The sequence below is a fragment of the Strix aluco genome, chromosome 21 (genome assembly GCF_031877795.1).
Source record: "Strix aluco isolate bStrAlu1 chromosome 21, bStrAlu1.hap1, whole genome shotgun sequence".
In the NCBI taxonomy this organism is placed as follows: domain Eukaryota; kingdom Metazoa; phylum Chordata; class Aves; order Strigiformes; family Strigidae; genus Strix; species Strix aluco.
This window is the reverse complement of record NC_133951.1, coordinates 2,440,425-2,565,485: the sequence shown is the minus strand read 5'-3', so window position 1 is coordinate 2,565,485 and position 125,061 is coordinate 2,440,425. Positions and strand designations below refer to the sequence as shown.

The window sequence follows — 125,061 nt, the reverse complement described above, 5'->3', positions numbered from 1 at the left end:
GAGTCAAACAGCGAACGACCCCCAAGCACTTCTCTGCTGTGAGATGAAATAGATGGCACTGCTGGGCTCTCTGTGGTATGAAGGGTGATACGAGCTGAGCAGAAACACAGTTGCAGGAGGAATCACATTCTAGCTTCCCTCTATGTGCCGGTGAAGCTCTGCCAGCTGGCCCAGACTGGTCATTGTGAAGAGAATTGCAGAGCACACTTCTAGGCAATGCATGAATCACACTTGCGGGCAGCAATTGTTCCACAGGTGACACAGGCTGGCTTTCCTGGACCCAGATTTACTCACCTCTTCACTCGGTGTTTTGTACAGTTCAGAACAAAACCTGCTGCTTATGCGCAGAGGTGGCTCCATTGCACGTTCCTACGCCCATGAGGTAACAGGAAAACCCTTCAGATGGAATAATTCTCCTTGTTCCTTACATCCACCAGCACCAGCCAGGATAACATCAACAAAATGTCACAGAAAGTTTGGTTTAAGCCCTTAATATATGTCAGCTGTAGCTTGTAAAAGTTGGATTGGCTTTTTAAGAAAAATAGCCCCAAGATAGGTTTTAGTGTAATTGTATCTTCAACAGTTGGACGTCAGGAGTTTTCTCCCTAGGAATGGCAAATGGATAAGTGATCAGAAACAGCATCCGAGCAAAGGTAGGCTGAGCCCGCTTAGTCTGAGCTCTCCCTGGAGCAGGGGGTGCCAGGGGGACAGGTTTTGACAAGTGGGTTGGGAACCAGTTGTGGCTCCATCCTCCAGACTAACCCACGTGCCTCCAGCTGGAGGCTGCTTGGTAGGGCACGAGTCTCCTCCATACCTGCTGCCACCTCGAGAGCAGAGCTCCAGCACGGCTCGCACGCTTCCTCTTGGCTCTTGCAATTTGTTTAAGATCCCACATGCAGCAGTTGGGGCAGGAGCACGTGTGTTGTGCCCACTGATGAGGGCAACAGAGCGATGGGGGCTACATCGTGAAGAAACTGGGGTTGGAAAGAAATGGGCACAAACAGAAATGCAAGACTGGGTTTGCTCTGTGCTGTTGCTGCAGAGCCCTTGAATTATAATAGTAGCTGTCTTGCTAGATGGTTAATCAATAAACTAATTGAGCTGCATCAGTATGGTCTCTGGATCCCATTTTTTGATGATTGATTCATTACAAAGACGGCACTGGGAAGGTGCAGCTCCTGACAAGGGGTCGCTTGGCGCTTAGTGGAGCACTGCTGAGATGAGCCTGGAGGGTGCTCAGCTCTGCAAAACATACTTGTGAAAACAGGGCAGAAAGCAGAGAACCCAGCACAACTTCAAGCCCAGATGATCACAGTCCCGAGCGAGGACAGTGGAAAGGTCCGGTCTGCGGGCTCACCTCGCCGGCATTCACCCTGGATGACTCTTCCCAGGCCGTGTGCCCTGCAGCTGCAGTCACGTGCTTTCCAGCATCTCAGAGTCTGACACAAGGCAGCATCGCCCAGTCCCAATCCTATCCTGTTGGCCTGATGCTGAGTTTTACCTTGTTGCTTATCTCTTCCCAACTAGAAAATCCGTACATCCTTTTAGCAAACATTATTTTCCTGCCACTGAACAGGCCAGTTCAGAGATGCTCAGCATCTTCTTTCTTTCCTCTGGAGTAGTAAGACTTGTATGTCAGTGACAGGGCACACACAGTCTAAAGATCTGCAGGACCCACTCCTGCTGGGGCGATATATAGAGGCAGGTAGCCAAAAGCAAGCCAGGATGCTCTTGGTCCCAAGCCAGACAGGATGCCGTTTTCCTGACACGGTCACAGTTCTGTTTGGAGAAAAGTAATTCACCATTTCATGATGTTAATCAAATGCATGTTCATGGGAAAATAAGGCATTCTAGAGCGTTGAACCCTGGAGCGCTGTGACATACAGTGACCTGGCCAGAGAGGAGGTGACCAGCCACCACCACCTCCTCTTTGGGAACATACAGCACCTAGCACACAGAGATGCAGGGCTTTGGTGTGGGGCTTCCGCATGCTCTCGTGTGTCCTCTTCCATACAGAGGTATCTATAATGGGGTTTTTTGTCCTCGCTGGTCTTTTGCTTTGTAGTCTCAGATGCTCCTCAGTCATGGGTCCGTGTCCCCAGCTCTTGTCCCCTTGCAGGGTCCCAGGAAGAGAGAACTCGCATATCGTTATTCCACTTCTTCCACCCTAAAAAGTCCTCTGTGCTGTCCCCCTCTCTTCCTCTCTGCCATGCGGGTACTTTGCAGGGGACCCTGTGGGCTGCAGCTATTTCAGGACAGAGGGAAGCTGATGTATAAATCTAGTGGGTCTGCCAGCAGCCTCCTCTCCTTTTGTACCGCAGCAGCTCCATCACTGCACACATCTGCTGGACTCATATGAATGTCACGATAGTGAGGTAAGAGCTGGGGGAAAGGGCCCAGGGCATTTGGGATTTTGTCCTGAAAAATGCATGTGTTAGTATTAACCCACGGAGACACAGCTTGAGGTGAGTGTTTTGTGGGTCGGGATTGCTGGACCAGCAGCCAGTGACCATCCCAGCTGCAAACAGCCAAATGGTGGGGCTGGGCCACCCCGGGGGTGAGAGGCAGTGGGGTGGCTGTGGGTAGCATCACTGGGACTCAAAACAGGACAGCCACTGGCAGGGAAAGTTCCCAGGGCTTTATGCAATCCCTCTGCACATAAGCCCAAGTGCCACCTACTGCTCTTGAGCCTCAGAAGTGGCTCCGTAACCACACCGGTGTGCAGGGACATCCCAGGGACATCGCTGCCTCTTGCAACACTTTGCTGCCGAGTCCCGGGCGTGCTCCCACCGGGGCAGCGGGCAGCACCGCTGTACAGATGTAAGAGGAGATCTTGTTTCTCTCAACCTGAAACCATTTCCTTTCCCTCACTGCCCTCCCTCCCCTCACCCCCTAATTTGTCCCTGGGGTTTTAATATCTATTTCTCCAAGTGCCACGGGCCAAATTTACTGCCCGCATAACTCCAGCGACTTCAATGGAGAAGAGCGTTTAGGGTGCTCCAAGGAGGCATAAGTGGGAGTGATGTGATGGAATTGAGTAAAGGAAAATATAGTCTGACTGTCAAGAAGAGTTTCCTACCAGTGAAATCTATAGACTGTGGAAGTTTCCCATGGGAACAAGCAGAAACCAAGTTGCTGAAGTCATTTTATAACAGCACAAGAGAATAGGAAATCAGCCCAGTGACTGGCCAAAAGGAAAGGCGAGATGACATAATGCTACTTCTCCTTCTCTAATTTCTGTGGCTGCATTGCTTTGTCCATGGAATGATTTTCACACAACTGGATTTCTCCTTGTTTTCTGAGCGATGCGACGGCCCTTGCTGCTTCTGGAGAGGTTTCAATTCCTCCGCTAAATTCTGTCCTGGATTAAAGCGATACGCACTCCAGCCCCCGTTAGTCCTCCTGTTATTGCTGCTGCTTGCAAACCTCTTCTGGGGTCTTTTCAAGCTTCTTCCCTGACTTACCTGAGTCTCTGGCTCCAGTTCTGTTCTTATGTAGCTGTACAAAATGCGTCAGCCTAATTTGGGGATAGTGGCAGGGCTCATCCAGGCCAACACAGAGGCTCGCCGGGCTGCGGAAGCTATCAGACATGGATCTGTAACTTACTGGCAGTCAGGACAGAGACCAGGGGTGGAAATCTTCCTGTCTTCAGGGATCTTTCTGGTAGATTCCTGGTGATCATCTGCTGGAAAATCACAAAAGCGATTAGCACATGGTGAAACACTGCTTTCCCTGGTGACTTTTGGTTCTGATAACTACTGCCTGCCTATTTTGGGCTTTGTGTGTAAAACCAGGTCTGCACATGCAGCGGGCATGGCCAGCTACCACCCAGCGGCTTTTGCAATCTCTTGCCCACGGAACTTCCGAATGTATTTATGAATGACTTAACATTCGCTCACCGTCTCGACATTAGCAACTTAAAGCGCTACTGCTAGCAACCTCCTACCTCGCACATTTCCCAGATAATTACAGATTAGAACCGGCTAATTTTTATTTTTGTAAAGCTGTCAGAGATCTATGTTTGTTATTATTGTCTCCTAGGTTGCCAGTTGCATAAATACATATGTAAAAACCCCTTTGATCTCTAAGTATAATGACACAGATTTATCAAATGTTTGCCTTTTTCTGTCTCTTTGAAAAGGCTGATTTATGGAGTGCAGTCCCTACCTCCCTTCCTCTCTTGAAATATGAAGTGTTTGTGAGCAGCCAAGGTAATATTTAATATCCTGCCAAGAATCCTTTGCACTTCCTAACAAATGAACTACAACCTAACCAAATGGTTCACATCTGTTTAGCCTCTTCTCCTTTTTAACTAAACAAATTAGCATTAGAATACCTGGGAGGCACACAAAGTCCCTTTCTAGATGACAGAACACAGACAATTATTAGCAAGGGGAGTAACTGTACTGAAAGGAGCAGGCAAGGACCTAGCAGATGTTTTCACATCTCCTGTAGTGTCCATGAATGACCTGCATCACAGCGGACATGCTGCCACGGCCTTTTGAAGTGGGCGAGGAGTCCATTCACAGTCCCCCCTTCTGAATGAAATTAAAGGCAGTGGCCTCAGCTAGTTAAATGTTTCATTTAAACCGCTTCCAACAAAGATAAGTTTTGCTGGGTGTTTTCTTCCCCCCGTAAATGGCTAAAATAAAGAGCATTGCCCCACTCCTCCCCACCCACATGCCAAGTGATGTGTCCTGCTCAGGAGGCAACGGGCAGCTCTGGTTTTATTTCTGTTTTGAGCAGTGGGTTCTCATCCCAAGAGCATCAAACCACCCAGCCTCACTGCCCTTTCTCTCTCTGAAATAAGGTATAATGGGTTATTGGGGTTTTAGGAGACTCGCAAGGTGCAAATGAACATCTGCAAAGTATATTTTGGATTATTACAGGCTTCTACAGTCTACACATAGGCAATTACAAACTCACACCCCTCCAACTACGCGGGGCCTTTCAAGCACTCCTCTTCCCTCTGGAGTCTCAAACACCTTTTAATCAGAGGTTTAGGAGCAGGTTTTGGGGCTGAGGCAGGGTGGGATGGGGTGAGATGGGCTCTCTGCTGAATGCTCATTTAATTGGATTCATCGCTGGAGGAGGGAGCCAAACGAAACACACGTTTTATTAGGGCTAACACTTAGCTTTTGTTGTAAATGTTTTGAAAAAGAAAACACTCTAAAGCCTTACAGAGATACTGCTGTTAATATATCATCCGAATAACAAGTGATTAAAACCAACAACAGCTACTATGAAAATGTGGCTTTGTAGCACTGGACCGCATGGGACGCAGCAGGGAAAATCATTATGAACACACCAGCGGGGTGCAATTATAAATAAAAACAGCTCTGTAAAGGCTACAAAAGCAGCAATAATCAGTCCGGTCTGTGGTTTAGTAAGGGCTAAAGACACTTACGGAAGGTGCTATTTATTACCAGAGACAGGGACACCGCTGCATTAAGGGGTGCAACTTCAGGATAAGTCAACAGAGGGAGTTCACCGCCATCGCGGCCAAGCGACTCGCAGCCTGCACCTCCCTGCCAGCGGCCCGGGTGGCTGCATGTCCGTCTGTCCGTCCATCCAGCATGGCCTCCATGCAGCCCCCACTAGAAGCAAAGCATTCGAAGGGCCGGCGGTGCTGGAGCAGGCTCGTTGGCTCCGAGCTGGGCAGTGAGACGGTGTCTCCGGCACAGGGCACAGGTCCGAGGCCAGAGCCCAGCAAGGCTGAGCCCTGCAGGTAGTTCATACCACTGTGATCCTTCCCGCGCGCTGGCTCCTCATCTCACCCACGGGCAGCGTGGGAACATCCCCACGGAGCAGCCCTTGCAGGAAGCCCAGCGAGGCTGCTCCCGAGTGGGAGCCTGGGGTGTATCGCCTCTCCTGCCAGCCCTTGCTCCCGCTGAAAGCCAAGTGCACCTAACAAGCAGACAGGGGCCCTAAGCAGCAGGCCAGGGGCATCAGACGGGGGAGAAGAAATCTAAACAGTATTTCTCTCTGCTGCTGGGTGACTATGTGGCCCCAGGCATCCCGCTTCCCCTCGGCATGCCTCCGTTCCCCTTCTGCGCTGGCTGGGAGCGGTTCGGTGCAGGGATGGCCAAGGGGCAGCGTGTTGGTCACCCAGCCCCTCGGCTGCTCTGCGGTGTGACTACCGGTACGAACCTCCAAGTTCAGCTGATAAACTCAGGCTGTTCCCTTCCCCGGTTTGGATGCCATCCAGCAGCTCCCCTGGAAGCACAGCGGAAATGCCTTAATCACCTCGTTTGCGTCTCTGTTTCAAGTTTAATTTGATACAGTGCCTCCTCTCCCTAGCCAAAAAAAAATCCCAAACATCTCCCAGCCTTCCTCGGCAGCACAAGTCTTGATCTTTCTCGTTGCTCAGAAAACGAAAGGCAAGGCCCTGTGCCAGCTGCCTCTTTATAAATGAGCTTCAACTTCTGTGTGCCCGTCTGCATCTGGGCAGCCAGTCCCCGCGCCTCGGGATGAGAGGGTCCGTGGCAGAGCCCATCCTGCCTGGCTGGAAGCTCTGTCCTCCCCTGGCACCACGGTCTGGGCTCTACCCCACCCCACCCACAGGGGTGCATCTTTCCTTCTTCCCCCTTCTTGCTTTTCAGAGGAGGAAGATGGGCAAGATGTCCCTACTGGTCCCAGTCAGGGCCAGTTCAGTCAGTCTGGGAGATTGGAGCCCTTCTGTTTCAAATCACTGAGGGCAATTCCTCAAAGTCTGTGTTTAAGCAAAGACAGTCCGGCCACAGAGGCAGTTTAGACAGGTACAAGCAATGCATTTTATAGCACGTATTTCATGAAAAATATGTATCAAAGGAAAGCTGTAGTTACAATAGAAAGTGTTAAAAAGGGGCACAAGGGACAGAAAGGACCTTGCCATGTGTCCAAGGGGATAAAAACCTCAACCACCAAACTGCCCTGGGCTCTGGGGCCACACACACTTCAGAGACACATGAAAACCTCCCTTTGGGTGTTGCACTCTGCCTCGCTCGATAGGCAGGACTGAACCAGGGCTCCTAGAAAAATGGTAATAGAGGTACGAATTTAGGGCAGCTTTGCCAGCTCTAGCAGGGACAGCCAGGCATCCTCCTTTCTAGGCACCTCTTTTAGTCCTTGTGCTCCCCTAAAGCACAAGGCCTGTGGCAGCATCTCCCCGCCAGCTCCCCAGTACGGTCTGTACCTGTCATGCTCAGAGCATCTTCAGAGGTATCAGAAGCAACGCTCAAACAAGCATTTGGAAGCAGTAACCTTTCAGGGACTCAGGGAAACACACGGTTACCTTCCCAGAAAGGATAAATGCACCAACCTGAACCCGCATGAGCCTGCTGCCAAATCGTCAGTTCTCGCTCCAAGGCCTGGAGGTGCCAGAACTGGTTAGGAGAGGTAGGAAAAACGTCTCCACATTGTGGGAAAACAGCTCCTTCTGCCAACCTTGTTCTGTGAAACAGTTGAACTGTGCCTTTTTGAAACACTGGAAACTAAACCCCAGCCTGAGGCACTGACCCAGGCTGGAAAATCTTCAGTGCAAACAGTTAAAGTCTGGAAGCAGAAAAGCAGAGGTGATGGAAAGTGTACAAGGCAGAGCTGATGAGAGATACTCCTGCCAGCTCTTTTACACACATGTACTTCTAATGGCTTGGGACACTGTACACATGCTGTGCTCGAAAGACCTCCTTTTCTTTGGGTCAGGGGGAATTTGAGTGCTCTGGGCCTGACAACAGCCTTTCGGAGGTGAAGGCATCCTTGCGACACGGCAACCCAGACCAACGCAAGCTCTAACAGAGCACAGTAACTGTCTCGCGTTCAAAATACTGCAAGCTCTGTCGACAGAAGGGTTTGGAAGGCACCTCCAAAGCTTGCTAAACTTTGTGTCAAAGCCCTAAAAGTCTGTAGTACATTTATTTCAGAAGGGACCAAAAAACATCAATGGAACCACCCAGTAAGTCACAGTCTGAGGGACTCTCACAAAGGAGGGTCCTCACCAATGACGCTTCTGACCTCACAACTCAGTTGTCATCTCTGACTCCAAATTAACAACGCGCTGTTTGGGAGGTGATGAATGTTAGAACCAGACTCTGACGTGTCTTTGGCAGGGCCGAGTGCTGGACACACACCTATGGGGCACAAGCCCTGTCCTGCAGGACTTGCCTTCTCCATGACTGGAAAAAGAGGCAAACAACCACCCCAAGGCCACCCCACCAGCGCAGGTGGCATCCTGCATCCCACGAGCGCTTGCCGGGGCCAGCTCTTCGCCTGGTTAAGAAATACCATGACTAGAAATGCCATCAGGGACAGCCTGCAATGGAGCTTCTAGTATTACCACCTCCAGCAGAGCTGCTTGGTAGGAAAACAGTGCTGATATTTCTGTTTTAAAAGCAAAGTGTTCTGTAGACAGCTTGCATTTCCAAGGAAAGGGGAATATCTAATCACCTCTGGAGAGCAACAAGGACAACACGCTTTCTATCTGTAATGATAATGATTTCTAATAGTATCACTCTGTTTCCATTCCTACTCTCCTGGGATCGTCAGAACTGAAAAGGATGTGTGTGTTTTGTGTAAGCCTTGAAATGCCATGGTCTGGCTGAGTGGGAAACGCTGCTGGAGCCAGGAGAGTGTGAATGTGTTACTCTGCTGGGGCAGATTATATCGGAGATTGATACAGGAAGCGAGAAAAAAAAACCCAGTGGGGGAAACGAGAAGGGAAAGAGCTGTGTGCGCAGGGATTGGGTTTCCTCATTCATGCTGGAACACAGTGCAGAGCCCCACAACTGCCTGGCCTGCTGGGACGCCTGCCATGCCGGGGTACCGCAGGCGGGTTCACCGGGACCTGGGGGCTCCTTGCAAACGCAGGGGCTCGGGGCAATGCACAGGGCGTAGCTCAGCTCCCCGTGCTGTCCTGCCAGGCAAGCGCTGTGCTGAGATCAAGTGATTCGCTGAAGGTCAGAGCAAAGGAGAGATGCGGGGGGGAATCCAGCACCAGCTCTCTGCAACGCTCCGCAAACCATCAGCCAGTGCTCTCTGCGCAGGGCCGTACAGAATAAAGGGTATGGGACTGACAAAAACATGAGCTGTTTACTCATCCAACAAAGCGAAATATCTTCGTCCCTGTTTTACAGATGGAGTGCATTTCTTCAGCAGAGATCTGGAAAGAATGAAGATCCCCTGAGCCTTAGGGCTACTGTTTTATCCACAAAACCACACAAAAGGTTTGAAGTCCAAATAGAGTAAAACCAGCTTCATCCTCTTGAGTCACTGGCTCAGATTCCTCTGTGAGCCTCAGTACAGGCTTCTGGTGGTGCAAAGCTGCCCGCTGTAACAGCAACACCTGGATGGGACCATCTCGGCTACCAGCAGGCCTGGGGGTAGGAGGGACATGGCACATTGCTGATATTTTTTTCACTCCCACATAAAGAGCAGGTATTCTCCAGGAGGGCCATTTCATGGGGAGATCCCAAGTAATCAGGATAACGGGATGACAAACGACCTATATTCAAGTTCTCCAAATGGGACAAGGAAAAAAGCCATTGCAATTCTACGCAGGAACCTCTGTTTCAGATTCAAGGAGCTGTGCAAAGCCTGATGCTTGCACAGCCCAGGCCTGAGGTGTAGGAAGCCCAGGTTTAACTCCCGGCACTGCCCTGGCCCCCCAGCGAGACATCGCACGCACCTCACCTGCCTCCTTCCCTGCAGAATTTAGGCAGCAGTATCAGCAGGGCTGGAGTGGGGATGGCTGACATTAATCCTCCATGTAGGGCCACAAACACCCTGGGATGAGGGCAGACAGTCAGTATTTTTTTCATTTCCATAGTGGCACCAGCAGTATGGAAAAGGACACCTGAGAGCTCCTACAGTACTATCCATCTGCAACCAAGATTTCAGTTTGGCAATGTTTTTCTTTTCAAAGCACATGCAACAGCAAAAATTCCTAAAGGCAGTAAAATGACAGTAGATGGCTTCATCCATACCTGACACATGGCCATTTTGTAGCAAAGCAGAGAACACCTTCTGGGTGAAAAAAGTTGGGTTTTTTTTAATTAAAAAAATAAGGTATTTCTTACCTTTAGATCCCAGATCCAGTCATTCTAAAACCATGCTTTCTCTCCAGGCCAGACCAACTGGGCGTGGAGATGCTGGTGCAACTTAGTGACCTGCAGTTTGCAGGCACTCAGTGATGGTTATAAAGCTCCTGCCTAGCCCTAAAACCCGTGAATATTACACATTTTGGCCCAAGAAATGAAGATGACTGCGCTTCAAAATGGAACCACAGGCATGTCCTTGGGACCTTTAATCAAAACAGAGTTTGTCAGGACAGCACCCAGTACTTGCAGGCCATCCTGAAGCCTGGCTCTATAATGACTGAGGAGAAAACCACAACCCTCCTACTTCAGCACCACTTTCTGCCTCTGGGAGCAAAATCTATGGTTTTTGTGAGCCATCTGCTCTTTTCAGGTTCCTCTCCCGGCTAAAGGTTGACCAAATTCTTTGGTTTTGCACAAACCCTTTCCACTCACATGCAACTTAATTTCAGTGTGCTTTTGCACAATAAGCCAGTATTTCACAAGCTGTCCTTGCCCTTGCAGTGATCAAGAAGAATACTGTTGCTGTGAGAAATGCCACAAAACTATTAAATGTCTTTGCAACTAACTGAACTGTACCAGACTTTCAATCATAAGTGAATTGCTTAAAACAGATTTTGAGCATTCATCTCTTTTTTTTTTTTTTTTTTTTTTTGTACAGTACGCACTTTATTGCAGAGAAGACTGGATGCATTTTTAAAACAAATTCAGGAGTTGCACAGTTTCCAGACATTTCTACGAAGTGTTGCCCACAGTAACTTGAGTACAATAGAGTCCGTCAGACAAACAGTAAGAGGGAACTCAATCCTGTCATCTGCAATCACTTGAGAGTCAGAAAATCTTGCAACCGATTACTTAAGAGCCATGTAAAACAGGTGGCTCTGCTCCTGTGAGCACCTCCGCCAGCAGAACAGAGGTTAACCGTGTCACTCCTGATTTACACCAGTGTAACTGAGACCAGAAGTTGGGCCTGAATCATGAAAGCAGCCAGTGAAGATTTTATGTCAGCGTGATATGCACGTGGTGGCAGATTTGTGATGTTTCCTGAAGGGCTTTATTCGGGATCAGACTGAGACAGTGTCTCCCATTTCAGGTATTACTGTATCTTTGGATCGATGCACAACCGTGCTGCCCAGTCCCTTTCCACGTGGGAAAGAAATCTTGGCATGAAAATGCATCAAGTCATAACAGGCACTAACTACCACAATAAACTATAACACTGTCTGTCTGTGCTGGATGCTGCTGTGTTTGGAAGCATCCCAGTGCGTCACAGCCAGCCCCAGGTAGGCTGAGGGTTAGCCACAGCCCCGCAGTGGGATCGCAAGCACATTAGGCTGTGGCTAGAAATGTTCTTCAGCATATCAGTTAACGAAGATAATGCATTTTCCTGGTGAGGCCATCCACAGTAATTGCTTTTGAGAGACACTGGCTGCCTCAACAATTTCAACATTATAATATTAGATAAAAATCCCAAACTTTTTTCCTGTAAAATATGTTTCCTGACTGATTACATACTCCAAAAGTGAGGCCTTCTCTCTCAGCCACCACAGTGTGATATTAAATACAGTTCAAATTCTTGATGCAAGTCCAGAGCTCGTCCGAGGACACTGAGACTGAATGGGCTGGCACAAGACAGATTAGCATAGAAAAGCCTTGAAACTACCAGACTCTGAGATCTGCTTCTCACCTCCCACACCTTTTCAAAGCTTCACTGACATAAACAGTAACGGCAGTTTTTACCAGCTGAAGATCTGACACACAGGGCTCAAACTCTAATGACGTAAAACCACATGGGAGTCAGAAATTCCCCGTGATGGATGTACAGCAGAATGGCTCAGTGTGTGCTCAAGGTATATGCTGCAGAAGAGCTATTCATCGGGAGGTTGTTTAAATGCTGATGTCTAGTGTGCTGAAAGACAGCTTTCTTACTCCTTTAGCATTGTGCCAGCTGTACGAAAATTAAAAATCTACTGGGGTGAATGGGAATCTTGGGAAAATTAGCTGATTGAAAAAAGCCTCAGAAACTGAAGGCTTCTGTGTAATACCAGAGCAGGGACAGCACGGATTGAGACAAGAAGAGTTCACCCAACCCACCATGTGCTTCAAAGCTTAATTTGGAAAGGATGCTTGGGGAGAAGGGGTGCTAAATCATTCATCTGTCGCTTCCTGACGGCTTCGCCAAGGCTGCCAGTGCTGGCGGTTAGTAAGTGTGCGCATGTGACTTGCTAAGTGGAAACCTATCCACGAGATGAGAGACCACGACTCACGGAGACTTTGGAAGGCCATCCCAAAGTGAGGTGCTTCTGACATAGGCTAAATTGTAATCCGTGACGAGTGAATGGGCCTGAGGCCCATGAATACTTTAAGCTCTCATGTCTATTCCCTTTCAGAAGAAAATAAAAAATTATCGCATGAAGTAGTCGCTAGGCACAAATGACTCTTCTTCAAACCGTTCCCCACAGGTTTCCCCCTTGTAATTACTAAAATATACTACCTGATGTGTCACAAGGATGACAAGTAATTGACATTTAAGGCAATCTAATTTCCATAGCCCTCCCATGACTTTCACCGAGCAGATCGCCTTTGTCTTCCTTCTCTAGGAACGATTTCTTGCACGTGAACATGACCAGCAGCAGCAGCGGCAAATGCCACAGACTGCAGAAGAAGAGCTTCCTGGAGCTGCTGCGGTCTGCATCCCTGTAGAACCGAAAGCCGAGGTAGGAGATGTAGAGGTTGATAGGGAGCGAAATGATGGGGAAAGTCCACGTGGTGATGTCGAGAAGGGGAGCCACCGTTGAGAGTCCAATTAAGGCCAAGCAGTGCCGCAGAGCCACCCGCCTGCACAGCCCCGGGTGGGTGACGGACATCATGCAGTATCCTCCTCGGGAGTAATCTTCCCGCAGAGCCCAGCTCAGGGCGTTGAAGTGAGGGAACTGCCAGGAGTAGAGGATTCCTCCTAACAGTAACGCACCTGCAGCAGCAGAGAGAGAGGGAAACATGCATTAGCGGGCCAGTGCGAGAAGTGCTCTGTAAAGACTCTGCGGATCTGGGCTGTATTCGGCTGGTTACCTGCACTGTGAACCTGTCAGACCGCTCCGCGCAGGAGGCAAGGCACGCTCGGTGAGATAAGCCACCCTCTGTGTTTAACAGGATTTACACAGGGTTGTGCACCGTGGTTCTTCTGTTTTTGGAGCACTTAATTTGAAAAGCATTTCAACAAGTCACTTCCTCCTAATGAACCACTGCTAATTGGTTTCTGTGCCAATTCAGTCTCTACCTGAGGGAAGATTGATGGAAATGAAGCAAAGTTGGGCAAGTTTTCCTGAGAGCCTCTAGCTTCCGCTCCCAGGTTCCCGAGTTGGTGTGTCCAAAGAAGAAAAAAGCTGGTGGGCAGTGTCACACTGACTAGAAACAGCAAATCCTGCTCAATGACAGCAGAAAAAGAGGATAAAACAGGAAAATACCAGCACCTGGGTAGCCTGGAGCATGGCTGAGCTTTCTGTTTGCCCACTGCGTGAAGGGAGGGAGCTGCTCATGGCACAGGACCACCTCGATCACGGACCGTGGACGGGCGGCAGAACCAGCAGAAGCTGCTAACAAGGTGACAGAAGACTAAGAACTTTTTACTCCTTCAAACCAACTGTAGAAACTTCCAAGCAGTTTGATCAAATAACTCTATTCACACCAGTTAGCTACTTTTACATTTAACAAGGAGCTATGGAAGCACTGCATTTTTCACAGCTATCCTCAGGACATGGTACAGGACTTATCGAGGCAGACGCAGTTTATATGCTGATTTCAGAGAGCTTCAAGGAGGCCCTCAGACTAAACTCCTTTCACTAATTTTGTCTGAAGACACAAAAAATCCCCCAAGGCTGTTGCACATTATGAGCATTCCTGGATTTTTCTTTTGTTTCCCCAGCTCCCAAACACTCTGCTCCAGCATTAACACTTTCTTTGCATGTCCCTGCCTCCATGAGCTCATTCTGTCTGGAAACTACTTCTCAGCTGAAGCCATGAGTCTACCATCTTCTTAATGACTTGATAGAAATGGAAACAGCAACACTTCCCTGCACACAGGTTAATGTATTTAAATTCTTTCCCAAACTCTCACTTCTTCCCTAGCAACTGCTCGGGCTCTGACAAAGACCAAGTCACTGTCTCCTCTGAACTGCTTGGTGGTTCACGTCCTCTCTGCACCTGCTCTGGCTCTACGTTCCTTGGGGCTGTGCAGGTCTAATTCCTGTTTTAAACAGCACACCATACGCTGCTGTTGTCATGCAAATAATAATAATCTTAAGTTTGCAAAAGTGCCTTTTTTTTCCCTCTACCTTATCAACCAGTGAAGAAATGGTCCGTTAGACTTGATGTGGGTTTCCAGTTGCTTCTAAGATCCTGTGTGTGGTATAAAAGAGCTGTCTCATCGCTCTTTAAAATGAGGAACAAATACTCCATTAGGTGAGGGCATGCCTCAAAGCTGACTGCATGGAGCTAGACGCTCATATATTGGGCATGCAACTTTCACAACAACATTGCGTACTACGAATTGCAGGTGATTTCCTGGATTATGGCCCCAAACTTTTGCAAATCCTGCCATTCGACCCTACCAAAGTCAACTTTCAGGGTGTGGATGCTTAGCACTTTCTCTAAATTGGAACGTTTTAAGATAGTTGAAAATGGTGCACCCCAAAATTACCATTAATTTTGGAAAATCATGGCAACAAAAGTAATTTTGGCCCTAAAAAGATAGGATTTGATTCAGTTCCGTTGAGACCTAAGGGAGTAGCTGTAGTGAAATAAACTGGAATAAAACTTAAACAAGGAGCAGTACTCCCTACAGCAAGGAATGGAAGGGGGAAACATTCTTGTAATATGTCATTCTTTAGCTTTTTCCTATTCTTGTAAAACATATTACTGGAGGCAAGATCCTGAATCCTGATAAAGCTCAGATAGGAAAATTTTTCAAGTTTCACATCTGAAGTGCTTTAGAGACATTAGCTTGTCATTTTTCAGAACTTAGGGAAAGGTAAGCTACAATTATCCATCAGCTGAGGAAACTTAAGTAGATGGAGCCGGGGCCAGAATTCCGAGGCAGAGGCTGTCCCTGCTTCCCACGGCTACGGACCAGCCGGCTTTTCATCTGGCCTGTGCTGCGCCCCTGTGTTTCGGCTGTAATGCAGGCTTTGCTTATTCAATTGTTCAAACGTTGTGTGCAGCCAAGCTCAAAACACACCCTAAACCTCAAACACACAAAAACCTTTAACAGTTCTCTAACTATAACACCATTAAAAAGAAAAAATAGTCATCTGAAGAAACTTTTAAACACAAACAGACCAACTAAACGACTTGAGGCTGGATTCCCATTTACAAAGGTCTGTTTTTTACATGCAAGCCTTTGGAATTTAATTACTTTGATTACATTACAACCATTGAGATAATTGATATTTTACAGAGAAGCTGAACAGTAAAACAATTTAATAGCCCATTATGAGGATTTTAACTGACCCGATCTTTTTGTTAGTTTCCCATGTGCCTTGGACATCCTGTAATTTCCTCTGCCCGGGCTCAGATTGTCAGGTTGTCAGAGATTTTTAAGTGTCACGTAAGACTGATGACTCGCAAAGCACCACACACGGTACAGTACAATTCAGCATCAAATGAGCCCACAGTAGGAATCCTGTCAAGCTCAGAGCAGACACTGTAATACTCATTAATTACTAGATGAATGTTAACTATGTCATAATTAGGTCAGCAGTGTTTTTAAGCAATATTACAGCAAGACTAACCTGGTTCAAAATAGTGCAGAGTCTACTCTGCTGCTTCTGTGCAGTTCCCAACAGTTTGGGAACTCAGTTTAATCAATGCAAATCTCTTTTTTCTCTACGGAGTTTATAATTAAGTGAAGACCAGACGAGGTCGTTCACAACCGTAACACGCAGAGCTGGCACGGAGTTTGCAGAAGCAAAGGCGGCCGTCGGAGCAGAGCCATCGCGCTTGCTTTGGCAGTGGGGGACAGCCAGCAGCCAGGGCCACCGCAGCCCCCGGCCCCGCCGCGGCACACGGAAAACCCGAGCACAGGCAGACAGATAGACATTCATACTAGATCTCAGCTTTTTCACAAGTGTTTATGAGACTACAAGTACCTGGCTCGTGGATATCCCAAACTCTTTGGCCTTTTTAGCCAAATTTTTAATAGCTGCAAGTTTAGCCCATTTATGATCACTTCCAAACTCTCCACTTCTCCAAGACTGAGAACATGGGACAGCTGTGAGCAGACACTTATAAATCCTGATAACTTGGCAGATGAGTCCTGTTTGATTTTGGAAAAAAAGTGAAGTCTATTTAGGCAAACTGGACCCAGGTCTCAAGTACTCTTTCAATCTTGTGTGCAAAATAGGTAAAAAACGTTTTCTTGTTGAGTTCTTATTGTTTAAACACTTGTACTAGCTTAAATCATCTCAAAAGTTACAGGACTGCAGAGAACCAGGTAGGTCCTATAGCAACCACAGAGTTAAAGACAAATAACAGGTTTTACTGTTCATCATGTATTTTAAGGTTAAGCTATTATTTCTTTTCCAAAATTCTTTTAGAAGTATTTAAATAGTAATATATCTTCTTTTTAATAAACAAGAACAAGCTGAGATTTTTATTTTATTTTAATATCTAAGATATAGCCAAAATGTCAAGTGGCAGTGAAGAATGTAGAAAATGGTTTTCTTTCTGTAAATATATTTTTATCTAGTGAAATACTGAAGCTTTACAAATTGTACTTTTTCTAAAACAAACAAGACACTAAATTCCACAGTCATTCGGAAACTGCTTGGCAAGATGTTTTAAGGTTCAATAAATTTGGGTAAGACTTGGAAATAATGGTGAGATGAGACTTCCAAAAGCAACTACTGATTCCGGGCTTGCAAACTGCAGTAGCTGACAGTCTAATTTTCAGAATTACAAGAGCAAGAAGCATTCCCCTCTGAAGTTATGCTCTTCACAGTGTCAAAAATGCCTTGTGGTACCTCTCAGCTTTGATTAAAATTTCATGGTTTATTCCTTTCAAAGCAATTTATGATGACCTCATTTGCTGGATGGTCCAAATCTCAGGTGAGGGAGCAATGTCAGCCCCTGAGCCTGCTGAGTCCTTGGCCTCTCTGCTAAGAGCACCTAGGAGCAGAAAACTGGAAGATGGTTTTTCGGGTGTAAACCCTTGCAGGGTGTGAACTCTCACCACTGGTTAACACATGGAGAGAGAGCAAAGCAATCAGGTTGCAACAGCTTCCTCTCCTGTCCTCCATCCTGGGCTTGCGCCGGGATCAGTGACCCAGGGATGAAAAACTCCAGACCCTAGTGCGAGTCCCCCAAACTTCTCATGTCCTGTAAAGGGTACAGAGTCTGTTCAAGTCTATACTTCAACTACTCAAGAAAGTGTGGGCACATTCAGCTGCCAAGCTCTCTGTGCCAACAATGTCAGTAGCATTGTTCCGAGCAAACCGTTTCGTCCATGTAAAGCAACCTGAGGACTGCAAACCTATTTTCTCATCCACTAATGGGCAGGAGTAATGTTTGGATCCTGCCTGACTGTCTCGTGCTGAGGATGCCACTCTCTTAAGCAGCGATTTGAAATACGCCTCTTTCATGCTGGCAATACCTTTCATCATCAAAGAGCTTTATACATTGTACGGTTGGCACATGGAGCAGTAGCGATGATTTCACCTGTCTGCCTTAAATGAGGCACAACAGTTTGGGATGATCCAATTGAAACTCTCCAAAAAATTCCTGAAGGCAAGTTCTTCCAGGGCAGAAAAGGACTTGAACTACAAGAGGGCACAGGCTGGAGCACAGGGTGTGTTGGTGGAGCACCAGACTCTGGAGCAGGGCCAGCTGGAGTCCAACCAGCCCGGGCACACAGATGAACATGGGCCTGTCTGCACAAGTCGAGGCAAACATGTCCAAGGTTATCTACAGAGACTGCTGTATCAACATCGTGTTCCTGAAAACACACTGGAGATGAACAACTTGTTCTTTCTTCTTATCCTTCTCATTGTTCTGTAGACAACACACAGTGCCTTCCCTCTACATAATGGTCTGCAAACCTCTCCTATCACTTTCAAGCTCTAGACAGGACAAACATCTATTTACTTCATCAATAAAACAAAAAAAAAAAAAAGGAAGGGGAAGCTGATCTGTAGCATCAATTCAAGAACGGAATTGCTCCTTCTGTCTTTGCTTTGGTGCTGCATATGTATGACTGGGAAGTGGCCAACCAGGCATTAGAATAAACATGGAATGGTTAAAATATCAGCTCCAAAACAGATGTTGAAATCTTACTGCATTTCCCAAAGCTGGTGTTTACTGCCTTGGCAACCTAAGAATGATGTTTTGCTTAAAGCACAATTTTAGTAATTCTTCTGCCTTGAATAATGTGAAGGAATTTTAAAATTATTTCCAGACCTTGGTAGCTCCCTAACTTATTAGAGGAAAGCACCGGCCTTTTGTTTCTAGGAAACTGGTATGAGTTTGGCTCTGTCAGGAGGGGAAGGCTTTGGTAGTCTAAGCTCAGCCTTTTAATGGATCGTAGTCAGGAAACAACCACACACCGTTTTACTTGATAGCACACAACTGGCTCTCTTCCCTTAAAAGATGTTGAACAAATTACTCCTCTTTAATCCAGACAAGGTAGATTAGAGTGCAGAGACTTGACTTGGTCCAGCTGTATCCACCTGCTTGCGAGCAACCACGCCGTCTCAGACAGCATTTTTCACCTTTTCCACAGGAAATTTAACATAACTAGTCCAAAACTACTCACTGTAGTCCTGCATGATTTTTACAGGATGTTAAGCTCACAGGAAATAGGCTGGATCCATCCCCAAAGCTTTTATTTTCTATCTTTTCTTTTGTGCTTGTTCACAGCAAGTTTAACATGGTAGTCTTCCCCAGAGATTTCTAACTATGCAGAAATTATGGGGGTAAAGAAAGATTTTGAAGTCTTGTCAAAGTCTTGTTCCCCATTGCAGATTCAATGCAATATTAAACACCCAAAGGATTATGTGGGGGTATTGGTACAAATATTCAGAGGAGTTTGGAGAGTCACGTCCATAGCAGAGCTGGGGTGTCCTGATACGTAAGGACTGCTTTATTAAGCTGGTGGTGGCATTTTCTGTTTGTGAAGGAGAGTTGGAAGGTGCAATAATTACTGCCTTTCCTTCAGCTTGTTTCAGTGATGGAAAATGACTATTAGGGTGAATCAATTGGCCTCTGATTACAAGTGTTCAAGATACTGCCCTGGTACAATCACTCCTGAGGAAGAATGTTCCCTACTATTTAATTTTTCCTATTGTCTTTCAAAGTAAAAAAGGGACTAGCTCTACAAAATTTACATCTTAATTTGTGATTACGAAGCCTTCTCAAACGCAAAGACATTTGGGAATTATCTAGTCACAAACTTTAACCAAACTGATGCAATTCCCCTTATTTTACCACTGTGGCATTTCCTATATTAGCACCACAGCAAGACAACAACCGGCACTTCTGCTGGAAAACAAAAGCAGATGCTACTGCCTGTGTCGGCTGCCGCGTGCGATGCTAAGCAGCCTTGAGAAGGAAAAAAGGAAAAGTATCGCTTCTAAAGCTTTGCACAAGGTCTCTGGGCTGCAAACAATGGTCCCGGCTGTCAGTGCGGGCACGCACAGCCCCGTGCACAGCCCTAATTGTGAGCCTTCAAGGTTACACGGTCATGTAAACGAAGGGCAAGGAGGAAAACACTGGAAAACTCAAAAGCTTCATGGTCATGGGTTTCAATAGCTGTTTCTTTTGAAGGATGGCACAAAAGGCTTGTGGAACAGGAACGTCTCAGGGCTGCGATAGACTTCTCTGCCGCAGCATATAAAGGGAAGGGGATGTTGGCTGTGTGTATGGTTTGTCTGCAAAACAAAAGGACGATCCTCGTGTCCACCACGAATGGGAAATGAAGTTGGCAGTGGGGTTTTTCACCTCGAGGGAGTGTTCCTGGCCACTGCCTTTAACAGGAGGAAACCAGATGTCCTCAGGTACACTCGCCATGCGGAAAAAAGCTGTGTGCATATGGATACACACAGGCATGCACACTTTTTGTATGACACACAGCAGGTTATTACAGCCAAAAGCCTCACAGGGAAACACCTTTCATTATACAGGCAAGGTTGAAAAAAACAACGCTGTACATAATTCGTCTTAGCTAACCTCAGCAACAGATGCCATAAAAAAAGCGAGCCTGTTGGGTAAGATGAAAATATAGTCTTTGCATGGACCATTCGTTATGTGCAAATATGTTTAGGAAGTTATTCACCAAAGGACCAGACTCAGCAGAGGACTGCAAACCTGCAGAGCCACACAGGGGCTCCTCATCAACCACCTCTTCCAGGCTCCCTCCGGGGGTTCCATGTAGGGTGGGGGTCCCTCCTGCAGACTCCCCCGTTGTGCTTGCAGAAGGAGTGTTGTGTCACACCCAGGACATTGGTGCTTCTCCTGCGGGTGTTGTGTCTCACACACGGGGGTGTGGGGGCTGCTGCACTGCCCCATCTCCTCCCCGTGCCCCAACAGCCGTGCGCGGGGCAGAGAACTAGGTAAGGGCATGATGCCTGTGAATTCGTGGGGTCAGTCCCCCAGGTGTCCCAGCAGTGAAACTGTCATTTCTTTTGTCTCTTGTGAAGATGGAAAGGGGGAAAAAAAATAACTCACTGGCTTTTGTCCTAAATTCAGACCAGCTGCTTACTAGTATTGTCCTCCTGCCTTGGTTTTTACAGTTTTTGCCCCCACAGAGCACACTCCTGGGCCCCCAGTTTCCAATTCTCGTACGTCAGTGACATGAATATCTCTGCTTCCTCTGGAACAGACCACAAATTCTGCTGTCTTTCACCTGCGAAGTGAAACCCCAAAAAGCTGAGTTTACTAGAGGGAGTTTAGAGCCGGAGCCTCCTCTGCTCCTGCGGCAGGACGGCCGGCTGGCTCCCCGACCTGCTCGTGCATCAAGGGGCTCTGAAAGCTCAAAGTGCTTAACTGGAAGGGGCACAAAGATCTCCAAGCTTATTTTGCATGCAATTAAGCTGTTGCTTTGCTCTCCCTCCTCCTGGCAGACAACTGCTACACCAGGCAAGGTATGAGAGACTCCAGCCATTGACAGGTTGGGCACAGTCCCCCCCCTCCCCTATTCTCTTTTTTTTTTTGTTACTGAAACCATCCATCTGCCAAATGTCACTAGCTGATAAGAACTGCCCGTTTTTAAATCCCCATTTGTAAATAGATGTTGGCTGACATAATTAATGTCTACCATACAACACAATTTGAATTACAAAGTAAAGGCAATTTAAAAATCAGCCTCCACATGATTACAATTGATACTCAGTCTATAAATTCCACAGCCCCAGGAATTATTTAAATTTCTGAAAATGAATGAAAATCAGTACAAGATGTTGTTCAGGAAAGCGAGACCAGAAGTGGAGCATCTGAGATAAACTAAATAGTCTCTTGAGATAAACATTCTTTGGTGCAGTAATACCTATGGCTCCAGGCCACCATGGGTCTGTAATGTCTGCTATACTGTCAGGGCTGTTATCTGCTATGCCACTGCCACCTACTCAGAATAAATCCCCTTAACTGATAAGCACATTATGTTGAGGACCCCTGCTTGTCACTTCCATCTAACTGGGTGGTTTGTATCAACACCGTGGCACTGAATCGCTCCGCTCTAAGACACCGATACCGCTCGCCGGCTGGGATGGAGCCTTCAGTGCATAAGCACAGGAAGGTCGGCAGAAGAAGTGCAAAATGTATAAGGCAAAATACAGGCTATGGCAGTCGGAAATGTTTACCCCAGATTCAGTTTTTCTGCTAACTAGAAACAACAAGTTTAAACGGACAGCAAACATTTCTAACAAGCAAGCTGCACAGTCAGTCTGGGGAGAAAGACCAGCAACGCAAGAGTAATTTAAAGCATGTACCCGTTTTGCCTCTCGCACGCCAAAATAAACAGCTCTCTTACTTCCTAAAGATGTCTGTACACAGGCTCAACAGCAGCATGGCACAGCCAGGAGCGCTCCTGCATGGGGATCCCGTGCAGGAGGAGGATCCAGCACAGAACAGGACACGCTGCCAAGCCTTGCCTCTTTTTCCTGCCTTTGTGCTATCACTTAAGGCTTTAAGGAATTTCAATTCCTTCCTGCTAGTCCTTCCTTCGTAAAATCAGGAGAAATAATTTGAGGGTGTCCAGCTTTACTAGAAATAAAAAAATCTCTTTAGAAATAAATAGTACCACCAAGAAGCAATGAAAACTGCTTTCAAGGAAGCAAACGTGTTACTGCAAATCACAGGCTGGCAGTTAAGTTCTGCATAAATACACCAGATATGTGGTAGCGATATCCACGTGATAAATTACATTTATCATGCACCTTTGACCATCTCACCTGCACTCAGCTCCCCCAGTGAGGAAATGTTAACATTCCCGATCTTTCATCAGTTTCAAACAGCTGCCATTAAAAAAACACCAAAAACCCCAAACCCACAACAAAGAATTCCACATCTTCCCAGAGATAACCTTATCTTTCACTTTTGAAATGTGAGGTATTCCCTCACAAAATCCAGGGTTGGGGGCAGGATGTTCAATCAGGCTTGAGAACATATAATTAAAGGTATCTATCAGGGGCAGAAATGGAAGCAAGCATCACTGGGAATCACTGTATGACCTGCAAAAGATGAGTAGAGTAAGAAATACCAGCGTTTGTATCACTGGAAATATAAGGGTCCCAGATTTTTATCTGCAAATAGGCGATATTTGTTTCTTGTTTCTTGTGCAAGGAACTGTCAAGGTATTAATCTTTGAAAGAAGAAAGTTATAAACAAAACGAGGACAAATTAAACCAAGGCTGCTCCAATCTGAGATACTTTATTATTACCTCTGGAATCTGAAACTAGGAATCATCTCCAACTCTCTCAACCAACCCAGAGCACCTCGCAGCAGTAGCTATGAGCCAGGCCAGGGATGTTATTGAACTGCTGACATTACAGCAGAGTGCAGACAGGGCTGTCCTAGGGCACCACACAGTACTGTGTAACACTTGGTTACCCCCCTCAAATGGTAATGAAAGGTCTACACTTAAAGATTGTTTTCCCTACAGCCAGCAGCATGTACAACAATGTGGCTGCTGTGAGAAGATTACAAGGAGAGAAAATCCACAGGAAAATGTAAACTCAAAAAAACACCAGTTAAGCAGCGAGAACCTTCCTTCTCATTAGTTTTCTAACTCCTTTCCTTCACATTCCTCTTTGTTACTGAGTGGAATGATTTTTTTTTTGTTTTTAAACGAGGTGCAAATGCATTTTCACACCTCTACCTAAAACTAGGTTAAGTCTCCAAGCTAATTACACATTATTAATGAGTTCAACAACTGTGGGTAGGCTGGTTAGAGAAGGGACTCAGGGCTGCACCTCATGTGGATGTATGCACATGGACACACGCTTCTACCCTGCGCGGGTCTGATGCTGCCAGGTGCTGAACTCTCTTCTTGTCTGCAGTAGTAGAATGTTTAACACCGAAAATCATAGTCTACAATGCAATCCTTTTCTTCTACTTCTCTCTTTTCTTTTTAAAGGTGTTTGTGGGGTGTGGTTTTTTTGCTTTTTTGGGTTTTTTTAAATACTGAAATGTACTAAAATATTACATTCAGGTCACCATTGTCAGGACTGTCCCCAAGTGCACTTCATTACAAAGACCAGTATCAACTCAATAACATCTCTTTCTCTATTAAACAAGCTGCCTGGCCTCACTGATGCAGACTGGGAGGTGACTGTAGAAAGTTTTAGCTACCCAGAACAAACAATACAACATCGGGTTTATGCATCAGCGCAGATGATCATGTTCTGGCAAAGTCTGCTTGGGTGGTTTGAAGTTACCATCTTCCACTGATGGCATTGTTGCCAGACATCATCGCTGCCACAGCAGAGCTGGCAGTGGGACATGGAACCACATCTCAGTTGCAAATTAGAGAGGAAGAGCTTAGTTGGGACACCAGTGATGCTCTCTGCTGCCTTCCCTGCCTGCCGTACAGGGACAGCTTAGCTCTTTGCCAAACAGGTCTCAAAGAGCAAGTTGTAACTTGAGAAATTAAAGATAATGAAAATCAGTGTCAGATTACTTTAATGCGCTGGGATTCAGCTGCAGCACTTTAGCTGTCATTTTAAAACCAGGGGTGAAAATTTGAACTGTGACAGCCTCTCCAGCAAGGGCTTTAGGTGAGATGGAGCTCTTCACAACAGCTCCTCCAGGCTGGACTTTGCAGGTGAAGCACGGGCACACAAGAATCATCTTTTAGCATCCACTCTGGAAAGAGATGCCAAAACCAGCGGAGAAATCCCTAAATAACGTAACATCCAAGATCTAGGCAACTGCAGCCAGAACAATACAGTCCTTAAAATTATATATTTTGTGTTTTTAATTCATTCTCTTCTCTTTACAAATACAGAGCTTCTAATGATGGCGCTCCTTAACATAAGACATTATACATACACATACATATCATTTATAGGTCTAAATATAAACAAAAACTTTCAGAGAAGTAAATGTTTGTATAGAAGCAATACACACATTAAAAAAAAAATCCTACAAAACCTTTCATCCTAGCTCTGGATTAGATCTGTATCAGAACATGCGTACACAAGGCCAATTCAGACTGACTTTTATAGGAAGTGCGTAGCATAAATGAAGAATGGCATGCACACAGAACTGAAGAAGTGCATAGCATAAATGAAGAACAGATTTTGCACAGATTCTGATAATTTCTGGTTAAAAGCCTTGTTGTTGAAAGTATTATTCAAGCCTTAAATACGCCACATTGTGGGATGAGTGTGCGCTGAAACAATTCTTAACAGACCTGTTAATTGAACTTCATTAGTTTCTTCAGAATATAACTATGTGGAGCCACTTTGATACTTAAGTTTCTAGCTGGCAGGAAAAACAAGCCCTAATTGTGTCATAGTTTAGTTGCTGAAGAGATCAGTGTTTTATGAGGGATGTAAAAACGGTTCACAGTTGCTAAAATAGAAATACTCGCTTGCTTTTCAAGGAGGAGGGGGAAGGAACATTTATAACTTAAGAGTTTAGAAATGGGCAATTAAGAAATACACCAATAAATTAATCTTCCTAGGATATTTTCTGGCTTGTGGAAAGACACTAATAAACACATCTGGGAATTTTCCAGTTGAAGCTCCTGACTTGTAAGTTGGATCTTACAGGGTATGGTTTTAATCCTGAAATTACGTAATATTTTCTTCCATGTGAACCCCAAAGACACTATTTTCTTCTAGATTTTTTTTTAAGGTGGCCTAAACACGTATTTAATAGGACATGGTCTTTCATCAGCTGATGTTTGCCCCTGAAATGCCCCCATAAGGAGAATGATACCACCATGTCTACTCATTCAGTCCTCACGGTACGGTGCTGTAATGGACTTTGGCACTGCAAACAGCAGAATGTATCTGCTTTCGAAGCGGTATCAGGTCAACAAGCATAAAGAATGAGGTTTACTGGCTTTTGGGTTGGTGTTTTTAGTTATCCCGTAGGCAATGCTGACAACCCCTCACCCAGATGCAAGGGTTTTATACTCACCAGCATCGAGACTACCCGTAGCCGCAGTCCAGCCCATGACGGGGGGAATGGCACCGACAACAGCTCCCACCCATGTGTTGGCAATGCTCATTCTCTTCATGGGTGTGTAACAACACGTGTACAAGAAAATGTTGAAGGCTCCCAGGGCCCCGGTGAGGGGGTTTACTCCCAGAGTCAGCAGGGCGATTCCCGGGACTCCGCAGGAGGCAGCAAAACAGACGGCGAGCAGGGGGCTGCGGGGAGAGGAGACACGCTGAGCAAGAGTCTGTCTTAAACAATGACTACTGTCCCGCTCCTTTTGCCTCCTCCCAAAAATTAAGATTGGATTTTTGTTATTTTTTTCCCCTCACCCAGTCCCAATTTTCCCATTTGAACCCCGATCCTAAGAAAAGCCCTTCTAAAAGGTTAAGACAATCCTGCTAGAGATTTGCAATGATCGGTGATTATTCTTCTTGTGATCACTGTGCTCACCAAACAAATTCAACCTCTGCAGGTAAACAGCCCTTACGGAGAACCGGTGCTTCCAGCAGATCTTTCTCTTTTATTATAATCTTAGTAAATTTTAACCTTGGGAAAAAGCACTCAGGGTTTAGAGTAAATGAGAATGGTTGTAACTTGTCAGATTTTTAACTGATTGCAATTATCCAAGGGGTCCTTTGACTGAAATGCAACATGGTTCGACACAAAGTTGGGAAGGATTTACAAGAAAAAGAGTACATTCAATCATTTTGAAATTATGTCGACAGGAATAAAGTATTTTTTTGCTTTACTGAAAAAAAAGGCTGAATTTTCTACATTCCCATTTAGCTTATGTCCTGTGCTAAGTAGCACACCAAAGCAATTCTAGCAAGAGAATCAAAATTAGAATTTATTATCGTTTGACTGGAATTAACAGAAGATACTTTAGGCTTGGCCGAAAGCAGCAAACAACAAAGATGCAAATTGTTTCTGTTGATTTCTACTGCACATCAGCTAAGAGCTCAGAGAAGGCTGGAAATTCCTTTTAAAATCTGTACAAAAGTGGCTGAAGCTATGTAAACCTCTACCAGTAAGTTCCACAATAAACATCCAAATACAATGAACAAGGATTTTTTGTTTGGCTCCCAAAACCACACTTCACAGGCAGCACCGTGATGCAACCCTAAGGAAGCTTTCTTTGTGATCCCTTGCACCAGATCAACATGTTTGCTGCTGGTGGACACCTCTTCACACGTGCTTGTTTGAGGGTGTTTGGTATAATGGGAAGAGAGAACTAAATGCCACTAAGAAATAACGTGGTGTGGGAGACCTCTGGAAGGAAGGAAAATGCCATTAACTAAGTTGTATTTAATAACCCATGTGGCTAAATACACACTTCTAGTCATCCATATAAGAGCAGAAAATGTATGTGCTTGTAACAAATGTCTCTGCATGAAGTTTAGCTTTACACGTTTTGTCTAATTGAAAACTATGCAGCCTTTGTATTCTATGATCACTCTGCCCTCTGGCCAAATCCTTAACCCTAAAATATGTGTTGCAAGCACTGCTCCAACCCTCGTAAGAAAAATTTGCTGGTGGGGATGAATTTTATGAGAGTTTTATCAGTAAAAAGTCCTACCATTCAAATTTTGATTTTTAAGACCTTTGTTGGACCAATATGGTGTGGAGATCCTAAATAACTGGAAGAACTAAAATGAGCAAAACTCACACTAAAGATCTGCCTTCAATTTCAGTTAAATTGACTAAGTCATTTTATCCAGCTTTCCAAGACCATCAACAAATTTTAGGTTACAGAGCGTGCACAGAGCACATTTACGCTCCGGCATTACCAGTCTTGGTGTTACTAATGTATCGGGAATAGGGGCAGGGTACTTCATTGCCATCCACTGACAATGAGATGTATAAAATTTGAGACTGTTTCAGGAGCCGTACTGTGAAAGGAGCCATACGGTGCTGTGCCCTCTGGTTTTGCAGCTAGCTGTGCTCTTTTGCAGAAAGGCAGCAAAACACAATCTGTACCGTAAACTGTCTCAACGCCGACTACAAATGCCGTACTCTGTAGATGTTGCCCCGCTATAGTGAAAGCCTGACTGGGTTTGGTTAAACAAATCTATCTTGACTGATTCCTGAATAAAACACAGTCAGACAGTAAACACCAGATTTACACAATACACACTCTCCAGGCGACACAAGAACCTACAAGGCTGGGCTACCCACGTTCGCTCCTGCGGGGCTCACAGACATAAATGAGGACACAGTTTGACCTAATGCAAAGAGTGCTTTTCTGACTAATCAAGAGCAAAGACTCATCTACACATCTCCAATTCAAATGAACACTACACACCATGAGCTGGTCACGCAGCAGCAGACACCAGCCCTTCGTGCCTCTCACGGGAAGGGAAGGCGGAGGCTGGGAGTGCAGAGCCCTCCTCCGTGGCTGACACCCAGCATCGTGTCTCTCCCACATCACTTCCCTGCAGCACCAACAGCCCTGCAGTGCCAGCCCTGATACCAGCTGTGTGCTGCCTTCACATCCAACTGATGGGTTGCAAAAGTACCTTTAAAAAATGAGGCTTTATCAAAAGGGAAGGGTGAAGTTATGTGGCTGAGTCCTTCAGAAAAGTTGTTCTGTTCCTGGTGGATGAAAACACATTTTTGTTTTTCAGTTTCATCCTTTTTGCCTCTTTAAAACAAAGTTCCTGGAGGCAGTTTGATTAGTGTCTGTAAGAGTCCTAATGATCTCAGGGGAGGGCATCAAGTCAATGTGGGTTGTTCTTCATAAGCAGTTGAACCATATTACTTTTAGACATCCTGAAAGTATCGTATTTTCTACGTTTCTCCAGTGTTTCCTTAACAATCAAGGAACTGTAAAATTCTTCTAGAAGAGCAATTGTCTGACTTACAAGTGCCTGCCCCTAAAACTCCCAACTGAGATCAGAAACTCAAACTGTGATCTGATGATTCAGCTTTGTTATTTCTGCCCCTTAAAATACTGTCTGGCATTACAAAGACGCTGCAATCAGAAATTGGGACCTTGTTTTCTTGGTGAGACATGAGGTAGAGGAGAATTCAACTCACTCTCACATAAATATGTCATGTTTCTAAGGTCTAGGAGAAGTATAAGCAACTCCTCATTGGGAAAGAGAGAATATTTGAGGAAAATGTAGAGACATTTAAGTCACTGGTGCAGTTCTTTCTGCTTCAATGACTCCCAGGATTTTAAGAAGAAAAGACTGACCCTAGGTTTAAATCACAGCAGTTTAAGGGGTATTCTGATATGGTCTGTGGTCTTCTAGGGACCATTATGCATCTCCATGATCACACTAGGTCTGTCAGAACTCAGGCATGTGGTGTGAGGCTCACTGATTTGATCCACGCTCCTTTGCTGGGCTGCCTGTATCTCGCCGAGGGAGCACAGGAGATCAGGATCTCATTCTGGGCTGTGATGCTAAGTTGTCACTGGATTTGCCCCATCACTTAATGTCCACGCTTGCAGTTCCTCCCACTACAGCCTCGTGCCATCATACAGTAGAGTGTGCATCACAGGAGCATCAGTCTAGGGTAACCCAACGCCGGGGAATTCTCACGTGGTGGTCAAAAGTGGCTGTGGGGTCTCTGTTGGTTTCCTTTCTCCTTAAACCATCCCATGCAGTAAGTGCAGGCTGATGACAGATGCTGGTACATGAGTCTCATTTCACTTGGGCGTTCACTTATGCTAAGGGAATCGCTCCCATGGGAAAAAAAGGCAATCTTGCATTGGAAAATTGGCCAAGAAGCCAGCTCAGAAAGCAAACATATTGAGTAAGAAACTAGGTTTTATGATGGATTCTTGGGAGGAGTTGGTTTCAGTTATTTGGCTGATTAAAATCAGACTTTAGAAAAATAATACAAGTGCCAAATGAGTTCTCTTCAAATTTCAACTCTAAAATACCCAGTATGTCACCACATAGGACACCTCCTAAAGGAAAACCAAAAACTGGTAGTTCTGCTTCGTTCCTCTTCTCTCCTGTATTGAGAATACATATGTCAAAGTCTGCCCAATAGTACTGCTAAAAGACATCCACATTCAACTAAAAGCTTTTGAGAGAACTTGAGCCTGAAGAGTGAATAATCAAAACTTTCCTGATCCAAAGAAAATGTGATGACATTTCTCTCCCATAGAGTTCACCCAAGATGGACCCTCCCCAGTCACACTCCACTGGGAGCATCCGAGAGCAGGAGGAGGAAAAGAGACCCAGGTTTCTCCTCATTCAACTCAAAGCTTTTGCTGAGACAGAGGTGTCTGGAGAGACGCTGTCGGTCAGGCTGAGGAGGATTGCTCAAGGACAGCCCAGAGCTTCCGGGGGGAACGGGAAGCAGGCAGGAGGAATCCCATGGGGGTGATATTGGGGTATGCCCCGCACACACAACCGCGAGGTGTCCATGTGGACCCTCACTCATTGTATTGTTGACGGAGACTTTGGACAACGCAGCAGCCTATTTTAATTAATGTGCAGCAGTAAGTTGCCACTTACAGATGATCTGGTTATACGTATATAATGATCTGACACACATGTGCATGAAATATATTTATTTAATAGGCTCCAGAGTCACGGATAATAGTACTTATTGACTCACAGCGTTACTTGGAAAAATTGAAAGGGGAAAACAAATTAAAGCATTTGCCCATCTATAAAATTAATGTACTATTTTACCTATTTCACAGCAGCATTAGCAAGCTTAATGTCTATAAAGATCAATAGCATCAGTACTACACATGCTTTTCTATGCTGTCTTTGGCTCTTTGGCAAAACATTTTGCGTAGATGACTGTCAAAGTACAGTTCAAACTATAATTTAAAAAACAGTATTAACAAGGGGGAAAAAGTTTAAAGAAAACTTTGGAAAAAACAATCAAGAAGCCAGACAAAATTCCCTCTTAAAACCTATCAATATTTAGAAATACGGAAAATTCCTGTATCAGCATCTAATGCTTCGACCCACCTCTGTGAACACATTGACGTTCATATACCAACACAGGCACAAAGCCCATATGAATCCTGAATAGGCGCATTCATGCAATCAGCACTCGTATGCAATTCATGTTCAGATGTTATGTAAATACATAAGAAACTTCATTTGTGACCTTGTGTTAATGGGAAATTGGGCACGCAAAATATATTTACATAGAAGTGTAAACCTGAATGTAAGTGTCCATTTAAGACTGCCTGCATATTTTTCAGGTAAGCATAAGTGCTTATATTTGAAAATTAGATTCAAAGCCTAATACAAAAGGTAATAAACCAAATTCTGTCTTCTCCCTGTCTGTCGAAAACCTTTTATAGAAACATCACCCACTTCTAAAAGGGCAAAGTAAAAAAAAAAAACCAACCGAAAACAACAATGCCCTTTTGTTTTGCTGCAGCATGCACAGAGTACCTTAATGGATTGAAACATTTAAATTCCCAGTTGATTATTTTGCATTAGATCTTATTATTGACAACTGTCCCTCGAGCCGCAAGGCCAGGGATCCATTCTGCCAAATGCAAGGTGATGATATAAAATTAGCAGGACAGGGATGATGAAGAATAACGCGCAGAGGGCAATGACTGTGCCGAAGGGCAGGCAGCCGTGTGGAGGCCGGGACAGCCCCGCTGCTCTGCTCCCGAGCACCTCCAGCCAGGCTGCACCTCCCGAAAACATGTCCTCTACATCCAGGCATGGGCTGGGGCAGAGAGGGATGGTGGGAAGAGAAGGAACTTTATTTAGAGTCATTTTGACATGCAAATGAAGCCAAGATATGAATCCTTGCTTTCCTCTGCATGGGATTTTAGTAATGGCAAATATTCTGCACACACTACACCCTTTAATCAAACTGCAATTTTACTTATTTGTTGATGAGACAAAAAACTGGTTTTGGTTTTTGGTGAGTCTTCTGTTTCACTGAAGACACAGATTCAGCAAGACCACCACGCTTCCTCCCCTCGCTCGTTTGCTGCTGCTGCCCACAGAAACGGTCCTTAGTTATCCTTGACTTCAGCATCCTCCACAGTGGCAGGTAAACAGTGCCAACACAACAAAGGTGAGATTGATGGCTCAGATTAATCTCAATATTGTTACTCTGGGTGCAAATTCCATCTGAATATAGGGTGAAAACTATTTGTCTTAATAAGAAGAGAAACAGCCTGAACCAGCCTCAAGCACAGACAGGCTGAAAATAGCGGGAGCTCAGAAGAAGGTATTTGGCAGACAAAGAGCACAAGTGTGATTCTCATCTCTGTAATTTCATTTCGCCATCATGGGCTGAGATACAAGTCCAGTGCATGAACACTGTTCCAAAGCCATAACTAAAATCAGATTTTGGGAGTAAGCATCATAAGTTGCTTATTATTTCTGGAATCTGTAGGTACTAAAAATGTCCCCAGACTACTCACCATTACAAGGCTGCTGGAGGAAGCCCCTTCCTCTTCCTAATTTTTTCCAGGTCAGCAGTAAGTTATTAAGGCTTCTGAAGCCACTCAGACAAAAGCATCAGCCTGAAGTTTTTACATTTTTCCGACAGCAATGTGAGGTTACACAAACTGAAGTGCAAGTCACATCCCTCTGAAGGTTTCTATGGCCTGAAAAGCCCATGGTCATTTCAAGAGGAGAGGATGTCCTCGGAGATCCCCAGCACAAATGCACCTAACCCTGTGCAGAAAACCGTCATTCTCCCCAGCTGCTGATTTACAGTTTTGCTCATCTCCTGGCATCTTCTCAATTCCTGTGGCCAGGCAACACTAAGAGTTGCTGAAAACCAGTCACAAGGTAGGAGCTGAGCCTGTGATCACCATGACTGTCATTTGGTACTGAGCTATGACTTGGTCACCTCTCACAGCCAGAGAAGTATCAGCCAAGTGATTTTTTTAACTTCTGTTTATTTTTTTTTAAAATCAGCACTGAAGAACTGCTGAACCCTCCAGAGCAGCTTTTAGAGATCCACCAAGAAAATTAGGGAAGGCCATCAACCCCAGGAGTTACACCAGGCAATCCCACCCCACTTGGAAGAGACACGAGGAGCTGAGGACATTACGCACTGCAGCTACACGTGACTACAGAGAAGCCTTCCTGCTCCTATGCCTTAGGTAACGGGGAAGAAGGCCCATCTCCCTCGAGCACACATCTGGATTGCATTTGTGTAATTTCCAGCTCTGCCTCCCCAGATGGACAGATGCCTGAAACCGGCAGTGGGGTCGTCTGCTGGCGCAAGTGCTGTAGAAGCAGCTGACTGCGAAAAATGAGCCAGAAGGCTGTAAAAGGCACATTTTGCCCTGAATAGCAACGGTAGCTTCCCTGAAATTATTTCTGATGGGAGGTTAAAAAAAAACCTCACAGAGCTTCTAAGCTCAAAGCAAGGCACAGAACATTCAAAACCAATCAGTAATCATGGCAGACAATTGAACGATGGCAATCTACCAACAGTGAAATTAAATTTTAACTTTCCACACAAATCTTTTCAGGCTGCATATTTATATATTTAGTAATAAAAACCATATTCATGACCATTGTCAGCTGTAAAAGTTCTACAGAAATAACAACACCACTAATGGAAACTGAAACTGGAACAACACTGCCTGGATCAGGAGCTTCACCACTGATGACTTTTCTAAAATGATTCTAATTTTTTTGCAAAAGACATTAGATTAAACTCCAGAATAGTCCTACAGACACACTGGGGATGTACCTGATAGAAAAAACATCCACATTCAGATTTGAGATTTCAAATCAAAGTTGCTACGTGATGATACATTATGACCTCTAATTAACATAGTTTTGAGGCAGCATATCTTTTTTTAAGGACTCAAAGCATGACTGACAAAATATTTTTATATTCAAGTATAACTTTCAATTACACGTTGGATTAGTCTCAAGGAGAGATATTTCTTTCAAGTTAAAAGGAAAAAGTAGTTTTAACATTGGCAGAATGGACATATTGCTAAAGCCCTTTATGTCTTTCATGTAGATCTGATTCAGCATCAGCCAGAAGCTTTAGTAAACACAAGAAATAAGTGCTCTTGCTTTTGGTATCTTCCACAGGTACATTGTGACTGAACATTATTAATAGCCCAAACACTTGCTGATTGAGGCTTAATCTTTCAAAGTACCAGAATTATACTAAACTGAACAATATCTATCAATGAGCTAAAATGGTACTATTTTAAGGGAAAAAAATGTAGAGAAAGATCTTAATAGATATTCATTTATTCTCTCTCAGTCATGCAAGAAAGTTCATGACTCATGACAAGGGATGAAGGATGATGTATTTTAAAACTACAATGTGAAACTAAATTACACTTTTAATTGGGAATTCAATTTTTCCCCATCAGGTCCAAATATCAGAATACACACTTGTCTATCATTTACCATGGAAGACTGACAAGACGTCTTTTAGGAGGTGCAAACAAATGGGGAGCTTTGTCAAGTCTTTTTTTTTTTCTTAATGAATTATTTAACTTTCTCTTAACAGGTTAAAAATTAGTATCTACATTCTGTCAGTGTCTGGTATCTCATCCCCAAAAATGTGTTGTTGTGGCAGATCAGGTTCTACATGCACTACAAGTATTGAATTTTATATCAAATCCCCTTTAACTGGGTATAACGCTACCACAGTTTTTAAGACTGCCAGAACACACTTGTTGCAATCCTGCCTGCTTATGTTTTCATAACTGTCTTTTTGTGATTTGGTTTCTGGTAATAACTACGACAAAGATGTTGATAATCTCAGATTGGATGCTACTTTTCCCCAAATGTAAAAAAACATAGTGTGGAAAAAATAGTGGAAAAGTTCTAAAACCAACTTGCAACACAAAATCCGAGCTGAGGAGGAACTCTGTGTTAAGAGGAGGTATGAAACGTGTAGGTGCTCCCAAAAAAGTCTAATGAGCTGGGTTAATGGGTAGCATTTAAACACACTTAAATCAGCTCAACAGCAAAGCATTGCATCTCCAGATGAAGAGTCTACAGACCTGAACCTCAAATAAACATTTTTAAAATGCAAATCTCTGTGAAAGGAATCGCCCCTAACACCTTTCTTTTGTCCACAGGCCTCTGTCAGGCCCCTCAGCACCAACCTGGATGGGGTTTTGAATGGCATCTGGACCATCAGCAAGGAAATGGGGCAGGGTTACATGAGTGATGTCTAAATCTCCCAAGGAATGTCACACAGTGAGAATCAGGCATATATGGAGCTCAGTGATGAATAAACATGTATAGCTGTCTGGGTCTTATCATGAAGTTGCCTTCTTGAGTTTTGGCGCTAAACTGCCAACCCAGCACTTGCTTTGCTATCTAATATACTTGTTCAGAAGTCTACTTAGTGTAAGTAAATACAGACTAGGATAAAATATCCCGTGTCTGTGTCAATTCATTTCTCTCCCAATGAAGAAACAACTCACGCATGGAGTCCAAGCCGCCCTGTCATGGCTGTGTATTGCTATTGTATAAAAGCATAATCAACACTGTATTTTAACCAAATTGGGAGGCAATTAGTTCCCCTCGCTCCTCAAGAATCCAAGCTACAGATGTTTCATGTCCCCTGCCAGAACGAGGGACTTTAAAACTATCATAAACAAACACGGCTAATTTAAAAGAATCATTTCATCTTGAAAGGGACACATCTCTCTTTTTTATACTTGTGTAAATCAAAATCGGCTCAATCGATTTTGCTGAAAGTTTCCACAAAGACGCGATGTGTATGCTAAGAGGAGGCAAGAGGAATTCCAACTCAATCGAAGAAAGAGAAATCAGGAGTCCCACCCTCAGCATGGAGCTCTCTCCTAAACACATCCTGCTCTCATTTCTACCAGTTTAACTCCAGGCAAAGGATGCTAGGATCTGGTCTCATTGTTCACAGGTTCACGAGTCTGTCCGGAGCACTGAGACCAAAGCAACCACTGGTTCGGGATGAGATAGCTCAGCAAACCCTGGGGAGACTTGCAGTTCATGAATACCACTTTCATAAGACATAAATACGACTTTTAATGTTGCCCTTTGTTATTAAACAGAAGCTCCAATTGGGCCTCGTCACATCAGGCGAAGTAAAAAATTAAAAATGAAAAGGACCCATACTTATAAAATGTTTATGCTCTTATTACGCTTGCTATACACACCGGAATGCTAATCATAACAACTCTAAGCAACCCTGCAGAGCGTTAGCACGCTCCTTGTTATATGGCTTTGTTAGGTAGGAGTGAAAGGGTGAATAATAATATTCACAGCTTCCCTGCAGTCATGAAAATGTAAATATTTTTTTAAAGTGCTTACAAGAAAAACCTACAGTAAATTTGAAAAATGTCCCCCATAATATTTAAACTAAATCCACCTCTTTAACCTAACAAACCTAACCTTACAAAGCGGCAGTTAAGTAATCCATTCATTTTATCTCAAAATCTCAGTTCTCTTTTTTTTAAGAACCAGAGACCAGCTGACAAACAGGACGGATAATATGGTCTCTCCAGAAACATTTTGCTGTGATTTAGAGTGATTAAATCTAACATGTTCTTTCGCTGAGCCCTCTGCCAACGTTTTGAGAGCAGTGGGTAAGGAAGTCTCAGGCCAGTTCTCAATCTCATTAAGACGGAGAAAACTGAAGTTCTAGAGTATTTATCAACCTGTTCTTCAAAAGAAAGAGAAAAAATTGTCCAGTCACTCTCAGTACAGGATCACTGACTCGAAATATATTCCCAGGAGCAACGAAAATGAAGGAAATAAGTTATTTGCTACAGCCACAGACAGCAGGACAAGAAACAATGGTCTGCAGCAGAAGGAGGATCAGGCTCCAGACACCATTAAGTGGAAGAGCAGTTGAGCAGATGAGCCTGTCAAATTGCAATTTAAGACAGATCCTTCCTGTCTATCTGCAGATTCCTCTGCAACACTGCAAGCATGCCTCTGATATTCACATCATTTTAACATTCTACAGCATGCTCTTAAGTAGTTGCTATGTTTCACCTGAGAGGTGAAAAGGATGAGGATGGCTGTATATTGAGATTTCTGTGCTATTATTTCGGTAGTTTATCTACAGTTTGCATCTGGAGTTGTATTTTACAAATGTTTGGTGGAAAAAAACCAAAAAAACCCCTTCATATACCACCAAAGTACATGAATACAACATAATTATTGTCACACATGGGCAGCAATATGAGTCACTGTGGCTCATGTTCCTTTACAGCATGATTTATAATATAATATTCCTTGTGATTCTATGTGTCTAGCAAAAAAATTTAAACATATTGAAGAGGTTTTCCACATATCTCAACCTCAGGAATGCAGCTTTTCTAGTCGTTAAGTCTGGAGAGCAAGCGTCTGTGTTGGCACAGCTAATTAAAGCGTAAGAAAAACCTCTTTTATATCTGACTTGAGAAGTTGATAACATGTTAAGTTATAACTTGTTATAACATGCAAGTTATAACATATAAGTTGATAACATGTAAGTTACAAACTCTGTCCTTCACAGAAAGAAATGCACTTCTAACATGACTTACTGTAAACAGATCTCAGGGTATAGCAACTCCTAATCAGAGGCAGCTCCGTAATGGACTTGTTGAGTGGTGACACTTCCCTACAACACTTGGCACACGTTGAATAATGATGCTGTTGTGGTTAAACCAGATAAGGTTCAATACTAATACAGGGAACAAAGAGTGGGGATTTTGACTGCATTAAGCCAAAATTTACAAACATGAACCTGAAATGTTTGACAGACGTGGGAAGAAGAGCCACCAGGAGAACACTGCACTAAGTTGGGGAAAGGACTTCGGGCTTCGAGCTTTAATTTTCCTTGTTTGTGCAGTGTAAGGGGGAAAATTCACTTGAACACCACCTTTGAAGAAAATGACCCATCACTAGTCAGTTAAAAAAGAAAAGAGTCAATGGTTACAACTGATGTCCAAGAGGCCTGTTCATATTGGACACAAAGATGGAAGGATTAGTGTACAATAGCCTGGTTCCCTCCAGCTCACGGGGCTCTACCCCCTGGCGAGGAGCTGACATGAGAGGATAAGACAACTCCATTAGGAGCCCGTATCACTTCCCCGCAGCGCTCCCCACGAGCAGATGGAGCAGCTATTTAGCCAAATGCACCGTGACTCCTGGTTTATACATGAGCATCTGGGATGTTTCCTAACGTGGGGCGACGTACAATGTACTCCGATTTATCAACTGCTCCACATGCAATTAACAATTCATATAAATAATTTGGCGGTAAAGGCCCCTCGGCTGAACTGAAAAGCAGCAAGGCGTGAGGGGTCAAGTGTTTCCACAGGATTTATATTTACCAAACAGAGCTGCCTGCAAAGGAATGTCTCCGTTGAGCTGTGGCAGAATTAGGTCCAGGCAGGAGGAGCTGAAGGCTCTGGCTGGAGAGCTAGCAATTTCTTCGTTTCAACTGAAACGAATTTGAATGTAACATTAGAGTTATTAAAACAACCCCCTTTATTGCCCTAAGAAACAAAATATATATGTAGTTAGAGCTATATAATTTCCTGCTAATACACATTTTGATCTGAGGATAATGTGCAGTATCACCATTTTTCTGTGCATTCTACAAAAGGACTCTAATACCTTAGAACCATTTAATCAACATCCTATGCAGGCAGTGAATAGATAATTGAAATATAAGTACTGTCATCCATATCCCCTCTGGGAAAGTGACACAGTAAGCATTATATCATTCCATTAGTCCATCCTTTGATGTGGGTTTTATTCTCATTAAACTATGTTTTAGCCTCAAGGTTTCCTCCCCCCCTCCATCTCCATGACGTGGCCATGCCAGGAAAAAAATAAAAAATACACTGCTGTTCAAAAGGCAAGAATTACATTTTTACAAGCAATTGTACGTGTCAAAAATATAAAGCTGGATTTTAATTTCTTGTTTACCAAATACAGTCAATGACAGCTTCTGGAAAACACGGGGTGGAAAGAAAAGGAAGCCAGGAAGGTGGTGGTGGGGAAGGAATGCATTTACTTGTTTTCAAATAATAAAGTCTGAATACAAGCAGGATAAAAAAATGCTTGAAAAGGCTGCCGTGGTGGTGTCTGCTTTGAATTGTGCCCTGTTTAAACAAGAGGAAAGCCTCCCACTGAAAAAAGAAACATTTTTATCATTCAAAAAGATCTCAGGGCAGTCCCTTTAAAATGAGGTATTTTCTAAACAAAATATTGGAATGTTTCCCTGCAGGGAATGAGCATCTGATCTCTTAAAAATGATTATTCTTGAAGAACTGTAGATTTATGGAGTTTTTGTTTTATTTGTTTTAACTTAAGTAGAATGAAACCTGTCTGAAATGACCACCCAAGGGAGCAGACCAGTCAGCTAAGCAGAGGCTGATCTTTAAATGGGAATTGAAGTTGTACTGAAACCCTTGGGGAGGTTTTAAACTGCTGGCTTAAAACAGGGCTGGCTAAATGCTTAATGCAGGTTTCAGCATAAGCTGAGGACATGGATTTCCTCTCACTTCCATCAGTGTAGCTCCACTAACATCAGTAGACGCGTTCCTGATTTACATTAGTTAGCAAGCAAAGAATCAAGCTAATTACACTGAGTTATCAACAGTGATTACAGGAGGATCTTTTTAAAGAAATGCACACACACACATAAAAAATGTGCACACACATTTTTGCAGCATGGACTGGTTCCGTTACACTTCTAACAGTAGGTCTACTGCAGGCAATTAAGTGGAAAACTCAGCTTTACACAGAAATAGTTGCAATGTTTTTTTTGAAAAACAGGGAAAGTTTGACACGTTGCAATTTTCTCAGTTTATGAATGCCTAACTTACATATTTGCAATTATAACTACAATTCATAAATATAAGCCATCAATGAGAAACATCACTAGCTTAGGAGCTCTTTTTGGTCTGATTCTTCAAGAGTTTGGCTTATAGTTTAAATTGACCAAAGTCAACACTCCACTCAGAAATGTCAACAAGTAGGAGAAGTGTCTCCACTAATTGCATTGACTACAGCCATAAGAAGCAGGAAGCTCATATACAGGACACAGCTCCTTGTGCATTGCTAAGTTAATGGGATTCTAGGAAAAAATATTCACCAAACAATGCAGAGATTTATTTCTTTTGCCAAGGCATTATCTGTGTTGTGCCACCTTTTGCCAAGTTAATAGACTTAAAACTTCTTAAATGCACAAGGAAAAGCAAGCTTGAGAGTGCAAATATTCTTCATATGGAGAACATAATTAAATTTCATAGCATATTATTCTCATATTGAAGGGTTTTGAGATAAGACTGGATAAAGCCTGGAGCAACCAGGTCTGACCTCAGCGCTGACCCTGCTGAGGTAGTCTACAGCTCTCCTGAGGTCCCTTCCATCCTGAACTATCCTCCAACGCTGCCTGTACAATGCTCCAGGGCTGGGCGACAGGAAACCTGGAGGTAAAGCGAGGGAGAAATCCCAGCCCCACTCCCAGGCAGATGCTGCAGCTGCTAAGACCAAAGCCAAAGGACTTGCTACAGAAAACAGTTGCAAGTTCCAAAATACTGTGGGAGCAGAACCGAAAGGTGTCTACATGGTTGTGAATTAGTTATTTAGAACACACTGTTTGATGACTTTTTTTTTTTTTAAGATGAAAAACAATTCCTGTACAACTATTAAGTTTCTTATGAGTGCTTCGCCCAGCAGATCAGCAGTACTGTGAGTTCATAAAAACAGCTGCTTTTTAACAGGAGTGTGTGTGGTTCCATGCAGAAGGGCAATCAAAACTGCAACTCTGTACAATATAATGGAACAGGACACTTGTCATCCTCCAGGCTAAGCTCACTCAGCTACTGCAGGTAATACTAGAGATTTATTTAAATTAATCTGCAGGAAAATTAAATCCATTGCCTTAAAAAGTAAGGGAATAAATCATACCCAACAGGAAACCAGGAAAAGCTGCTGCCATTTCAGTTGAATCTAAGGTTGTGTGAGCACATGACGTTTTTCCTTGTCAATGACATAAAAACAATTCATAGCGGGAAAAATAGTATCAGCTGTTGTTATAATGCAAAACGCAAATACGCTCAATGAGTTTAACACTGCAGCCGAAGTATGAAGAACATCTCAAGCTGTTTGTATTTCCAACAAGACTTGAGGGGTCAGAGGAGGGAGGAGGACATGTGGGCAGGCTGGAATGATGGATGGCGTTTAGTGGCATGCTGTGTTTGGGTCTACTCTTGTTATTTTTGCAACAGGATGTCTCTGATTACTCTCTGAATAGAGAATAAGGATGGTTACGTCTCATTGCTCAAAGGGAACATTTTTTTCAGAGCCTTACAAATTAAATAGGACATTGTAAAGCAAGCAGTCGATGAACTATCAGGTGCTGTTTGTCACAAATCTAGCAACAGTGTCAGAAGATTCCCTGGGGGCATCAGCAGTGGGCTTGAGGCTGGCAAATAAGGTATATGTACTCTTGTCCCTACATACAGCAGACCCCAGCTCTGCAGAGCCCTTCCGTGTCATTGCCTGTACAGTTTGGTCCAGGCCAAATGACATAAAATATATATAGCAGGGGCACGCTGAGCCTCTAAGTAACTAATTTTAGCCATAAAGTTGATGTGATATGGAGAGGACTTTACAAAGGATGGAGGACAATTGTTTTTCCAAATCCCATCCTTCCAGAGATCTTTGCAGAACTGGTTCCTGGCTCACAGGGTGCTGCCTGGAGCAATGGTCAGGCCAAAGCTGCGTAATTCAAACACTTCTGGAGTGTCACCAGTAAGATAATGACACTCTATCCCCAGCCAGACCTCAGAGGCCATGACAACATTCACACTCCACAGCGCAGCCGTGGCCACAGAGCACTTCTCTGAAAGCTACTGAGGTTCCTCATTGATACCGAAGGGAACTGCAAGTCCTTGGCAACTTGTAGAAAAGGCAGAGACGTGGGGACTTGGGAACCACATGACCGCGTATGCAGGGAAATGAACACACACGAGTGTTGCCAAGATAGCGGGGGTTGTGCTGTTTTCTCAAAGTGAAGGCTTCAGGGAGAAAGGAGGGGGAGAAATGTTGGAAGCAAAGTCAGTTAGAACTGCTGGTCGATCTTAAACCTAAATAAAACTTGGGGCTGAAGCTGCAAATGGAGGCCACAAAGTGAAACACACAGGAATAATTGCTCTACAACAGCAAAACAATTCCTAAAGAGACAGCTCCACGAATTAGCTTATCTAAAATAGATGCCAGCTCATCCAGGAATCTCTCATTGGGGGAAACAGTTTGTTTCTCACGCAAGCTCAAAGCATCTAAGAATTGTCTTTGTGATGCCACAACCTCTATAAAAAATGTCACTGGCCTCAGAGCAGTTTCTCAGTGGGCGGAAGTTCACATCAAAGCCACCATCAAAAGCCTTTCCAAGGAGGTGCAGTGAGCCAACACGATGGAGAGTTAACAACCTTCTCACTCTTCAAAAGGGAACTCAGGCTCAAGACTGGACCGTACAAAAACTGCTACCCATGCTGACCAGTTCTGTAACAAGGACTATGCAAAATTATAAATAAAAAGGAAGGAAAGAAAGAAAAAAAGAAGGGAAATCACAATATAGTTACAAACAGTGCAAATGAAGACGGACTGTAAAATGCCCCATTTGCACTGGCACAGTTGTTGTAACACAGCAAAATTTAAAAAGCAGCAAAAGTTTCATGATATGAAGCAGCTAAAGAGAAGAAAACGTCAAAACTCAAATGTCAGACAAATTTTGGGCAAGCACTCTGTACATAGCCAAGCTCTCTGGATTCCTTCCCAGAACCAAGACACCAGTCTCTTATATACAATTTATCCGTCTCTGTCTCGTCCATTTTTGACTAGTTTTAGCATAACCATTTAAGGGCTTTATTTAATCAGCCAGGAAGGAAAGAGTTCAAGGAACACTAGGGAATATGTGGCAAAATATAACAAGGTTAGATCACTTGCACTGGATTATTCTCCTCTGGCACACCGCAGAAGAAATAACCCCAGTCAAGGTCTGCATGTTCAATGGTCTACAGGGAACGAGACCAGCATTATTCAAGGTAAGTGACACTTTAAAGAACTTTAAATTAGCTGTTGACAGTCAGGTAGATAGATTGATGAGTGATTACATGAAGTCCCCAACATTACCATTTTGTGGTGAAAGCAAATATGAAGGGGGGTGGAAGTAAGAAAATCCGTTAAATATGGTTTTGCCAATCTGTGGTGCATTCAGATGACAGTGAAGTTCGTTTAAGGACACTGGAAACTTATAAAACAAATTTCTTTCTCGGAATCAAAAGTTGACAGAAAGATTCCTGGCTATAATTTTGACTCCAGAAACACTGCAAGCCAAGTTAGTAGACTGTGATAAAAAAAGTAAAAAAAAAAAAAAAATCACCCCCATCATCTTTCTTCCTAACGAGTGTTCCACTTCCCCAGGCTAAAGGACCACAGGCAAGTGGAGCAGAAGTGCAGCTCCCCTGAACTGCACAATTAAAGCTGACTAACTGCATGTACAACAGATGCCCTCACTGCAGTGGTCCCTAAAATATGTTTTTAAATAAAATTAACACAACTCAGGAATCTGTAATTAGGACCGTCTTCGAGAACAAATCGGAACAAGTTTACTGAAGAGCTCTAACTATTTACAATGAGAGTGACTTCACCCCCGAGGTTCACTTTACTATTTTGTCTCAATTTTCTTGTAATTTCATCCATCACATTTTTTTCAGTCCTCCAAAGGTGATGGATAAAACACAGAAATAAACAGGACCAACTGTTCACAGAAGCCTAAGGGAAAACATAATTTTGTTATAAATAATCCTTGGCACAAATCATGGAAATGCAATACTAAAATTGTTTGTTGAATCATTTATGAATTGGGCCTTCAGTTTGAGTTTGCAAATAAGTTAGAGTTTTTTGTTGATGTTCTTTTTCACTTTGCCTTTTTAGCTGGAAAAGAGCCTTTGAGAATTGAGAATTGAAATGATATATAATCCAGAAAACAGAATGAATAAAGAACTTATTTTTTTTTAAGGGAATCCCTATTCTAGTACAGGGCTTTTTTTTTTTTGGGGGGGGGGGGGGGGGAGCGGGGGGGAAGGGAGGGAGGGATTTACTTATGGATCATGATAAACTAAATGATGATAAATTTTTATTTTATTTTCATAAGATGCCACCATTGTGAGTTTTAACCCCAGCTTTATGCTAAACATGTAGAAGAGGCAAAGACATGTTGCCTTACAAAACCACTAAAAAAAAAAGAGTTGCAGATACCTCTGCCGTGAGATCCAAGTGAAAGTTCGTGATCTAACAGATAAATGTGACCACTAAAAACAATATACACTTTTGTGTTTGTTCTTAGATGTGAAATTTTGAAGATTTATAGCTACAGACTAATGCAAAAGTTCAGGGGAATATAACTGCATGCTACCGAGCTGTGCATGCAGTCATCACACATGAAGAAATACACAACACGAGTAGAAATTCTGCTGTCTTGAGAAATTCAGCATTTTAGAGGACAGCTGATTACTCAAACTCCTCACATAAAAGTAATAAACATGAAGAAATATCGAAGAACAGAGAGGTGCGTTTCTTTCTTAAGTCTTTTGTCTGAAATTGCTATATTTCGTCATCTGAAGAGTGAGAGAAGCTTGGAGATAGATAAAAGCAACGTGAAGACTCATTTCTCATTAGACAGAGCAGGTGTGCATAGCCTTACCTGATCTGTCCTCGCACCAGTGGTCTGTTTTTTGTCCTGTTCATATTTGAGTCAAACGGAACCTCAAAGAACTGTAATAAAAAAAAAAAAAAAAAAGGAAGAATCAAAATGAAAGGATGCCGGAAAGCATGCCATGCGTGGAATGTACTGTCTGCATCTGCAGGTGCTTTAATCTCTATTTTTGAAGGTTCAGAAATACAACGAAAATGGCAAACTCCTTTTATGGAGCTTTGATAGTCTGCATTAATGCTTTTGGCATCTCCTTAGAAAGAAAATCACCTGGAGGACAAAAATAGTTTGTGCAAGTCCCCAAAAGTTAATCATCTGAAGTAGAGTTTGATTCCAAGTTCTGTTCTCAACAGGTTTGACACAGCTTTTATACATACATAATTATATATACACATACATACAGCCCTGCCCCCAGTTTTATATTAATACAAACAGCCCTTGCAAATGTGCTTCTGGTATTTAAAAGACAAACACTAAATTTTTTTCAAGATCATCTAACTTCTGAGAACCTATAACCCACCCCAAAATCAATCAACTCTTGTAAAATGCTACTGGAGCTGCACTGAGCATCTAGTTCTAGCAGCAGGGAACGAACACACCATATGGTGTTATTTAATGTCACAACCCAATTTGACTTTAAACACCGCCTATGGGAAAATTCAGGCGGCACTATCTTCACGCTAGGAATTCCTGCAGGCTTTTGTATGATCCGTTTTACCAAGAATGTTACTGGAAAAGCTGAATGCACTTTGTCATACAGCAAACTGTAAAGCCATTTAGTTTTATGTGTGCAAAATAATAATAAAAATAATAAGCATGTATTTACTTATAGAGTAGGATGTATTTATAGAAAGAATATTTTCTGCTGACGTTATGTCTGAGGTTTTGGGGTAGGATCCCAATTATGGTGAATATGGAGGAAAAGTACCATAACAAATCATAATTTCAAACAATCAGACTGACACTAAGCTCTGTATAGTCGAACTGCAGACAGATTTAAGGTGACTATATGATAAACGACTACGTGATAAAATCTATGTTATTCCAGCAAGCTGATGTAACCTTTTACACAACAAAAGACAAAATTAACAAACATCTTCATTTTAACAGTGCAATGTTACTGGTCATGCTACTTAAGGGGGCTGCACTCCCAGGGGAATGACAGTGGACAGGGACCTGGGGAGCAGCAGGGACCCCACCAGAGCCCTACATGTGCACATCAGGGAAAAGACACTTTATTTAGGGACACACAGAGATTACAGGAACCACCTTTCCCATCTGTTACTTTGAAGTAATGACCATATAACAATTTGGGAAGCTCTGGTGTAGCTCCTATGTATTGCAAGCGTGGCAGGGGTTGGATAACCATGGATAATCCTGCCTAACACAGTCCATGATATTCTCCATTTGAGGTGACATTTTTAACCTCTGGTTGAATCATCCTCCTGATGGATTTAACCATTCCCTGGAATAAGGTTATAAGAAAGTCCTGCATGTGTATGAGTGAGAGTGGGTGCATGCACATGCTCAAGCTCACATACTAAAGCTATCCTGCTTAAACAAAACTTGCTAACAGTATGCTCTAAAGCCAAGACATTTGGCAGCGGGCATCATCTTCATGTTTCGTCAAGCTTGTGAAACTGTCCAAAACTGGGAAAGAACAAGACTCAGGAGGTGGCAGGGAAGAGAGGGTAGAAGGTCGAGGAAGCAGCAGCAGAGCCAGCAATGGGGGCTCTGTCTGAGGAACCCCAAACCTGCACTCCCCCCCTGCCAGTCAGCAGCTGTGAAACCCTCTGGAGAAGCTGTTGCCTCATCCCCCTCCAGTGGCTGGCCAACACAAATTAATGGATAATTACTGTTGTTAACTAGGCTGAGGCCTGTGCTACATATTGAATTGCTCAGTTTGCTCATGATGGATCCAAAAACTACCACGGTTCTGCAGGGGAGGAATCCTGCATTTGTCAGTTTGTGTTAAAGGCTGCAGATTAAATGCTCAAAAGTTAAGAAATATAAAAGCATGGGAATTGAAATCATCAACACAGCTTTTACTTACTAGTTCACATCCAATTCACTAAACTTTCTTGCCTCCAATCTGTGTGGCGGAGCTGGCTGGGGCTACGCAGCCTGTAGACAGTTTGCCTGCAGGAAGCCTCCATCCGGAGCCGTTGGATGGAGCACCCGACCCACTTCCAATTCCCACCAGCTCTCAAAGCCTTCCAATTTTATTATCGATATTCCTGAAGCAAACTCAGGCTGCTCAGCCAAGAGTTACTCATGCGAAAGAGGAAGGGACTTCATGAAGGAAAAGGGTTAGTTTATATGTCTCTCACTTTGCCAGAGCGTTGTGGTACGGCATGAGGCAACTCATTCGTTTGTTTTCAGCTAGGCAGCTAATGGGGTATTTCTCATCCTCTGTTTGTTATGCCTGATCTGCAGCGGCAACAATCACTCCACTGAAGTTGGCGGAGACCCTGGTTTAGGAGAAAAGCACAGGGCAGCTACAGGCCCCGGCGCAGGGAGCCCGGGCAGCTCTCTTCAGAGGGACAGGTCGGATCTTCACGGCTACAGCGCTGTCCTTGAAGTGTTGGATGTTTCACAAAGAACCTCTACAGGAAACCACAACGAGTACCTTCGGAGAAGGGAAAGCACCCCGTTTGGATCCGAAACCAGTGATTGCTTTTGACAGCTCAGCATTTTGCTAATGGTTTGTTTCACTGTTACATTTCACAGACAATTATGTTAAATGAAGAAAAAATGTCATTTGACATCAGACTGGTAGAGCAATACAAGGGAAAAATTCTATAGAGCTAAAGTCATTTGTCCTGAAAATATTTTGGGCTATCCTCAGTTTTGTTCTGCTGCTTTTTTTTAAAGGCACGATTTTTATTTAAATTTGAAAAGTCTGTCTGCTTTGAGCTTACTTCCAGTTTAAATTTGTGCATGTGAGGAGAATCCGGCTCATTTGAGAGTATTTAAGCTTACAGATAAAGGTATTCTGTGTGCGATGGCTAAAATGAAAGTAACGCACAAGTTTTAAACTCTCAAACATAAAACGGCTGAAATGAAGAACAGTTGGACACTCAACACTGGAAAGAATTTAAACTTATGCAGTTATCAGTATAACCTGACAATACCATAATCAGTGTATGAAATATTTCCTTATATTTATTATAGTAGTTATGCCCTGAATAGGATATAAATTTTGAAGAAGAAACTTCTCTGCTGAGTTAAGTAGTCAAAAAATGTCTGTGTTGTATACAGACACGGCTGCTCCTGAAATTAAGATTACTGCATGACTTAAGTCTGAACTTTTTCGCTTTTTTAAATCTGACAATCTAAATAATCTGTTACTGTCAACTGTACGCACGAAACTACATATCCAATTGAACTACAGTTAAGAAAAATCCTTTTATTTGCAATGCCCTAGATTCTTTCACTGAGCTAGTTGCTATTACATGTCAGCAAGATGCCATTTATCAAACTTTTCCCATTTTGCTCCCAGATGTTCAGCAAAATTCTCTCTCCACTTGAAATTATTTTCCCCTGATATTCTAGAAAAAATGGAAAAAATGTACATCTCAAATATCATTCCATAGGAATGAAAGAGTGAACTCAAACATATTGTCTCATGCCAGGCCAACACAGTACTGCCTGTTTCAGCAAACAGTAAATTCAGTAAGATGAATCCTGGATAAATAAATATTTTAGAAGCACTCAAGAGGCTTTTTCCTCAGGAAGTCTGAATGCATCAGTTCAGCTGGACAAGGCAGAATATTATCTGCCCTGGGTATTTGGGAAGCTAGCCATCAAAAGGACAGACAGAGGGTTAAATCTACAGCATCTAAAAATCCCTGAGTGACAAAACTTGGCAAGAGCTTTCAAGACCCTAACCTAAATTTTAATCAGTATGCATGAACATTTAAAACATGATGATGGAAAAAAATAAATCAGGCCAGCTAGTACTTTGTGGTTTATTTCTCTGGCAGGCTCATCAGACTCTTTGTGTAGATCTCATCTAGTTAATATACAGTAATTATATCTTAAACATCTAACAATTCTTAGTTTAGCTGTCACATTACTGCTTATAGCTGTTTACACTCATGGGGTTTTTTTCCTTCAGCTTCTTCACATCGGTTTCCACTTTATTTTTAAGTGAAACATTAAAGAATGTTTACTTTCTTCAAGGTACCTCCTGGAAACAGCAGTGAATGCAGAGGACACCTCATCATTCAGACCTCCTGAGGGACACAGACTAATAATTTTATTTGGACCAAGCCAAGATTCCCATGGCATCACCTTGTAGATGCAGATGACATTATGCGACACTGGCACTTCAGGAAAGAGTGAGAGGGCGTCTCACGCCTTTGCAGGACGCCCTCTCAATCATCAGTTAAGCACAGACACCACCTATTAAGTTTTCAAAGACAGTGGCCTGACTATTTGCAGTTAATTAAGCCAGCAGAGCTATTGGAAAGCCCTGAGCACATGCTGCGTTTGCCATCCATGGTCATTCCTGCCGGAGAGGTTTTAACTACTGAATTATGACAGTTCAATACCTTTACTCCTATTCACATGAAAACATTAAAATAGAGTGCATTAAGAGGAACAATATGTCATATAGTTTATCAAACGGATCACCCACACTTAGGTTAGTAAACGTCTCTCATACACCGCTTTGGATTTAGAGTGTATCAAGCACCAGCCTGGCCCCCGTCCAGGGCCAGCTCTAATCTGCGACACATGGTGGAAACAGCAGCGGCTCAAATAGGCAACCGGTCTTTCATGTATTGACATAACATTTTACTCTAATGCTAAACACATATTTACATCAGAACCAATAATCCTGTGAGTCTAAAGACGGAGGGGAACCCTGCTATTAAAAGACAATTTAATTCAAAGCAACTCATAGGTCTTCCCATTGCAAAACCACCCCTGCATCTGAGCAGGCTTCCACGTGCTCTCTGGCAGCAGACTTGCCCTCTGGATATATGTATCTCTCTTCGAACCCTCTCTGAAGGGCAGATCAGGTGAATCTGCGGCACTAATGAGTGAAGGAGAAGCTGATGCTGTTGCCAAAGAGCAGTCACCTCCTCCTGCACTGATGTGCTGCTGGTCTCCAAAGTCCCCCGTGCCTTGCACCACACCAGGGAGGTGGAGACGAGCTGTGAGGATGGGTGCAGGTGGTAGACAAAACCTCTTGCTACAGACCCAAGCAAACATTTTAAACACAATGCAAATAGCGACCTGTACAACTGCACTCAACTCCCCACTTGAACACTGTACTGAATGTCTACAGCCAGGGGTGAAACTGGGCTGCAGAGGGCAAGTCTTGCAAATAATGGTCTTGTTGAATTAGATGCTTCTGGGGTTCTCCAATTTCCCCTGTGTTACAGTAAGCTCTGATCCTCTTTGGTTTCCTTTGGTATTGCCAGAAAGCAAGCAGTTAACCAGAAACATCATTAAAACACACACTGTAAACCGAAAAAGGTGCACGTACCAGTGTGTGGACCAAAACCAGGCGGAGAGCGCGGTGGCAGAGCGGAGTCCGGATACCCTGGACAAAAACCTGAGGTTTCCTGGGAAGGTGACATCCAGAAAGCCATTCCTCGCAGCTGGCCACACGGCCTCCAAATTCATCAGGTTTTAGCACTAGCCTTTCACGTGAAGTCTCCTGATTTTCCCATGCATTCAAAGGAAAGTTACTATAAGCAGCACTGGAAACCCATCAGACCACAAAGACTCGAGTTCCTTCCTTTGTGAGTGCTCTTCCCCTCCATATTACCTAATTATTTCTACTTCTCGTGTTTTCAGTGATTTATCTTACATTGTGATAAAGTAATATATAATTACATAAAAGGAGAAAAAAACCATAACATATAATTTATGGTAAATAAGATCAAAGTCAAGATTATTATTATAGGTTTTCCTCTGGTTTCCTTTCAATCACTTTTACATGAAAACAAGAAAGAATAATTAAAGTATATTACAAAGGTCTTTTTATTCGATTGTACACAGATGTGACTAAAAAAAAGCAAAGGGAAGGATTTTCAAAAGCACTCATGTACTGATCTAACACTATTCTCACTGAAGTCAATGGCAGTCTGACTTCAATGAGAGCAGAGACAGACCAACACTGAGTGATTCTGAAAATCCCACCCTAATTGTACAAACAAGGGAAGGCTTTAGAGATTGCTGGCTTGGAGATTGTATATTTGAGAATCATAAAGGGCACACAGCACCTGTTTGTCTTCAAGATATGAAAATAAAGCAAAGCAAATATTTTAAGGATTAGAAATGGGTTTTTTCTTTTTTTTTTTTTTTTTAAAAGGCAGTATCTGAAAACCCTCTGGCTCTGCAGTTCCTAGTCTAGCCATAGATCTGCTTTAATATTTTCCATTTCAAAGCGGATTCTAATTAAAAATGAGATTGATGCAAGCCTGAACAATGTTACAGATAGAGAAGGGCAGCTAAACCCCAAACTGTCATGTCCCAGAGAACCCAAGAAAGGTCCGCTAGGTAAAGCATCTGCCAGTTTCATTTATTATTTTTTTTAAATCTTCCACAAAAGACATATTCTTCTTATTAGGCAGTGTTTAGAAGCCCATTGCTGTGTACAGGGTAGAGAACAGGAGGTAACTTCAAAGAAAATGTTGATACCTGTCACTTCGGAGATATATTTTCAGGATGGAGAATGCAAAGACTTAGAGACTTCAATTAGCACTGATTTGTCCCCTCAGATTAATGATTTGCTGTGCAGGCTCTGCTTTTGAGCGCTCAAGAGGTGACATGTTGTTATTTCCTTGACCACTTACAAGGGTGTGACTTTCTAGGGATTCCCTGAGACATGCACAGACCTGGAAACTGAGAACTTTTTAGGTTTTACATTGCACTTAGTATGTAAGTGCACTTAACCGGCAGCAGTGCCCAGAGCCGCTGGCACGCCTGGCTCACTGCTCTGCTTTCACCTCATCCAAATCCTTTTAGCAGGTCTGACCAACAAAACAAGCAGTCATTAAACTCTTGCAGCTTAGTGGCCTCTTCATCAGCACTGTGGCCAAACAATATCCTTTGGCGATATCAGAAGTACCATTACAAAGAGCTTGAAAAGCTCAGGACTGTGTTAACACTCAGGAATGTCGAAGCAACATGGTCCTAATACGCTGCTGTTCTGTCCGCGGGTCCTGTCACGACGATGAGGGGTCGGGACGGAGATGAGGATGATGGACACATCCTGAAACACGACGCCCGTGACTGTTGAAGCCCAGCTGGATGAACTGCTGTCACTGCAGGCGTGGATGCGCTTTGGCATTCACCTGGGTGAAAGCAGTGAGGGTGGAAGGAAAGACCCTGCGTACGAATGCACGTGTCTGAGCACGCTGCAGTAAGCAAGGAATTAATGAAGTAGGAAAAGATAATTAAGGACTACACGTGGTCTTCAGTTGTACAAATAACTCAGAATGAAATAATGGGGCATTTGCACCAAATTACTTTAGCTACTTTACGCCTACATACAACATTTTCCTTGTCTTCATCTTCGATTCAAATTTGCTAGCACCAATGCGTGGAAAAAAAAAAGTTTGTTTCATCTCATTTTTTTCAATGCACCTGATGCCCAAGACTTGAAAAGTGAGAAAAGATGTGAATCTCCTGTTTTGGTAATGAGGAAACAGGCTGGATGACCACCGATTAGCCCAGCTCTTCCCACTAAAATCATATTTTGCTAAGAAGATATTGTAACAAAAATTAAATAATAATAAAAATAAAACCAGGCCCTTATAAGCTGTTCCATCTTGAAAACTGCTGACATTGTGAGCCACCTAAATAGCGTATTCCCGAGGTCTCATGGAGGTCAGCCACAGCTTCAGGGGAAATGCGAGCTGGATACCGCAGACAGGCTTTCACCTTATGTGATCCACCTTGGAGAAACAGCTTGCACAGGACGAAATACTGGTTTCTGGCCAGCTGCCAAACACTTCTAATAATATTAAATATTCACCACCAACAAGTCCTTTTTATTTAGCACACAATTAATGGATCCACAAATAAAGCTCCTTACTCCAAGCCTTCCTCCAGCTTCACTTCCAGGAGGGCACTTACCCATCAACACGTTTTAGCTCCTTGAGCCAAAAGGAGGAATTTCCAAAGCACAGGACATATGCACTGAATGCCTTCCCTCCCCTTTTTTTGGGGCACGGACTTTGTCACCATCTGGCTCTTCCTCTTAATCTTAAAATGAAAATTGCTAAAAAACATGCTTCAGGTCTGAGCCCCCAGTTAGACAAACACTTTGTGCCTTTCTCTTGTGCTGACCCAACCAACTGCACCCACAGAACGACCTGATATGGCAAAAAAACCCAGTAATTTTCCTCTGGATCTTTTAATTTTTTGACCTGTGTCACTGGATCAGGTCACCTGGGACATGGAAACAGGAAAGGGAAAGGGTGAAGTTGTGAACTCTGCTCCCACCGCTGAGCTGGTGCATCGCATACCCCAGGACAGAAGCAGCAACACAACAGTGTGTCTCCCATTTAGGGGTTAAACTGTTCTGCCAGGCTCATGGAGATAAGGCAATGAAGCAACATTCACCCCTACGCATTGTGTCACCCTGGTATAATAAGGGAAAACTTAATGTACCCATGCACACTTCAACACTGGACTCTGATCACCCCAAAACCATGACCTACCCATGCAGGATGCTTGCAAGTTTTTAATGATGAATTATACATAGATGTCAGATGCAGAGGTACATACTTTCTCTTCAGGAGCTATTTTATTTCTATATACTTTAGGAACAATTATTAGAGTTGAAGAAAAATACCACCTTTATGCCTACCAAAATACACCATGAATCACTTCGCAAAGCCATTTACTTGAAGAGATTCTTTTGCATTAAATCATATTTGTCACAATGCCAGCATGCCGTGAGTGCAACGTATAATTTAAAAAACAAACAAAACTTCAAGTAACAATCTCTTTGCTGAAGATAGGAATTGCACAAGGTCAGTATCTGGTTTAAATTACTATATGTCCTAAAATACACAAGGCCAGGTCCTCCGGACACAGCGCAGCTGCTTTGAGCAATATTGAAGATAAAATCCGATACTGAAGATGGCTTAGATAAATTCCTGTGGTGGAATAAAAGTTGCTACTCAGGAACTCTTGGGAAAGTATTTCTGCTGCTCAATGCAAGTGTTTAAGTCAAGCAGGAGATCCAGAGCCAACCGGGAGACACGCATCTCCTCCAGATGGCAAGTGAGAGCAAACAGAGGCAGGAGCTTGTCTAATTGAGATGCAAAGACTATTTCTCTCTAGTAACTACAGAGGCATCCTGAGCTCCTGGCTTCAGACAGGGCAGTTGTAAAAGGGGCAGGTAACTAGACAGCCCTCCAGACTATCAGCTGCTTTTCAGTCCCCTGTGACTAGTAGAGAGAGCTATAAAATAAAGCAGCCCCACTGCTGCTCTATTCTTGCCCAGGAGAGTAGAGCAAGGAAGTGGAAAGGTGAGATCTAAATCACTTCCACACGTCTCCTGGCTCCAAACCATGTGTCCAGGATCCAGGTCATTTTAATCAGCTTTTTATAATTTGTCACTCAAACGATAAGAATACTAATCCACCGCAACGTGCTGCCTGCCAGGCACCCCAATATTAATCCATAACCTGTTCTCTCATATCACACGTAGATGTGTGGGCTTGAACCGCTTAGGGCTGACACGTCCTGTTAGCAATGTTTTTTTTCTCACACGACAGACAAAAGTAGTACCGTACATAAAGCAGCAGGCCTGCCTGCTTTTGACTAGGAAAGGTTATTTATGTAGTTGCATACACATAAATTATGTATTCGAAACATTTTTTAGTTTTGGTAATAAATTAACTTTTGAACTTGAAGTTACTGGCACCTGTGAAACAACATTTGCTTTCGTCCATCTGTATTTGGCAAAAGAAAAATCTACAGCTCTTTCTGGCCAAAATATTAAAAAAAAAAACAAAACAGCAAACCAAAACCCCAAAAAACACAATAAATGAAATCTGGGAACACTGTAATATAGCCAATAAAAAAAGCCTAAATGTGAACAAGGGTGTAAAGCGGCACCAGCGTTTACTGACGGGCCTCAGAGTACGGTAACATTGCCCAATTGTTGCAGATCTGGTCTGCTGGACCTACCCGCAGCTCAGGCCTCTTAATATTAATAAAATCATTCCTCAAGAGTTATTCCTTTAAAGTATTTAAAGAGTTGATATCAGGAAGAGTTTCAAGTCACATTTTTACCTATGGCACATTTAGGGAATCTACTGGGTCTATAGGAGAGTGTTTACAAGTACCCCCTTTACAATAAAATTTGAAAACAACATTTCCCTCTTGTTCAGATGTCTGAAAAGAGATCAAGAAATCTCTGTAGGGGATTTCATGATTTACACTTCACTGGCAAGAGAACAGCCTCATCGCTTCACTCCACCATGTGCTCTCAGTGCCAAAAGGAGTCTAGTTTCTAATATTCTGAATAGCTTTAAATGTTAAGAGAGAGCATCAAAGGCACCTTGATGAGTGCAATGTTGCAACTTCATTTGTATGACAATGGTTTTATTTTTTTAAAAAATCTTGTAATAAAGCATATTAAGAGAAATCACTCCCCTCTCTCCCATCTGTGCAGAACTTAACAGAAGGCTATCAATATACTAACAATATTTCTTTTTCTTATTAATTTCACAGACCACAAAGGAAAGCCCCATCTCTGCTGAGGAACACGATAGCTACAAAATCTCCCAGAAGTCTACAGCTAAAGACAAAGTTGCAGTTCTGCGAACAGTGGCTTTCAACTAAGGGTCCTCAGACTGCACAGAAGAGGTTTGTTAAAGATCATCAAGAAAAGCACGTTGTATATGCGATGTGGCAGGCCACCTATGTGATATTTTCATGGCATTCTCTCCTCCTAAAGCTATCGCAGCTCTGCTGACCAAAAGACATGGAAGAGGTGCTCACAAAACTGTATGAAGCTTCTGGTCAAGCCTAAGGATTTTATCCACTGTAAGTTAGTTTTGGTATGGCATCTCTCTTCATAAAAACATGATTTTATGCAGAATGTATAGATCTGCCAAATAAAGTAATGAGGTACTATATAATCACAGATATCCAAGGTATATCTAATCACTGAGCACTTAGCTTTGCAGGTAAAATCCAGTAACTATCCACTTTTTTTCTTTTAAAAAAACATAATGCACAAACTGGGACCATTAACTGAGGATGGCCATCATTATGCTCTTCTGCTAAGGGCTGGATGGCAAACCTATACACTGAGAAGTCAAGTTACAAAGACATCTCAAACCAATAATTAGGTGTCACCTCTCCTTCCCCTTCATTAAGAATGAAAGTGAAGCAAGAGTCTCATGATGACCCATTAGAAAGCACAAACACCCAAACCTGTTGCAAGGGCATCACATCATCCATCTTTCTAAAGCTGTCAAGAAATGTTTGTCATTCCAATACTGCTTGCATCTCCCAAATGCTAAGATAACACACCCATCAATCTCAGCTAGAGTTAAAAGAGGAGTTGAAAAATAAATAGTTCTGAGTCACGTTACTAAGAGGGATTCCACACACTATTAATTTTAGCTTGGAAACCAATTAAGACACCGAATCAGCATTACTTGCCCCCCCCCCCCTTTTTTTTTTAAGGTATAATGACCTATTCACTTGCGTAAATTTATTTATTTTGTGACAGTGATCCCTTCAGATGCTTTAGAAGCTTAAGGAACAATAATTTTAGTCCTGGCTTCTGGCAACAGGAAAACTTTTGCCAAGAGGAGGTCAAAGATATGGACAAGACAGCGTGCTTCTCTCTATTTTAGAAGGCCATTCTTAAAATAAAAGAACAATAATAAGAAACATAATGACATATAAGCAAAACTTGTCCTAAGCACTGCATGAGCATCAATATGCTAGAATAAATTGGTGCTTTCCATTCAAAACCTGGTGCAGCCTTTGTAACCTTCAAACCAAGTGCAGCTTCTAGCTCATGAGTGCCAGCAGCTACGGCAGCGCTTCTCTACGTCAGAGCAGTAATCGAGTGATGTGACTGTAAAACTGCACAATCCTTCTGTAAAAAGGCTATAAAAGCACAAACTTACTGCCCACCCGAAGGGCTCAATGCTCCTGCCTGACTCCTGGAGCTCATGCAATGGATATTACCTCTACCTAGCTGTGAACTTGCAGCTTTTTAATATTGACACGGAAATGCCACTCTTGTCAGATTTGTCTTCCAGGTGCCTCAAATGTCACCATTGTTTGCTAAGTGCTAGTCCAATATGAAGTTTTCTGAGTATCTGTGGCGAAAAAAAAACCCTAATCAACCCTGCACCTCAATGGCCTGATTTCCCCTTGGTGTCAGCAACCCTCTAAGAGCTTTTTGGGGGACTATTTCAAACTCCTTTCTGTCTGTGCCACCACACAAAGTGATCGGGAAGCTTTGACTACATAGGTCTCACTAAAGCTGGAGAGTTGGGATTAGTGCTTTATTCAACCACAAGGAAAAAAGAAAAAAAATCATATGGATTCAACAGGAAAGTTGACTGAGGGTCTTCGTGCAAGGCGTTAAAGCCAGACTCTGCATCATGGGAACTTTTGACATCAGAGTTCATTTCCATGGAACTAAACCCAGAATCATGAAAAGTCTTTCTGTGATAATGGAAGTACAGTATAGTATCTAGTGTTGGATCAAAAAATTTATTTAGGGAAGTAGGAATATATACATAAGAAGACAAAAGATCAGAAGTCCAGCATCAAGGTACCACTGATCAAAGCAGGCTTTCGTTGCTGGCAAGTATAGGATAAAACAAAGACTTGAATTTGCTCGTCCCAGAGCCCGTACCATTATATAATGCCACCCACCCCATCTAACCTGTCAAGAAAGAATTGTGAAATCAAATCAGTTGCTCTCATGGAAACTCTTGAAATAAAAAAAATCATTACAAACTGGAACTAAAATGAACATTGTCATATTTCTATGACCAATAAAATTATCTGTTAAAACATTTACCTTTGGGCCAGATTTCAAATTCTTCAGTGAGGAAAGTGTATGTATATACCTGAGAAACACTAACTTTGCAATTCCAAAACCAAGCTTCCAACAGAAAGCTCTTATTCCAAAACAAAAGTATCCATAAAAGACATCCTGAGAAAAAAAAAATCTGCTTTAAAATTCACATCCTACTAAAATTCAAATGAATTTCCCTAGGTAGGCAAGTCCTTAAATGTCTACCTCCATTTAATTACGCTGCAGTTCCTGTGTAGACAAGTCCCAAGATGCTCTTACATGATAATCATTAAATATGAAGTGGTGAAATGAATTGCAACATTTAGTAATGCCTCTCATGAACTAAGATTTATAGAGGAAGCATGAAATAAAACTAAGAAAGCACATGGTTACCGTGTCTGTACGTTGTACTGGAAAAAAAAAAAAAAGACAGAAATGAAAATAGCATTGAAAATTATGACTAGGTGGGCACAAGCATCTTACCAAAACTGCTGCTGCTGAAGGTAATGCTCAGCCCACCTATTTATTTAATCCACACAATAGAAGTATTAAAATTAGAAAGAAATCTAATTACATTTTACAAGTCATTTAAACACTGAACACATCATGAAAATAATTGTCAGAATTGCGCTATTTAGTAAATACAATTTTCTGCTTAGCTCTACACTTAACACTTGTTTAAACTGAGTGGTGAAAAGTTGAGGTATAACTCTCAGTTTCACTAAAAAACATTCCAGTTCTGAAAAATAATCATCTGTTCATGGCTGCAGAAATGCAAAATTTCTCAAATTGTGGTCCCAGAAAAATTTTTTTTTAAATAAAATTAAAAAAAAGAGTACGATAACTGCAATCAGGCAAAAGAAGCTTTGAACACAAGTGCCCTGTTCCAGTGGAACACAGCTGGGCATCCAACCCCTTTACACACCTTGGCAATTTCTCTCTACACATACGCTCATTGAAATAAAGGTTTAAAATATATTTTCTACACTAAAACGTACACAAAGCAGGTTTGGAAGATTACTCATAGGGTTTATAAGCACTTCATTTACACACAAGCATATGCATTTACTATATAAATATTTATAGTTTGGCAGTTCGCTCCCCCAATCTGCATGGGTTTTCTCTGTTGGGTTTCACCAGCGGTATTTCCTCTGAGTTTCTACATTTCCAGATGCTTTGCTCATACAGCCTGATGGAGAACAGTTGTGCCTATTAGCAGACAAGCTGCTGACAACTAAACCGAGCTTCTAAAAGCTGGCAGTGAGATAATCTGGCACCGGGATCTGATAAGTTTAAAGAGAAGAGGCATGGTGGCCTGCAAACACTGAGAAGTCAGAGGAAAACCTAGTCAAGCCCTGAGCCTTTCCTTAGGATACTTCTCATCTCATTCCAGAGTACTTCAGCCAAATCAACGAAAAATCTTGTTTTAGTCAACCATCCTGTTGCCCAGCACCACTCGGTTTTTAACAGACATAGCCTTCTATTAGAAAAAGGAAAGAAAATATTGCTCCATGAAGCTATAGCCTCTTAAATAAATTATGTTTACAAATATATTTAACAGAGATATATTTAAAAAGGGTTGTTTCTCCTGCTTAATTTTTTAAAATACAATGCAAGGAAAAAAAACCTGTTATTTTTATTTTGCCCTTCCTTCCCACAAATAAGCAGCAGAGTATAATCTTCAGTTTACAAAAGATACTATTTTGGGGTGGAAAAAAGGCAAATGCATCTAGGAGTGCAGGAGATGTTTACTGCAAGTATTCACGCCTTCTCTGAAACTCTGAACAGGGTACTCCTGCTGTCACCAAGCAGTGGTACACAAGGACATCAGCAGAACAAGTCAAACCAAGTACAAACGAGCTGGGTTAGCAACTCCTCTCCGTCTCAAGCCCTCAGTTTTCCACCTCCTTTCTCACACGGTTTTGCACGCCATGCACAGCACACAGAGACTGATTTGCAGAACTGCCCCAGCCAGGGCTTGTCTTCACATCCAGGCAAAAAAAAGTAATTCTATTGCATGCCCCCAGCTTACATTTTCTTAATGTCATGGTCATCTATTTCTAAGGTAACACCAGAGATTATAGGGGGTTTCAGTTTTATCTCAATATAAACTTGCTGGGGCAGGTCAGTGCAACCAGCACAGGCACACCAGGAGCTCGTCCTTGTCTGGCCCCAGCAAGGACAAGTTCAGGCAACATCGTGCTTAATCTATCCCAGCAGTAATGTCATCGTGACTTCCCGAAGGATGAGCTGTACCAGTGCTTCCCAGTACTGTGCCAGATCAGACAGTGGTTTTACTCAGACAGTGATTTTTCTTTAGACAGCACTGGAATCTTTCCAGGGTAGATAAAATCTGAAATTTTCCATGCAAAGAACTAAAATACTCATCAAAATTATAAGACCTCATTTATATTCTTATACTCCTCCTCAGGCATTCAGTTTTGGCTGCTGTTGAGACAGAGAATTTCTTTGTTTTGACCCTGAATGACTTTCCCAATGCATCTTACAGGTGAAGGGGATTCCCTCCCTCTCCTGCTGCTGCCCTCCCACCCACTCCTTAATTAAAGATGCTAAGGTCTAACAGAAACCGTGTTACAGATTAAAACTGGACTGTGATGCATGAAAAATAAGTATGTGGATAGGTTTGGGAAAACAGACCATTGGCAATTATTTTAGTGCTTACTTAGAAACTTTAAATTGCTTCAAAATAGATAGCAAGGAGGATTATTGCAATTTAACAATAAAGAAGAGGAAAAAAGCACAAGGAAACACCTTCTTCACTTCTGAACGAACACCAAGGACCAGCGATCTCTTCAGGAACGCAACTAATGAAAAGAATCTTTTCCAAAGTAACACAGCAAATGGAAACACTGTTTAACCAGAATTATCCCTGTTCAAAGAACCAACCGAGCCAGGACCAGCACCCGTGTTTTGACTGCAAGCACTGGGGGGCGGGGGGCGGGGGGTGTGCTGCTCTCCCAGACATCAAGGCATTAACAAACAGCCAAGCTGCCTCCACGGTCAGGTTCATCCAAATACCTTTTCCATGAACTAATCAAATAGGCATTTATCAACTGAAAGAGGAATACGCAAACCTAAGGGGTTTTATGTAGGAGGTTTTCCCTTCATAAAGAGTCCCGAAACTTTTAGTCCAGAAGGTCTTAGATTATCACACTACAGCCAGACTAGTACAAAGCATCCTTGATGTCTAGACCAAATGAAAAGATTAGCAGGTCTGCTCCAGTGCTGATTACACCAGGCTCATGCTATTTTTCCAGCGGATGCTTTCATAATTAAATATCAAGTAACAGGAGGCACTTTAACATTTATGTCACCCTCACCTATGAAAATAATAAAAAGTTTTTTTGCATTGAGAACTATAAAGTATTAAACATCATTCTATCTAACAGCAACCTGTCAAGCTGTAAAGAGAAATCTAGATTTTAGTGAAGAGGGTCCCTTGGGAATGCCATATATCGGCAAAGCAGAACAGCAATCACATTATGCCTGTAACTAATATGGACAAAGTGGAATGAGTAATAAAAGCCAACAAAAAACCAACTTTCACTCTGATTAGCCATCACAGGCTAATAGGCTTCAATTGCAATTTAAAATTAGGTGGCACCATCAATCAATCACTCAGGTCTCTCCAAGTAGCAGCCGCTGCACATCAGGGCTACCTACAGAGATGGATTTCTACTCTGAGCTTTGTCAGGGTCTGAGGTTCCTCACAGTGCAAACCCCACAACACAACCCTGAGCACAACAAGAAAGGGCTTCAAGGGTAGGTTCTCCAATCTCGCAATTTTTTTAATAAAGTTAACAGACTTGGTCCAGACAGGTCTATCAATTCTCTGGGATGAAGAAAGGTGACAGATTTCAGCTAGTTTGAATGTTGTTCTGCATAATGCAAATATATCACATTTTAAATTCAGACAGGGTCATTCACAGGAAAAACCCTAAAACACAAGAATTCCAAAGGGAATGAGTATTTATTAGAGAATAAACAGAAAAATAATGGATCTATTATATTCATACTTTCTTGGTAATTTCATCAAAATACAAGACTTGTTTTAAACAGCTGGGTGTAAACCTTGAGCAAGTTACTGAGCCCTCCTGCTGAACAAAGTCCCCCCTTGCTAAATAAAGGCGACGGGGCTGCGCTGCCTCTGATACACAGGCAACCATGTTACATGAAAGGGATTACCATTTCATAAATTGCTAAAAAGTTTATGATTGCTGGAAACCTTCATCTAATTTCCAGCTTAAATTTACGCGTAGCTGATTTATTACCATTTGTTCCTTTGCCAACACTGCTCTACAGCCCAAGCAGGTCCTTTTCCTCCCTGGTACTTACCCCTCGCTATATTTATAGAGCAATCATATCCACACCAGCTTTTGTCCCGCCAGGCCACACAAACCAAGCTCTTTCAGGCACCTCTTGTAAGTCTGGCTCCTCGTTCCTCCCACATCCCAGCAAGTCCTTTTCAGCACCTGTTCCCATTTGAATTAATTTTTCTTGCATATGGGAGACCAGAACGGTGCACAGTTTTCCAGATGACTATCTGCTAATGGCATTAATAGTTCCCTACCTCCATGGAAATGCCTTGCTTGAGAAAGTCAAGATTGTATTTGCCTTTTTCACATTACTGCACAGTCATGCTCTAAGAAAAGTAATTTTTTGTTTTCTTTTTTAGTTCTTTCTGCCTGAGAAGCCTTCAGGCTTGATCCAAAAGTAGATAATACTCTGAACTAGAAAGCAAAAAACCTGGCGCTTAACCTAGGTCAGGTATTAATAGCCCACAGAGTGATCTGAAGAAGTCACTTCATGTTCCTTTTTTTCATTCCCACACTTGCCTATTTAAATCCAGAACTCACTGAGGATGGAAATCACCTCTTAATCTAAATTAACTCAGTGCCTCACAAGGATCCTGCCCGTGGTTGGAAAAATCTTCATGCCTCCCAGGTTTGAAAGTTCCATGAATCTAACTCTCAATTATTTTTATCAGTTTGTCATCGTTTGGAAAGACATATATATAAATGCATACACACACAAGTACGTGTAAGATGGGGTGGTATTAGTAAATAAAAGGACAGCTGCTAATGGCATACTGAATCATGGCAAAATCTGAAGGCATTTCCAGGAACTTGCAAGTTTTCTATTATTTCTGTGAATGTTCCCATAAACATCCATTACTGAGCAATCTTTGGGGAGACTGCAGTGGGCGTGAAATTTACTGAAAATTAGAAGAAAAGCTGGATTCGGGGAGACATAAATTCACTGGGCAATTTGCAATGTCTGCTGTAAAACCAGCACGGATGGGGACAGCACGGGTTAGAATTACTCTGGGCTCCCAGCATGCTGCCCCCATCATAAAAATGAAAGTGTGAACAGAAGATGAATCTCTTGGATATTTTTTAGAAGTTTTTATCAATTATACAAATTGACTGTCAGTCAATCCTCACAAGGAAATATGTAAAAACTGAAAAAAACCCTCAGCACTAGAGAAAAACCTCTTATCTAAGGGTATACTCAGCAGAGGAAACCAATCCTTCCAGACTTGTCACACGGCACATGAGATCTAAGCACTATTATTAATATACCATCAAGCTTATCAACGACAAACTATATACTACCAACCAATATCCAGACAGGAATGTAACATCTCCAAGGAGAGTGAATCGCTACCACTGCTTGTACAGGTCTCAACTTATGCACACACACACACACAAAAACCCCAGAATTCAGACAACTGCAACCCAAAATAGGTCTCTAACAAATGCAGCCACTAATATGTCTAATTAAAAATATAATAGTATAAGATGCATAATTATATTAAATAGAATAACTTCTGAATTTATAAAATCCTAAGTGCTAAATTTTTTTTTTTTTTCCATTTTAAGTAATTTAAAAAATATGCTGGGTGGCAATAGTCAGCAAGGAGCTGTGGTGTTATCCAAATTTTTGCTGGCACTTGCACCAGCACCTGAGGACGAGCCCTCCCAAGGATCTGAGCTGGGAAAACCCTCCCTGTTCACAGAGTCAGGCAGGACAACTTCCAAATGGCACGTTAAAAACAAAACACGTGCTTAAATACCTTTTAACTTGTTCTCAGAGCAAAAGTATACCCTGTGTGACACTCATGCAATGCTGAACAGCTTCAACCGCAACAGCAGGTTCGAACACTCAGCTGGGATGCACCGGAGGAGCCGGCAGATGAATAGGTGGGATGGGAGAAAGGTGTCAGCAGCTCTGCACAGGGTCCAGCAGCGCAATGCCAGGCACCTTCTGCTCTCAGGCTGACCCGAACACACGCAAGGTGCCTTTCTAGTGGGAAAGTAAAACTTCTCAGGCTAGCAGTAATGCTGAGGAAGAAGCTTAAGAGGAAATTTCAACAAGGAGAGTTTTACTTGAGCTGAGGAAATGGCCGATCCTGGTCCTTCTCACTTATCACTACCACAAAACCCACATTTCACAGTCACGCTGTTACACTGCCCCAATACGGTGCCTTAGTGAAAGGCTTATTTTATTTTAAAATACACTTTGGATTCAAGTTCTCTGCCTCAACAACACATTTGCCTGAATTATTGCTAAAGTTATCCAGCTACCCACCACTTCTCTTTATGGCTCATCTAGTCCCAACTATTTGTAAGCAAACCATCCACACTCATTCACAGCTATTAATTTAAATGCCTGTAGGAAAGAAAAGCCTGGCAAGAAAACAAGGCTGAGTGTCTGCTGTGGAAGTAACTGCAGTAAAGTCAGCAGACATACAGGCAGGTATCACCAACAGCATAACCCAAGTACAGCAACCAAAAGCTTAGCTGAACTATTTGTGGGGAAAGGTTAAGAATTAATTACACTGGGGATGACAGTGCAGTGGTTTGAGCATCAGCTCCGAAATAACTGGACTTGTTGGGAAGTCAATGGTTGAATTCCAGTGGGGTCAGTTTAAGCCATTCATCCCAGTGAGGCAGACAAGCTGGGCTCCAGGAGCATTACTGCCTGTGGGTCCTCTGAGTTTAAAACCCTAAATCTTATGGCTGAGTGTTATGGCACCATGCAACAATTTCCCCTAAACACCCGTTATATTGTGCAGCACATAAGCCCCCTTCCCGCGGGGGTGAAGCGACAGTATTAGTGCGTGAGGACACACAATGACTCACACCCCATTAATTCACATGACCCCACTACGCTGCTCCCCTTCCTACAGGTAAAATGCATAAATATTATGAGTGGTTTAGACAATATATATTTTAATGGCAAAACACAGTGGGCAACTTCTTCTGCCTATTCTTTATACCAATTGAAAACAAAAAGATTTTTCTAAACTGGGTCTTCCTGCTTGCTCCATGACCGTCATTTATGTTAGCTGCTATGCAGAATTTAATGCTTTTTCTCAAGGCATATAATAACATGACATACTTTAAGAAAATTATTTTTATTCCTCATTACATTGAAGATTACCTGAGAGGTTGTTATTATTATTATTATTAACAGCAATTAGCATCAGACAGCAATTTGTAATTTCCAAACCCGGATACAAACATTAGCAAAATATTTGCCAATAGAAGGCCATGTGTTATTCCCATTGCATGGGAAACAAATTATAGAATTCAAGTGATTTGTGTCTTTACAACTGAATTGGGAAGCTTATACAAGAGTTATCATGCAAATAGTACATCAGGGATAGTTTCAGTAGACTACAAATTATTCTGAGACTGTGACTCACAAACAAAATATTCTTAGTCTGAACTCTCTTACAGGCAGACTTTACTATAAAGCAAGAAAAGCTTAAGAAACCGCTCAGAAGAAAACACTAATAAAATTTTATAAAGAAAAATCACTTGTAAAACCATCATTATTAGGAATTATATTTGGACTCCAGGCTGAGAACTCAGCTGATGTAAGTCTATCCTAATGCCATTTAATTGAGTTATATAGATGTAAACCGCAAAAGAATCCACGCCCGAGCCTACCAGGAAAACTCTGCTCACATTCCCTGCAAGTGCTGGTCACTATAAATACATAATAAACATGCAAGGATGAGACACACACAGAGGGGTTTGGATAGAATATTATGTACTCAATTTTAAAAAGCATATATAATGCTCAGAGCAAAGGATGTATCTTTATATTATGGGAAATCAAACTTGCCTGTGCGAGTTGCATTTCTAACCTCCCCACATGGCCAAGATTAGAGGACAGGAGAGGAGAGTTCAGGCTCTGGGAACGCTTTAGAGGTGGAAGAAAACAGTGATCCCCCAAACCCCTGCAGGAAGCTAGGCTGGGGTTGAAGGAGCACCCCAAAACACCACCAGCATTAGCTGCAGACCTGTGTGGGCTCATTCTCTTTTCTAGGAAGTTTGGGCTCTCCAGCATCACCAGTGCCAAACCCGTGGAAGAGCCACTTGTGGGCTACGAATGTGCCCTGTGCTCCTGGACTGACGCAGTATGGCAGCACCCGCTTCATCTAACACCTTCTCCTGTGCCTTTCCTCCTATGCCAGAAAGCAAAAGGTTACTGGGGAGGTGGGGGAAGGGGTTATTTTAACATTAATCTATCATAATACTTCCAATAAGTGACAGCTTAAACAATACTTTTCAGACAGAAGCAAAACATCTGACATTTTGTCTCCTTGAATCACTAGTGAAAAGCTGACTTTCGGAGTACAGAAGAGTTACAAACCTAACAATTGAAGAATAATAAGGAAAAGGCATGTACCAAGGGATTTCTCAGCAGAAGAATGATATACTAGACAAAAATAAAAGGATATACCATATGTTGAGTAATAAAATTGGCAAACCTAGTAAGGTTCAAATACTGCTATTATACACATCTGGGCAAAACGGGGGGAAAAAAAAATCATTAAGCAATCTGAGAACCCCCAAACAAAGAAACTGTAAAATTCTGAACTGTAAAGCAAAGGAAACACACTTAATCCCTCAGGAGTTTAAGTATGTATTTCAACTGGGTTATACCATCCCTCATAAGGACATGGAAGCACACAAAAACCTAGAGACACAATATAGCCACTGTGAGCCTGCCGGCAGAAAGCCAACTGGCTTCAGTACCCAACAGCCCTGGCACCTGTTGGGTTTATCATCGGCAAATGCATTACCTCCTTGAGGCATGCAGGGAAGAAAAATACTCTACAAAGTGCCCGTTTTCCAGCAAAAGTGCACCATTGTGTACTGCAAGTATTTTAAATTGGGATTTCCAGCTGCAAAACAAGCCTCCCTCAATGCTGAAGTAGTCAGGACTTTTGTGCATTTCAAAGCAATGTGCAGAAATACATAACCAAGCAGCAAATAATATAATCCTGCCCTCATGAAACTCTGTTTCATCTATAACCGCAGATGTAACCTCTTCCCTGGCCTCCCCTGAGGCTAATTTATTTATGAATGTTCCTATTAAAAATAGGACTACTCGCATAGTAGCTTACTTTCCAGGGTGAATAGGGGAGGCAGGATAAATGCAGTTTAATGAATAAATGTCTTGTGACAAGACATCTCTTTTTATGGGTACATGTAGTCTGGGTTCCCCCTGCCAGACTGAAAACACCACGCTCTCCTCCCTGCTCTTGGGCTGCTGCGATAACAGACCCTTGTACACACGCACAGAACACTACATAGGTTGGGTATTTTGGGGTGGATTTTTTTTTTGGTGGGTTTTTTTTTGTTTGTTTTTCAAATGCAATTAAAAGTCCTGTGGCTATATCAGAAGTTCAGAAGGAAACTGCACGCTGGTAGCCAGCTACTACTGCCTGGGATCACAACATAAAAAATAATATCTATCCTTAATTATAGATTAACACAAACTGCCTTTTTAAAAATTTTTATGTTTATTTTTTGACAGTGGCTTATAAACTAATCTCATGACCCTTGGCAACATGGAAAGGTTTGTTATTGCCATCACTCTACTTGTTACTAGGGAGGAGGAGAGAGCTTTGCCCTAACAGAGTAGGAAATGGCACATAAATGGGCCCAGGATGTGGGGCAAGTGGTGGGGGAAAGCTTACTGCTCACTTGAAATTGTGCTTTGAGAAAAGGGGGTTTTGGGGGACTGGGGGAAGATGGGGGAAAAGAGAGGGAGCGTGGCTGTCCAACACAACTGGGGAAACATTCCAGAACATAAGGTATGGCATGCAATAAATAAAAAAAAGAACAAACAACAAAACAAAATGTGAAAGCACGATGTAAAGGGACACACGAAGAAGGCTTTGAACAATAGCAGGGTGTGAGGGGAGGAGACGAAACAGAGATGCCTTTGAATGCTGAAGGCACAGAAAGGAAAATCTCTGCCATGCTTTTCATCCCTACGAACAGTGACTTCTGTTCAGAGCTTCTCGAAAAGCACGTGGTGGATTTGGAAAAGTCTCCAGCCATGGAGAAAGACCATGATGGAAGATCTTCATTTAGGGGATGACCTGGCAAGATCCTGACAGCTTTCAGCAGCTGTACTCGGCGTCCCAACCGCCCGCCTGCCGCTCCGCCGACGGCTGCGATCGCCCGCGCTCCCCTGCCTGTCATTCTCAGCCCATATCAAATGAAAGAGAGATGGGCCAACCTTGGCAGCCTGCGTGATAGACGGGCAGGAGTGGGACCACAGGAGGAGCTGCTGAAAGGTCTGAAATTGCTGATGTGTCCCACAGCATGAAGGACACTTGCCATGCATAATGGATAGGATGCTGAGTATTTTCCCAGTATCCCAGTTGGCCTGTGTACCACTTGCTGCCTGCTTCTCAAAAAAGGAAAAAAAAAAAAAAAAGAAAAAGAAAAAAATCCCTGTGAAATTCTGTGACGTGGTATCACAACAGCTTCTGTGTTTTGAAAGAGTCATCTGTGTGTTGCCACCTTCCAGAAGGAGGCAAAAACAAGAGGGGAGGGCAGGGGAAGCTATCACATTTGCAGTGGTACCTGGCCAAAGCAGGGGGATGCGGCCAGGCCTGCGGCAGCGCGGGCAGGTCAGGTCCTGGGGCCAAAGGCTGAACTTTTTAGTGCTTGAGAGCAAGACATACGTACTTTTTATTCAATACCATGTATAAGAATTAAAATACAAAGACTGCCTAAAACAACCAACAGAATTACCAGCAGCAGAGAAGTTTTCTGCTTGAAAAACAATATCCAAAACAACTTTAAAAATCCATGAGTTTTCATAAACACTGGGCATTACCTGAGCTACAGACTTCACCGCTCATTCAGGAGCTTAGCAACATCAGTACAGCAATATAAAGTTTTTCTGGTATTCATAACGGATTGAAAAAAAAAGAAATTAAAAAAAAAAATCGAATTCAAGGGGCAGCTTGCCTTTACACTTCACCACCCAACAGCCTTAAGTGAGCCACAGCAGCCCTTTCCCTACAATTCCCAAATGAAAGCGAATCAAGATCTGAAAAATTCAGGCACCAGTTTTCACATCCACGATTCCAGATATTTGATTTAAACAGTATTTCAAATTCTACTTGTAACTGGCAAAGCTGCTTTCACACACGCGTGTCTCGTAGTCTGGTTATACGCTGCTGTATATCTGGTTATATACTCTTGTATGATGAAGACAGTAAAAAGCATCAGGGTAAAGGTTCAGCAGGATTTTAGAAAGTGTAGCTGTACACCACGGTAGTTTGGACAAGGAGCAGAAACTGTGAAAAATTGATTTTCTTCAGTTTCCACAAGTGTGGAAACCAGGATTTTTTAAACCAAATTAAGCTCCCAAATGTAATTAAATCCATAAAAGCTATGAGGAAATTGGGTCCGTACCACATACTAACGCTTAAATTTATAAGCGGTGGAAAAAAATCCACAGGAAAACACACATTAAATTCTATATATTACTGTAACAAAATAAGGAAGGGAATTCTTTAATAAGTTATGCTTTTTATGTCATCCAATTACCAAAAATAATATTAGGACTCCAGTTTTTAAAATCCAAATCAATTAAAGAAGACTGCAAGAGCGAGGTTTTGGTTGGATCAGTGTCACAACATGGAAGGAAGGAGAGTTGCTCGTGGAACAGCAGGAGAATAGAACACATTTTGAGAGTGTTAAGATAATAAAAATAAGTGAGGATTATGTGTACTACCACTCACAAGTTTGAAAATTTAATGAAAAAGAATAGTAAAACAGTAACAAATGTATGAGATTCTGGATTCTAATCACAATGTTTCTTAATGATGCAGAAGGGAAAAAAGGACTGAATTCACAATTACTTTTTGTGAAAGCTCATTCCTTTATGAAAACGTGTAATATGATGTTGAATTTTTTTCTTTATTACAGACAAAAGGTTTCCTATATTCTGAAATGAAGTAATACACACAGTCTTACATACACTCATGTGCATGGAAAGTGATCTCAGTTTAAGGATAATGTATTTTTGTGTTCAACCATTTATATTATATTTCAAGATATTTTAAGGAAAGTCTCATCAATTGTTCAGCTGAAACAAAGATTTCTCTTGCACTTATTTTCCTAAAATGCTTCACCTAAGATGTTCAAGTCTGCATAATTTTATTGATCTCACAAGGTTTTTCAAGAGAAGACGCTTCATTTCCAGAGGTAATTTCAAAGTTGAACATCAAAGTTTATATTACTTTTCTTCATATTTTTTCTATTTTCTTTTTTTCCTCTTTCTCATTTTGAAAGACTTTAGAAAATGCAAAGAGCACATGATCTTAAGCAACATGGATCTTCACAGGATTGCTAAAATATTTGATGATTGTGTCCAGAAGCTAAGTAATGTAAATGATTCCATTGCTGTAAATATTTCTAGCATATTATCTGCAGAAACTATATATAAAGCACTATTATTTGAGTCAAATGCTGAAGATTACTTAATGCAGAGCTCTGTAGGTATATCATTAAAGTCAATAATAAAATACAACTATTATTGTGCTCATCATTTTCCCAGTTTTCAAATGCAGTGAAGAAAGCCTCATAAATTTCCAATTTCACATGTGATATACTAAAAAAATCTCATATATAAGGACAATTTCCTAGTGATTTTTTTTTATTCCATTAAGTTTTTTAAGGATACTACAGCCAGCTTTCTCCTACACGCCCCTTGCAAAAGAGCAAGGCACAGGAAACAAAGATTTTAGGATAAAGAGGGAGCACGATCTCTAAACCAAATCCCCCCGGCATTCCCCCCAAACAAGAAGCATGTGAAAACTGAAAGAGAATCTGGTCAGTCGAGATACCGTAGTGGCAGAGTGCATTGCAAGAGCCCATAAGAACAAACAAACGGTTATCTGATGGCTTCAGGAAAAGGAAAGTGTAGGAGGAGGAAATAATATTAGTTACCCTGCAAGTACTATTCACAACTGGAGTAGGAGCGACTGTGAAAGGAAATATTGCAGCTCTACTGGTCCCCAAAGGATTATAAATCTTTTGGCCCTTGGGAGCAGGTAAAAAAAAAAAAAAAAAAAAAGTATTTCAATCATTAAATAATAAAGAACAGTGCTGAAACCTTCCTGGTGATAGCATGTGCAATCAGGTGTTGGCCAGACGGACGGAAAGTGATTTACAACAATGGCTTTGGTGGGTAAGGAGATTTCTCTTTGTAAATACAAAAAGATGGATCTAATTTAGTAGTATTAAAAATCAACATGTAGATTTGGATAAATTCTCTAATCTTGCAATGAATTTTATCATTTCAGAGTTCTTGGCTAACCCTTTGTGGTTTCTGAAATAGTCTTATGAGGCAAGGAAAAAGGTTGAATGAAATTTTTCATTTGTAGGAACTGTAATAATTTTAAACCTTGGTTTCAAACTACAAAGCAATTAGGTTAAACAAGGAATACCCCAAAGAAAAAAACCGATCATTGCAATAAATAATATCTGAAAACCACACCAGCTTCAACATTAAGAAGTTCTTTCTTTTAGTCAATTGGGAAATAGCTACAGACTGCCAATGGAAAGATGTGGAACAAAAATATATCAATAATATATGATCTTTTATAAAAGAATTCAAAGCTAACAGGAGTCAACTAAAATATCATTCAAAAGTAAACTAAAAGGTCACCACGGACCTTTTGGATTGGGATTTATGCCCTACAACACTACCACAAAACCTAGAAAACAAAACCCCCTCCACTTCTGCTCCACATAGCACCTTCCCAGTATAATCCCCTGCATATAATTATTATAGTGAAATAAAAATATACAGATATAATAAATTATTTATAACATAGCAGAACATGTGAAACGTTAAGTGGCAGATGTTAACAGGAACAGTAGATTTTCACATATTTTTGAGAAATACTGCAAGTTGCTGACAGAGAAGATACAGAACAAAATTATCCTGTTAGCTAATTGAATTCCCAGAGCTTTCTGAACAGAAAGGGTTTGGTTTAGTTAAAGAATCTTTAGTTAAATAAATTTTTCATACATGCATATACGTTAATGCACTGATAATGAATTATAATTTAGACAAAATTATGTACAGGTCTAATTAAATTACACTGCAATATAGGATTTCAGATATTGATTTAACTCATCTAAAGCTACATAACGGACGATTCAACCGCAGTCAACAAAAACTCTAGCCTTGATCTCAGAGGCTTTGTGCGTTGTAAGGACACAAGTCTTAAAATTAAACTTTGCTTCCCAGTTTTTAATCACTGTTTAGAAGAGACAGCTGCGGTAATTTTCCCCCCCCAGTACAATAATGTTGCTTGCAATCTGATAATTTTCTGGGTTGAATTGCATTGATTTTTCAAGACTTGTTAACACAAGTCCAAATTACAAATTTTAAAAACATTTCTGATGTAGGCAAACATGTTTGCACACCCTCACATCCATGCTTTCTTCCTCGAATTTCTTAAGTCATGCCTCGATAGAAAAGGGAAAAGTAGAAAAACAGATTTAGGGAAAAGTGTTGCTGAAGTTACACCACTGGCTTTTTTTGCTCTAAATACAGAAACTATAATTTTAAGGTTTTATGTTAATGAAAACTAATTGAAATCATTTCATACAAGCCAGACTGGAAAGGTAGCTTAAGCCATTTTTTTTTCATTATCTAGTTTCTTATACAAGTTTTGGGTATCAAACCTGAGAAAATAACTTTGGGCTTTCTAGGGGTTCATAAAATGTCAGAATAAACTATGGGCAGTAAAACATCACCTGAAAAAAATGGTCACTGTGTTAAGATGATGTAAAAAACACAACGCCTCATTAGCTACACATCATGGGTACAACTGTCCCTGCAGTCCTGCTCTGCACCCGCCAGCCTGTTTATGACTACACTCATTTGTGGCCATCGAACTAAAGCAGACCACGATGTAAACGATAGACTGCTGTCGTCAGCCCAACACACCTTCTTTTGTATGTCACAGCCAATGGGACTTTTATTAGAGGAATTTTTTTTTTCCCAATAAGCATTTGCTAAAGGAAATCTCATATATAAGAGTATGTGTGTGTGAGTGTAACACACATATTTAACTTCTAGATAAAAACCACCAAAAATGGATGGAATCTCACAGTGGCTTAAAGACACTGAGATGTGGAGGCTCGATCCTGCAAGCACCGACGTATGAGCTAACAGAGTTGTCTTCTATAGGCAGCAGGATTATCCTCTGCCATTAGCTGGCTGAGAAGTACTCAGCATTTAAAAGACACAGTCTTAAAACACTATGTATCATACAAAAAAATTATTTTTATATGTATGAAATTGCTGCCTTTCCATAAAATCTCCTGTTAGATTTACTTCACTTTAAATAAAGCTTACTTGCAAAATGTTAATGCAGCCTCTCTCTGTATCAATTAGCACTATTACAGAGGGAGTGACCTCTCACCTTTGCAGGCAGTGATTAAGGGCTTGAAATTTTATTGATTTTTCTGTTAGCTTGATTTCCTTCAGCCATCTCGCCGTCTAGAATTCTGCTGCTCGCCCTGCTTACTGCCGAAGGAACCTCACCTTGTCCAGGAATACTGGCTGTTTATACAATGCAAAGTTGCGCTGCCATCAATTACTCACAGAAATTTGGAAGTTAATTTATTCCATTCATCTAGCAACACTTTATTAATAGAAGCGGGCACCACTGATGCCAGCGGCGCACAAATGTGCAGGTCTAGTTTCTGTCTCTGCAATCTCACCACCAAAGGCAGGACCTTCACTGTCCTCCCCAATAAAATTGCAGCCACATTTTGGAAAGGATTTTGAAGTTAAGTTGTGAGTGCAAAAGTTTATTAGTAAAACAGATGTAAAAAGTAGAATTAAGTCATACTAATGCTGTGCTCAAAACACACTAGGCATTTAATAAACAATAGCTTCTGCCCCATCCGCAAACACCTAGAGTGCAATCACTGAGTAACACTATTAAGGACTGATCTTTTTCTATTACCTCCCATCCCAATTGAGAACATTTCTTCCACTAGTCATGCAGTGGTTTTAACTGAGAATATGGTGCTTTCACCTCTCCATAGGCAATTGCAGCTATGGCTGAAAGAGAGGAGCCTTCACGTCCGTTGCCTGGTTTCCAAAAATCTGAAGTCAAATCAGCAAAAATGGGCAACTTCAGAAGTTGGACATTTTTAAAAGTAACTGCTGCGTTTTTGCCTAACAAGGTCACCAGAGTGGGAAGATTACTAGCAAGCCAAAGTTCTTGAACTAACTAGATCAACGCCAACAATGATAGCTATTATATATATTTTTTAACCAATCCTATTTTATCTTTCCCAAAGAAAAGCAAGAGAAAGAAAAGAAAGAAAAGCAAAGAGAGAGAGAAAAATACGAAAAGTTGTGTCAGATTAATAAAAGTTTTAAGCAAAATTGAGAAAATTGACAATAGAGGGAAAGCTTTGCCTTAAATATTTTTTTAAATTAATGTGGATTAGTTTAAAACATTGTGCATTACAACATGCACTTACTGAACCTCCACTCACAGGGACATATTTCTCCTCTTCTGTCAAGCTTCATTTTTCCTACTGAATCTAGATTTTAAGCCAAATATATTTTTGAAAGTTATCTCTAGCTTGTCTACATAAATACACTACTATCTGAAAAGATCCCTAATGTTCTTATGAGGGCAAAGATGCTGAATAAACACCAGCTTGGCTTTTATTTATATTAATGTTTAAATGGCTTTTAAAACATTCTAGGAGAGATGATTTTTATTTATAGCTTAGATTTTTGTGTGTCACATTTTTAAACAAAGGGGAGAGGGGAGAGAAGCTCTGTGGTGCACATTAGATATCAGGCAGACACCAGAGAGGTGTGTAATTTCAGAAACAGAGACCAAAATTATAAAAATAACATCATATTTGCTTATGTTACTGACTTCTCTCCCTACTGTTAAAGCTGAAATTCTGTGTTGCAGCGCAGGTTTTTCAGAGCAACACACAACACTGCTGAGAAATCTTCCCAAAACCTTCGCAGCATCATGGCAGCTCTGAGAATAAGGAATTAGAAAATGTGACATTTGACAGGCAGCGGATAACAAGGTGCAAAAACTGCAAAGTTCCTGTAGGTAGAAAGAAAGCAAAGCAATGTAGTGGAAGAAAAAATTCCTGACAGCTCTGACACATGGGACCTATTTTTCTCCTCGATGCACATGTAGTTCTCCTACGAGTATAATGAGAGTTGTGCACATATGGTGAGGAGGAAAGGTTACTCCATAGAGCAAACTGCCCAGCCGTCTCCCTTTAAAAACACTATGTCTAGGAAAGCGTAAAGATGTTTTTGGTAACTTTTTGAGGCAACTAACCTGTTTGGCAAAGGCTTTAGGTCACTTCAAAGTAGAAGTAGGAAAAGGCAAATGTTTATAACATCTTGGCAAATGTCTAATGCCTCAAATCAATCACTTGTCTACTCAAAAGATAACTCCTCCAATTCCAGTCCCCAAAGTAATAGCTACATCAATCCAACAGAAAGCGAGGATAAGAGGATTGATTGCAAAAACTGAGATTTCAGTGATTAAAAAATATTGTTGAATAGCTGAATTACTCAAATGCCTCCATTTAATGTCATCAATGTAATACTCTGGGAATGGAGATAATAAAATATCCTTGTTACTCCAGATCAAAAACAGGAGCTTCCAAGGAGAGTAATTGAAGCACAATAGCAGATTAGCTGTGATTAAAATACTCGTACCTGAAACTGCACAGAGGTTTGAGCATGGACTTGCATTACTCTAGCTGTGAAGAGCACGTTTTGGCTGACAAACCAGGGGGCTGTCACTGTAGCTCTGTGATTCAAATCCTTCTCTTTTATCCAGGCAGCAGTTACAGCATTAAACTTACAAATTATCAGATATTAGTCACTGGTGAACGTGCATCTCTGGATTTTAAACACCCCTTTTCCTCCTGAATGATAAAAAAGCCTCTCCTCTCTTGCAGATCAGAGCAGGTGCCTCAACACTACACAGTTTACACCCTGGGAATGCCAAACAACTTCAGCCACCAAACTGTCACTGAGATCATACTTTCCACTGCTTAAGTTGCAGGCTATTATTTTCAGTGCTGCTTTTTAGGGCATTAAATTTGTCGGGTTTTTTAAACCCACCCCTAGGTACACTAATGTATTCCACAAAACCAGGCCTGATCTCCTCCTAGGCGCAGCAGCGTCCCTCTTCTGGAGGTGAGCACGTCTCCAGAGATGGCTCCCTGCAACATCAGGTTCCCCAGAGCCCCAGTATGCAACCCCAGTATGCTCTGAAACGGTGTCCAAGAGAGGAATTGGCTTTATATCTCCATTGCTGGAGAGCCACAAAACACTTCTTTGACACCACTCCCCTCTCAGAAAACTTAGCTCACACTTTCCTGCACACGCACGATGCCTTCAGGATGGGGCAGGACAAAGGACCTGGTCTCCAAGCCACCTGAAGCCCAGCAAGATTTTCATTCCCAGATTTCAATGGACCACAGACTCAGTATTAAAAAGGCTCCTGTCTGGTGGAGGTATTGAAGACAGACATCCAACATTAAGAAAGCAAGTGAAAAACTCAGCTCAGAAGCAGTTCTACATAACTGATCTCGACACACCTGCTTGATCAAGGGAAAAAACAAGACCTGCAGTTGTCTACCATAGGAGGACTGTTCAAAGCAGAAGGACACCTTATGTTAAAATCTTAATTTTTATAAACCTTCAGCATAAGACTGCAGAGAAGGCTACACCTCCCAGCCAATGGGAACAACAAAATCTGTTCTCCAAATATATGTTTATATGGAATATAGCTGAGGTTGATTAAATGTGATTTCTGTTTATTTTAAAGATGTCAAAACCTGAAGTCTTCATACAGCATTCTAATTTATAGGATGCAACTTTTACATTAATTAAAAATGTAACAATGCCATCCTCTTTAAATAAGTAACTTATAGTCACACATTTTTCAAGTTAATTCTTAAGAACATTTGTCAGCTCAAATGAAATTTCATCCTTAATAAATATTCTTTCCAAACAAGGAAAAATCACCAAGGAAAAAAAAAAAAACCCACCCTTTGATGAGCAATATGATCTAGATAATTGCCACCTTGCCAAGAACATGTGAACTTAGTTTATAAAGTTCTTTAAAATTTGAAGCAAATTCATTCTTAAACTAATTATTAAAATGCAAACTAAATAAATATTAACTTCAGCATTCCCTACACACCCTCTCTGCAGAGTTTTCCTGTAAACAGCTTGATTTTCTCACTAGAAATTACACTGAAGTAGACAAAGAGGTTTCACTGCCCATAGCCCAGAGATATCAAGCCAAGGTGTGAAAGCAAGTGAAAAGAAAGGGAAGAAGCAAAAATACACTAATAGTTACTTGAAACTGCAAAGTTTTCTAAAGGATTTGTTTCAAAATCATCCTTGGCCATGCTGGATTTCAGTGCTGAACCACACTCATGAAACCTCAAGGTTGTTTTGAACAGAAGTTTGAAATAAAGCTATTTAATATTCTAACTTTCTAAAATAGGTGGGTAGAGGTTCATGTTGTCACAACACATGAGAAGTCAGGAAGGGCTCCAAACCCACGCCAGCACAGCAGGGGGCAAGCAGCAGGCTGGGATGGGGCTGTGTGCTGATGGACCTCAACTTCTGCCCACCACCACCCTTGCAAACATGGCTGAGTCTGCCAGCAGAGCCGTAAATCCTATCAGCTGAAATATTTTCCAGATGTGATTTGTCTTCCCAGTCCAGATCATCACTTAGAAGAGCCCATACGAAGGACAGAGGATGAACAGCCTGCAACGTTCTGGTCCTGCAGTGGGGAGGGTGAACGTGTGTCCACGTAAAGCCCTAGACTAGAAACTATAGCGCACACATGGACTTCTAACGATACAGACACGAGTATTTAGACATGCCCCAAACTTAAAATCCCCTTTAAATCATTTCCAGAATTCCTCCTCTCCTCATCTGTGATTAAACAACTGAATTCCTAAATATTGGTACATTAAAACTCGTAAGGATTTAATAAACTGAACTGATATGAGAAGAGCTTAATAAGGATATAAACAAGGTCATCTTTCTTTAATTTGACACCATGGCTGTTGTAAAGAAATGTGAACAAGTACCTAGCTCATCTAAATTCAGTACTATTCCAGCGAGCATCCAGAAGCAAAATCGTAGCAGCCTGCATGATAAATATTTAGGTGCATCTTTTATGCATTACAATACTATCTCTCACATAAGAAAATTAACTTTATAAATGAGTCAGAGCACAGATGAAGGAACTTTCTCTTCTGAAGTTGATAATTAATGTTGTTAATTTGAAGCCCTGCACTTCATTCTGTGTGTAGCTACCTACTATTTACGGTGTTAATCTGTCCCACCCAGCAGACTCAAAAACACATACTAAGATTGTTCAAATTAACCATTCAAGAAATAGTCAGTCAGTGCAGAAATCCTGTCTAAAGAGCTGGCTCTCATAAAAAGTACAGACTAATATGTAATGCATAATAGACTGTATAACATGTCAAAACTGTTCTGTTTTACTGGTAAATGAGAAAATGTTACCATATGTGAAGATGAGCACTTCTATAAATTAAAAATAGAAAAATAAAGTCCTGCAAGCAATGTATGCCACTGTGGTCTACACATAACACTGCAAGTGTCACGCAGCAACCCTGCTAACTTGAATTAAAAGCTGACACCAGCCAACAGCAGAGGTGACCACCCCCAGCAGCGTGCCTTGCTCGTGGTTTGTCCCTCGGGCAGTGGCCTCGATGCGCAGCGCTCCCCGGTATGGCAGAGCTGGGCCACCACGCTGGGAGGTGCAGGGCACAGGCATCACCCCTGCAAGTCAACGGGCTTTGGGATTATAACCCAGCCAGGGCATGATTGTCATCTTCTGGTGCTCCCTCTGAGATTTAAATCTATTTAAATCAATGATTTCAAAGCGCACACGGGAAACGCTGGTTTGTACAAACGCCCTTCGGTGTCACTGAGGACGGCTCCTGCACCTCCTTCAGCGTGGGCACCGCTGGGGTCACAGCCCTGCGGGCAGAGGACGCTGAGGGGAGCCACAACGGCAAGAGAAAAAGAAAGTTCATCTTTAGGTGCAGCTGTGCGGTAGCTTTCACAATAGTAGTCCTAACAAGCCACTGTATACATGAAAAAAGCACTTTTAAAATTAATTTACTAATAAAAAGAAATTTAATACTAAAAAAAATAATCTTCAGATGAGTTTTCTGAAAACGTGTTACGTCCTGTGTGCCAAGTTATTCTGCCAAGGTAAAAACTCCTACTTCTCTTTGCTGAAGAAGTAAAGTCATGCAGCCTGTCCCAGCATCCAGAGGGCTTCCGGCAGCACAAGATGAAGTTTAAGCATTAAAAGTACATCTTCCGTGAAAGCAGCACTGCCAATTTCAAAACAAGCAATTCTGAAATGTACCTTCAGTTTTAAAAATGATTGGGAAAAAACCCCAACACATTAAATACGCAGCAGACCGTTTCTGGCAGCGTGTAGGAGGGGTGTTTGGATTTATTTTTTTTTTTAAATGCAAACATGGATCCCCTTGCCATAAACACTGACTTCTCCCATTTCACATTTTGGATCTGGGGCAGTTCTCTGGGTTCGAAACAAGCACCAGCCTGGATCCAGCACCCCCCCTGCTCCACAGGTGCCCATTGCACGGGCAAGACCACTCCAGGCCGGGAGCAGCTCAAGCCCCCCACGGCAGGGTGAGCAGGCACTTCTGCAGACGATTGCTAGACTATAGGGAATACAAGAAAAAAAGAAACCAAACCAACCAGCGTCTTACAACATTTATTTAACCAAGATTTCCAAACTATTCAAGAAATCATTTCTCACTCCACCACACTCCACAACCTAGATTGTGATCCTAAGTTATTTTGACAGAATCCTTTTAAAGTTCTCCACAGCAGAAAAGGGGGGAAGCCAGTCAGCTTTACATGCAGGAACTGCAAAATCTGGGCTGTGGGCTTTTTGTCTTTGTGGTTTGCTGCTATAATTTAAAAACCACACACAGCGCTGGAGCCTTAGACCACTATTAGAAACGCGACTTTAGAATAAATTAAGAACACTCGTGGGAAGGGGACCCAAACTTTCATGTGGCTTCCTGGAGGCTGTTTTGGCACTGGAGAAAAATCAGACACTACACAGTAGTGGATTGGTAATAAACTAACCTATAGCGGGACTTACAGCCACTGTCAGGCACTCGGTGACGTGGACAGAAAACATATGTAGAATGAAATCATGGTCCTGTGTCACTCCAGAGAGCAATGTGTATTTTTCAGTGTGGGCATAAATACACACACAAAAATACAGACGTTAGACGTCCACGTTACCAGGAATGAGAAGTGCAAGAGCTTTAGAATGGGTCTTTCATTTGTATCTTTCTTACTATTATTATTTACTGCATTAAAGAAAAATGTTTATTTTATAGGACCTCCTATTCGGTAAAATAAATGTATCGTTATTCAGATAATAAATGCAGAGCATATACATAAAGCAAATCGTAAATTTGTGAGATAAAGCAAAACTGTTCAGGTTTTCAAAGAGAGAAAGCGCTTGGTGTTTACTAGGCATAAAAATACATGTACCACAAAATGCTTTTTTTGTAATTAAAAGGTCTATTTCTGGCAATTACCATGCAGTTTTCTCAAGTTTTCCATCTTCTTGGACAGACAATGATTTAATTCATGTTTTAATTATGTTACAGAGAGATTATTATTCTGTAACAGATAAATAGCATTAAGTCAGTTAGAAGTTATTTCAGGCATTACAAATTTACTGAGACTCCCTGCTAATACGGTTCCTTTCTTTTCCAACATTTTCTGTCCCCTACTAATGTAAGAAAGACCTACACAATCAAATGGAAAATGCAGCTACATGCTTCTCAACGGGAAACCAAAATTGGCTACACACCAAGCACATCAGTATTCAGAGATTTAAAAAAAAAAAAAAGGAAAAAAATCAAATTAAGTTGACTGTCTCCTAGCACTTTTGATTATTCCAATTATAAAATCAAAGACATTCCCATGTTAGCAGTGATGCCAATGGGCGGATGAATTAAATATGCTTTCACTATGACATGTCTCCTTTTGAGGTTCACTGCCCTCCTGTTTTCTAGTAGTACATAACAATATTCATATTTAGCTCTGTAGGATAAATCCTACTGCTGTTAAAGACAGCGTAAAATCCACCATTGATTTCTGTCCAAGCAGACTCTGGCTAAAGAAAATGCGAATACAATGAACTAACACACTACCCCATGCGAGAGAATGGAGCATAGTACTGCACAAGGCATAAATGAATTTCAAACATCAAGAAAACAATCATTTTTCTCAGAACGTTTACATGATATAATCAAATATATAGTTTAACTTTTTAATTAAAATCTTATTTTGCTAACCAAAGTAATCCCGCCCCCCCCCCCCCCGCAATCACTCCAAAGAGCATCTGAAAGCTCAGACATGTTTCTATTCAAAATATCTAAAAGTCAACACTAGAATTTACCTAACATTGTTCCAAAAAATTATCATATATTTGTTGGTAGAAAGCTGTTCAAGGCATGGAGGCAATTAGTTCAGATAGCACGCTTCAGAAAAGGACGAAGAATCCCCTGAGATTACTAGGAAAAAATGCAAACGCTAAGGGCATGTTGTTCAATGTGATACACCCCCCCAACAACCAAACACAGATGTACGATTAAAAGGCCAATTAAAGAAACATTAACCTTTAACCAAAAATATAACAGTAGTTTAAATTAGTCAAGAAAGTCAGAGCAGAATGTTATTTCAAACTCCTTTTCCTATGCAGACTTCTTTAAAGTGTTATCCATTCATTTTTGTTTTATGAGGGCAACGCTACCCATAAAACTAACATTTCTGAGGTTAACACATGGCTAACTTGGAGAAACAATGTTTTCACAAGAATTTTAAAAAAAAAATAATCAGAAAGCCAGACGACACCACATATCTGCAATATACATTTTATACATTTTGAAAGTTAAAGTGGCAATGCAAGTTTAAATCAGGTTTCACTTTTGATTAGATTTATCAGTAAAGTATGCATATGTTTATAGGTAGCATAGTTTGCCACACATTTCTAACACTCAATCCTTTAATGCTGAATTCTAATTTCAAAAAACAACCATAAATGCTCAAATACAGGGGTTATACTGAAGTTTAATGGTTAAACAGAAGGCATTCAACAATTTACTGCATTTGGCGATCGAAAGGCATATTGGCACAAAGTAAATTTTGGTGTAAGATCTAAAATAGAGATGAGATAGTAAAATGCACTCAAAATAAAAAAGTGGTGAGAGATGCACAAAATAAAGGAGCAGGAGAACCCCCCAGCAATGAATCAACAGAAGTGCCTCTTATTAACTGCAGCACCCCGTTACAGGCATTTTTCTAATTGACGCTGAATTAGCATTTACTAGCCCAGCAAGAGCTCTCCGTGGCAAACCCTTGAATGGAGGCTGCTTGATGGCTTGGCTCCTGCCCGAGGTGTAACGAACAAGATTTAGCGAGCGGAGGGAGCGGCGGTGTCCCGGCCGCTGAGCACCAGGCTCCCAGCCCGCGCGCTCCCGGCGAGCCATGCACGCCGCCCCTGCCCTCCGCCCCTGTCCCCGCACCTCTAAAACAATGTATTAATTATGCATTCGCCCCGAGTTTGGAGAGTGTGCTTAATATGATTAGTGCTGCTGTCTACCCAACTTAAGTGCTGATGTGTATTTTAAAAGCTGAGAGTAGGGCGGATGTCTTCTGCTACCCAGAACATTAGATTTGAAGTCTTCTCAGAGGGCAGAGAATAAAGATGAAATCTTTTCACAAGCGGCATAAAAGAAATGCCAATACTCTTGAACATACTCCCTACTAGTACAGCCCTGCCTTGTTTCCTGGCGGGTTTTTTTGTTGGGTTTTTTGGTGGGCAGGGTTTTTTTTGCTTTACTATTACCAGCAACAACAAAAACTATTTTCCTGTAAATATTTTTAACAAAAATATTTTATGGTTGTGGGTCTCAGACTCTGCCTAGCTCCTAAGTGTGCCATCTAGTACATTTTGTCTAGCTTCCCAAGTTAGTTCTCTTAAAAATAGTTTAATAATGGTAGTCAAGATTATGCTTTTTTATGCTAGTATAGTATAAAAAACAAAGTCATTAAATGAATGACTTGAAGATATTTACTTTGAGTAAAAGGTTAAAAAAATATACAAAATTTGTCTTGACGATTATTTTGACAGTATTTTGGTATTTAATAGTACACTTGCTACCGTAACTATTTTAAATATGTTTCAAAGGAACTTTTTATTTGTGTGCATTTGCTTGCAATCAATTGCCAAAGAGACTCTCAAGATGAAGCTAAATGTTAATTAAGGTCAGCTTTCAAGAAAACAAATCCTACGAATGTCTCAAGAGTAAATTTATCGCCTGATATTTGAAGCTGTGATCTGCAGAAATGTAGGCCACTAGCACAGCTGATGAACCTGAAATTAAACTTCAAAGAGAAAACTTGACATTCCAAACTGGTTTAATACAATGAAAGAAAAAGACAGCTTCAAAAGTTAGTTTTATTAATTGTAGACAGGATCCTTGAACAGATCCTTAGCCGGCACGCTGTGGCCAGTGCTATCTTACAAGATGAATCTGTGGCGGTGAGCCCCGCGCTGACAAGATACACCGTGCGTACGTGGATTACGGCTTTGGAAGGACCACCCAGAAAGACAACCCCATGAAATAACTCTCCTCCAGCAGTATCAGCTAACAGGGCACATGTATGCCGAATACAGTGCCTGAAAAATGGAATACTTGCCAACAATTTAAAGTAGAAATCCACACACTACAAAACGACAAACCGAAAACACTTACTGCTCAGTAGATGGTGTCTGGGGTGTTTGATGCTCATGCTACTCCAGTCCACCAGCAAATCAGTTGATGTCCTAGTTCAAGAGGTCTTTGGTAAAACTAATATTCCAGAACAAGAAAGGCACTTGCCATTTATATGCATAGAAACATTTTCATGCCTTGGATAGCAGTGAAGTTGCTTTCTAGTTGCTACGCATTTCCAAATATTTTTGCGTCAGCCACTGCAGAAAAACCCTGTACGGTGAGCATTCCCATCTCTCCATGATATTTATGCTTTGCTTTCACTGCATCTGTTTTAAAGCATCACTGAAGGCTCGGTGTTGAAAGCTATCAACCAGACAAGCACCCTGTTCTCTGCACGTTCAAGCCTTGGTTACGTTTCTAACGCAGGCTAATGCTGAAGTTTCTTTAATGGCTCTTCCACCCCATAAACATGCTGTTCTATGTCTGTGCTCTTTGGGGCATCACACACAACCCTGCAATCTCCCAAACTGACCCATATATAAAAGCAGAAAAGTTAAAACGGGCCATCGTGCACTTACATTACCTGCAGCTGTTACTTTGGAGCACAAAGATTAAAATTTCAGCAACTGGGTCTTTTCTACATCCCACTGCTGTGTCCTACAGGACGCTTATCCACCAAAGCACCGACCGCAGCCAGTTGGATAGCACGAGAAAAGTAGCCGTGGACCCATATGGTTTAACTTAACATTAACTGATTAAAGGTATTTTGACTAGTTCTACAGTTAAATTACATGCACCTGTTACACACATTAGTAGCACCTACATCCTACTGCAAACACAAGGACACTGGCCTGTGGATGTAAAACTCAGGAAGATTACGTTTCACATGTTTAGCACTGGAACAGAATAGATTTATTTATCAATTTCACAGTTTCCTTGAAATAAACCATTTACATTAAAATAATTCCACCTAATATGCCATAAAAATAACATTTAAATACTCTAATTTATACCTTTTTATATAAATTGTACTATTAATTTTATGATCTGTGCAAAAATAATTTATCAGCATCCAGTCTGTATTATGTATTTTCAGGTTTTCCAGGGCCAAACCACATGAATCATGAGAGAAAATGTTCCTGCCCTTCTAATAGCTTTAATTTCAGTAATTAACCACAACAAATAAAGCCAGTCTATCTAACATGTATAAAACTTTTTTCATGCATTAATTATTTTTGCTCTGACAGTTGGTCACCAACATATACGCTTTTTTTCTGCCTAGTAAAAGGCTGGTCCTTTGGTTCACACACTAGCCTGACACTGATTCAGCTTCAGTTTCAGGCCCATTTGGGGAAAACAGAGAGATAAAAGGGTATTGTGAACACAAATATGGTAAACAGTGTATTGGAGGCACATCAGTTCAGAAGACAGGTAGCTATGATGCATTTCTAAAATCCTCTCTGCCTTTAGGTTACTACAGAATAGCAAACACAATTTGCTGGGCAACTGGAAAGATTTTATTGAAGCAAGTGATATAGTTTGGGGGAAAGCAAAAAAGGGACAAGTTTCTGAGCGTACTAGTGATCCTCCAGATCGGAAACAGATGCAACTGCTCAGCTGAGCTGGGGTAGGGGAGGAGGTACTTTCTCTTTTGAGCCTAATGAGAAAAGTCAGCTTGCTGACGAGAAACACAGGGTGAGCACAGTAGTACTCTGGAAGGCAGCTAAAGCGTATATGCATTTCCTCCACCAAATAATAAACATCTCAGAATGGGCACTAAGGACAAAGACTGCAGTGACTTGGAAGAAAGTCGGATTTCAGAAGCAGAAGCCACCCTTCTAGCCAGACACAGAAAGCAAATTTTGCATCCCTTAGATCATGGGTTAACCTTGAAATCACCACACTGAAGTCTTCAGAGCCTCCCTCCCTCCACACTGCAGTTGAACATCTTCTGACTTCTTGACAGCAATTTAAAAAAAAAAAAAGAAAAAAAAATCAGTACTCCCATGTGTCAAAACCAACACTTCAGTAATTTGAGCAGCAAAAGCATGGACCACTCTCATTAGAGTAAGTCTGCTCAAAGTCATCTGTGTCTTCTGCAGCAGACTTGGGCTCACACCTCCCTGTTAGCTCTGCTAAAGCTCAGCACAAACTGCACATGCGTAACCTATGTAACTCAGACCTCTTACTGACATCCTCACATTGAGAATGTAGGGTATCTAAGTGTGTAACTCATATCCAACTTTAAACTATACGGTTCCTAATGCAAAAACTATGGCTTTGCACAACCCACCTAAGTGCCTTTGCAATACATAAGAAATTCAGCGCCCTCCAAATGGGGTTCCAATCTGCTTAGCTGGGACTCACATGAGTAAACCAACAGGAAGGGCTGAAAACAGGGGCCTTACTGAGATCATCTTTTTGTTGTGGACTGAAATGTCTCACTGGATCACAAGTACCACCCACATCAGGCACTGTCAGCCATCCTATCCTGGATGACATGGCATCCCTTTTCAAAAGATGCTACTTGTTTTTATTACCATGAACAGGAGGCAGTGGTGGTTGAAGTGAACCTCCCTTTATAATAACAGCTCAACACTTCAAAACAGGGTAATTCCACCTCAGAAAGATGGTTAATGTACTTCACAATAGTAATATCTCAAGATCTTATTTCACCCAAGAACAGGACGTGCTCAGATGGACAAACCACTTGGCTTTCCTGTCAAGCTGTTCAGACCTTTAAAGGTGGAAGCTGATAGTGAAGAACTGCAGAAGTACCTTAAAATACCAGGTGAATAGATATCAAATGAGAGGCAGAGGCCAGTATGTATGGATAAATGTAAATGTTATGTTGCCCATGGAAAAGAAACCAAACAGCTCTGAGCTATTTTCCCTTAGAAAGGACACCACAGGGTAGGGATTGATAGGTCTATGAAAGAGTCATTCACTATTCAAAATTATCTTAAAAAGAAAAGAAAAACAAAAGCTAGAGGCACTGTACCAGAGACAGTTGATTGCTGTGATTGATTACTGTCCCAAGAGGTCTCATTTAATTTTAATTATGTCAAGGACTTGATTAATCAAATTTGCTGTTCTCAGGTCTGCTCACTAACAGTGGGTATGTGTGTAAACATGCACGTGCCTGTTGATGGAGGGATGCTGCCCTGCACATATATTGCCACTGTATAAATCCCTTCTATACCCCTGTCTACACCCTCAGGGGATGCAGTTTGGGTCCCCCTTTCTCAAAGAGAATCTTGCAAACCTAACAAAGAAAAGACAAAGGCAATCACAGGTACAGAACAGCTTCCCCAGAGGAGAACCGAGACAGAGCAGCTTTCTTCAGCCTGGAAAAGGGCAAGTGATGGAGAATATGAGAGAAGTCTCTAAAATCATAAATGGTGTGGAAAACCAACAGGGAGACGAGTGCTCATTGCCTCTCCCAGTGCTAAAACAGGAAAATGGACAAATTCATGGAGGAAAGTTTTCATAGATACAATGACACCATCATTGTTTCAAGGAGTCCCTGACACAAGACTTGCTGGAGAGTCTTCTGGAGACTTACGCCTTCATGCCTGTGCTCATCTTAACCTTAATTATCCACTACCATATACTTTTGTTGATGATTTTCACCTACCAAAGCAAAACGCCCTTTTCTCCATCTCCACTGCAGACAAGTGTGGCAGGGAGAGCTCAAGGGACAATGAAAAGGAGAAGGAAACTACACAGTGCCAAAATGGGGAAGAGCAGGAGGCAGTGACCAGCCTTCCCCAGGGGTGCTCACCATCCCTGTGGGCACCCAGGGAGCTGGCAAGGGCTGCCCAGTCATGCTCCACGGAGGATAAGAAGGAGGTCTCAGCTCCTGCGACCTCCCACGTCAGGCATCCTCCTCCCAGTGCTGCCAACAGCCTCCTGGGCCAGGGTGAGACTAATGAGGACGTCCCACAACCCGATGGGTCTGAGACAGGAAGGGCATCAGTGAATCCTGAAGAGAGAATCCTTGTGTCACACAGCCCTCTGGCCTGACCCAGGATGGTTTTTCTTATGTGAGAAACTAAGAAAATAAAGCTTGCTTATGATTTAAAACAAGTGGGAAAGGCTTTTTTCAGTTGCTCATAGCAGTGCTGTTTGTGCTCAAAACCGTACAAGCACTGAAAAGTTGCACTTTCCCACATTCTTCTTAGGGAAGATTTTGCAAACCAGCCCTACATGCTCTCCACGTGCCACCTGCGACGATGACAGATCCTCAGCTTCAGGGATGCTCTGTGGACCGTGGAGTTAATGCTAGTGACGTCTCAAGCCATAAAAATAGACCTATGGACATCTACTGGAGCACTCTGCATCCTACCATCACAACCTCTTTTGAACACCTCGGCAGCCTGGGATCTGTGTGCCTGCCTCAGATGTAAAAACGTACTCATAAATAAGTCAGAACCCATCACAATTAAGCTACTTTCAGTATTCAAGATCATAATCAAAATCAAAGAGATGATTTACTCTGAAGATTTCAAGTGACATCTGCTGAAATAAAAATATAGTTTGGAAAAAGATTGTAAAAAGATGACTACGTTATTACCAATAACTTTTACATCTGTCATTAATTTTCACTTGGTTTTATCTGCTCTCCTAGTCTGCATCCAATTTCACATTGACTTGTGTTTTATTACAATCCCAATGCGGATCCCATCAACCGAAAAGACTAATAATTGCCTATGAAATGCCTATGAAATGCAGCAAATAGCAAGGATATTGTTTCCCTTTACTTGCAAACCATAGGGTCTTTAAGCAGCTGGCAAAAATGAGTATCGATAGTCTTTAAACTGTCTCTTTCCAGAAAGCAAGAGGCAACAAATATGTACGCATAAACCAGATTTTTCCCCTAACACCTGGAAAGGGTTAATTAAGTTACACTTCTTGAACCGGTTAGTGAATGACGTTGAAATGGCACAGAGACATTTTCTGGCACAGCGTACCCTAGACAAACTTCCCCCAGTGACCATAATTTAAGGCTACTTTTTAAAGAGCCTTTTAAAGCTCAGCACTGCAGAGAACTGCTGAGGCCTGTAACAGTATCTCTCTCGCCTTCCTACCCTGAAAATATACCGAACTCAGAAGTATACATTTAACACCCAAGGGCCCTACCTGTCTTTAAGGAATTTTTATAAAGTAGATGGCTACCTCAGGCTATTTAAGTACTTTGTAGTAAGACATCAATGGCATGTATAGAGATATTCCTTTGATCATTACACCATTGGAAAAAAATAAGAAAACAACCCCTAAATCTTCACCATATAAATTTACGCTTGGAACTCAGCGACGTAAGAATCATCATACTACAAAACCACAAATAGCATTCAATTTAATCTCTGTGTTCTCGCTCATGTGATAGCCTTTGATATTCCTGAGGATGAAAAATGAATACATTTTACTACAAAGATGATTTGTGAACAAAGCCCTTTTTAATTTTAGTTTCCTATTGAAGAACAAGAAATCAAAAGTTAAAGGGCGAAATCAATAGCTAGGCCAATTATTAACCAAAACCAACAATAAATGAATGAAATTGAGATTTTATCTTTTTTTAATTTCTAGCAACACATTGGAAAACTTTTTTTATTCTATTTTTCAGTTCAGAATTCAAATTATGATTAATATGAGGTGGAATTTAAACCATTTTCATTTACACTGCCTGCACTGAAGATACAGTACCGTCTTCCTTTAGCTGTACAATGAAAAGCCTCAAAAAAAAAGTTACAGAAATTTTATTTTAAGGGCTGTTCTTGAGGAGTGAGAGGATGTGAACATCTGTGAAAAAACAAGTGCGGAAAGAAGACTAAGATATGCAGATAAATCATTAGTTATATTAAGATATGAAACAGGCACCCGAAGAATGGCATAAAATGTAAATGAACTTTGGGATCTGGTCTCTTAATTTGACAGCTGTTTGACAACTGCAAAATGGAAAACTGACCTCAGACAACTGTGTATAAATGAGACTATTAAGCAGAAGAATTTCACATGGAATGATACAATATACACTGCAGTAACTCCTCACATGGGAATAGATAAATGCAGACTGGAATTTTTATTGTCTTTGAAGGTGGTGATGTTAAAAAGACTTGAATTTCACAAAGAGGAGCTGTACGCTACATTATCACAACTAATGCCACTTTCTGAAATACAACGACTGTCGCCTACAGAAGTACGCTCACACATAACTCACAGGCATTTAAAAAAAACATACCCAATGAAGCAGCTCTGGAGACACAGAGAAAACGTCTTCTGCATTGGGGCTGCAAATCTGAAGCCAGCCAAAGTATACAGTGACCAAGTCATGGAATAACTTATTTGAGGGGTTTCTTTGGAAGTTACGGGTAGTCACAATTATGCATGGAAATATATATCACCAAAAGCAGCACCAGAACAGACACTGATCCGTGGAGAGAGTGGCTTAAGGAAATATTCTGCAATTCTGGCCCCTATGGAGAGACCTTCTTGAAAAGAGTGGCAAGGCAGCAAGGGGGAAACTTCTACCCTAACTGCCTGAAGCACACTTCAAATCTGATACTCTCAATCAGTAACAGAGAATTAAAGAGAAAACAGGGAGAAAGCCTACTTTTAGATGTAACCAACCATTTCTACACATAGTTCTGCTCCAGATCCCACTGAAAAGGGCAGATCTTCCAAGAGCATCCCCAAGCACTACTTCTTCACCTTCTCTAGCAATGCAAAGAGCCATTTGTGATAAACATGTTTCATTCCAAAGCAGTTAAGCACTTGGCTGTTTCTTTTATTTCTCTCCCTGGGACAAATACTTAAAATCAGCCTTCCCTACCTTTGTTTTTAACCACAAAAAATACCCACAGAGGTTGCACAACCTGCAACAGAAGAGACAAAAAGCTACCCAAGCACTTGCAGTGAAAACCAGGCTTAGAAAGGTTACAGCTCTCCAAGCACAAAAGGTTAGGAGTAACAGCAGTAGAAGCAAAGCAGATTTTGGGGGTCAAGTGAAACCAAAGGGTGTTTTTTTTGCACAGAAAAGCAATTTGCTGTGCAGCTCCTTTAATTTTCAGTAGCGTGTGTGTGTGTGTGTGTGTGTGTGTGTTTGCTGTGTTGTTTGAGGTTTTTTAAATCTTGTGTTCAGTTGTCTCAGTGTCATTCAATTTGTTAGTAACTAAAATTAAACTGAAAAATAAACAAAGCAAATCCAAATATGTAAAAGACGACATAAGCACCATCACTGAAACCTTTTATCATCCAAACCTCTTGTAGCAAGGAGTCCCACTGTAACTGCACACTGCATGAAGAACAGACTCCTTTTGTTCATTTTTAACTTGCCTTTTGCTAAAATCTCTCATTCTTGTTTTCAAGAGACAGTAAATAACCATTTCCTAATCATCACCTCCCTGCCAGTTGTGCTTTTACAGACCTTCATCACACTCTGCCTCACTGTCACCTACTTAATGTTATTCGGAAACTAATTATGGCATTGTATTAATACCACTGATTTATTCTTCCACAATCCTGGCATAAAAACAGCTCTTAGAGTCCAAGATGACTAGTCTCTAGATATGACCAGAGCTATGGAACCACATCCTCATGACAGCTTGAAGAAAGTTTGTGCTTTACAGGTTATCCATTCGCTCTGACTCTAGTAGTACTTCTAATAAAATACTGTAACTCTCCCTGCAAAACCTGCCCCACTTATAAGCTTCTGCATCACCTCTTGGCCCCACTTCAAAAGAAACTTTAGAAACATCCAGATCAGGAGGGAGTTAAAGTCAACCGTCATCTTACAGAGGAGGCAGAAGTAATTTCCACCAGGAGTGGTCCCCACTCTGAAAACTTTGATCAAGGACGAAGAATGTGAACCCAACACACAGATCGCAGTTCAACATTTCCCTATTACGGCTGAAACTCTGCCAGGTGATATTCTGCATTTGTCCCTTCCAGACACTGCTCTGCTACTTATCCACAAACCAATGGGAACTTTCCTCAGGGTGAGAAAAACTTAACTGAGCAGAGACAGCCCGGATGAACTGTCGGGAAGCTGCCGAAAACAACAGCAGAAAGGCTTTTTGGAATCAAGCTGTAACTGGCACAGGCAGCAAGTTAAACACAGCAGACTCCTCCACCTCACTACAACTTTGTTTTCTATTTCCAATTCAATTCCCTTGCTGTCTAAGGTCATTTCAGATAAACATTTTTATAAAGGATGCCCTTCAAAAGATAATATTTTTCTTTTATTGCCCTTTAATAAACACACAGCATCCTAAGTCTTAATGCATCTTGTAAAAGGTTACTATTTTTAAAAGTATCTAATTTCAGAACATAAAAATTAATTTGAAGCTGAACTATTCAGCCTGCTTTCAAATGCCATCACCTTTATGATAGTCTCTGAAGTTAAAATGGATTGTCACGTCTCTATTAGGAGCATCAACATAAATCGCGACTGTAATAAGAAAGAAGTCTTAAAAGAAGGATTATAGGACAGATTTTCATCTTCTAGAAGTCTGTTTTACTTCAAAAATTTACATAATCTGTACAGATACAGACAAAGTTAGCCTTTAGTGACCTGAGAATACCAAACCTCAGAGATTTGGAAACATGTTTGGTTTAAAGTCAAAGCTTATATTATTAAGCTGCTCCAGCCACGTGTCCCATTCTATTTCTTGTCCTAGTTTAATGATACTTCCAACATGCCTTGTGCTTTTTAATCAGGATGATGCACCTAATGATTTTGGTATTGAAAACTAACCTCCTCCAGTTTCCATACAGATCTCACAAAAACCAGAAGAAATGGATTACTGCCCAGAGCTGTGGTTTACTCGTTCATTAAACAGCTTACGCTTAGAATCCTCTTAAAAAGTCACTTAGTGGCAAATGGCTATTTGACACTACAAATAAAAATTTTTTAAAAGAATTTACTACAGCTTTCTATTCATACCAGTGTTACAATCCCACTGGGGATACTGCTGAATTTTTGGTGCAATTTGGACGGCTGTTTCCCACCAAAATTCAAGGAATTGTGGGGCACTAAATATATATATATATATTCTACACCTTCCCAAGGAACGTGTCAGATGCTCATCTACTTAAAGCATGACAAATTTTAAAACAAAAAATCCGACCGTCAGCAACTCTGGGTAGAAGAGATCTTTTTAGGACAACTGACAAACGCCCCAAAAGTTGGCAACATCAATATTGTACATGCCACGTGTGCTCATCCTACAATAAATGAGGCAGATCGCATATTGGAAACCTGTTGCACAGCGTAGGCATGTTTCCAAGAATCAAGCAACATACCTTGCTAGTGCCTAGAGCAACACCCAACCCAGTCCGTGAGCAGAAATATAGGGAGAAATTAAAAAGCATTTTATGAGTAAGAATTTTAACCAGCATAAATCAAGCCTCAATGACTTTCTTGTTTCTTCTAGGATGTGACATGTGTTGATTTTTAGTAAACTCTAGGCTAACGCTAGTAGGTAGCCTTACCAACAAACACAGGCTTTGACAAACCTTAATACTTCCTCCAGCACTTCCAAGGTTCAGTTAAGTCACGTCCAGAAAGAAGATGGATGGTCCTTGAGTTCTTACATGCGTAATGCAGCTTGTTTCCATTCAAGGCTACATCTCTCATGACAATAACTACCTTCTTTGATTTCTACAGACTAACCAACTTGCTTTTCATTCTTTCCTCTATGCTCCCCTGAAAAACTAAAGTATGTGACTCAGAGAAGTGTTTTGGTTTTTAAAGGCAAACCCACACACTTTCACAGTCTGTAACTTGCCAGACTGCAAACTCTGTAGGACACACATCATTACCTTCTTACTCTGGAAAATCACCAGACTCTCAAGACACTATTGCAATACAGATGTTAAATAATAAAATTCTGTGCTACCACCATACATATGAAGGGAAGGATCTTCCATAACTTGTATCTTCTGTGATCAACAGACTCCGCTTTAAAGACCTGTTATGGTGCCCTCAAAAATTTAATGTTTAAATGCCATGGCACTGACACAGGAGCAGATGACTGCTATTACATATGACGGGAGTTTTCAAAACTGGAACCAAACCCACCTATTGGTACATCACTTCTGTCAGAGAGCACTTTATCACGCTCTCAGTGACCTGCTACCCTGACAATCCTAGAAACACTTTTCCAACAAACTACTTACGGAGTTTGAAGGAAAAAAATCAAAAGAATTATGTCACTGCAATTTATGTGTCAAACTACCAGGACAGTTAAATTCAATATAAAGATAATAAAAAAGGATCAATATGGCCAAGGAAAGAAGAGTTGAAATAATTAAGCACTTCATATGACACTGTCATCAGACTTTCTAGTATTAGTTATTGCATGGGCTACAGAGACATTCATCCAAACATGCATTATATATGCATCTGCTTACATCAGACTGATATAGAAACCTGAAATACAGTTACTCTGAGCTTCCCCACATGAAAAGCCGCTAGAAAACAAGAATTTCACTGTTAATAAAACACTGCGTATCTTCACCCTCACAGTCACAGCAGTTGTAGCAGGACAGGAAGGATCCTTTCCACTTTCAGTGGGGAGCATCCATAGCACTTGCTACTTCACTCTTTCCTAGGAAAAGGTGTGCCAAGAGCCTCCTCATCCCTTTCCTCATAACCTAGAGGTCTCTCTTCTTCCTTCTCTCTACTTAGCCTCAACAGAGAAATAGATGATTCCCTTGGGACATCCACTACTGAGCTCCGGCAGAGCAGGTCAGCAGAACCAATTTTGCACTAGGCTTTACTGTAAAATCTTGCAGCTTTGGAAAAAGTAAGTCAAAAGCCACATAAGGTAAATTAACATCTTGCAGCCCACACAAACAAGAACATCATGAGTGCTTGCTCCAGCCCTGCTTGCTTTGCCAACGCTAGCTGCAAAGCATGATCAGCTCTCTGCTAGCTAGGTCCACTCTTCATGGCCACAGTTGTTAACTCAAGCGTGGAAGAAAGACAAAAGTCTGTATTAACAGCAAAAATAGTCATGCAAAATCAAGTAAAGAGGACTTTTACTCCATTTTACTGCACATAAATCCTATCCGACATTATGAAGTCAAAGTAGAATCTGAACTCATGGCACATACGTAGTATTTTTTAACAATGGAAAGAGAAAACCCTAAACTAATTCAAAAGGAAAGGGATTGTTAGAATGCCCTGGGTTTGTGTTTCAATGAGCTATTCCCTAAAGGAATGGTATTGGTAGGCTGTTTCAGGGAACCAGGAAATAATTTTCCTTAACCCTTGTGAGTCATTCTTCACCGTATACTCATTATTTTTTGTACAGCACAGTACATGAGGTACTGGATTGCCGCTTTTGAAACTGTCAGGAGTCTAACTCAAAGCAATAAACAGAAGGAATATAACACCATTTAAATTACAAAAAGAAAACAACATTTCACTAATTATCTAATAACATTAGAATTTAATACTTGCATTGCTTAAGAAATTCTCAGTTATTTGGAAAACATTAAATACATGTATTTAAAGACTAACAAAAAAATACCAACTAGTTATTTTCACTTTTCCTTTTCTAAGCTTAGAAAGGCAATACCCCTATGGATCAAAAGGCCAGATAAATCTTATTAAGTACTAGGTTTTCCCTTTTGTCTAGTGCTCGCTCCACATTCCATCATTTCAGTCCTTTGAAATTCCTTTGTTCTGCCTGTGATCAGGGTTTCCAGGGGAAATCTGGCATTGGATCTAAAGGGAACCCCACACCACTGAAGTATTCCTGACAATTAATCATTTGGTAAATTATCTCTTCCTTTTTCCCCTACCTCACTTGCCCCCAGTATCTCCAGAGAACCTTTTAGTGTGGTGCTAATGAGACAACACTTCCTGTAGCATCAAAATGCATCATCTTGGAGGATTCATGTACACACAGAAGTTAAGCAGTTTCTGCAGTTACCACCTGAAAGTTCCTGTCCGTCAAACTTATATTTCAGAATAACAACAGGAATTTTCTCCGTATTTGCTCTCAGACCATATCTACCACCAAAGCCTATGCGGCTGAAAGGGCACTTTCAGCTGGGGAGAAAGAAAACACAGGACTGCAGGGCTGCTTCCCTTGTGCTGTTCTGCCAGTGAGGAGGCTGCTGCAGTCCCTGCAGCCACATTTTCTCCATAAAATCCCTTTTACTATCCACTTTCTGGTGTTCGTTTAGGACATAAGCTGCTCATCAACAAATGCAACCAGAGAGAGAAAGTGTGCAGCCAATACTTACACTGATTGCCCTGTTCACTAAGTAACAAACAATGGGATGTGCTTATTCTGTGCATCTACAGAAAAAGTTTCTGTATCAAATCAGGAAGCATGACGATCCATAAAGAAGGGGCACAAGATTACATGTAACTTCTTATTTGCTCTTTATTTTTTTGTTGGATTTTAATATATACAAAATGTAACATAAGAGAAAGAATCAAATCAAAACATTTTGATTTAAACTCCTCTAAAATCTGAAGCTCTATGCCAATAATGAATGGCACAGAGGGGGGCAAAGTACTAAAAAAGGATGCTGTTTTATTTATTTTCATTGTCTTTGTTGAACATCACACTTTGGTGACTGGGGTCTAAGTGCCCCTCCCTCCAGGGCTATGGGAAACCATTACTTTCTTTCGAAGACTCTTCACATACCATACTCACACAATATACACGAGGAAAGAGAATTTCTTCCAACAACGGTATGCATTAATTTATAATATTTTTCCAAGATCCTTTATCAAGTTTCAGTTGTAGGTCAAATAATTTATGCTTTGCAAAGATAATCTCTGCATTCAAAATTTATCGGTCCTTCAGAGGTTGGTTCTCATTAGTGCTCATCATTTTCACTGCTCATGAAATACATCTTCACAAGCTGAGCCATTCCTACTCGATATCAAGGATTCCTACACACTAACTTGATCTAACTGTTGCAATTATGAATCATCTGACAGAGCCGTAAGTTATGATCCTCAGTGACCACTAATGAAGGTTGCCTAGCAGTTAAAATATCAAAGCAGCATATATCAGCACACTTTAGAGCACAAGATAGACTTCCAGTGTTGCACTTCTCTTATATTTATTATATACTGTAAATTACATCACAGGCTGCCTCCAACACTGACAGTCCTGTACTCCAGAGTTAAACACCAGGTTTTAATAACCACTCCTGACAATCTTTTGATCGCCGGGGGGGGCAGATGAAAGGCAAGGCCGCCTGCTGCAGGCAATCTGCTCAGTCAAAACAAAGGGGACTTCAGAGAGAGACAGAGATGCATCAGGTGTTAATCTCAAATGAACAACCAGGAGTGCGGGCTGATTGACTCCCTCTCCATTTCCAGCCGAAAAAGGGTAAGTGCCTGCCAGCGGGCTCATTCAGGATGCACGCAGGAAGGGAAAGGTGCTATTAGCGAGGCATGAAATATTTTGATTTGGAAACCCAAAACCTTCGAAAGTCATTTTAGGCTCTTTCTAAATCACTTTAAGCTAATCATTCAACTATCTGATTTTTCAAATACACTGTATGGAACAAACCTTGTTGGCATTTAAAACAAGTTCTCTCATTCAAACATGGCAGTGTAGTAATCTGCTAGAGGAAGAAGGAAAAAAATAAATTTTCAGAGCTATCAAAAAGTGGACAAGCAGGACTGTGAGATTACTTGGGAAAAACCTCTTGCATCAAGTGGAGGTGGGCTGGATGATCTGACAGAGGTCATCGCCTCCGACTTGGGCCTGAATGAGAGTATATTAATAATGTTAGCATCAGAATAAAAAGTTCCAACCACATGCTTTCAGACATTCAATAAATCATGTATTTGGTAGGAGAAGTTTAGGCATGATGAGATAACACCAAAAAACACACTTGATTTGAGGGAATATAAAAGAACTATTGCTGTTCTTTCGTGTTTAATTTCTTGACTGAAATAAAGAGAAAGGGGTCTGAGGGACTACCAGACTCCTGCTGCTTTTCTTTTCTACTTCTTCACGAATCCAAGCATCTCTCACTAAACACCCCTTTCTGCATATTAGTTTAACCCTTATTTTTTTTTTTTCCTATTGCTTCAATCCTTATAACAGATTTCTCTATGGATTTGCTGAGAAACCATAGCTGTACTCTCAGAAAGGAACACAGCTACTAATGTCCCATCGCTTTACAGTATTTTTCACAGCCACAGAAAGCAAACAGTTTATTTGGGGTCTCATAGTCCAACGTGAACCATTTTTACTTCTATGATCAAAATCTCTGTATTAAACATCTCTCAAATGGGGAAATGGAGAAACAAGTAGTATTGCAGGGCCTCTGATCAAGCAAAAACAAGAGTATTTATAAAACTTGCAGAAACAAAAGAAGATATACGTAAAAAACCTCCGTGCTCACAAGATAGGTGGGACCCAACCACATACAAACCTCTCAGGTTCCTTCTCACTCACAAAAGCTGTTTGATGGGGCAGGGAGCAACAAGGGAAAGAAGCGTTGAGTTAATACTTCCTATGCTGCATCTCAAACACATAAAATCATCATTGTTACTGCTTGACAACCTTGAAATTAAATGTGGAGTTGATAAGGAGAAGACTCTGCTCTGCCATGGAAGCTGGCAGCACATCTCCCTACCACCCTCCTCCTCCCAATGATGCAGGTGTTCACAATAACTAATTCCTCATGGGTTTTTTCCCTCCTTGAAAAATGAATTACAATTTTTACTGGCCCAGCAAGCTAAAACAGTTACAGCCAATATATCTTTAAGGAAGAACAAGGTGTTGGACTTCTGACAATCAGTGCAACACATTCTTTCATAACATTTACTTCAAAATTCAAAACACCCTCAAACTTAAGTTTTTCCTACTCTTTTCATCTGTTACATGACCTTAAACATCAGATAGTTTAGAAAACTACAAATACACAACAAACATCAGTTCGTTATGACTGAGCACTGGAATAGAAGCACATTAGCATGATTACAACTGATGACATTGCTGCTTGGCCATTATGGTATGAATTGTTTATCCACATTGGATCAATTTGCCTGTTTTATTCCTTGGAGTCCAAGCACTGCTGATTAACCCATATTTGCAAAAAACAACTGTAAAAGAAGTTGAGTTCAGACCATCAGTACTGCAAACCACAGCTTCACCTACAGGCAACGGAGGCACGATGAAGATTTCAAAATGTTGCTGTGTTTGTAAGCTCCAGTTGACCCTTCTGTGGAAGATGGGTTAATGTTTGCTTATCTAAGTAGGCGTATTACTTTTCAGCATTTTTTTAAAGTTGTTTTGTGAGTACTGGGCAATCAAGTAATTTCAGAACAGCAAAATACCATAAAAGGTGAAGACTACAGCTATCCTTCTGGCTGCATAGAGATAGTAAGTGGATTAAAAACTGGAGGAGAGGCTGCTCTATTTTGACTTTATTTAGCTTGGTGCCTGTCCCTGCAGCATCCAAATGACGATCACAGTTTGTCTTAATACAGAAGATCACACACAGGGTCCACGGGCTGGCAACTGAACTCAGATCCTGAATTTCACTCCATTATTTTAACACCAACCCACTCTTCCCCCCATTACAGCTATACTTCTAAAGGATCATGGCTGTCAAGAGAGAATGACATTAAGTGCAAAACGCAGCCATCAGATCAGACCCTGAAGGGACAGGGATGATATCTGCTCTTACATTTATTCCTTCATTCTGGTTAACATATTTACTATATTTCTTGTTTTCAGCTCTCTAACTTCAGCTAAACTATTCAGTCCAGTCTGCTTCCTTTTCAAGGTACCATCAGTCAAATTCAACCACATCATTTTATCTCTCGGTTACTAAATTCAAACCATTTTAAACATCCTGCTTTCATCTTTATAGCTCTCTCCCACTTCTTAACCGTGCTGCAGTTACAGAAGAATGTACTTGACATATAAAATGTGCATGTGATTCCTTTAACATTTTAATGCCGTGTATTGTGTTGTAAACATCTCTTCATGTTTTATCTCCTTCTCCATAAATCAGAGGCTAGTATCTTAGAAGTCTCAAAAATGACATGTTTTCTCCATAATATAAATGTAAGACTCTACTCCTTGAAACTTGAGTCAGCTTTCAAAAATCATCAAAAACCAGAGCTACAAAAAAGCAAAAGATTATCAACTGACTTAATATCATTTTCTCCCACTCAGTTTCTATGACAGCATGAGTATAGGAAAAAATAAGTTACAAAATTGAGTCTTCACCAATCAGAACAACAATATTTTGATTATTCTTTTTTGTCACTTGTAAAGAACAACACCAAGGTAAATTATTTTTCTGTGTATCCATACCAAAATACAACACTGAGAGAGTCAGGGAAGTGGACAGTATAAAAAAGTTATATGCTAGGAATAATTCTTCGTTTTATCCAAGATTAACATGCACTGTTTACAAGATGAACCCCAGAACATATTTCCATTTCCTTACAGTAACTGCAATTAATGACTGATCTCTCATTATGACATTTTTCTGGTGGTTTTGTCTAGCTTAGTAATGTTACAGTAAAAATGTGTCTCAGTCTATTCCTTGGTAAATGCATTAAGTGATTTTTTTTTTAAATTAAAACCCTCTGTAAAATAGTGATTATTTTGAAGAGAGAGAACACCGATAAAGAACACCTGTCCAAAATAATTTGAAGTTACTTCAATGATGTAAAAAAGAAGAGTGCCATTAGAAAAAAAGAGGAAAAAAAGAGGAAAGCAGTTTTAGCAGGTGGTACTGAAAAGTGGTGACATGTTGTAGTACAATACTGAAGGGCTGAAGGATATAACACAGTGTTGCGTGATGTGGAAGAGACCCAGGACCGCTGGCTTAGTGTGCCACTAAAATGCTAGATTAGGTGCGAAGTACAGCTCTGAAGTATTGTGATAGGAAGGGGTGAGGCAGAGGCAGAACTGCTGGTAGAGGACAAGAGAAATAAAACACTATCTTTTCTTTGGCACCTTCCAGCAGGAGTTTACTCCCTTATAGCCCACAGACCCAACACACTCTACAGGAAGCCCAAGGACCCTCCAATATTTATCCAGAACCCCAGAATTCATAACATTTTCCACCAGCCTGAAAGATTCTGTTTCTCTCAAACTACTGTGCAACATAAATTATTCCAAGATACTTTTCTTGACATTTTCTACACAAATGTTTCTAGAATAACCTTGCTGTAGAACAGGTACCATGTTTCCCCCTAATGCAAGCCTATGCTCAAGTATTTTTTGTCTGTATTTTCCAGGTTATTTTCAAACAGACCCTTTTCACTGTCATTTTTAAAAAAAAAAAAAAAAAAAGTTATCCGATTTCAAAGAATTGTCATAAAAATACATTATTTCTAGTTGCATTGGAAAGTACAGCTAGTATTTAGCATTTACAGGTTGTGAAACTTGTTTGTAAATACATGCCTTTGATAAATATCCAGATTGTACTTCTATGAACAATGGAAAAATACAGGGTTGCCAACTCATCTTCTTTTATTATTGCTTTCTTGTTAAACACAGTGGAAGTAGGGCAAGAGCCTCCACTCTGGCCCATTTCTGTGACTTTCCAACTCTTGTGGTTAGGAAAAAAAAAAAATGTTTAAATTGTGACATACAGCCATCTGAAATCAAGAGAGGAAGTGATAATTAAAAGATTACTTTAGACCAACCTCATAAAGAAACAAAACATGACTTCTTGGTCTCTGTGCATTACTTAGCATAGTCCTGGCTCCCTCCCCAGTAGTTAATTCAACTTAAATAGTTAATTCAACTTAATTCAATGGGGGTAAACTGGCCTCAGCTTCTACCAGATTGCTAAAATGAAGTGGTTAAGAGAAGGAAAAAAAAAAAAACCAAATCAAACCACAGAATCTGAACAGTTAAAAGTTTGTACCAACAGTTCCATGAATATTATGGAATCTCTGCTACATTTTTACAGGACCAGGCTCCTCACATCCTGTCCTAAATCATGGGGAAGAATCTTACACAATCGACACTTTACCTTCCCACGACATATTTGAGGACTGTAAATCGTGAACACAGATTTATCAGGGAAATGAGGAGTGGGAAAGACGAGTTGCCCTTAAAGATGTACAGATTTATAGCAATATGGGAAACGGAAAGACGGTTATCATATAAAAAGGTCCTTAAGGGATAGCAAGGAGCAACAAGGGAAGCATGAGTCATGAGCTGCCAGAGAAGAGGATGTGTATGGGGAGCAATGGACAGAGCAAAGTAGCAATAAAGGAAGTTCCAAGTCAAATGTGCTCCTTCACAAAGGTCAAGACAGATACCCAAGCTTAAAGTATTTATCGAAAATTAAATTCCCAGCCAATTCAGACACAGCACCACCAGCAACACTGAGAAACGGACACTCACCAGTTGAAAGGATCCATTGATAAACAAGGTCATAGACCTCAGCTCTTCTATTTTGCTTTGTTACCAACTCTGCTTCTCTATTTTCCTTAATAAAAGTAGCTGCCTTGAAGGTCTGTCTGCATAGGCAAGTGGCTGAACACGAGTGAGTGTGCAAACTTAAAGCATTCAGCTAAAAGTGTGAAAGACAGTTTTACACATTGTGAGGCTGCAGTAACCTTCTCTATTTAAGGGCATATTAACAGCTGCTCCTATGGTGAGATAGCAGTGAGTAATGAATTACGAGCCCAAGCAAACAGTTACTGCACTCCTAACTTTGCTTTCCCATCCCAGCAAGCCTGAACAGTGTCAAATTCCAAATTATGGCCCAGGATTCCTGGTACTCCTAAGTATCTCAAGATTTTAAAAAGCAAGGTTTTAAAACGTGGCTACTTTTGAGGCAAAATACAACACTGAGCAGTATGTGGAAGCTGAAGACAAAGAATACCAGTTACTTGTGTGTGAATATCATCTCTAGGAAGATCTATCAAAATCTCAAGAAAGTCAAGTTGCACAGGTGTCTCTAAACAAGCAATAATTAATTCTCCTCTTAGTCCAGTAGTATCCACAAAGGTGAAAGTAAACATGACAGAAAATATTTCAAAGGATTGGTAAGTCACAAAATGAATTATTAATATTAAAAAAACTGTAGTAAAGGCAAAAAAAGGAAGAAAAAAGCATTACCTCCAAAACCATATCAAAACCAAGAAAGCTTCACCTTAGTTATGACAGCTTTTCTACCCAGACTTCATGTGAAAAATATGCACGTGATAACCAAATGTATAGTTCAGAAAATAGTGTGACTTAAAATTATTTTTCAAGGCTACCTAAGTTAGGTAGGCTACCTAAATATTTCCAAGCAACTAAAAATCATGCAGCATCCTTCCTATTTTGCAGGGGAAACAGACATGAAGTTAGCTGTGTACCCTAATTTTAAGCTCAGTGAAAACAAACAGTAAAACTTGTACTTACTTCAGTCCGAGCGAGGTGCGTGTTTATGGGTGCAATCTCAAAAAGCACACTGGGTGCCTACAGCTGAGGTGTTACAAGGTGTAAACATCAAAGAGCTCAACTCAAGCAAGGTGGCTCCAGGATGTAGATCACAGGAAACCTCCATGTCCTGTTCCATTAGCGGGGTGCCAGGACTCAGCCTCCCCCATTTCCCAAGTGATTGCTGAAACCATAAAGCGCTATCAAAGGTGGCACCGCTACTGCCACTTCTTTTGCCAGGCCATATTACAATTGAAAGCAACTGTGGCTACTATGCTTTGTAATTCTGTTCAACACCACAAGTGTTGTTACCCGTTCACTAGTTAGGCTCTCCTTTGGGACTTAGGAAGAGCCTAACAGCAACCTTGCTTCTCAGCTGGATTGCAGGAGAGCTGAGAGACCAGCATCAAGCTCCGCAGGCGTGTTCACACATGCAAGGAAGCTCAAGTTCAGGCACCTGGAACATCTCCAGCATGAAACAGCTACCACACAGTGGAGATTTTCAGTACCTTTTGTAGATGCGCAGGAGATACCGTGATACTACTCTGAACAGAAGCACACAAACCCCACTGAACTCCCACTACAGACGTTTAGAAAGGTGCTCTGCACCATTCTTTAGACAAATCTGACACGGACATACACTAACACAACCGAAGAACCAGGCCCATAAGGCTGGAGCCCCGATGGCTATTCTTACACTCTAATTACACAGTTCTTCCTATGCCATTTCCAGTGACCCAGGCTTGGTATTATCAAGACAAACATTATTATTGGGAGGCTTAAAACCTCATCAACTCCACGCTCTGCCTAGCAACTATACTTTAATTCTCAGACATATATTCCTTTTGCGGTGTCAGACTTAGCGGCTCAGAGCTCACACAGCAGCTGAAGGCGCAGCATTCCCAGCCATCCATTTATGCTCCTTGGCAGCATTTCAGAAGCCAGGATGACACCAGTTTGCGGTACAGATGAAGTGATGGACTGACCTGATTGATGGAGTTGGCAGCACAGGACGCTAGTCCAGTTCCGAGGGAGGCGATCAGGAAACAGGTCAGGTCAAAAGGGACTGGGGCCATGGCAAAGCCAGCAGACGCAGTGCTTACAACCAGAGCTGCAACACAAGCGAGAGCACAGTTCAAAGCATCAACAAGAAACCGCCCCCTTTGTACACACCACTAGAGTTAAGGTTTTTAAACTCTGTAAGCACCCTTATGCAGATTAATTTTTTGGTACTTTTATGGATCAAAGTAGCTCCAGGATCTATGTACAATTAATACTACTACTCTACATAAAGAAGTCAAGGATGAGGAGAACTGTCAGGGATGACATGAGAAACCCAGAAGCATCAGCACATTAGTAGAAGAGGTGAGAATAAGACTTATGCCTGTGTATTCCCTATTTTATGAATTTGCTAAAGGATCAAACTGCCTCACGCAACATGTACAGGAGATGCGTTTGTTGCAGTAACTCACATGCCATTGCAAAGTCTGACATGGAAGAAAAACAGTAAGAAAAGTCCCGAACGGAGACATAAACATTATATCAAATTATAGCAGAAACTTAAGCAGTGCAGAGAGTCAAAAAGAGACTCAGGGCATGTAGGCCACAGCTGGTGAAGCCAGTAACTTCACACTGTTCCCATTTGAAATGCCCACTTCAGACAGAAGGTACAATCACACCATCACATGGACCCAGCAACTCTTAAAAGGCCTCAAAATTTAGGTGGCTTAAAAATCCATTTCAGTTCAGCCATCCAAAATTATAATTTTAGTACAGTACTGCAAATCACATCCTTAAAATAAGTCTCAATCCTAATATTGTAATTACCCAAATAATAGGTCTTACAAACCTCACTTTTGGCAAGAAATAGTATGACATGAAAAATTTCTTATACTATAAAAGTCAGCACACTTCCTGGATATCTTACTCATGACTTTGAACCTTACAATGTGAAATTAATAGTTATTAAACAGAAAGTATTTAAATTATATTCTGCATATAATTGAGTGTTCCACACCTCAGCTAGCTCAAATCAAAGCATCAAAATGTTCTTATCTTCCTGATTCCTACAAAATCTCCTGTTTATCTCAAGTTAAATGACAAATAAATAACCTTTGCTGACTGAAAATACCTGGATTATCGACTAAGCAGCATTACTTAGGATGACAAACTAAAAGTCATGGCAAAGACCTGCCAGCATGGACGCACATGCAAAGTGCTCATTTTAAGAACTGCATAGGAACCTTAGGATTTAATCCTAAAAAGACAGTGAAGAAAATCTGCTGCTCATCAAAACTTTGCTCTAAGCATTAAAATCCATTAGCAGCTGAATATATCATAATAATATATATGATATTATTATAAACACTGATTATTTAGCCTTGTTATGGATTCACAGGATGTTGTGCAGATGGCTGTGAGTGCGCTGTATCAGGGTCTCTGCCCAATGCCAAGGTAAGTCCCCTGGCTTGGATTCCCCAGGACAACACGGGGCTCTCGCTGCGGCCCCTTCAGCTACGAAAATACAATGAATCTACAATGGAGCCTTATCTCTGAGAAGCTGTGAAATAACCACAGATTCTGTAACCTCACTGGACAGGCTAACAGACATGCAGGTACTGATCACGTCAGAAAGACTGGACCCCACTTATTACATAAATACAACAGCATCTTGGTTTCAGGACTCTTGGATATTTCTTAGTGGAATGCACAAGAAAAGATGAAATGCATTGGTTTACAACTGAGTTAAAAATACACTGAAAAGATGACAGCGGAACAGTGGCATTCGCATTTCTAAGAGTGATTACATTCATTTTTTTGCATAATAAATCACACGTTCACTTCTAGACAAGAATTTAATTAAAACTTACCTTAGAGAGCACTTTACATCAATTTATTATGGGAAAACACCAACCCATTTACTGAGGAAGAAAGGTGAAGCAGATTGGCAAACAGTCAGTGTAACATTACCATTACACTGACCTTAAAGAAATTCTAATACTGTACAGCTACAGCACTAATTAAAGTCCCCATTGATTTCTCCAGATTAATTTCAGCCAGTCATTTCAGTGTGACTTATCAGGATCTCATTAAAAAAGGTTGTAGTACATCCTCTCACTTATCCCACCGAAACAGGTATTTTTAGTTGTTTGGGCAGTGCTCTGAACTCAAGGCATTCCCTGCTTGTCTCATCACCCAGCAATTCAAACGCAACACGTTAAAGATAAATAAGAAAATGTTCCCTTTGGATTGGGAAGTTTATTTTCTTTTACTGTGGGAGCAATAATTTACTCTTCTACTTTCCTTATGGAGGAAAAGTATATTTAATTGAGATCACATCAAGGGAATGAGGTCATTGACTCTGTTTGTTTTTTAATCCCTGTTAGTTTAGTGCTTTAGGGGCCAAATTAACCTCACCTTATTGCATAATAGATGGAATTGATCCTTTCAAGATTTGTTGATGAGAGTTGGCATTATATATGCTCTTCAAAAGAAGCCAGGATTTAAACTTACGATCTCAGCTTACACCTAATTTTCAGTCTTTTAAACATCTTTAGCTTTAACAAAAATTAACAGGGGACATTTGTCTCCCATTTCAATATAAATGAAAAAGAAAATGCTAATGGGTTGGTGACCAAAAGAGTGAATTATGTTCCTATCATAAAAACACATTCATGTATTCTTTACATTCCTCTTCAGCTTCATTGTAACGTGATCTGCCTTTATAGAACCCTGTATTTGTATTTATAGCATGCGAATCACTATGCCGGATTTTGTTCACCTCCAATTAAATAGTAGCCAAGCCAAAATAGAAGCATAGAAAGCCAAAACAAACCAATTCAGCTTTAGATTTCCTTTCTCCTCGAGTACTGATGATGTATCAGTATGTATGGAAGGACAAAAGCAAATGCATTTCTACTTTAAGAAACAGTTTCACTGTTTTACCACAAACGTTTGTATACCCTTGAAGGAAACCAGCTTTCCAAAAGCTGATGGAATCTTCTGTCTGGAGTTTTCACACTTTGGTTTCTGGAAAGCTAAATGAAGCATCAGTGTTAGTGCTACACAAGGGACCAATGTTTCCTTTATAAACTTACATTTCTTTGGGCGCAGGCATATATAAGTTTTGTTGCAGATTATAACCTGCACACTAAAGAAGGCCAAAACCCTGAAGCAAACTTAAATTTGGGACAATAATTTGAAAAAAGTCTTTGCATCATAGTGTATAAAATTCAAGTGCAATACTACAAACAGAGCAGATAATTTCTTTTAACCATCAAACAATTTTAAAAATGCTTTGCAAAAAATAAACTGTAATAATAGTTTATATTTCTCTCATTAGCTTTTTTCTCGTAGCACGGAAAACAAATTGCCAGAAAGCTGCCATTATTAAACTTTGTTTCTTTGATAGGATAATAGTTACTGTTAATCACAAAATGAGAACTACTTTGACAGGTGTATGAAATATATTTAGAACTGAGAATAAATGTAGATCAGTAATAAACTAAAAAATATGTAGTGATAAATCTTTGTCAAAGTTTCTGGCTATATTAAAGCTATCATTTAAAGAATAAATGCCATAATAAATGTTATTATTCCAGAATAAAGTAGAAACATACTGGAACTCTACTAAAGCAAATTATTTTTTTTTACGAGAGCAGCTGTTACCAGAATTTTAGCCTACAAACACAACACAGGCACCTTATTTAGTCATTGTTGCTCCATTACATAGCGATTTGGTAACACTCAAGAGTCATTATGTAAAGCTGGATATCTTCGTTTTACAAATACAGAAGAAACACAGAGATGAAGCAGGATGTTCATGATGACACTAAGTCAGTAGCAAATGTCTCAGGCTTCTAATTTCCAATTCAACACTTTTGTGCTAGAGGATCGTTAACGCACAGGCACAAATTCACATTAAGCAATACATCCAATAAATTCCAGCTGTTTTCTAGTAAACAAGACACGAATATTTTCTTAAAAGGGGACATATGAAAAAATCCTCTAGTTGTCTCCAAAACTGAAAATGCTCATTATCATATCTGTCCACACTGCAAATCTTAAATGTAGGTCAGTAAGTCCATGATGTAGAAACCAAGCACAATGTTTAGCTGGCAGTCTTTACTCCTAGGTTTTTAACATTGTCTAGCCATAACACGGAGTAACTTGGATTGGAAGGGATCTCAGGCAATCATGAAGTCCAGCCTCCTGCTCACAGCAGGGTCAATGCTGAATTCAGGCCTGATCCCTTCAGGCTTTGTCATCTCCAAGGATGGAAATTTCACATCATGTCTGGGCAACCTGTTCCAAAGTTTGACTGTCCTCATGGTGAAACTTTTTTTCCCCTTACGTCAAGCCAGAACCTCCCATTCCAATTTATGAAATGTCTTCTCTGTGCAAAGATTCACATATTTAAAAAAAAAAGATTTGAAAACTAAAGCATAGCTGCTTCTAAATCTGTCTTTAAAGGAATTCTGGCACCTGACTGGAGAATGTCCACATCCTCCTTGCTGTGGAAGGAGTTCCTAATGATCAGACAGCCTCAAAATTATATGTAAATCTTTACCTTAAAAACAAATATTGAAAAAATTTATGGGCCTCCTCAGAGAATTGATTATATCAGTCTTGTGATTCTGTCCATAATGTGCACATTACACTTTGCTGGGGAATAAGCACAACAGGTTTGATTCTGATCAGACCATGGTAAAATCTGGAATGACTCTATTAAAAATGACTAATTACTCCATATTAACAGATGTGTAAACACCTCAGGCTGGCCTGTTTTAGCTCTAAGGCAGAGACTGTGACAAAACCAGAGGTAATTTACTCTCAACTCTTCTTACATAACATTAATAGGATACTGGGTTGAACTCCCCGAGAGCTAGATATAACCAATCAACATCTCACATCTGCAACGAGAGAAGCACAGCAAAACATAAGCTTACTTGGAGAAGGTTTCTAGATTTCTTTTAAAGTGAAGCAAAGTAGGGTTTCTGTTAGACACAGAGACACTTTTTAGCAGTAAGGGCAGTAACTCACTGCTGCAGACTGCCCAGGTTCCCTGGTTGGTTTTATGAATGGAAAAAGCAACATCAAGTCAGGAATGATATACCTAAAGGTGATCGTGCCTTGAGGGAAGATAGATTAGACGACTTCCTGAAGTGTCCCTTTGAGGTACTAGTGATTCTGCATGGATACTGCACACACTGCACCAAAGGAAGATACCAAGTGCAGAAGCCGCTCTGGTGAGATCTGAAACAAGTCTTCAGTAATCAGAGCAGAAAAGCAACGTTCTTCATGCTTTAATGGGTTGACTATTAAAATGTAATTTAAAGAAAATACTACCAAAAGTCTAAATAAAAGTGTTAACTGTAGGATATTAAAACACAGGATAAAGGAAAGTAGATAAATGGTTGAAACACATGGGCTAGTATGACTTTCTGAAGGAGGTCGGTGTAACAGTAGCCTGAAGTCAGGACTCAACTCTTCCAGGCACAGCAGAGATGGAGACATGCTAAAGACACACCCTCTTCCTCAATGAGCTTGCGAGTTAGATTAAAAATTCTACAGCAGTTTAGAAATTAAGTTTACATCTGACCCATGTTGATACATCTACTTCTCAGACAGGTGCTACATAAGGTACTACACATTGAGCTGGTTGTCCTCACCAGAAGACCAATGTGCAAGACATCCTTTACTACAAGAGCAACAATGACAAAATGATCCCAAACCACAGAGAAATATCTAATGACAATACCCAGCATTTTTCATATCATCTCATCATCACACTTCCTCCAAATTAAAAACTGAAGTTTAATTTTCCTGTGTTTTTGCATACCACTCATCTTAGTTTTCATCTGGGATCACCAGGGAAAACATCACTTAAATGTAAACTTGAATTTAAATTTAAGAAGATGAGATGACCTGAAATTCTTAATGCGTTTGCATTAGAAACTATTAGAATTTCCTCCTATGGTTCTACGATTCTATGATTCTGTTACCATACCTTTGCATCTCTCTCTCCTATTTCCATCTACACATGAACTTTAGGATAAAGTTGAAAACAATGACATTTATAATTCTGAAAACTTAACCAGACAGATGCATTAGCTTTCCATGTGCTGGGATGGTAAGATACAGATGTTCAGACAGCAGCCAACAGAGAACACCACAGAGAAGGGAAAGGATGAAAACCAAACACAAAAAGGTAGATTATGCGACAAGTAATTAAAAGTTCCCTAATTGTTTTCTATGGCAAAAGAATATAAACAAAAATCCTTTCCTGTTGGTAAGGCAGAGCTTCTAATGGCAGAGTCACAAGAGCTGCAGTTTACATGAAGCAGGAGGGTATGGTAATAACTAAACTCATTTCCTTTCAAAGGTGAATTACAGTTCAGAATACAAACAAACATTCTCTTTACTTCAGCAGCGGGAAAAGAAAAGGGCATAAGGAAGTCCCATTTTAGCATAATGCAGAGTTTGTTTTTTTGTTATTTTATACTCTAAAAAGTATAAATAAAGAATCTGCCAAAAAACCCACACAGGATATGAGATCTATCAGAACTTCATGGGTGAAAGGAATTGAGTTGTGTGTCATTTGTAACTTAAAAACTGACCTCAGATAATTTATTTTTCTTTAAAAAAAAAAAAAATCAAAGAACTACACCACCCTACTCTTTACAGAATATATAATTTGTCTAAATGATTACACAAGTTGGAAAAAAACGCTAATTCTCTTTCCTTGCTCTGCACACTACCCAGTATTTTTCCTGCTTGTCTCCTACACTATCCTATGCCCAATAAAGGCCAACAACCGAACTCCCCTCCTACAAACCCCTCTTCATCCAATGTAGTCTTTTACACTTTCTACTTCCAATAAAATCTCCCCACCCCAGATCATCTTCCCTACTTTTGTATCACAATAAGAAGAGAGGTTAAGGTTTTTTCTATATCTCTATACCTTCTCAACAGGTACAAAATTTCCTACACTCACCTTGGATCAAAACCAGCACATGTCAAAAAACAGACTCATACAACACAACAGTCCTGAAGGGAATAAAATTCTGTAACCTTTGCCTTCTACAGGTTTCAAGTAACACCCTCTTTTAAAATCAGAGTGGTACTTGCTTGCCTGTCAATATTGCCTTTTGCATTTAAAAAAAAGAGCCTAGTAGAAGCTGTTGAAAAGTTTTGCAGACACACTGAGGCCACACAAAAAAAAAAAGTATCACAAAAATTTATTTTTTCCAGAAAAAGACGCTCTTCCATCTTGCTGCAGTCTTGACACTTATGTTTTGAGGACCATCAGTAATACTCACAAGTGATACTAACACTGAGCAAATATATCAGCAAACATAAGAACACACACTTCAAGTGCTTAAAAGTGCATTTTTTCTGTCTCTCTCTGGTCACTTAATCATGGCATTTTAACTTTTCATTTCTGGATCTACCGAGATTTTTTAAAATTTATTCTACTCCCATAATTAGCACAGCTTTCAAGTTCACATAAAAGAGCCACTCAAATAAAATCACCTAATTGAAAACATGCCAGAAGAGCTAATTGTTCATATAGCACTTATAAGTGACCAACAGTGAGCCAACAGAAACAAAATATTACTAAAACTGAACAGCATGGGGGAGAAAAAGGCAAGACCTGTATTACACAGAAAGAAAGAAGAGGCAATAGTTGAGGTTGCATGTGCCACAAAGCTGTTGCAAATCTGAAGTACAATAATACTGATAACTGCTGAATGTGCTAGTAAAAGGTTTATATGCCTAAATTTGAAATTACCAAGGCTAATATGTAAAAGTGACATGGTAAAGTATGAGAAGACATGCTTTTCAGTCCTCAAGTCTCCTAACCCAACTCTTTACCAGCACAAAATAAACGCCTTGAGGTTTTTTAAAAATAACAAGGAAGAACATTTGGACATAGAGACAAGATGAGTTTTGCCAAGTCCAAAACATGAGATGTCTCATCAACACTGAGAACTACAAGGCTCTTTATTAGAGAAAAATTCAGGTGACCATAGTACACTCTATGTGGTCAGCACAATTTTTAAATGGAGAAACAAACAATGAAAACATATATATTGCAAGACAAAAAGTTTCAAAAAGTAAACCGAATTCAGGATTTTTATTATAACAAATTGTTATGGCAATGAACAACAGTTTTATTATCAAGAATTTATTTCACCCACTGGAGAGAGCACCACAGTAGGGACTTAGGAAATTATATTTCTGTTCTTGGCCCTGATACAGACAAGATGTAAGGTTCTGGTCAGACCATTAGTTTCCTCAGACATAAAAGTATATATAGCACTACCTATTGGCAAAGAAGTAATTTATAGTTGTTAAGTATTACTGTTAGAAAAAGAGAAAATGGTTAGGTTACGAGGCAACTGCTTAACAAACTGCTGGTTTGAAGATATAATGCTATCATTGACTAGAAAAGTAAATTATACCTTACATTAGAAAGTTTAATTGGTCACACTCAAACGTTTTTCTTTATAAGATAGGAAATTATTTGAGTTATCTTTTGTTGGTACTTTTAATACTAATCTCGCAATAAGCAGTACTAAAGTGAAAGGTAAGTAAGAAAGACAGAAATTGGTAAACTTAAGCAAGATGGTTTTAAATACTTAATACAATGCTTGAAAATTCACTTCCTCACCCAGTTTCACCTTATTTTTTGTACTAACGCTCCCTTACGATTCTCAAAAGCTAGCTAATGATACGATGCAAGCTCCTCCTCACTGTTTTTAAACAAATTTATGGGAAAAACATTAAATGCTTCCTTAAAACAATTTTTCCCTGAACACATTTGATGGAATTGACCCAGGTACTTTGTGTCAGTAAAAGAGGGAGTTATCACACAAAAACCTACACAGTACCAGTAACATGCTAAAGAATTCTGATATCAAGCAGGATGCACAGAAGTGAAAAAATGACCAGTAGTACCTGTAAGCTTTATTTTGGACAAGCGGGCCAAAATTCCTGGCAAATCATTCAGCTGTAGCTTCATTTCTTTCCACTGTCTGTCTTCTTTAGATTCTCCTCTTACTGGTGTGACTGAGTCTTCAGTTTCTGCCGCTGACTTCATTTCTCTCACCTCATTTCTGATTGACGTCTCAGACAAAGGTTGATGAACAGGTGAAATTGGTCTGATCTTGTGTATAACCTTTTTTTCTTGATCCAATTGCTGAAGCTCACGAAAAGGAGATGCAACTGAATCTGACTTAGGTTTGGCTCGTTGGCTGAGGTCTTTGTTGCATTGTGTTACATACTAAATAGGATGAGAAATGTTAAGATGAATAGTTAAGAAGATATTTCTGCTCATCTCAGGTTATTAACAACATCAATATTATTGCTATACTATTCTTATTGTTAGCAGAATTACTTCCTATGATGACACCACTAAGTTAGCCTGAATTTCAAACACTCTTCTCACATGCAAAAAATATTCTGAAGTTGGATAAGATACTACGACAGCAGCTTTCCAACTCACAACTGCATCAATAATGCTTACTTCAGCTTGAAGAATGCTTCTAGATAAAACTACTTCCTTCCCTGTAGCTTCAACAGCAAACTCTACTTTATTCATATTCAAAACCACCAGATAATATGATTTGATCAATTCACCTTTAAACAGAGGTAGACACACGCTCATAACAACTCCAGTCTCCAAATACAAGCACTAAACTTTCTTCATCTTGAAGATGTTAAAAAAAAACAACAAACGAAAAATGCCAGAAAATACAATCTACCTCCTATGATATAAAATCACCTCCCACATTAGGCCATTACTATTTATGCCAAACTTTATGCTAATCAACTAGACAACATCAAACATTCAACAGGAGTTCAAATGAACATATATTGAACAGAAAGTTAGGAGACAGTTGTTTCCTCTCTTTTAGAGCTCTTACAGAATTAAACACAGAGTAAGAAAAAGGGCATTTAGCTTCTATCTTTCTATTTTCTTTCCCAAAATATTCTATATATTTCAACCACAAGAGACAGGTGTAAGACTGAGCTTTCAACTAACCATGGTTTAAAGTACACATTAATAATTATAATGAGGAAGAGGGATATGAAACTCTGAATGAGTGATGTAAATACAGATCAAATCAACAGCAAAAAAAAAAATAATTTCTGAAGTACTGGTGATCCCCAGAAGCATGGAAGAGACCCCCCTCACGTGTTAGTACAGGACTGAAGCTCAAAAAATACCAACAGATGTACACACTCCTTGCAGTCAAAGCAGGCATTAGCTATAAGCCTTAGTCTTATCCATATTTCATAGATATAGCTCCAAATTACAATGAACAGGACACAACTCAGGGAAGTGCAACATATGTCTTTTACTACCATCCTTCTATACGTGATACAACAGCTCAAAGAAGATACAATCTCAAGGGTTTGAATGATAATTACAGTTCTTTTAATACCTAAAACTAACAACACACTATAGAATGTAACCCATTAAGTTAACAAACTCAGGAGTTTTGACTCAAATTTACTGGTTAACTCTTCAGTCAGAACACACTACCTCCATGCGTGAGTTCCATCTACCACTTGTGTGACTGCCAGCCAAGATCTGACTTTCTTATTAGCCTTTTTATAAGTAATAACTTTAGAAATCGTTTCATTTCACATTTCTTGACACGAAATGAGCACCCCACTTCAAAGGCATAGAAATCCACTGTCAAGTAGAGGACACACTGCAACACAAGGCACTGTCCTTCCTACAGCAGGTTTCCTCCAACCTCAGATGTTTTAGATGCCAAGTGCTTAACCCTGATGCGGTGCACTAAAGGAGATGCTTGGAATTGCCTGAGCTTGGCTGATAAGAAAAACATTATTTTTATCAACTAACTTCCATTTTGACTCATCACATGAGACAGAAGGAATTAAATAATGAGAAACATAGGATAAATACAGTCCCTGACTTACCATTCGTTTGAGAAAGTTGAAGTACTGAAATGTAATCAATCTGTCATTGGCCACACGGCATAGCTGCACAAAGCGGCATGGTATCTGCCGTCTTCCAGTGTTCTTCAGGTGCCATACAAATAATCCTACTTAAAGAAAAAAAAAAAAAAAAGAGAACATTAGATTCCAGCTCCTTCCCTGCCACTGAGTTTGCTTCCATTTCAGACTACAGGGTCTGTTGTCAGCTGTGACACAAGACACCCCAGCAAAGGGGAACCAGGGCTGCTCGGGTGGGGAGAAACATGTTTGCAGGTGCCAGATGAAAGAACTGAAAGCACAGGCTTGCCCTAATGGTTTTGGGGTTTTCTTTCAAATCTCTCAGCTCCCCAGAGATACAATCTTAGTTTACTGCTCCATCACTATCTCTAGATGCTATCAACAAAATTGTCTTGGCAAAATGGCACAAACAGCGGTGACAGGAAGGAGCTGACACAGGGCAGCACCAAAGTCAAACGCATCAAGAGGACACCCCTGTGACACGACACCTACACAGAAGGGTCCATACAGGGGACACAGGCTCCCGATATCACTTTACAGAGCAGCCCCAGGGCCGGCCCGGCCCCAGCCGCTGCCCCCACCCCGGCCCTGCCCGCCCCACCGGCCTCGCCCAGCGCCGGGCGCGGCCCCCCCGCACCCCCAGACCCGGCCGAGGCCTGGCCGACCCGCGGGCGGCGGTACCTGCCAGCGCCCGGGGCGGGCTGCAGCGGCGGGCGGCGCTCATGGCCGCAGCGCTGCTCCCGCCGCCCTCTCCCCTCACCGCCTGGGCGCCGCCATCTTGCCCGCCATGACCTCTAAACGCCTTCCGGGTCGGCGCTTCGCGGCGGGGGCGGGGGCTGGGGGTCACCGGGGAGGCGGGAGCGGCCGGGCCGGGCCGGGGGCTGTTCCGCGGGGAGGGGGGGGTGGTCCCGAGTGGTCCCACACGCCCAGGCCGCAGCCCGGGGTTGGGCAACGGGGGCGAGAAGCGCTTCGCGGCCCCGGGCGGCGGGATTGTGCGTGGAGAGGCAGCCCCGTGGGGGTGCGGGGGAGCGTTGGTCCTGCAGAGCGAGTGCCGGAGCAGCTGCCCGCCGAGCGTCCCCTGTAGCGCCATAACCAGTCCCGAGGGGCAGAACCGCTGGGTGCGTTTCAGGTTTGGGGGGTGATACCAGGGGAAGGCGTTCAGGGGGGAGTTGGGGCCGGATGGAGGCTTGGGGCGCCTGTCCCGAGGGGAAGCGGCCCAGAGCCCTGCCTGGGGCACCCATCCTCTCCGCTGCTTGGTCCTGACACCGGCTGCAGCTCCCTCGGCTGCATCCCCGGGCTCATGACAGTTAACGGGTGCAGAATTGTCGGGGTGTCCATGATGGAGAGCAAGAGGCGGCCGTGGAGGTGGTGGGGAGATCACGTAATTCCCGTGAAACAAACCGAGAGGGGTCTAATAAATTAATTCTTGAGGACATGGAGGCTCATTCCCAAAAGGACCTGAGCTTTAAAGAGTCAAAGGCTTGGGGAAAAAAAAAAAACCAACCTGTATTTAGTTCCTAAAGTATTTTTTGAAAATTAAAGTTTGATTGCTATGCCCATTGGGTGAAGCTGGGCATTGCAGGAGATCAGACTGAAGAGCTGACCCAGCCATCATCTCATCCTCCCCTCATGCTGGGGATAGATCCTTTGCTAAGCAGACTCAGCTTGCTAAACTGAAGGGAAAAAACCGCTTATTTTGCTGGTTTAACTGTTTGAAGTCACCCTGCGCAGGGTCTGATAGACTGAAAGCTGGTGCGAGGCACAGAGGAAGGGCCTTGGACTGGAGGCTGAACAAAAAGGGGAGGGAATGGTTAGGACTGCTCAAGCTGTGAAGCATAATTGCACCCTCAGGCATCTTTAAAATGTTTTCTCTTAAGAGTTTAAGTTCAGGAGATGTAGGCTATAAGTCACTTAAATGCTTTGGAAAATCATTCTCAATATTTTAACATGGAAATCTTCCTCAGAACCATCTTCCTCCCAGGCTTTCATTTCTTTATAGTGCTTAAATTCATGCAAAAGTCATCTTAAATCATTATTAGGAAGATAAAATGAAAACACTCACTCTAATTCACCAAGAATATCCTACTTCGAAGCATTTATTTCCACTCTCTTTCTATTTGGGGAGCTGGGGAGAAATTAGGACTTCACATTTCTTACAGTTAATATCCTGTTTTACCCCGAGTTCTCATCACTGAGCATATATCACTTCACAGATCCTGTTTGCGTCTCTAGCTTTTGTAACTTCCACAGATTTGGCCTCAAATTTACACCTGCAAAAATAAAATAAACATCACGTATCAAACACACACAATGGTTACATAGAGGCCTGGAATGGTTGGTTGGTTTTAGGGCAGTTTGGGTCAGAGAGGAAAAGGTTGAGGTAGCCAAGTGCTCTGTGTCAGGTCTGAGATTTAAGGTTTAATGATTTTCATTGCCTTTTACTTGGGCAATAAATTGCACCCCTGGAGAGAGGGGGTAAAACACTACTTTTCTAATTAAGGAGAATGTTATCCACGGGCCTCAAGACAGAGCAATACCTCCTTGTGAAACAATAATGATGATTTAGGGCACACAGAATGTCACTTACCCGTTTGGGTTTAACCACTAAAGCTAAAGAAAAAAACCCAGGATCTTTAGTGGACACCAATATCCAAATGTCAGAGTTGTATTTCAGCCTAAAATGGCTCCACGGGCTTTGGATTTCGTTACCGAGGGTTTGGGTCTACAAAGTGCCAGTTCTGCAGAAACTGGCTCCACAAAATACTGAAGGCTCCAGAAGGCACCTGGGCAGGGGATTACAGAAAAGGGGGAACAGCCCTGCCAGGAAGATCTCATCACCTTCCCGCTCCTCTCCTGCAATCTAGTTCATAAAAGCCCAGGTACCAGTGTCACAGGACCATGTGGAGGGTTGCAGGAGAAGACTCATCTCCTGTCACAGGGCTCCAAGGTCAAGCACCGTTGTGGGGCAGAGTGATTCCTGAAGCATCGCTTAACTTTTTTCCTAATTGCTAAGATGGGCAATTGCCCGGTATCTATCACTACTTCCCCACAATTATAAAGTAAACACTGCACCTACAGGTCCGATTTCAGGGTGATGCAAGGAGCATTTAACCACGCGACTCCCATTAATGTTAATTACACAGCACATATTAACAGCATTATACGATCCTTTTTCCTATTAGCACTATCATAAATCTGATTGGTGGGACTTAATTAGATCTCAGCAGCAGAATGCAATAGTTTGATACTTGAAAGAGCAAATTTGTGGAGACAGCAAACTATTATTATACTTTAATCTCAAAATCTCTCCTCTTACTCATAACACCAACAAGGCTTCTTGTAAGATTGATTTGTTGTCAGAAAATGATTTAAAGACTGACTGTAAAAATATTATATTTTCCTTGCTTCATAGAATGTGGCATTGATGTTAGAGCTCCACAGAGACTTGATGTACTTTCAGATAGGGAACTCTAAAAGCCAAGTGCAAAATAAATAAGATGGCATCCTGCTGTTATTGTGGTAACCTTTACAGATCATTTCAGAACTGTGACTGTTGTGTAGTTTAGTAATATACCATGGGGGAAGCTGGAGCTTAGTGCAATTCTATGCCGGTCGGCTGAAGCCCAACTGTATTTGCTTTTGTGGGCCCAGTATGTAACAGAAGAAACGGTGTCCAAAGTGAAGGGCACTAGGACATATCAGAAACAGAGAAAGAACAGATAAGAAGAACTAAGAAAGTATTAAAGGCCAAGCCAGATTGTAATGATAGAAAATTGATTGACTGCTTAAGACATCTAGACTGAGCAAAAGATCTCTGTTCAACACTGCTGAGATCTCCTTGGGTCAGGGCTTGTCCCAGCTTCAGTGGCTGAGAAACTCCCAGTGATCCTGATGACCAATTAAGTAGTTCCTTGAGTCACTTGTGATGGCAGGGTTTGGGGATTTCTGTGATTTTCTACAAATCAGCATTTGCAATGCACAAGCTTTATATCAATGCAAGGTCGAAGCATAGATATATTTTGGTCTTGAATAAAGAAACCCCACAACCAGGAACAAAATGCACTGGTACCAACTGAGAGTCCAAAACATGCTGATTCCATGCTATTAAAGACTTGCCCTCAGCAAATAACTCCAAGTGGAAAGTAGCAGGTAAAAAAAAAAAAAAAGCACATCAAAGACCCCAGACCCTTCCCACCATCTCGATTCCAGTGTTTCGGAGTGCTTAAAGCTTCCAAGAACAAGTGAGATAGTAGTTCTGGTAGAACAGGGTTCAGTAGCCTTTCTGAAGTGGCGTGCCAGACTGATTTCTTTCCCAGGGCAGAGTTCAGATATACCATAGGAAATCAGCAGAAGCCAGAAACTGCTGCCTCTTCCCAGCTGTCAAAGGTGGCCTTGTGCTGACCCTGTGGTATGCCATTTTTTGGCAAGCCCTGTGTTGCTTGCTTACCACCTGCAATGGACTACAAGCTATAATAGCTTGCTTCAAGTAAAAAACTTCCAGACTTTCCTTAGGTAGAGCTTTGCTGAGTGTCTGGTGTAAATTCAGCTGTGATCACATTTGGAGTTGACATCAAATCTGGTGCAAACATGTAGGTAACGGGAAACAAACAACAGGACGACTGGGGATGAACTGTACCGAGGGCTGCATGGGGGTAATCACCCCTAATGAACAGAAGACCTGCCTTAAGGCAGCAGCAACCAGCCATGCAGATTCACAAAGGAGCTACGTAGCCCACTGCAACCCCCCATCACATCAGCCGTCCCTTTTTCGTTCACCCTGACATTGCTGTTTCTGACAAGTAGTGATACCTCTTATCCCTTAAAGTTCTCAGCCAGAGTCAACAATAGCTATTTCCAGCAGCCCTTTGCCCTGAAAACAACAGTCTGAAGAAAAGGACCTGTGTCCTGTGCGCTTTCAGCTAAGAATTGCTGCCTGAATATCTCCAGAGCCTCTTTCTATTTTTTTCATACCTCCTTTCAGAGGTCTTTCTTTTCCTGGAAAATCTATGTCAAATTCCCAAGCTGCCTAGGACTCAAAAGATCTAATAAAAATAAGATTTATTAAGAGCAGAGGGAGGAAATCAGATTAAAACTGAAGAAACAGCTTGCATAACTGATCTCCTATACTCAGCGACTGCTCAGGAAGTGCTCGTACGCACACATTAACCGTTTTGTGGAGGCGCTTTTCGGCCTGATAGCCAGAAAAGGCAGGCAGAAGTCTGCGGAGTGTGTCTTCTCCACAGATATGGCCATCAGTTGCACAAAGCCCACCAGTGCTCATGCTCGCAGCTTCTCAGTGCCAGATGCAAAGTTGTGTTTTGCTAATCCACTGTTAACTCATTTTGCCTACCGCTCGGGAGGGGCAGGCCTCCCCGGGCAGTGGCAGAGGGACTCCAGGCTGCTCAGAGGGCCTTGAGGCACCAAGACTCTCCAAGCTCCACAGCCCAGTATCCCCCCCCACAGCCAGTATGTCTCTGCTTCTGCCCGTCACCAGCTCTCAGTGGGAGCGATATGTCCATGCTATGAGACCTATAGGATGGCTCTTTCTGCCGCTCCTCCCTCTGCCCCATCGCTCTTTTCTGCTCCCCCCGAGGCCATGATTTGCTATCTCTATCAGCCCATCACCCTGTCCGCCTCCCTGCTTTGGTTAGGTTTAAACCCCACCCTGCAGCACCCATGTTGGCAGGACTACTCTTCTGACTCGTTTTTCTCCCTCAGTGGCATTTTTGCCCAGGTAGGCAGTGCTCAGCCCCAGCAGTACTCGTGCTGAGGTGTGACAGGCAAGGCAGCACCCATCTGCTCAGTCCCTGCCTCCCATCCCTCCACGGGGACTAACTGAGCAAGATGAAGCCCCCCTGTGCCAAGCTCCAGGAAACAGCTTCAGCTTCCCCCTCATTTCAAACGATGCCCAAGCAGTCCTAATTCAGCTGCTGTGGGCTCCAGCTCCTGGAAGCAATTCTCGCTCTTTACTGTCCTCATTTGGATGCCTTTGCCTCTGTCCCTTGAATGTAGATTTGGGACAGAGTAGCTCCACCAGCTTCCATTAACTTTCATCAGGCATCTCCCTGCTTCTCCCTTGCTGAGTCCAAGCATGACACTGCTCTTTCACTTCTGCTTCCACTGACATTACTTCTGCACTTATGGTTTCTTTCATAGGAGACCTCTCACAGATCTTCATAGCTTCTTGTGGGTATTTTTCCTACTCTTTCTCCAAAATGAAATGAAGAGGGAGCAGGTAGATTTTCCTCCCCTGTATCTCAGTGCAGACCCTATCCCCTGCTGCTTCTTGGATGCAGTTTTTCTCCATGTTGCCACCCCAACCAGGTGTGCAGGCCTGTTGTGAGCTTGGAGGGTTGGGAATGGAGACGGGCACCACAACAGGAGCATGGTTTTGAGAAATGATCCACAACATGAGAGTGGCTGTGAACCCCATCCCTACACCCACTGGAGCCTGCGTGGCCTGCTCCACCTCTTCCCCAGTGGTGGAAGAGCATCGTTGTCCTGAGGCACCTTTGCCAGTGCTCTAAGTCTCCCCACTGGTGTAGGCCCTGCAGGCACCTGCCCCAAGTCAGGGCGGGACAATTTGCACTGTCTGAATTACTGCCCAGCCCAGTGTGTGAGAAAGCAGCACAACCATGCCGAGGTATTTACAGATTATGCTTTATAATTGTACATCACTTGCAGATTCTGGACTTTCAGATAATTCAGCTGAACTTCGTAGAACTGGTTGTATTTATGCACATCTGTACAATTCATTAGAAACTTAAGCCCCAAACCAGCTCTTACTGAAATCAATCAATAAATGCTTCCATTGGCTTAAATGGAAGTTGAATCAGATCCGCTGCTAACGCTTACACATCCCTAATTAACTGTCTGCTGCATCACGGAGGTGAGGGGAGATAGCTGCTCAGCTGTCTCTGAGTTGTGGGACTGAAGCCCCACCAGCCACCTTGTGCTCACTCACACTTGGGTTTGTGCAAGACGTGTCCTCTCCTGTGGGAGCCGTAGCTCCAGTGCCTGTAACATCAGCACAGCTTGCTCAGCACCTCCTGTTATTTGTCTCACAGACTTAACAGCTTTCCAGCAAATTTCCCATTCCGTGTTACTTCCTCCTGCCCTGTACTATTTCAAGCCTTTATGTAAGAAGCATCACAAGCCCCTTAACACTAGGTTGTTTGGACAGTTGCTCTGCAGCAGAATTTCTTGAATTCAGCAAAAATGCCTTCTGCTGTCATAGCAGCCCCAAACACATAAGTGCAAATGACTGACTTGCAAGGGTAACAACACTCCTGAGCTTTGCATTTATGCACAGTGATGCTATTATATAATTGAGGTAGGGATTTCATAAATTATTCTTTTTATAGTTCTGAGCAGTTCTGAGAACACCCAAAGTCAGATTAGGGAGAACTTTAATGCCCACTTTATTTGCTGAAAGGACACTGGTTTATTTTGTGGCCTGGTGGCTGTGGGAGCAGCCGTGCTCACACGGATGTGGCTCGTGGCTGTGCTGCCTGACTGGCAGGATTTCCACCTGCTCCGCTGCCTGCCTTATCCTCACCTCAGAAAAGCATGAGTGCAGAGATAGCAGATCCTGGCGTAAATAATGTAGCCCTTGGCAACTTCTCAACAGCATGAACGGCTCACAGAAGGAGGGGACGGTGGCACTGGTGAGACAGGGCGTGCTGTGGGCAAGGGTTGCTCCAGCTTTATCCCCACTGCTTCGCCCATGCACTTCCTGCCCTGACCTGCAGTGCATGGCAGGCGGCCAAGCGAGTCCTCCCACCTGGGCCTGCCATCTCTCACATCGCACCAGTTAAGTGAAATTTGGTCTCGTTATTACTTGGATTGATCCCTAAGGGAAACCCGTAGTGCTGCAAGAAGTGGTTCTGGTGACTCAGACGCTGGCACTTTTCCTTCTGAGTCAGTGCTGAGCCTGTGCCCAAGCATGGTACAGGGGCACGGCGTGGCGCGAGGCTTTGTCTTTCAGGTGTGGAACATAATTGAGGTCGTAACCACTCATCGTGTTATTCCCCTTATGCCTTCCCATCCTTGCTGATTAGTTGCTGCCTGGTTGAGCTCTGGATCCCCTGGGAAGCAGCACTTCCTCGCAATAATTTCTTTACACCTACCTCACCGGTGAGCACAGCCCTCCCTGGCTGGGAGATGGGATGGCTGTCTGGTTTCCCTCCTTCTCCTGGGTGTTAAGCTAGACAAGTCCCTTGTGGGAGAAGAGTGAGAAACTCCAGTGTTCCCACTCACTGTGAAGGGAAGAATGTTGTATATTTTTCTAATTTGTACGTGAATCAATTTAGTTTCTGAGGAAAAAACACTGAGGAGAAACACACCAGAGCTGACAACAGGAGGTGCAGGAGAGACCGCTCAACCCTACCACTCTTAGCAGTACTCCTTGTCCTTCCCCAGCATCTTGCAGCCTGGGGTGCTAGATGGCCAAAATAAATGAATTCCTTGCTTGTGTTTCTAGTTGATCTTTAAGTCACAGAATACATTCAAGACACAGCAAGTCTCTTTTTTAGAGAAATACCATATGTGTCCTGTTGTCTGCAAACTCCACAAGCTGTTTGTGGCCTGCAGGTTGCAGATCCAAGGCCCTAAGCAAGCTGATACCAGGAGAAGGCTGTCATGGTCAGGACAATTCATCTGTCTGCAGACTGTTCCCAGCAGGTCCTGAGGAAGGGAAGAGCCCGCGGTTGAAATGACACATGGGGGAAGGCTACAGGGGTGCAAGTTGAGCAGCCCTGCTCCAGGGAGCAGAGGGATGCAGAACACCTTCACCACTGGCTCTGAGCCTCCATGGAAGAATGTCTCATGGAGCTGTCTCCAGACTGGAGAAACCCCTCAACAGGGGAGGGGGCTTATGTGCCAGACAAGTTATGCTATTCAAAGGCTGCCTGTTTGGGTTCCTGGCTGCTGTAGTGTGTCCTCGTCCCTCCAAAATGAGCGTTGTGGTGCTACTGATTTCAACTGGAGCAATGTTTAGCCCATGGTGTACATCATCCTGAAAGACAAACCAGGTCCAGCGCAACCTCCTCAACTTAAACAAAGGAGACTGAGGATGTCTTGATTATAGAAAAGCAGAATACACATTCTCCTTATTTATGGACGTTTAGAGCAGTCAGAGTTATTATAAATCATGCAGCCATGCAGTCATTTTTTGAAGCTCTTACATCCCAGACCAACTAACCGTGTTCATATTAGCCTCAGCACTTGACAACCATAGCAAAGAACTTGCAGAAAGGATAACATTTATGAACATATCAAAATGATTCATAATGGGCTATTAAAAATAGCAAGAGATGAAAGAGGCAGCCTACAGATAAGCCATTTTGAGATCCTCAGTAATTCAGAACACTGTTTTTAAAAGTCAAGTTTTAGCTATCACAGATCTGTCCCTGCTGCTCTGCAGATAACAAGGTAGGCTGTTCTGATCAGGGTGAGAGCTCTCTTCCACCTAGGGCTTTTTATTTCACTCTGGCAGCTATCACATAGATATTGAAAAAAGCTCTATGTAACTCACACCCACCTTCCATCTCCTGTACGCTGGCGAAGTGACAAGCCCGAGCACACATCAAATTCAGCCTTATTTTCCGTGGGCTGGCTCCGCTCAGTGCTGCCATATTCTAAGGGTTAATTTTGGCAAACAAGGGTAGCTGGTCAAGTAAAGCATGTGCACCCCCTGGGCAGTTTTCATAGTCTGTCAGACACTTGTTAACACACTAACCCATTCATTTTTTGATGAATTTGTGGCATGTTGGACACAAGCCAGAGGCTGAGCTGGGAACAATATTTATTTATATCTACACACAATAATTCATGTCTGCCCAAGTCATGGACTTTCCCTAATCCACAGTATTTCAAAACATTTGCAGTTCTCTCAGCCGATTAGCATTGGCTTTGCTTGGCCCGACCTAGTGGAAAGAAACGTAAGACAGCGAATGCAGCTGAATGCTTTGATTCACTGATAGAGGCTGACATTTCTGCCCTGGCTGTTTATCAGTCCATAATTTAAAGATTCTTCTGAGATGTAAGGAGC

General features: G+C 41.7%; 1 protein-coding gene across 2 annotated transcripts; it reads right to left on the bottom strand.

The window, feature by feature from the left end:
* Window positions 1-10,243: 10,243 nt before the first annotated feature.
* COX10 (cytochrome c oxidase assembly factor heme A:farnesyltransferase COX10) lies at window positions 10,244-115,806 on the bottom strand. 2 transcript variants are annotated; one of them, XM_074846825.1, is made up of 7 exons: window positions 115,692-115,806; window positions 114,975-115,099; window positions 112,980-113,304; window positions 104,003-104,127; window positions 44,362-44,432; window positions 25,702-25,934; window positions 10,244-13,041 (listed from the first exon to the last, which is right to left on the bottom strand). In XM_074846825.1, exons 1-7 carry the CDS (start codon window positions 115,732-115,734, stop codon window positions 12,599-12,601), a joined length of 1,365 nt encoding a protein of 454 aa, XP_074702926.1. In that variant the 5' UTR covers window positions 115,735-115,806; the 3' UTR covers window positions 10,244-12,598. The 2 variants fall into 2 exon arrangements, with proteins under 2 accessions (XP_074702926.1, XP_074702925.1); XM_074846824.1 differs by having other exon boundaries at window positions 114,975-115,102; window positions 115,692-115,792.
* Window positions 115,807-125,061: the final 9,255 nt, after the last annotated feature.

Coding starts and splice junctions, on each gene's coding strand:
- COX10 (XM_074846824.1), bottom strand. CDS start 115,734: ATGAGCGCCGCCCGCCGCTGCAGCCCGCCCCGGGCGCTGGCAG. Junction 115,103..115,691: donor CCCGCCCCGGGCGCTGGCAG/GTACCGCCGCCC, acceptor TTTTTCTTTAAG/TAGGATTATTTGTATGGCAC. Junction 13,042..25,701: donor TACGGGTAGTCTCGATGCTG/GTGAGTATAAAA, acceptor CTGCTGCTGCAG/GTGCGTTACTGTTAGGAGGA.